The sequence below is a fragment of the Bactrocera neohumeralis genome, unplaced genomic scaffold (genome assembly GCF_024586455.1).
Source record: "Bactrocera neohumeralis isolate Rockhampton unplaced genomic scaffold, APGP_CSIRO_Bneo_wtdbg2-racon-allhic-juicebox.fasta_v2 cluster10, whole genome shotgun sequence".
In the NCBI taxonomy this organism is placed as follows: Eukaryota; Metazoa; Arthropoda; class Insecta; order Diptera; family Tephritidae; genus Bactrocera; species Bactrocera neohumeralis.
In genome coordinates, this window is record NW_026089623.1 from 26,683,391 (window position 1) to 26,827,569 (window position 144,179).

Genomic DNA, 144,179 nt, shown 5'->3' on the forward strand with positions numbered 1-144,179 from the left:
CAAAATTGTTGGCACTACAATCCCGCGAAGCCTGCGAATTCCCTCAACTACCGGGCTGGGCCATCGCGAGCACTGGCATCACCCGGCGGTGATGCCTTTTCTGCGCGAGGCCTGCGAATTCCCCCCTCCTACTGTATAGGGCAGAGTCATCGCGAGCACTGGCATGATGCCTTTTCTGCGCGATGTCTACCCCATACTGTTTACTTCTACTTTTATATACAATGCTACCTATTTCTACTATTGTTACACTTACCCCTGCCTGTTGCTGCCGATGGCGACCGTCCTCGCCGGAGTGCTGGAAGAAAATGATCGCACTGGATGTGAAGTGCTTGCTTATATAGCAGCACAGCGCAGCTTTCGTCAGTGTAGTGGGGTGAGTTGTGTGCGTAGCTTTGGTCAGTGCGGTGAGGTGAAGTTTAGGATAATTCTGGTATTGTGGAAAGCTCTACGTTGAGGTCGGGTGTAGTGGTGTTGACGTAAATTATTGTAAGGTGGTGAAAGCCACGTTACAGTCCCCCCCTCACTTCGGACAACGATACTTCGCTGGTAACAGGTGGAAGGAGTGGTCTCGATCTCCCACGATGGGTTGGCTGGAGGCTGTCTTGCTGTCTTGGTTGGCATGTGCCGTGAACGGGGAGCGGGTGTGGAAACCTTTATTTAATAGTTGTTTCTTAACCTATAGTACAAAGGCGTCTTAGGTCTTATAGCTATGCGTACTTACAACTAGTGACACCCATTTAATGTAATTGTATAAATGCATAAATAACTATTGTAACTGGTAAACAACTAGTTTTAATTTCTGGCCTACGGGTTGGGTTGTACAGATCAATGTAGAGCAAATGCATACTTAAAACTAGTAACTTAATTGTAATGGCTGCTCTGAGGTATTCACTCATATAAATGAAGCACGCATCTTTCTCTGCCGTATCGCACCAGAACCCGGTCGCCTTCTAGCTTCTGTAGGGCTAGACGTCGGCCCCGGAAGAATAGCGTTCGCTTGGAGCGCTTGATAAAGTGCTGTCGTGTCATTACCAGCCTTTCCAGGAACCCTGGAATTTCGGTCACCGGTGTCACTTCTTGGTGCGATGTGTCAGGCGTGACCGGTCGTGCGCTGATCTCGGCAATTGGAGGTCGGGTCGTCGTCGGGGTTGGTGTCGCTTTTGGGTGAGGCGGCGTCGTCTCGACGTTGGTCGTGGCAGTTGCTGGGGCAGACGCCCCATCGTCGTCCGAGCACGCCGGCGTTGTTGTGGCCGGTGCTTTTTGCGCCTTCTCTGCGAGTGTCTTCGCGGTACTGGCTTCCGCCGTGACGGTACTCGTTGCAGTGCCTCGCTGGACGAGTCGGATCGAAGCTGCAGTCGTCAGGTCGCTTCGATTGGCGGAGAGCGTTACCTGGGCCCTTGCTTGGACTACTGGATGCGTCGAGGTTTGGGCGCCGCGCGGCTCTGTCGTAGCACAGGCTTCGCGGTCTGCTTCCCGTGGCGTTGGGGCTCGCCTGGTGGTCGGGAGCTTCCGAGCGTTCGTGCTGAGCGGCGTCTGTCGCGGCAATACTTCTATTTCGGCTGGTTTGGTGCCCGGCCGACTTCGGGTGGTGGCCGAAATGGTTGTGGCTTTTGAGGCTCATCTGGTGGTTGTGGTTGGCGCTTGGTATGGCGGCCCGATGCGTGTGGCATTCCGCTGATTACGTGTTTCATTTCGTTTATCTGGAAAGAGATGAGCAAACGGTCTAGGATCGTGTTTATCTGAGGAAGTGGGTATGCGTCTGGTATGCTTGGTGCGTTAAGTTGCCTCTCGGTTAGCATAGCAAGATGATCGGTGGGTGCCGGTGTGCTTAGGCGTGTAGCGGTTAGAGGTTGGCCATCGATGGTGATAGTCAGGTCTCGCTTCCTTAAGAAATCCATGCCTAAGATGACATGTTCCGAAAGCGTCGGTAGAGCTGATACAAGTAGTCGCGTAGACTTGTTACCCAGCTCTATTGTAACAGGATACATTTTCGTGCTAGGTATATATGTCTGGTTAGCTAGCTGAATGCGACGGGTTTGGCGTCTGGCTTTAATTTGGTGTTTATCTAGATGATGTTGAAGTTCTTTACCGATATATGTGAGTGTGGCTCCGGTGTCCACCAGAGCTTCTATCTGCATGCCTGCGACAGTAATGGGCAAATAATAACGGCCATCTTGTTTCCCTTCTGGGTACGGAATCGTTGCGTTGAGTGCTATTGTACTGGGTTTGGACGGAGTAGCTCGCATCGTCGCATGTGTAGGACAATTGCAGTCTCGAGACATGATTCCGTCGCATCCACAGCGAGAGCAAAATATTCGCTGCTGGTTGCGACATTGGTGCCTTCGGTGTCCCGGCTGCTTACATCGCCAACAAACTTTCTCGCAGCAATACTTAGTACTTACCGCTGTCAAACAGTTATTGGTGTTTCCTGCTTGCCTGGCCTCCTCGCTTCTTAACAATTCGTAGTCTTCCGTTAATTCGAGTTCGTCTACGCTGTTGAAATCGCTCCGACGGACATATAAGCGATATTCCACCCTTAGACCGTCGTATATACGCTCGGTGTGATCTTCATCGCGAAGTTTCGGGTGTTGGCGAATAAGCGTTTGGATAGCCAGCACATAATCCTTTGCCTTCTCTCTGGGAAATTGCTTGCGCTGATGGATGGTTTCTTCGAGATGTGCGAGGTGACGTTTCGGTAAAAATAACCGTCCAGCCTCGTAACGAAAGTCGTCCCACGTGTTGATGGCGTTGCGTTTTACACGAAACCATTGCAGCGCTTTGTCCTGCAAAATTTCCGGCATAGTAGCAAGAAGCTGGTTATTTGCTATAGAGTAGCATTCGGCGAGTTCCTCGCAACGCTATAAAAAGTCGTGTAAATTTTCGCTCAACTACCGGGCAGGGCCATCGCGAGCACTGGCATCACCCGGCGGTGATGCCTTTTCTCTGCGAGGCCTGCGAATTCCCCCCTCCTACTGTATAGGGCAGAGTCATCGCGTGCATTGGCATGATGGCTTTTCTGTGCGATGTCTACCCCATACTGTTTACTTCTACTTTTATATACAATGCTACCTATTTCTACTATTGTTACACTTACCCCTGCCTGTTGCTGCCGATGGCGACCGTCCTCGCCAGAGTGCTGGAAGGAAATGATCGCACTGGAAGTGAAGTGCTTGCTTATATAGCAGCACAGCGCAGCTTTCGTCAGTGTAGTGGGGCGAGTTGTGTGCGTAGCTTTGGTCAGTGCGGTGAGGTGAAGTTTAGGATAATTCTGGTATGGTGGAAAGCTCTACGTTGAGGTCGGGTGTAGTGGTGTTGACGTAAATTATTGTAAGGTGGTGAAAGCCACGTTACAAATATTAGTAAATAGTAAATACAAAATTTATCAATTCTCATCCATAATTTCAACAACTCTTACATCTATCATTATCAGCATTTTCATCATTATTATCAGGATTTTCTTCAAATTCTAAAACTGAAACAATAGGTCTGTGGTAACTAAAGTATGAAATGAACAATTTTGATTTAAATCTATTTATATATCTCGTGAATACTGCATTAATAGTAGTTTTGTATTTTGTTGTGCTAAGATTGCGATCATTGGTAAGTTCTTTGATATTCCACTTTTAACAGCGAAAAATGCGTACAAAACACACCTCTCACACAGAGAACATAAAGACATTTTTTTTTGTGTTCTCTGTCTCACATACCCAAGAAAATGAAGACATAAATATGTATATGTATGCATGCCCATGATGATAATCCCAACCAAGAATGATAGAATACAAGATTACGACGACCGCCATTACGAAACGTCATAGTTCCGTGTTGAGAAGAACAAGAGTGAAAAACTGTCAAATGGCTTGCAAATTGTAAACAGAAAAGTAAACACTTTTGTAAATTCGCAAAATATTATTAATTCTTTCGATTTTAATAAAAAGTTTTAGTGAAGCGATTGAATATTGTTGAGTGTAAAGATTTGAAACATTGCTAAAGAAATTTATCGGCCTATTGATAATAAAATTGTCTATTAAGTTGTGATTCAAATGGAGAAGACGTTTCTTGTGTTGTATATAAATTCAGATGTATGAAATTATGATAAAAAAATTGTGAAATTATTAATTTATTACTAAATATATCATTTCTTTTGCAAAATAGCACCCATTTTTCGGCAACTTTTAAATCGGCCGGAAAACTGAAAAAACTCGTTTTCGATCCTTTAATTGCATAATAATTATTACAACAAGCCACTGCACATTTGATTTTAAAAAATTAATAAATTTATGCTTAGAAATTTAAATAAATACAACAGTACACTTTCACTGGTTTTCTTCATTTGAACAATTCCCACACATGCTACTCTATTTATTGTGGATGTGCCTAAAACTAATTATATACATATTTTCTCGCAACAATATTCTAAATATTCCACTGAAATTTTTCCTGCAAAGACGAATGAATTAATATTATTTTGGGAATTTCAAAAAGTGTTTACTTTTCTGTTTACAATTTGTATGCATTTCTATGCTTGTTCTTCTCAACGCAAAACTGTTACGTCACGAAATTGTTGAACAATGTATTTGTTTTTGTAAGAATTGTCAAGAGCTAAACCGAAAAAAACTAACTGTAAACTAGTGTCGTAATCTTATATTCTATCATTCTTGCTCCCAACCACAGCATTGTGATATTTTCAAGCTTCAATTTTTGCTTTGAACCAGGCAATCGCAATGTATGCAAATATGTATACTTTTGCGTTTGCCGTCGTCATTTCCATATTGGCATGTAAACATATGTAATTATGATATGAGTACAATTTTGTATGAATGCATGAATAGTAATATTTATAGCCAATTTGGACTTGCATATTTAAAAATTTTATTTGATTTTTACATAATATACTATACTAATAAATGTTTTTGTATTATGTTTCTTAGTAATAGAAATTGAATTTATCACAACAATATATGTATAAATATATCGTCTATCATATTAATCTTATTATTTGCTCATATGATTGCACGGATACGCATGTGCGCATTCAAAAATTCAAATCATGATTTTATCACTTATCAATATACTACATGTGCGCGGATTGATTTGCATGTTCATATACATTCATTTATATGTACATATATTTGTATACACTTCCGAACAAATAATGCACAAGCATACAAACATACATATGCGTACACATGTGAATATGTCACCAACAAAAAATTTTAACATTGTTCTACAAAAACAATTGTCTCAAATAACAGAAGTATCACAAGTCAATATGGCAGCCAAATTGGCGAAATGAGAAAAGTGGCAATAACGCAGTTGTCGATTTATAATATTTATCCATTCCAAAATATTTTTCCGTGACTCGCAAAAATTTGCGTCAATATGTATTCACGCTCATACGTATCTTCTTCTTCTTCTTAATTGGCGTAGACACCGCTTACGCGATTATAGCCGAGTTAACAACAGCGCGCCAGTCGTTTCTTCTTTTCGCTGCGTGGCGCCAATTGGATATTCCAAGCGAAGCCAGGTCCTTCTCCACTTGGTCCTTCCAACGGAGTGGAGGTCTTCCTCTTCCTCTGCTTCCCCCGGCGGGTACTGCTTCGAATACTTTCAGAGCTGGAGTGTTTTCATCCATCCGGACAACATGACCTAGCCAGCGTAGCCGCTGTCTTTTAATTCGCTGAACTATGTCAATGTCGTCATATATCTCGTACAGCTCATCGTTCCATCGGATGCGATATTCGCCGTGGCCAATGCGCAAAGGACCATAAATCTTTCGCAGAATTTTTCTCTCGAAAACTCGTAACGTCGACTCATCGGTTGATGTCATCGCCCAAGCCTCTGCACCATATAGCAGGACGGGAATTATGAGCGACTTATAGAGTTTTGCTTTTGTTCGTCGAGAGAGGACTTTACTTTTCAATTGCCTACTTAGTCCGAAGTAGCACCTGTTGGCAAGAGCAATCCTGCGTTGGATTTCCAGGCTGACATTATTAGTGGTGTTGATGCTGGTTCCTAAATAGACGAAATTATCTACAACTTCAAAGTTATGACTGTTAACAGTGACGTGAGAGCCAAGTCGCGAGTGCGACGACTGTTTGTTTGATGACAGGAGATATTTCGTTTTGCCCTCGTTCACTACCAGACCCATTTTCTGTGCTTCCTTGTCCAGCCTAGAGAAAGCAGAACTAACGGCGCGGGTGTTGAGGCCGATGATATCAATATCGTCCGCATACGCCAACAGCTGTACACTCTTATAGAAGATGGTACCTTCTCTGTTTAGTTCTGCAGCTCGAACTATTTTCTCCAGGAGCAGGTTGAAGAAGTCGCACGATAGGGAGTCGCCTTGTCTGAAACCTCGTTTGGTATCGAACGGCTCGGAGAGGTCCTTCCCGATCCTGACGGAGCTTTTCGTGTTGTTCAACGTCAGTTTACACAGCCGTATTAGTTTTGCGGGGATACCAAATTCAGACATCGCGGCATAAAGGCAGCTCCTTTTCGTGCTGTCGAAAGCAGCTTTGAAATCGACGAAGAGGTGGTGTGTGTCGATTCTCCTTTCACGGGTCTTTTCCAAGATTTGGCGCATGGTGAATATCTGGTCGGTTGTTGATTTTCCAGGTCTGAAGCCACACTGATAAGGTCCAATCAGTTTGTTGACGGTGGGCTTTAATCTTTCACACAATACGCTCGATAGAACCTTATATGCGATGTTGAGGAGGCTAATCCCACGGTAGTTGGCGCAGATTGTGGGGTCTCCTTTTTTATGGATTGGGCATAGCACACTTAAATTCCAATCGTTGGGCATGCTCTCGTCCGACCATATTTTACAAAGAAGCTGATGCATGCTCCCTATTAGTTCTTCGCCGCCGTGTTTGAATAGCTCGGCCGATAGTCCGTCGGCCCCTGCCGCTTTGTTGTTCTTGAGGCGGGCAATTGCTATTCGAACTTCTTCATGGTCGGGTAATGGAACGTCTGCTCCATCGTCATCGATTGGGGAATCGGGTTCTCCTTCTCCTGGTGTTGTGCGTTCACTGCCATTCAGCAGGCTGGAGAAGTGTTCCCTCCATAATTTAACTATGCTCTGGGCATCAGTGACTAGATCACCTTTGGGGGTCCTACAAGAGTATGCTCCGGTCTTGAAACCTTCTGTAAGCCGCCGCATTTTTTCGTAGAATTTTCGAGCATTACCCCTGTCGGCCAGCTTATCAAGCTCTTCGTACTCACGCATTTCGGCCTCTTTCTTCTTCTGTCTGCAAATGCGTCTCGCTTCCCTCTTCAACTCTCGGTATCTATCCCATCCCGCACGTGTAGTGGTCGATCGGAACGTTGCGAGGTAGGCAGCCTGTTTTCTCTCCGCTGCGACACGGCACTCTTCGTCGTACCAGCTGTTCTTTTGCTCTTTCCGAAAACCAATGGTTTCGGTTGCAGCTGTACGCAAGGAGTTTGAAATTCCGTCCCACAGTTCTCTTATACCGAGTTGTTGACGAGTGCTCTCAGAGGGCAGGAGGTTTTGCGTTCGGCTGTCCGCTGTGTTTGCAGCTTTTCGACGTCAAACCTTTCTTGTATTTGTTGTCGTGCATTTTAGGCTGTACAGAGGCGGGTGCGAGTATATTTCCAAGTCGTATCCAATTTATTCATGCCCTCAGAAACCGAATAACTTCGATCCCAGTTCTTATAGCGAACTTTTTATAGGTCAATCTGTGAGGTATATTAAAGAAACCCAGTGAGAATCCTCTTTCTGATAATGGTATATAAAAAATTATGATATAGTCGCCAAGTAACAGGGCTCATGCTGGCTGTGCAATTTTAATTAAGTCTTGTATCAAATATGACGCACTTGAACCAATTCAAACGCCATCTATGCAAGCTGCCGGAATAAAAATTAAATCTAACAATAATGATTTACACATTTATGCTTTGTACTCACCACCAAGGCTTAGTATAACAACCACAGAATATCACAGTTTCTTCAGCTCTCTCGGTCAAAGATTTTTTGTAGGAGGTGATTACAACGCTAAGCATCCCTGGTGGGACTCAAGTCCTACAAATCCAAAGGGTAGAGAGCTTTATAAATGTATTATAAAGAATAATTTACGAACTCTGTCAAGCGGTGAGCGTACATACTGGCCGAGTGATCCATTAAAAATTCCTGACCTTCTAGATTTTGCTGTATACAAAGGTATTCCAACTCAACTGTTAGATGCTGTTAGCTTTGATGAACTAAGCTCTGATCACTCGCCTATCATAGTGAGTTACAACACTTCAGTTAATGTTAAGCAAAGAAAATATTTTGCTTTAAGCAATAAAAGTGAAATTGGAGTTTTTCAAGATTGGATATCGCAAAATATAATACCTAACACTTTTATTAAATCTCAAGTTGAATTGAATGATGCAGTTGAAGGTTTTTCAAACCTAATTCACGAAGCAGCTTTTGCTGCCACTCCCCAAAAAACGGAATGAATTTTCCTCTCATAAACTGGTTCATGCATCTGTGGAAATATTACGACACCACATTTAATATTAAAACGATTATTTATTAAAGAGATCTTAAACACTTGTACTCTTGACGGCGTCTGTACAAAAAGTGACGCTTCTTAAAACTGTAAACTAAGAATAGGAATTTAGTTGGAAACTGTAAATTTCCAAGAATATACATAGAAAAATAATAGAATAACTGACAAACAGTGCTGCCAGATATGATGCATCTTGTTAGTGTGCCCACATATCTGCAGAGATTAGATCATTAATTCAAAGTAAAAGACGTTTACGAAAAAGTGGCAAATCAGTAGAAATCCAATTGACAAAACTAATCTAAATAAAGCAACAAAAGAGCTAAAAGAAAAATTAAAAGACTTCAAAAATAAATCGATTTCTGATTATGTTGCGAGCTTAAATTATAGAAATAATGAAGATTATAAGATTTGGAATCCTACAAAATATCTAAAAAGACGTAAAAAAAGAAATGTACCTATCAAAGACGGTAATAACGTTTGGTGTAGATCAGACAAAAGCAAAGCAAATGCGTACAGTAAATACCTTGAAGCTACGTTCACTGCTTTTGGTTGTAGTGGTAGCAACAATGATGCTGCAATATTAGAATTTCTTTATACACCCTGTCAACTATCTCTACCAATGAAACATATTACGCCCGCCGAAATACGTTCTGAAATCGAGAAACTGAACAACAAAAAATCTCCAGGATATGACAAAATTGATGTCAGAGTACCTTAGTGCTTACCTAAAACAGGAATTATGTTTCCTACACTTATCTATAATTCAATATTAAAGGTGGGTTTCCAGCTCTCAAGAAAAGCAAAAACTTCATATAAAAAAACGCTTATGAAATGATCAAGAAGTTTTCTGATGTTAAATTTTCTTGTGGCAACATCCAGATCTCAAGAAATTCAGTAAGTATATTTACTACTCTTATTTTATAAATTGTGGATAGGCAACACTGGTTTTGCGAAGAAACATAACAGTTTCTATATATTTCTGACGCAAATTGAGTGGGTAGAAGAAGTAAGTTGGTGGTTTTATTTGAATTTTGTATGTTATTCCGTTTATTCCTTAGAAATGGATGACTTAACACCTGTTGCAAAGCGGCAAAAGAGGATAAAAAATTTCACAGCGGGTGAAAAACGAGAACTAATTAAAGCAGTGGAAGAATGGCCCCGAATATGGGACATAACAAACGTTATGCATTCAAATAAAAATGCTGTGGAGCAGGCCTGGGTGCACATAAGCAATTCCGTTGGCAAAACTGGTAAGTGTATATAAATTAAATTTTCAATTTATGAATCTCTTAATTTCATTTTATTTGTTATGTTTATATAGTTAATGAGTGCAAAGCTGGATGGATTAGCTTACAGGAGAGCTGTCGCTATCACGCCAAAGTGGCCCGCAAGTATAAAAGTGGTAGCGCAGGTGGAGAAACGCTGGAGGAGCCCTTTTTTTCAGACGCGATTGATTGGGATTTTGCTGAAGAAATGGCATTTTTACCAAATACATCACACAAAAGAACGTAAGTCTATTAAATATTATATATATTATTTTAAAATTTCATAAATTTTTGTTGTGCTTTCGCAGACCAACGTTTGAAGATTTTGATTCAGCTTCCCCGATAAATAGAGCGAATGAGGAGGTGTTAAGTGTTCCGCAATATGATTATGTATATAATGTGCATTAGGGTGATTCATTCATAAAAATTTTTTTTCGTTGAGTTATAAAATTCATAAGAAATAAAAAATTTTTCCAAAAATAGTCAAATTTCAACCGTTAATATCTTTTAAACGGTTGGGTTTACGAAAAAATCATAAGAGACCATATTTTAGAGCATTCAATTTCCTACAAAACCTAATTAACAAAATATTTTTTCAAGTAGTTGGAAGCGAGATATAAATTTTTCTATCTGATAATAAGAAAAAATAGAAAACCGTTAGGCGGAGGACCTTCCCGTTACAATTAAAAACTCATATTTGGAGAGGCTTTCTTAGAGGTGTCTAGGAACCTATTTTTGCGAGTACCAATTGAAAAAAAAAAAAAAAAAAATTTTTGAATCACCCTAATGTGAATGTAAATGGATGTATATAATGTGCATGTTTTAATTTTTGTTTGTGTATTTTGCAGAATCCAACACCCACCACAAGTAGTCGTACGTTTCGCGGAAGCCAAAATGACGAGGCATGGAATCGGTTCAACAACATTTTAAAGAAGCAAGAAGATTTGGTAGCAGCAAAGAACAACTCATCATATGCACAAGTTCTTGCTAGTTTTGAGTGGTTGTTGAATAAACTTCCACGGTCAGTTGGTGATGATATGTGTATGGAATTTTACAGTATGCTGTTACAGAATGTTAATGAACTTAAATCAAAAAATTAAAATAAATATCTTTTTATACTCTCGCAACAATGTTGCTAACGAGAGTATTATAGTTTTGTTCACATAACGGTTGTTTGTAAGTCCTAAAACTAAAAGAGTCAGATATAGGGTTATATATACCAAAGTGATCAGGGCGACGAGTAGAGTCGAAATCCGGATGTCTGTCTGTCCGTCCGTCTGTCCGTCCGTCCGTGCACGCTGTAACTTGAGTAAAAATTGAGATATCATGATGAAACTTGGTACACGTATTTCTTGGCTCCATAAGAAGGTTAAGTTCGAAGATGGGCCAAATCGACCCACTGCCACGCCCACAAAATGGCGGAAACCGAAAACCTATAAAGTGTCATAACTAAGCCATAAATAAAGATATTAAAGTGAAATTTGGCACAAAGGATCGCATTAGGGAGGGGCATATTTGGACCCAATTGTTTTGGAAAAGTGGGCGTGGCCCCGCCCCCTACTAAGTTTTTTGTACATATCTCGGAAACTATTATAGCTATGTCAACCAAACTCTACAGAGCCGTTTTTTAAGGCATTTCCATATACAGTTCAAAAATGGAAGAAATCGGATAATAACCACGCCCACCTCCCATACAAAGGTTATGTTGAAAATCACTAAAAGTGCGTTAACCGACTCATAAAAAACGTCAGAAACACTAAATTTTACGGAAGAAGTGGCAGAAGGAAGCTGCATCCAGGCTTTTTTTAAAAATTGAAAATGGGCGTGGCGCCGCCCACTTATGGACCAAGAACCATATCTCAGGAACTACTCAACCGATTTCAATGAAACCATTGGTTTTCGGAAAGCGCTCATACGTATACTTACATATATATTTAGGCACGTTTGTTGCCAAAGCTGTTACAGCGGCAAGGGAAGCGTTGACAATCGGCGGCCATTCGTTTGTTTTGACAGTCTGAGCGCGACAGACTGCAAACGACATCTGTCAAATATTGGAATACACAAGTTCTTAGGGACACAGTTATTGAGGCAGCTGCACAACTACATAACTGTGTCCCTAAGAACGTGTGTATTTTATTATTTGACAGATGTCGCTTGCAGTCTGTCGTGCTCAAAGTGTTCAGCACTTGACTCTTTGACAAAACGCCAGTTTCGGCCATTGGTTGACCGAAAACGGAGATCCGAATTTTTCGTGCGATACTTTTTATTGTGAATGTATGTATGTACATATGTATGTGGCTCGCGTTTGCTTTCGTAAACGTACGGACAAATGTGCCAAAGAAATACATAATATATGTACATGGCCAAATGAGCTTCAACGTACTACACCCGCATACAACCCTACATAGAGCCGCAACATCGACACCCCGCATTCATCATTTCACCACACAAATTCCACAACATTTCCACACATAACATCCACAATGTCACCGCTACAGCAGATCTAGCAGCTGACCGGCACCCACGCCAAAAAGCTGAAAAAGGAATAACGGGCGGCGAGCCGGCCCCTTTTTTCAACGTCACGCTCAAGCAAGTAACAACGCGCGCTCGACCTCATTTGTTTCTTCGCTCAACCTCATTTTTTTCATCGTTCGACCGCAGTTTTTTCATCGCTCGACCTCATTGGTTTCATCGCTCGACCTCAGTTTGTTTCATAAAGAAATCGTATCAAAATTGTATTTATCATAAAAAACCAAAAGCCTTGAATTGAAGTTGTGATTTCTGATTTTTCTCAATAAATACTCCCGGTTTATTCCTTCGTTGGAAAACAAGAAAAAAAGGTAGTTTTACGGTTTAAGGTATTGAGCTAGTATGTGACGTGACTAGTACATATTTATATGCCATAGAAATTCTATTGGTGCAAATATGGAAATGATAACGAAATAATGCGAATATGCGTATTTCATGAAGGTCATCAATTTTCTTTGAAGAAATTATATACATATAAATATAACTTTATTGAAATAATAAAAAAATAAAATTAAATAATTTTTTTCCTAATTTTAAATTAAATTAAAATTTCTATAATTTTTCTGAAAAAAGTGGTTCATATGATACAAGATAAATCACGCATATGTGACTCAGAGAATGCTTCTTTACATTCTCATCAAGCGCTAACGCAAGACGAAGTGCTTTTGATACCCGAGATCTTCTTAAATATTATCTCTTCTTTAATAAATAAGTAAATAATTCAATAAATGTATTATAAAATAAATATGTCGGTTCTACGTAACCTGTATGGATTTGTATTCCTCAAAATTGTTTGCGCTGAAATAACAAAAACAACAACTACAAAATAAATAAATAACTTTGTACTTTTTTATATATTTGAAATGAATGTGCTTTTATTTAAAATGATAAATATTATAATGAAAAATATTTCTACGATTCACCAAAAATTGGTGGAATGTTTGAGAAATTTGGAGTTGTAACTCCGACATTTCCAGGCTATTTAAATTAGCTCCCTCCGCCTGCTTGACAAGGCTTTCAAAAAATAATTGAATTGCGGATCTCTCCGTGTCACCGACCAATATTTCCGCGGCTAGCGACGTCACTCTTTGAAAGTCTCTATTCGAGCTTTCAAGTAATTCCTCAATTTTACGTTTCCGTCCAGTCTGTGTCTGCGTCTGCGGTGATTGAGAAAAGATATTTAAATTGACACTGCTACAGGCGGATTCACCAAAGTCGCTGAGGAAAGAGTCGTCACCTTCTGTCGTTACGGTGCCATAATTGCCTTGTGTGCTGAAAATGCATATATAATAAATAATACAATTATACAAATAAAACAAGATTATACAAAACCTACTTCAAGTTGTCCATTTCAACGTCCTTTAAAAACTTTAGGCTCTCCATCCACTTCCACTTTTTGTCTGGCGAATACACGCCGCTTCCTGATGGTCTCTTTTTTAAGTCTTTGTAAAATTTATCTCGTAGGGTCCTCCAACGGGCCTTTAGCTTCTCATCTAAAAACATTCAAAACATGAATAAATATAAATTTTCTGTTAGGTTATAAAATTAAAGATTTACCTGGAATATGCAATTTCTCCGATAGCTCCTGAAATTTGGCGTCCCTCAGGTAGCTATTTTCATAATTCCTATGACTTTTGTCATATAGAAACCGGTTTTCGCTAACAAATTCAATCAATTTTTCTTCCATTTTTTTATATCTTTTGTTTATTTTCACTGAACAGCTGAGCGCAATTTAAAATGTTGCCGGACTATGCTCAAAAATTAATTATTTGAATGTTGTCAGCACTGCCTCTGCGCAGAGAAATTCAAATTGCACATGCCGTGCAGATCTGCATTGAGGTGCAGAATTTGAACTGTCAAATCAGTACAAATTTTTTTTCTGCACGCAGAATTCTGCACATGTAATTCCGGCATTTGCGTGACTTTGTATATTTTTCTTCAAAGCATTTCTCTTTATTCATTCTCGCATAAATTCAGTGGTTTTACATATATTTCTGCCAGAGAACGTGCTCATTTCTGCTAAATTCACAATAGCCATGCACTATAGCCGTTCATATGTCACTAGATTCTGCAATGGGTGCTCTCGTGCCTTGAATATTTCGGTATAGGAATCTGCAATCTTGCAGGAGCAAGAGAATCACCCTTTTGTAACATCGTATTTTGTATAAAGGTCATCTTGTTTTAAATATTTTCTATTTAATGGATATAATGGACGTATTTTTTAATTTGAGAAGTCGATTTCCCGGAGAATTGAGATGCATTGTTTATAATTCATTCTTTTTTGTTTACATATTTCTCTCTTTTTAGTCTCTAATTTTGCTGTGATAATAATGTCAAAACCACAAACATGTAGCTATATATATAAAAATAAAATAAAAAAGATTTTATTCAGTATGGCATTTGTAATTTGCTTGATTTTATGGATGATTCAAAATAAACTTTATTTTTTACAGTGAAAATAATGGGCTAAGAGTATTTGGCAACACTTCCATCCCCACGTGTGTTATTCTGACAGTTCCAACTTGTGTGTTTATTTTCGTCATAGTATGGTACTTCAGATTTAAGACAAATTTTTTTTGAATATGAGTCGAAAATCATATAATTTTCGCCGAGGTGGAGGTAGTGGTAGTAAGAGTCAACGACGTTTTGGTGGTACAGGATCCCTAGGTAACTATAAAAGAAGCGGGAATCGAAATGATGGACATGCAGAAAACCGTAGCTGGGGTGGCGACAATTTTAATCGGTCTTACAATGGCAGTAACAACCACAGCAACAATAATAATAGTTTTGGGTCGATTAGTAATTCAAAACTTAATAATCAAGAAGTTGGCTTTCAAAAGTTTCGTGATCCAAATGCGTTAGAACAACATAATGGTAATTCCAGGTATCACCATAATTCACAAGGTCGTAATGGACGTGGCCGTGGTCAAGATATGCATGGTGGAAAGGCACATTTTGGAAATGAGACTTATAAAAATGAATTAAATTGGTATGAAGATCAGAGAAATGCTCACTTAATACAAGCCGATGAACAAAATCAAAATTATTCATCGTCACCGGCGATGCAAGTATCTTCCACAAGTAGTATGCCTCAAACCATATCATCAGTTACTCCATCTTCCATAACTTTAACAACACCAAAAAACCCTCCTCATGATGAAGAGTGTAATTTGGAAAGTAAGAAGCATATATTAAAAAACATAAAACAAGAAAAAACTGAGGTAGAAGAGGCTAATCGTATTTCAAAACAAACACATAAACCTGCAAGTTCTTCTAGTTCCTCTTCAGAATCTTCTGAAAGTGAAGATGAGGCGCTAACAAGCAAGCAGCCTCAAAATATAGCTAAAAGTAACACCATTAAAGTAAAACAAGAAGCACTGGGTAACCAAATACATAAAATAAGCACAGAACAGTCAACTTCTTCTGATTCTTCCTCTTCGTCCTCTTCTTCGGAGGAAGATAATAAAATAAGTGATAAAGTAAGTACAAAGCCCAATATTATCATGGAAAAAGGATTGAAAATTGCAAAAAAACAATCGAAGAAAAAGCAATCATCCGAAGAGGACTTAATATGTCTTGGCAAATTAGAAAGAAATTTTGTAATTGAAGATGATGTATCAGAGGATACTGAAATATCATCACATAATAAGTCCGGAACGATCAAGAACCAATGTTTGATATGTGATATGCAGGTAAAACATTGTTTTTTAATATTTTGAAAATTTTACTGTATTTTATATTTATTCTTTTTAAACATAATATATTTTCGCCTAGGGTCACACTGCATTCGAATGTCAAATGATTTGCAAAAACTGCTCTGCGCCATATCACAATATGAAAAATTGCCCCAAACCAGCCAACCTCAGCACTATGCTTCAATCTTACATGGAATTCTGCATTGGTCAAATGAGTCAGTTCAATCCCGAAAAAAAATTCATGATGCCCTCCAATATTTGTATTAGTGAAAACTCCTTGACGAAAAGCAATGAACAAAGTACTGTACAAAATAAAAAGGTCAAAAGGCTGCGGACAAAATCGGAGGATTCGCTAAAAAGAATAACAAAACGCAAACACAGATACGCTTCTAAATCTAGTGATGACGAAGAAGATGAAAAGGATGACGCAAAGAATAAAACAAGAACAGAAACATCTGAATCAGAATCAGAAAGTGATTCAAGTGAAGAATTAATATCTACAAAAGTGAAAAAGAGGCGCACAAAGATGTCTAGTCCGATGAAAACCCCTAAATTCCACAATACATTTGTACCACCATTTTCATCGTTTCCCGCTTTTGGTGCAGCTGCTGCTACTTACAATCCACTACTCTTAAGTCAACTTATGAACAGCGGTGGTTTTGGTGCCGCCGACAAACTGATTTTTCAATAAATTATAAATAATTAAGTTCTAACAATATTCTCACTTTGTAATATACATATTTGACGAACAGAATGTGCGGTGAATATTTACTAAACTTTGTAATGTATGTACATACATTTTTTTTAGAGGAATTTTTTAAATGCCAACTTTATATGTTTATGAAGTAAATCCTTCTAAATTTGAGTATAAGAACTTTTCAATATGTAATTTATATTTTGAAATAGGATATTGCACATACAAATGTGAACATAAGTTGTATCCGGCTTGAAAGATCAGAAGTAAAGAGCTACAATTATTATTATTGTGATATACAATAATCCACAAAAATAAAATAATACATTTTCAGTAAGAAAAATGCTTTTTGTTTTCAAATTCAATATCACTAATAATGTAGTTATTAATATTTCATACATCTCAAATGAACTTCAATTAGCACATTTAATCATAGTTTATGTTAAATAAACTTAAAAACTAGTTCTACATTAAAATAGAAGGAGTCTATATAATATTAAAAGTTTTAAAAAATTAAATTAGAACGGTTTCGAACCTTTCCAGAATAATAAAATTATTCTTATTTCATTGAATAATTAACATAGCATTACACTTCTTTGAAATAGGGAATATTAGCCATTGTATTTCTACAATGATATGAGCTCCTGAGAACGCTCAAACAGTAATCGTTTCAAAACCTTTTTCATTCTCCTTGTTCCTTAGAGCCTTATCACACGAGGCAACTTTTGTTGCGGCAACTCTTGGTTTATAGGCGAGGGGGCGACGAGGAGAGGGGAATCGCGCCGAGTTTCCAGTGTTCAGCAACTCGCTTTGTGTTCTTATTCGTAGCAGTTCGCTGCGACGTTTTTCGGCATTCGTGTTCTTTCTTTCGTAGTACATAGTTGCATTTGCGTATATTTTTTTGATATTAATATTTTGAATATATTTAAAAAATTTAATTTCATCTTTTGGTAAGTAATTTGCAAATATGTATACAAATATACATAATATAATATAAATATTTTAGAAAATGGAGTATGACGAAAAAATCTAATTAATTAAAGATATTGTGAAATGTATGGAGGAAGCCATACAAACTGATTTAGACGATAGTAAAAAGGGTGATATATATTTGTTTTAATAAATAAAATGTATTTCTTAATTGACAGAGCTGATTAATATATGTGATACCTATAAGGAAAAAGAAGCGACAATGGGTTAAAGTAAAGAGTAGACAATGGGTTAAAGTAAAGTGAAAGAGAATGAGAAAAAAACTCGAGCAGAGTTGCGCAACACAAGTTGCTCGTGTGAAGGTAATGGGCGACAGTAAAAGAGAATCGCCCGAGAATTAGCAACTAAAGTTGCCCCATGTAATCGCAAACTTACTGGCGCAGGCACTGCAGAGAACGTCTATCATAGAGAAGGTTCACGGCGCGAAGAACGTAAAAACATTTTTCGCTAACTCGGTCGAGATGGAGGTGTTTCACCACAGCCAGCTCTGCAGCAGAAATTTTAACATTTTGCTTGAACAGAGCAGCGCGTGGAATAAAAATTATGCTCAAAACTATATATTGCTCTAACAGACGTACATATGTATGTACATATGTATGTTCGCTCTTTTGCTTATATTTTTATACGTTTATATGCAAACATGTGTATTCGTATGAATTCTTTTTGTGTACATACATATTTATGAATACACTAGCCGACCCCGCAGACGTAGTCCTGCGCGAAATTATTGCCCCAATTGCGGTTTTCAACCCAACTGCATTTCAGTCGAAGTTTAAAAATTCGGTATTGCCAACTTCAACTCAATCCGTCAAAAAAATTGCGGTTGAAGTATGATCTAACTTCAACTTTTTTTGGTATTGCGGTTTTCAACTCTGTACAAGTGGGGTTGACTAGTATATAAACAAACTTCAACTGCTTAATAGCAGTTGAATTTCAACATTCCTGCAGTGAAATACAAAAAAATATTAAAGAAAAATGGAGGACGGGTAAAATAACTATTTTAATTAATGTTAAATTAATTTTAATTAATATTTTTTATAAATTTTTAGAAGAAATAAAGTTGCAACAAAAAACCCATTCGAAAAATTGGTGGAGTTAATGGAGAAGTTTCCAGAAGTAGGAAGAGGAAAGCCACAATTTGGAAACAATAAATTCAAATTGAGGTGCAGCGCCTCAAAATTGGTAAATTAAAATCTTCGCAAAGATTTTATTTTTTTTTGGTTATTTAAGACACAAAGTAATATTTTTTTTAATTTTATTTTATTTTTAATAATTCTGGAATGAAGTGATATTTTATATTTTTGTACCATAGTTTAAGTTTACCCTAAAAAATGAAGTGATATTGTTATTTAATGAATTTATTTAAATAAAATTTAAATATATGCCTGAATAAATAGCACATTAGAAATAATAAATGAATATTTGAATGAATTATTGCGAATTATTCGAGCCGTATCCTCTTCTTCTCTTTCTATGTCCAAAATATCATTGGTCATTGTAGTATGTGAAGTAGATGGTATTTCTTCCGGAGATTCCACTTGAAAGTGTTGGCAAATATTGTGCAATGCGCAACAAGCATTCACAATTTGCGTAGCCTTTTCGGGAGTGTAATGTAAACCTCGTACAGATAAAAGACATCGAAATCTACTCTTGAGTACACCAATTGTCCGCTCTACAATATTCCGGGCCTTTGAGTGTGCTGTATTGTAGCGTGCTTGGCAGGAATAAGGGGATGTTAAACTTATTCCAGTGTGAGAGCGCCTCAAAATAAGCGTTTTTTATTAATTGTAAAACACCCAATTCGCATTTTCCACACCACCTATGAGGTATGCAAAATGGCGCGTTACCGAAGTTATTTTTGGGTGCTCGGTTCCCCAGTAGGCCTATATCACCCATTAAAAATTTATTTACATAAAAAAATGAAAAAAAAAACATAACGATAACAATTCATATACGAGTATAAAAGTATAAAAAAAGTAACAAAAACAATATCACTTGATATCACATAATAATACTATACGAGTATAATACCTAAAACTATAAAAATAAACGTACTATATATACAAATGCCAATATTTAAGCCCCAAATTCTAATTTGTAATTAAAAACTTTCTATTCTTTATCGTTCTAACTTTAGAGGCTCTTAATGCGAATCTGCTTAAAAAGTATTATTTTAGTATAAAATATTTAGCTCATTGCAACCACTAGAAAAGGAAGATAAAAACTACAAATGAGAAACACACAAAATTTTATTCTTAAAATTGGGTAATGATAAATATTTATTTAAAAATCTAATTCTAATAAATAGAGCAATAACTACCTTTGGGTCACAGTCTTCACAACACAAGAAGGGCCTAATATCTTTTAATTTAGTAAAAAGAATTTCTCCTAATCCTATTTTATGACAATTTCTGTCAAATTCCTCAACAAATTTTATTTCTAAATTATTAATAAATGCAACAAATTCTTGAGGCGGCTTCACTAAGTTGCATTTATCAATCTGGTTTTGGTGTATGAAGATGAATTCATCAGAAGGAATTTCATCTCCTAAATAAGGTAATGGCAGGATGCATGTGTGCATTTTAAAAATTTTCAAATAAAGGTAGCCGCAAAAATAGTTAAAAGCATTTTCCTTTAAAAAGTTAATTTCTAAACTACTATCTAAAGTAATGGATCTAACAATGGAGTGTTCGGGCCGTGGTAAACCCTGGAAATCCTGCCAAGAAAGGTCACTTAAAACGGAATCATTGCACACATTAAGAAGAACATTATGGCTATGTTCTGAAATAACTGTGGCTTCGGGTTCTAAAGGCAGCTCACAGTTACCTTTTGTTACGATATTTACGTAACGTAAACCCCACGACTTCCTAAATAAACTAGAGAACATGAAAGGTGTAACTCTAGTACCTCCCCTACTTCTAATCTGACCAAAAAAATGCTCTAAGCTGTCCTGACATAGTCGTCTTGTCTTTAGGTAAGGAAATCCTGAGTGTGACAGCAATCGCCACAATCGTCTTAAACTATTAATATTAATTAACCACCCCTTAATAAAATTGAAATTATTTGTTGTGTTGTTTCCTAACTCATCTACGACCCGAATTGTTTTTAAAACTTTTTCTGCCTCATCTAAAAACTGGTTTTGCTCTGGGGAACTTATAAAAACTTTTTTAGTGGGTACAATGGCCTCAGTGAAACTACTATTAAAGATATCGAATAATTTATTGAAAAAAGAAACGAAATCCGCGGTATTAATAAAGCTCATACTATTTGAGCTTAAGGCTCCCGAGCTGTAAAGAGAAAGCATACCTGAAGCGACCGTATTACTTAACACTTGAGACGCGAATTTAACTTTCATTTTTTGAAAGGTATTGGGGTAAATATGAGCATCGGTTAATTTATGCGCACACCGATAACTCGACTTAGAGTCCTGTTTATAAAAATGGACTATATCTGACCAACATACGCGACTATTTTTAAAATCAACTTTATTTTTCATATTTTGTAAGCAGTTTCGACTACATTTTAATAAATGGGGGCTATCGTAAAAAAAACATATTTCCTTACCATTAACGTTGAAAAAAGGCCGTGACATTGAAACACCTAACAAATTGGCTAAATTTTGAAAATTGGTACCCTGGTCACAAACAAAATGGCAAGGAACTAGCCCTATATTTTGAAGTTGGGTAATGGCTTCAAGAATATATTTCTTGAGGACATCCCCTTTACATGAGCCTCTAATAAAAAAATAAGCTAACGGGTTGGACCAAGGTTCCCCACCTATACCTTGCACCATTATGGTCATTGCAGTTGTGGCTATTCTAGATGTGCGATTTTCATCGCCATAATCTTCAAGACCTATCACCCTATCAAATTTCCTATCATACTGCAAATGACATTTCAGTGACATTTCATCACAAGAAACTGATATGAACTTTTGTTCGAAAGAAAATCCCTTACTCCTAATTTGTAAAGACTTTATGCTGCTTTGGGTGCAACCTGGGAAACGAGGCCAATCTGCGACAAAATTATGTAACGTAATTTCCGAGGGAAAACTAAGTTGGTGCTTTAGGTAGCGGTAAGCGATTGGCGACAAAAAAAATACACCCAAAGCTAAAGTTTTAAGAAAACTATCATATCGCCGACCTTGACTTTGGCGATTACTATTAACAAAACTACTCCTAATACAAGCACCTAACTGAGGAGGAACTTTGCTGCAAACTATCTCAAGAGGATCTGACTTTTCCCTAAATGAACTACTTCTTAACATTTCCCTACATCTTTCTAATTCAGTTGCCATTTGGACCAACTGAGCTTTTAAACTCCTATTCTCCTGTTCTTTTTCATCTAATTTTATTTTTAAAATCCTGTTCTCTTCCCTCAATTTTTTTTTCTATCTGTCCCTGCTGTCAGACCCCTACCTGTTTGCGCGGCTTTTTCATTACTATTTAGTAGTTCCTCCTCAAGAAGTGGCAGAGGCTCTAAAATATTATCGCGGTCTTCCCTTTCTAAAAGCGGAAGCAGCTGCCTCGATGCACCGTTTGCATTTGAGGCAGATCCTTCCATTTGGGGAAAAAAATCTTCAACGCCCATTTCAATAGGGTTTTCAAAAAAAGAATTTGGGGCGTTAAACATTGGCTCAATAATTAAATTTATATCCGGAACGGCTCTCGGACGCAATTTTTTTGCGTTACGCATTTCTTCAGAAAAATGCCGCTCACACGCAAAAATATGTTTAGGTGTTTTTTCATTTTGATCTTCAAAAACACCTAAACGTTTGAGCCAACATTTACGCCTATTAAAAGAAAATACGAAATGTTATATATAATCATAAAATATGTATAATAATAATAATAATAGTGCAAAAAGTGCATATTTAATGAATATTTAAAAGTACGATTTGTTTTTATAAATGTTCTAAATATTCAAAGATAAATCGTTACTTTAAAATAATTTATTTAGTTAATTAACGGCAATGGAAACAAATTGACAATTAAGCTCTTAATACGTAGAGCGCGACAGACTGCAGGCGACATTTGTCAAATATTAAAATACACACGTTCTTAAAGACATAGTTATTGAGGCAGCTGCACGACTACATAACTGTGTCCATAAGAACGTGTGTATTTTAATATTTGACAAATGTCGCTTGCAGTCTGTCGCGATCTACATGTTAAGCATATCACACTTAAAAATACCCGGGATTTCAAATTCATTATCCAATCTATTTTACTTGCACAATTGAAACACTTATTTCATGGAAATCAAAGTCACAAACACTTTTTGCACTATGTAGCGTTTTTTACTCACCGTTCGAGATCCGTTCCACTGTTCGGAAAACTGAATATTCTGCCTCCCTCGCTGCAGCCAGCAACACATTTCTTCCAACTGCTGGTTGTTTTCGGAATTTTGTCTGTAAAATAAAATAAACAAGTATTAAATAAATGCAAATTTATTTAATAAAAATTAAAATGTACTTACAGCTTTCAATCTGCGTGCTTTTTCGCATTCGGTATTCTTCGAAATAATGGCCGTTAGAAATGGAGACAAAAAAATGAAAAATGTCTCCATTCGAATAATAATTTTGCGGGATTTTAATATGGTCGTCCCTCTTTTCCAATTGCTAAACGTCAAAACCTACTGAACTCGATTAGCTGTCAAAGTTCAGTAGGTTTTGACGTTTAGCAATTGCTCTCTCACTTCCAGTGAGAGAGGAGTTAAAGATCTCTTTATCTCTGGTGCTTGGGGTGAAGAAGCGATAGGCGCCATTAAAAATTTGTGCAGAGGATAGCCAGCGTCGCCTAAGAAATTACATTACTCTAATTATTTATCAATAAATACGATAAAGTCTTACCCAAGATCCAAGTGTTATTCTGTATGTTGTTCTGTAAATGCACTTTCAAATCGCTAACATTGAAAACAAAAGAGTCATGCCTAGCATCCACATACCGAATAGACATTTTATAATCACAAAGCTAAAAATTTTAAGAAATTATACCATTTTGTTTCTAATATAATTCAGATTTTATATATACAATCATCACGTTTAAACTGTAGTAGCCCTTTCTGTTATGATAAAGATGTTGCACTTCTTTTCTTAGTGAAATAATGCGAACATGAGTTCCGTCGATGCAACCAACTACTCCCGGAAAGCACTTTTTGAATAAAATGAAACTTTTGAAGCGTTTTGCTCCTCCTCAGTCATTTGAATTTTAATCCATTGGACACAAATACGTTGTTCAATTATATTTAGAACCTCTTTAATTACTAAAGATATCGTAGGTTGCGCCAACCCAATGTTAAAATCATTTCCACTGCATTTTTGATAACCACCGTCAGCAAGGAAACGCAGAGTTGCGCATAATTTTAATATAGAAGGTATGGCCGTTCCTCGCACACGTTTGTGGAAATGTTCCTTCATCTCATTCAGTAAAAAACAAAATGCTTCTTTATTTAATCGAAAATAACTTATGAATCTGCAACAAACATTATTAAAAAGCAATTCAATTGTGAAAAAACTATGGCTTACTTTGCGTTTGGAAGCTCCAATGGATTTGAGTGATCACGTTTGCCCACAAGCGGCTTTTCGCGACGATGGTAAACGCTAAAAATCATAAATTGAACAACTTTCTGATGCTTCTTCACACAAAGAAGTGAGAAAAGCGGCAACATTGCTGTTGTCGATTTATATTTGTCTAAAATATTTTTCCGTGCTCGCAAAAATCTGTGTTGATATGTATGCACGCTCATACATCTTCATACATATTTACGCAACTTCGTGGTCATGCCACATATGTATGTAAATATGTACACTCATGTCTACATACCACATTGCAAACGCATGCTCGGGGAGATGTGAAGGTTGTCGCTTTTATGAATGAAGCGAATTTGCTTGTTGACAGTGCGCTTGCGTTCATGAATGAAATTGTTCTTGCTGTAAGATTTACTACATTTGGCGGCCATATTGACTTGGGACGCCGCTGATGCTATTTCAGACATTTGTTGTTTTTGTAGAACAATATTTGTAATTTTTGCGGATGGCATATCTATGTACATGTGAAAGCATATACATAAGTATGTATGATGAGTTTTCAAACGATTGTTGTTTTTGTAAAGCAATGTTTGTGGTTTTTGGGGGTGACATATTTGCATGTGTACGCATATGTATGCAAGTATGTAGGTTTGTGTATGCTTTATGTGTGTACCAATGTCATACGCACATATTTATGTATATATGTACAGATGAGCAGCGCGCACATGTTATTATTGATAAGTGATAATATGATTTGAATTCGCGAAAGCGAACATTAACACATTTGTACGTATGTATGGTCATGACACATGTGAATATAAGTTTTGAATGATAAAATATATGTACGATTAATGTTTATCACTATTGTAATATATTTCAATTTTTAAATAATATTATGATAATTCGTTATATAAATATGTATGTAAGTATGAATATGTATATCTAAGACAAAAAATAATAAAAAAGGGTTTATTTTTACATTAACTACGAATATTGCTCTGAAAAAGTTATTTAATTTAACCCTCTCATGCCCGACGCTGCCTATAGGCAACATTGTATCGGGTGATTTTTTAAGAGCTTGATAACTTTTTTTAAAAAAAAACGCATAAAATTTGCAAAATCTCATCGGTTCTTTATTTGAAACGTTAGATTGGTTCATGACATTTACTTTTTGAAGATAATTTCATTTAAATGTTGACCGCGGCTGCGTCTTAGGTGGTCCATTCGGAAAGTCCAATTTTGGGCAACTTTTTCGAGCATTTCGGCCGGAATAGCCCGAATTTCTTCGGAAATGTTGTCTTCCAAAGCTGGAATAGTTGTTGGCTTATTTCTGTAGACTTTAGACTTGACGTAGCCCCACAAAAAATAGTCTAAAGGCGTTAAATCGCATGATCTTGGTGGCCAACTTACGGGTCCATTTCTTGAGATGAATTGTTCTCCGAAGTTTTCCCTCAAAATGGCTATAGAATCGCGAGCTGTGTGGCATGTAGCGCCATCTTGTTGAAACCACATGTCAACCAAGTTCAGTTCTTCCATTTTTGGCAACAAAAAGTTTGTTAGCATCGAACGATAGCGATCGCCATTCACCGTAACGTTGCGTCCATCAGCATCTTTGAAAAAATACGGTCCAATGATTCCACCAGCGTACAAACCACACCAAACAGTGCATTTTTCGGGATGCATGGGCAGTTCTTGAACGGCTTCTGGTTGCTCTTCACCCAAAATGCGGCAATTTTGCTTATTTACGTAGCCATTCAACCAGAAATGAGCCTCATCGCTGAACAAAATTTGTCGATAAAAAAGCGGAAAACACATTTCGAACCGAACACTGATTTTGGTAATAAAATTCAATGATTTGCAAGCGTTGCTCGTTAGTAAGTCTATTCATGATGAAATGTCAAAGCATACTGAGCATCTTTCTCTTTGACACCATGTCTGAAATCCCACGTGATCTGTCAAATACTAATGCATGAAAATCCTAACCTCAAAAAAATCACCCGATACTTATGCTCTTATAACTCCCGCTATTCGTAATATTTTTGATAACGGATTTTTTTGTGCAGTAGATTAAGGTTTTGTGCATGCATATACCAAGTATCAACGAAAACATCTTGTTATTGTTCCATTGCGAGCTTATTGTCTCTGTGTCAACACGTGATCACAAATTAAAAAAAAAATTGCCTTTGCAAAATAATAAAATAAAATGTTGAATAAAACAGTTCTTGTGTTATAAGTGATTTTTTTAACTAAATACAGGTAAGAGATTACAATGAAACAAAAATAGGAAACAAATTAATTCAAGTTTGAACTCAGTATTTTGTCAAACACGACATTGCCTATAGGCAACATTGGTCTATTATATGCTAATTCTATGTAAGTGTATTTTCTTTACCAGCAATGACGTATAAAAGTTTGAATGTAAAAGAGATTGAAAAATTTCTCAATTTTGACTGGGATGATTCTGAAATGGACAGCGAAAATGAAGATATCGATGAGGGCGATTTTTTGGAAAATGTAATACAGCAGACACTGCATAAAATGGATGAAAATGACATTGATATTGAGTTGATTGAGAAGGTTGTTGGAGATGGGATAGAAGTAAGTAGCGAAACTATAAACGAAGAAACAGCACAGGTAGTTGAAAAAATTAACTTAGATAGTTTGAGATGGAGAAGTATTGGTATGAATGATTGCGATACTTCTTGGAAAAACGAAGTCATCTGCGGTGAAAGTAAAGATCCACTAGCATATTTTGTCGACTTTTTTGATGATGAAATTATTCAAAAGATCTGTGCTGAGACGAATATCTACGCGATGCAATCAAGTGGACTTGAACTGAAATGTGAACCTTACGAAATAAAGAGATTTATCGGTGTATTACTGTACCTAGGTGCAGTGAAAATACCTCAAATGAGAATGGCATGGGCGAAAAATTTCCGACATACAGCGATAACAGAATCATTTGTAAGAAATCGTTTTGAAAAAATAAAGCAATATTTCCACATCAATGATAATTCTACACAACCTCAAAAAGGAGATAGTAATTACGACAAACTACATAAAGTACGTCCACTATTAGATAAATTCAAAGAAAAGTACAATCAAATACCCCAAGAGGAATATCAAAGTATTGATGAGCAAATTATTGCTTATAAGGGTAATATCAACAGTACATAAATAGATTGTGCATTTTATATTTTATCATTTTTTTTATTATTTGCAAGGTCACAATAGTATGAAGCAGTATTTGCCAAAAAAGCCGCACAAGTGGGGCTTCAAAATGTTTACTCGCGCTGGAGCTTCGGGAATTATGTATGATTTTGCGCTCTATGTTGGCGAGGGAACTTGCCCCTCATATGGATTAGGGATATCCTCGGACATAGTACTTTTTTGTCTTCAAAAATTCCTAATAATGAAAATTTCAAATTGTTTTTCGACAATTGGTTCACCTCGGTTAGTTTGATGATTACTTTGAAAGAGGAATTTTAGCAGTTGGAACATTGAGAGCAAACCGGATAAAAAATTGCGAACTGAAATCCGAAAAAGATTTGAAGAAAAGCGGACGAGGATCAAGTGACTTCAAATTTGAGATTCCTCACAATTTAATTATTTGTCGGTGGTACGATAACAAGATTGTACAACTTCTTTCGAACTACATAGGTGAGAGTCCGATTAGTGAATGTAAACGATGGTGCCGAAAAGAAAAAAAATATGTGACTATCCCTCGTCCAGGTATTGATTGCTATAATAGACATATGGGAGGAGTTGACCTTGCTGACATGTTACTAGAACTATATAAAATCAACCACCGTTCAAAAAAGTGGTATATGCGAATTATCTACTGGTGCATAAACTCTGCGGTAGTCAACAGCTGGCTTTTGTACCGAAGAGACATAGCAAATAATACAGGTGAAAAGAAATTCATGTCACTGCTCGATTTTCAGCTTGATATCGCAAATGAGCTAATGCACACAACAACAAATATAACGTTTATACCACGCAAAAAGGTCGCCCATCGTTACTTTCCTTGAGTTCGCCAGCTCCAACTTCACCAGCTAGATCATCATCAGCTATATCCTCATCTCCATCATCATCAGCTGCCTCTACAAGCTCCGGTAAAAGAGCATATGTTCCAAACCCGGAAAACAGTAAAAAGTATAACCAACCGGACATTGGGTCGAATGGGGTTCAAAAGGACACTGCAGACTATGTCAAACTGGATGTCCTCGATCAAGGTGCAGCAAATGTAAGGTGTATTTATGTTGCAACCCGCAAAAAAATTGTTTTGTATCTTTTCATACCTAAATGTACAAAAATTTTCAAATAAAAACATATATACTATTCAAAATTTATCTGTATTTCAAAATTGTTCACTATTGCTCAATGTTGCCTATAGGCAACATCCTGTAACTCCCAAACCAGGACTCCTAGGACTTTGAAACTTTGGTCAGTTCATATTCAGGTCGCGATTAAAGCATATCTGTACTCAAATATTTTTTAGCCTCGCCAATTTTAATTCGGGCAGGAGAGGGTTAAATGTATTCAATTGTACATGTATTCATAAATATATGTACACAAAAAGTATTCATACGAATACACATGTTTGCATATAAACGTATAAAATATAAGCAAAGGAGCGAACATACATATGTACATACATATGTACGTCTGTTAGAGCAATATATAGTTTTGAGCATAATTTTTATTCCACGCGCTGCTCTGTTCAAGCAAAATGTTAAAATTTCTGCTGCAGAGCTGGCTGCCTCCATCTCGACCGAGTTAGCCAAAAATATTTTTACGTTCTTCGCGCCGTGAACCTTCTCTATGATAAACGTTCTCTGGGCACTGCCTACGCGATAAGAGCAGAGTTAATCAGCAGTCAGGGTTGCCGATTTGGTAAAATTTTACCAAATCTGGTAAATTATTTTCCTCTTGGTAAAATGTGAAATTTTTATTAATTTTGGTAAATTTTCAAAATTTAAGTCCATTTCGATTGAATTGTATTATCTTTAATTTTTTTTTCAAATTGTTTTGTAGAAACATTTTAAAAACGTACTATAAAATTCTTCCCTGGTTAGTAGTCTTATAGCACGTTCACATATGTTTATTTCCGGAGTTTATTTGGATATTCAAATCCCACTTACACCCGCGAAGAAAATTGCAAATGAAAAATACGCGGGTAATTAGTTGTACTATTTACTTTAATTTGTTTTATATTTAAAATAAAATATAACTTAAATATATTTAAATGTTATCGGTTGGGCGAGCTTAATTAATCGCACTGCGAAATTGTTGCTAAGTCGAGTTGATCGCTCACAGGAACCGGGTTGAGACGAAATCTGGCGAAGATTCAATTGTATGGTGCGTTGACGCGGCGCAGTATAGAGCGTACCGTGTTGATGATCGAATTGTGAGTCGGAAGGTGTCGACGCGGCGCAGTGTGTAAACGTACGTGTGTATGCCCATCCTTTTTGTTGAGTGGGTTGGCGTACAGATGTGTTGAGTAGTGCAGTAGTGCCATCAGCTGTGGTGAATTACACTGTAGCATTAGGATGCGCCAGTTTTACCGGGTAGAGGGGATGGATGCTTAACTCATTTAAACAACATATAAGCATATGGTTAACAAAAATTAACCTCGAAGCTAACCTTGTTGCATTCACATATAGCAAAGATAACCTAATTAAATGAGAGAAATTGACAGCTGTATCCATTTGTGTTTTTTTTTGTTTACATATTTTCTTCTTGTTAATAAATGAGTGATGGATTCAAAATTGAAAAAAAGTTTACTTTTGTTTGCTACAAACCAAGAAGAAAGCAATAAATATCTAGCTGCATTAAATTCCTGTAGCTGTGAATATAAAGTTGCTATCTAACAAAGTGAGCAGGAATTACAACAGCCACAGTAAAAACACCAATGTGGTTGCGGTTATTTGGTTATTTTTTTGTTTATGGCAACGCTTCACTGTTCTTCTGCTTTCCACGTGTCAAGTGGTGTTGGATATTGCGCGTTTAAGTTTTTTTTAAATAAACTTAATAAATAGTAACAAATCATGGATAGGTAAGTGAAAATGTGCTCATAGTTGTTTAATTTTGATTCCAATAAGAAAATCATCATATGCTTTATTCATTTAGATTTGTTATACGAAAAAGACCTGCACCTCCAGGAGAGGAGCATGAAACCAGCAGTGACAGTGGCCGCAGGTAAGTTAGTTTGCTAAATATATGACCAAATGTATCATGTCTTTATTATTGTGTGCAGTGAAACACATCCCGTAAAACAAACTTGGAGAAAATTCCGAAATGACTGGCTATCGAGATTTTCTTGGTTGCGGAATAAAGATGGATGTAGCTATTGCATAGCTTGTGATAAGAAGCTGTCAAACCATTTATCATTTATAAAAAAACATAATGTTTTCCCAATCCACAAACAAAACGAACAGAAAAAAAACATCAAATCCAAATGGACAAGTTTTTGGATGAAGAACATCAACAAATGTCTAAGCAAGTACATCATGCGCAGTTATAGCTATTGAGGAGATGTGGTGATCTCTTTGATTGTTGATGAATTTTTGAACTTTGCTAAAATTCGTATGTCCTTCAAGCTCATTTAACGATTGTTAATAACTAAATTTATTTCATTCAAAGAAACAAGAAGTTATTTTATGACCAATATTTTGTCATTAATGTTAAGAGAAACACGAAGTGATATTTGTTATATCTTTTTTTCTATATTAATTTTAAGAGAAACAAGAACTGAAGTTTATTTGAAATGCTTTTAAATTTTTTAATTATTTCTTTTGTAAATAAAAAACGCTTAAAAAAAGAAGTAAATGTATTTCTTTTATTTTTTATAAATAAAATTTGTAAAAAAAAGTTTGGTAATTTCTTTTTTAATTTGGTAAATTTTTTCAAGGGATTTGGTAAAATAAAAATGTGATTCGCGGCAACCCTGTCAGGGGTGTTGCGGAGTCTGATAGTTGTCGGAATCAGAATTGAAACCGATAAAAAAAGCAGTAGGTGTCATGAATTCAGACATTATTGGTTTGATATTCGAAACAAAATTTGTATCGGTTTTGGATGTCACTGAAACCAATTTTATCGGTTTTACTGTCAGAAACAAAGCAAGAAGTTAGTCGCTCACAGATTTGAAATGTAAGTTAAGAAAGCGAAATTTCAAGGGTTTATAGTTATATAACATATTTAAACATCACCCGAAAATTTTTTGGATACGAATTCTTTGATATTGTGCTTTAAAGTGCCCATACACGAGCACAAGAGTGCGTTCGATCGGTATGCGTGCGCTTGCGGTATATCGTGTATGGGCTTGTTCGTGTACCGATCCATGTTCGTGTACCGATCCATGTTCGCGAAAATGTTTGATTTTTTACGATCGGTGCGCGAACATGTGTATCGTGTAAGGCGTTGTCTGCGCACAAAATCTCATTTATCTCGTGTCGCCGAACAGTGAAGATCGCGGACAATGGCAAGTGTTAAGGGGAGAGCCTACTTTCGAGGCTTCAAAAAATCGATTTTTTGAGGATTTTTTTGGAAGGAAAGAAATAATTGATTTAAGCCAAATTTCTAGGTTTTATATTTGAACATCTTTCACAAATTTTTTTTATACGAAATCTTTGATATTCTGCCTTTGGGAAGCAATTGCCCGATGCATCTCGCATGTGCATTTTTCGAACGGCGGGCAGAATGCAATTTCTATTGGAAACAAAAAGTTCAAAGAGATTCATATTTTTAATGAATTTATCTTCTAGTTAAACTAAGAAAATTCCAAAAAAAGTGTAAAATTTTAAAATTAAAAAAAAAAATGAATAAATAGTGGCTTTTGACCAAAAAAATTTTACTTTATGCTGTTTAAAAGTATGTTAAAATTTGACTTTTCTTAATTTTTTTTTAGTTTAAATAGAAGTTAATTTTATGCCAATGATAATAAACTTTGCCCTAATTCCATACGACGTTTAGTTTTTTTTCTATCATGCCCGCCAATTAAGAATAATCGTAAAAATGAAGAACCGAGAAATCACGCTTCAAAGTTTTCGCTTTTTGCCCAAGCGCTCATACATACATACATATATCTGCTAGACGCTCGGTCACTTCCCTTCTAGCTTCGATAATATTTCGAATTCCCATCTATAACTTTGGGACATATTCTAACTTTTAAAAAAATTTAAGGTTTATTTTTTAGTTTAAATAGAAGATAATTTAATGCCAAAGATAATAAACTTTGCCCCATTTCCATACGTTTAGTTTTTTTCAATCCTGCCCGCCAATTAAGAAAAATCGTAAAAATGAAAAACCGAGTCAAAGTTTTCGCTTTCTGCCTAGCTTCGACATATTTCGAATTCCCATCTATAAATGTTGTCTCTTAAAATCTTTCTTTAATTCGGAACTCATTCAGACATCGCGGCATAAAGGCAGCTCCTTCTCGTGCTGTCAAAATCAGCATTGAAATCGACGATGAGGTGGTGAGTATCGATTCTCTTCTTAAGGGTTGTTTCCAAGATTTGGCGTATGGTGAACATTTGGTCGGTTGTTGATCTTCCAGGTCTAAAGCCACACTGATAAGGTACAATCAGTTTGTTGACGGTGGGATTTAATCTTTCACAAAATACGCTCGATAGTTAGGCATGCTTTCGTCAGACCATATTTTACAAAGAAGGTGATGCGTGTTTACATAGTTTGATCGGCAATTCATCGGTCCCCGCCGCTTTGTATTTCTTCAGACAGATAATTGCTATTCGAATTTCTCCATGGTCGGGCAATGGAACGTCTGCTCCATCGTCATCGATTGGGAAATCGGGTTCGCCTTCTCCTGAGGTTATGCTGTCACTGCCATTCAGTGGGCGGGAGAAGTGTTTCATCCACGGATGTTTTCTGGCTACCCAGTGGATACTTGGTCAAAGAACGGAAGTCGTGAGCTGCTTGAGCTATATGTAAAAGAATCGTTTCTGGCCACTCCCAAGTGAATGGTAATCAGTGAACTTTCCTTACCTGCGTGAACTTCTACACATGACGTCATCATCCTCCTCTTTCATTAGCTTTCACAAATCCCTTGAATTAAAAAAATTTCATTTAGTAACCTAACCCATATCGACCTTAAGGCAACTGACTGAGGCATAACATTGTTGATATACCCATATGAATGTCAAATTTCCTCAAACAAATGACGCAATTAAGAGAATTTTACCCACTGGCGAAATGAGTCTCAACTCACCAGAATAGCACACGACATTATTCAGACGCACAGCACTGACACACCGTATTCACCATCCCACAACACACGTTCCACAACACTACATCTCGCATCAACACACACACATACACAATACTATAACATCCACGATGATATCATACCTGGTCAATAACCCACACCAACATTAAAAAGAGGATGGACGGCGAACGGTCCGGCCTCTTTTTCGAAACATTGATCGGAGATAATGTTTTGGAGTTGCGCCCCCTTTTTCTTCGGTTGCCCGCATTTACCTTTTTTATAAGATCTACAAGTATATTTTAGATTTTTTATATTATTATACTCATATTGTGATTCTAAGCAATTATAAGTAATTTAATATATAATTTTAGCGGAAATACAGTGCGTAATTTTTCCTTTTTCCTAACTTTAAGCCCATTGAATTTTTTTAATCTGGTAAAGGAGGTGAGAATAAATCTAAGTTACAACTGTGAACATGGGCTTTAAAGCCTAAAATAAATTCACTATCTTTTTATATAAAAATCACGTGTCACGTTGTTTGTCCGCGATGGACGCCTAAACTACTGAACCGATTTTAAATTTTGATTGCACACCGTATGCAATTTGATCCAACTTGAGAGACAGGATAGCTTACATCTCAATTTATAATCGCAATATTATATTATTGCAAATTATTTGTATATTATTTAACAGTCACAATTATTTGTTAGCCATAGCGCCATCTATTGAACACTTACTCAATCCAGCCAACCGTCATCTGTTCGAATATTTTCGAGCTAACGGATAATTGTGACTGTCAAATAATAGACAAAGAATTTGTAATAAAATAATATTGCGATTATAAATTTAGATGTTAGCATAACCGGCCACGTATTACTGTTCATAAATATATGAACATGAAAGTCTTATTACATTAAGATTGAATTATATGTAGAACATTATATTTTTGACACAAATACATTAATACATAAAAATACACAAGTAAGCAATAAATTAAATAATAAGTATATACATAACACTAATATTACTATACAAAACATACATACTCCAAATATTAATGCACACAAGCAACAGATAAGAAAGTATCAAGCGTATGTACGTATGTGTATAAGTGCGTTAGTTTGCGATTACATGAAGCAACTTTAGTTGCTAATTCTCGGGCGATTCTCTTTTGCTGTCGCCCATTACCTTCCCACGAGCAACTTGTGTTGCGCAACTCTGCTCGAGTTTTTTTCTCATTTTCTTTCACTTTACTTTAACCCATTGTCGTTTCTTTTTCCTTATAGGTATTTGGGCCACTCTATCACATATATTAATCAGCTCTGTCAATTAAGAAATACATTTTATTTATTAAAACAAACATATATCACCCTTTTTACTATCGTCTGAATCAATTTGTATGGCTTCCTCCATACATTTCACAATATCTTTAATTAATTAGATTTTTTCGTCATACTCCATTTACTAAAATATTTATATTATATTATGTATATTTGTATACATATTTGCAAATTACTTACCAAAAGATGAAATTAAATTTTTTTAAATATATTCAAAATATTAATTTCAAAAAAATATACGCAAATGCAACTATGTACTACGAAAGAAAGAACACGAATGCCGAAAAACGTCGCAGCGAACTGTTACGAATAAGAACACAAAGCGAGTTGCTGAACACTGGAAACTCGGCGCGATTCTCCTCTCCTCGTCGCCCCCTCGCCTATAAACTAAGAGTTGCCGCAACAAAAGTTGCCGTGTGTGATAAGGCTCTTAGATGCACTAATCTAAATAGCTGTAAAATATCAAGTGTTGAACACATAGGGCGCGACAGACTGCAGCAGCACGACAGTGAACTGAAAACGTCGTTGTGCATCTTACTACATGTACATTTTGAGAAGCAACAACAACACAATGACCCGTATGTACACAAAACAACGCAGTTGTCCACTTTGTATTTACACAATTTCGTTGTGGCCATACTATTTCCTTTCACTTCAATGAAATTTTAGTATTTTGTTCAAAGTGAAATTTTTATGCAAAAAATAAGTAAATAGGTACATATTTTTGCTTTTAATTATCAATTGTTATTACAAATGATATAATAGAGCTATAATATAGCTATTTTATGCTTTTATTTGTAAAATAACGTCAAGTTTGTTAGAGCTGTAAATAATTTTACATTTTACATATTAGTGGCTTCACCACTCTACCTCCTCTTTCTATCTTCCATTCTACTGTCAACTCTACTGTGGTTGGCAAAAATAGGAGGATATTGAAGTTAGCGAGAACGACAACTGTCGGCCTGCAGTCGTGTAGTCGTGCAGCTGTCAAAAAACCTGTGTCCATAAGAACGTGTGTATTTTTAATATTTGACAGATGTCGTTTGCAGTATGTCGCGTTATATGTGTTCAGCACTTTACTTTCATTCTCCAGCAATCTAACTAAGTTTGTATCTTATTCAATTCTTCTTGCACCAAATTAGTTGCTTCAACAGGAGACTGGCTTGACGACAATAGAGTAGTGTCGTCAGCATATGTAGCAATTAATACATTTTCAGTTTCAGGTATGTCCGAGGTAAAAATGGTGTAAAGTACAGGACCAAGCACACTACCCTGTGGTACTCCAGCGTTTATGAATCTTATGTCAGACGTTTCGTCATTTATTTTAACATAAAATGATCTTCCAGTTAAATAAGACTTAAGAATTAGATATATCTGAGAGGAGAATATGTTTTTTAATTTATATAGTAGACCATGATGCCAAACTTTATCAAATGCTTGCTGAATGTCCAAAAACGCTGCTGAACAGTATTCTTTACGTTCTAAAGGTTGGTACGCAGCTCCCAAGTAATTGCTCAAGAAAAAAAATACATTATTTCTCAAGTAATTTGACAGCTGGTTACGCATTGTGAATGATATACATTAGAAGAGCAAGAGAGAATAAACAAAGAAAACAAACTGTGGCGAATGAAACACCACATTTATATAATTACTGATTATTTATTAAGATAACTCAAAAGACTTCTTCACTTGTTGGCGTCTGTACAAAAAGTGACGCTTCTTAAAAACTAAAAGCTTAGAATTCAGTTGAAACTGTAAATTTCCAAGAAGAATATAAAGAGAATGAAGTAATAGAATAACTGACAAACAGTGCTGCCAGATGTGGTACGACTTGTCTGAGTGCCCACAGTACTCCCCCTCAAATAAAGTCCTGCTGGACTTATTTAAGGTTGAGTTCCTTTACTAGGTCCTAGTCCGGGTGCTTGGTGCAGTTAGGCTGGTTGATGTATGTAGCGAATTCATTTGCTTGGTGAGAGTACGGCTGTGCGGCGTACTATTGTCACTGGCCAATTGGTATGGTTAAGTGGTTGTTGTGCAGTTCTCGGTTAGGGCTATGACGGTTGCATAGGAGCCTACACGTGCGAGACTGGGTTAGGGTCTACGAGCGACCGATTGGATATTTGTGCAGTTCTCGGTTAGGGCTATGACGGTTGCATAGGAACCTAAACGTGCGAGACTGAGTTGAGCGCCTTAACTCCGTAGGTTCCGACTTTGCTACCGTTTGCAGCTTGCAGTCGAAAAGAAGTTACTATTTTTAGTTTACGAGAAAGCGGAGTTGCCGAAATCCGTGCCATTGTCGACGAGGAAATTCGTACTCGATGTGCGGTCGTAAATGAATAGTTGGCGATGGGTTACCATTGTTGGTAGTGCGAAATGTAGGGTGCCGAAGCGTAACGTGGCGGTCAGTTGGCAACCTGGGCGGGGGCTGATTGTGGCGTTGTGCACTTGATAGTGTTGCATGTAGCGTGGAGGCGGCGACTGATGCAAAGTGCGTTGAGCCGGATTCACGTTGACATGTGCTGCAGTGTTTGTAGCGTCATTTTTGGTTGTGCGTGTTGCATGATGACGGCTTGTAGTGCCTGCGACAATTGGTATGTGGTATTGGTTGATGATGAGGTCAGAAGTTGGGTAGTTCGTACATCAGGATATGGAGGAACTGTTGCTAGCAAGATGATGATGATGATTGCTGTTGGTAGATAAGCGGTACTGTACTTATGTGCGCTGCTCCAGCGACAGGTCCTGTTGAAAAGATAGTGATTTAAGTTTAATATAGGTGATGTTGAAATGGCAACTGCAGTTGTAGCGTCCGTTGTTGCTGTTACTGCGCTGTTGCTGTTGCACCTGCGATTGCAGTTGCATTTGTACGTGCTGATTTTGCTGTTGTTGTTGTTGATGGTTGTGGCCATGTTTTTGCGCTGTACCAGCCGAATGCGCCGATATACCGGTGGTGCTGGCAATCAACTTGGGCTGATACAAATTGCTGGCGCTAACGTAGTAGGTTGTGGTACCATCGCCGGCGGCTGGCGCCTGGGTGATGGCAGGCGCTTCGATAATGGCTGGGGAGAGGCCCGTAAGATCGGTGCTGGACGCCCATTGGATATCTTGTCCGCTGCCGAGGCCGTAGGCGTACAGGTGGCGTATTGCGTTGGCCGTTTGCGCCAGTTACAGTTGCGCGGCCTCGTAGGCGCAACTGGGCGGCTAGGTGATGTAGTGTTGTTACACTGTAGTTGTACCAATTATGGTGTGCTGTTCAATTGTAGGGGTCACCAATTATGTGGCGACTTATGCACCACATTTATTATAAAATTACAGATTATTTATTAAGATAACTCAAAAGACTTCTTCACTTGTTGGCGTCTGTACAAAAAGTGACGCTTCTTAAAAACTAAAAGCTTAGAATTCAGTTGAAACTGTAAATTTCCAAGAAGAATATAAAGAGAATGAAATAATAGAATAACTGACAAACAGTGCTGCCAGATGTGGTACGACTTGTCTGAGTGCCCACAAAACTTTGTGCGTAGTATGTATGTGTGTATGTGTATGGTAACATAAATATTTTTATTGAGATTTAAGAAATGTGGTTGATGATTGGTAGGTTTTATACAACATTTCAAAATGGAATATACTTCATAATAATGATTTCAACTAATTTAGGATGAATTTGGCGATTACTTGGAATTTCCTTTAAGAAACAATTGTTGATTTGATGTTTCTTCGCAAAACCAGGTTTGCCATATTCACATTTTGCTGAAAAAAGTATCAAAAATTAGTACTAGATTTCTTGAAAGCTGCGTATTAGCACAAGTAAATTTTTCGCAGGAAAGTTTCTTGACCGTTTCTTAAGCGTTTTTTTATATGAAGTTTTTACGTTTCTTGAGAGCTGCGTACTAAGCTTAAAGTGTCAGTAATGTAGTTAACTACATGGTGACATTGTTCGGGTATACCGTGATAACGGCGAAATCCAAATTGATGTTCAGGTTTTACCTTATTCTCCTTCAGTAGTGGCAATATTCTACGCAAAAATATTTTTTTCAAATATTTTGGAGAATAAAGATAACAAACTGATTGGTCTATATGAAGTGATTTCATTCTCAGCTTTACCAGGTTGAGCACCATCACAATTTCTGCACACTTCCACGGAGTAGGGAATTGGTTCAGCCTTAAGGTTAGGTTCCAGCTCTAAAGTAAATGCTGAAGAAATTATTGATATTATTTCTTTTGTGTGAAATAGTAGTTAGCAAGAAATTTTGACATTTCATATCGCACCGTGAATTTTAAAAAGTAAAAGAAGAAGAGTGTGAAAAGTAATCAAACGTAAAAGATATTTGAGGAAAGCAATTGGTAAGTTTCCTGTTATGTATATTTAATTTATTTAAAAATGTCATGATTAATGATTATTATTTATTTTACAGGTGGTCAAGTGAAAAACTAATCGAACGGAATAGAAATTTGAGCAGGAGTAATTGTGTATGTGTATAAAAAAGCAAAGAGTTATTCAAACGTAAAAGATATTAGAGCAAAGCAATTGGTAAGTTTCCTTTTATGTATATTTAATTTATTTAAAAATATCATGATTAATGATTATTCTTTATTTTACTTTTTTAGTATTCATAATGGAAGACGAGGAGTAGATTTTATATAATATTATACCAAATTATAGTGTCTATACAAATGTATTTCTTATATTTTAGGTTAAATCTTATGATGTTGTTGAACTGTGGCGCATTCATGACCATCATAGAGTCTGGAAAAACCTAATTAAGACGCAGGTGACCCTGTCATTGGGTGAGCCCTTATTTCAAGGCGAGGAATGAGAAGGGGAGGTTTTTCACCGACTTCAAAAACTTACGGAACGATCCAACTCGTTTCATCGAAAATTTTCGTATGCCACAGAGTGTATTTGATGAGCTTTGGGAAATACTGGAACCACATCTGATTCCAAAGCGGAATACTAGACCGAACGATTTCATTCCTACTAAAGCTAAGTTAGCAATTGTACTAGAGTATGTTATAAAAAAAGGTACTATATTAGCACAAATAGGATTTAACCGCTATGATTTTTCTTTTTTTCAGGTACCTGGCTTCTGGAGATATACAACGCCATATTGCCTCCTGCTATCGTATTAGCAAGCAGCACTTTGGTAGAATCGTGTCCGATGTGTGTAAGGGAATATGCAGCGTATTGAAAAATGAAATTCCAGATTGGACAGAACACTCGTTGTTGGAGATATCGAATTGCTTTCGAACACAATGGAATTTTCCGAACTGCGTCGGGACTATCGATGGCAAACACATAGCTATCAAAGCCCCACCAAAATCTGGAAGCATATTTTATAATTACAACGTAAGTGAATACGTACATATACATATATGTAGATTATAATACCCTAATTCACATACGTGGATGTTGGTGCTTACGGAAGCGAAGGAGACTCCAATATTATGAAGAATTCGAGATTTGGTATCAGCATACTTAATGACAGCTGCCAATTTCCGGCCGACGGCTTTATTGATGGCAAAAAAGTACCATACTTCATTGTAGGACGACGCATTTCCACTGCGTAAACGTATTATAAAGCCTTACAACAGCAAAAACCTTTCCAAAGAGGAACAAATTTTCAATTACCGTTTAAGTAGAGCAAGACGGTGTACTGAAAACGCGTTTAGAATTTTGAGTGCAAAATGGCTTTGCCTCAGAAAGGTATTAACTTCCTCATCAATAAATGTGGACAAACTTATAATCCTCCTATCTTCTGTGGATTCGAGGGCATCGATGGATTCTGGGAATCAGGATAATGGGAGACTATACAACAACAAGAAGGCCTTTTAAATGATTTAGGTACCTACCGGGGAAGAGCATCAGATTATGGAAAATATGTACGAAATGTCTTAAAAGATTATGTAAATTCTACATCTGGATCTGTTCCATGGCAAAATAATGCAACATTTCTTTGAATTTTTAAATATTTATGTTTATTTATAAAAACAATAACTGCTATCTATTTTATGTAAACCATGTATATATGTTTTTTATAAAAAGAAGTTTGATATTTCCAAATTTCGTGTTTATTTATTTCATAACTAATCAGAAGATAAGTGAGTATAAAACAAGTAAGGAAGGGCTAAGTTCGGGTGTCACCGAACATTTTATACTCTCGCATGGTAAAGTGATAATCGAGATTTCATTATTCGTCATTTAAATATTTTTCAAATACCGTATTTTTGTAAAGTTTTATTCCGCTATCATCATTGGTTCCTAATGTTTATACTCGTATTATACAGAGAAGGCATCAGATGGAATTCAAAATAGCTTTATATTAGAAGAAGGCGTGGTTGTGAACCGATTTCACCCATATTTCGTACATGTCATCAGGGTGTTAAGAAAACATTATATACCGAATTTCATTGAAATCGGTCTAGTAGTTCCTGAGATATGGTTCTTGGTCCATAAGTGGGCGGCGCCACGCCCATTTTCAATTTAAAAAAAAAGCCTGGATGCAGCTTCCTTCTGCCACTTCTTCCGTAAAATTTAGTGTTTCTGACGTTTTTTATGAGTCGGTTAACGCACTTTTAGTGATTTTCAACATAACCTTTGTATGGGAGGTGGGCGTGGTTATTATCCGATTTCTTCCATTTTTGAACTGTATATGGAAATGCCTTAAAAAAACGGCTCTGTAGAGTTTGGTTGACATAGCTATAGTAGTTTCCGAGATATGTACAAAAAACTTAGTAGGGGGCGGGGCCACGCCCACTTTTCCAAAAAAAGTTCGTCCAAATAAGCCCCTCCCTAATGCGATCCTTTGTGCCAAATTTCACTTTAATATCTTTATTTATGGCTTAGTTATGACACTTTATAGGTTTTCGGTTTCCGCCATTTTGTGGGCGTGGCAGTGGGTCGATTTGGCCCATCTTCGAACTTAACCTTCTTATGGAGCCAAGAAATACGTGTACCAAGTTTCATCATGATATCTCAATTTTTACTCAAGTTACAGCTTGCACGGACGGACGGACGGACAGACGGACGGACAGACAGACAGACATCCGGATTTCGACTCTACTCGTCGCCCTGATCACTTTGGTATATATAACCCTATATCTGACTCTTTTAGTTTTAGGACTTACAAACAACCGTTATGTGAACAAAACTATAATACTCTCGTTAGCAACATTGTTGCGAGAGTATAAAAAGATATTTATTTTAATTTTTTGATTTAAGTTCATTAACATTCTGTAACAGCATACTGTAAAATTCCATACACATATCATCACCAACTGACCGTGGAAGTTTATTCAACAACCACTCAAAACTAGCAAGAACTTGTGCATATGATGAGTTGTTCTTTGCTGCTACCAAATCTTCTTGCTTCTTTAAAATGTTGTTGAACCGATTCCATGCCTCGTCATTTTGGCTTCCGCGAAACGTACGACTACTTGTGGTGGGTGTTGGATTCTGCAAAATACACAAACAAAAATTAAAACATGCACATTATATACATCCATTTACATGCACATTAGGGTGATTCAAAAATTTTTTTTTTTTCAATTGGTACTCGCAAAAATAGGTTCCTAGACACCTCTAAGAAAGCCTCTCCAAATATGAGTTTTTAATTGTAACGGGAAGGTCCTCCGCCTAACGGTTTTCTATTTTTTCTTATTATCAGATAGAAAAATTTATATCTCGCTTCCAACTACTTGAAAAAATATTTTGTTAATTAGGTTTTGTAGGAAATTGAATGCTCTAAAATATGGTCTCTTATGATTTTTTCGTAAACCCAACCGTTTAAAAGATATTAACGGTTGAAATTTGACTATTTTTGGAAAAATTTTTTATTTCTTATGAATTTTATAACTCAATGAAAAAAAATTTTTATGAATGAATCACCCTAATGCACATTATATACATAATCATATTGCGGAACACTTAACACCTCCTCATTCGCTCTATTTATCGGGGAAGCTGAATCAAAATCTTCAAACGTTGGTCTGCGAAAGCACAACAAAAATTTATGAAATTTTAAAATAATATATATAATATTTAATAGACTTACGTTCTTTTGTGTGATGTATTTGGTAAAAATGCCATTTCTTCAGCAAAATCCCAATCAATCGCGTCTGAAAAAAAAGGCTCCTCCAGCGTTTCTCCACCTGCGCTACCACTTTTATACTTGCGGGCCACTTTGGCGTGATAGCGACAGCTCTCCTGTAAGCTAATCCATCCAGCTTTGCACTCATTAACTATATAAACATAACAAATAAAATGAAATTAAGAGATTCATAAATTGAAAATTTAATTTATATACACTTACCAGTTTTGCCAACGGAATTGCTTATGTGCACCCAGGCCTGCTCCACAGCATTTTTATTTGAATGCATAACGTTTGTTATGTCCCATATTCGGGGCCATTCTTCCACTGCTTTAATTAGTTCTCGTTTTTCACCCGCTGTGAAATTTTTTATCCTCTTTTGCCGCTTTGCAACAGGTGTTAAGTCATCCATTTCTAAGGAATAAACGGAATAACATACAAAATTCAAATAAAACCACCAACTTACTTCTTCTACCCACTCAATTTGCGTCAGAAATATATAGAAACTGTTATGTTTCTTCGCAAAACCAGTGTTGCCTATCCACAATTTATAAAATAAGAGTAGTAAATATACTTACTGAATTTCTTGAGATCTGGATGTTGCCACAAGAAAATTTAACATCAGAAAACTTCTTGATCATTTCATAAGCGTTTTTTTATATGAAGTTTTTGCTTTTCTTGAGAGCTGGAAACCCACCTTTAATATTGAATTATAGATAAGTGTAGGAAACATAATTCCTGTTTTAGGTAAGCACTAAGGTACTCTGACATCAATTTTGTCATATCCTGGAGATTTTTTGTTGTTCAGTTTCTCGATTTCAGAACGTATTTCGGCGGGCGTAATATGTTTCATTGGTAGAGATAGTTGACAGGGTGTATAAAGAAATTCTAATATTGCAGCATCATTGTTGCTACCACTACAACCAAAAGCAGTGAACGTAGCTTCAAGGTATTTACTGTACGCATTTGCTTTGCTTTTGTCTGATCTACACCAAACGTTATTACCGTCTTTGATAGGTAAATTTCTTTTTTTACGTCTTTTTAGATATTTTGTAGGATTCCAAATCTTATAATCTTCATTATTTCTATAATTTAAGCTCGCAACATAATCAGAAATCGATTTATTTTTGAAGTCTTTTAATTTTTCTTTTAGCTCTTTTGTTGCTTTATTTAGATTAGTTTTGTCAATTGGATTTCTACTGATTTGCCACTTTTTTCGTAAACGTCTTTTACTTTGAATTAATGATCTAATCTCTGCAGATATGTGGGCACACTAACAAGATGCATCATATCTGGCAGCACTGTTTGTCAGTTATTCTATTATTTTTCTATGTATATTCTTGGAAATTTACAGTTTCCAACTAAATTCCTATTCTTAGTTTACAGTTTTAAGAAGCGTCACTTTTTGTACAGACGCCGTCAAGAGTACAAGTGTTTAAGATCTCTTTAATAAATAATCGTTTTAATATTAAATGTGGTGTCGTAATATTTCCACAGATGCATGAACCAGTTTATGAGAGGAAAATTCATTCCTTTTTTGGGGAGTGGCAGCAAAAGCTGCTTCGTGAATTAGGTTTGAAAAACCTTCAACTGCATCATTCAATTCAACTTGAGATTTAATAAAAGTGTTAGGTATTATATTTTGCGATATCCAATCTTGAAAAACTCCAATTTCACTTTTATTGCTTAAAGCAAAATATTTTCTTTGCTTAACATTAACTGAAGTGTTGTAACTCACTATGATAGGCGAGTGATCAGAGCTTAGTTCATCAAAGCTAACAGCATCTAACAGTTGAGTTGGAATACCTTTGAATACAGCAAAATCTAGAAGGTCAGGAATTTTTAATGGATCACTCGGCCAGTATGTACGCTCACCGCTTGACAGAGTTCGTAAATTATTCTTTATAATACATTTATAAAGCTCTCTACCCTTTGGATTTGTAGGACTTGAGTCCCACCAGGGATGCTTAGCGTTGTAATCACCTCCTACAAAAAATCTTTGACCGAGAGAGCTGAAGAAACTGTGATATTCTGTGGTTGTTATACTAAGCCTTGGTGGTGAGTACAAAGCATAAATGTGTAAATCATTATTGTTAGATTTAATTTTTATTCCGGCAGCTTGCATAGATGGCGTTTGAATTGGTTCAAGTGCGTCATATTTGATACAAGACTTAATTAAAATTGCACAGCCAGCATGAGCCCTGTTACTTGGCGACTATATCATAATTTTTTATATACCATTATCAGAAAGAGGATTCTCACTGGGTTTCTTTAATATACCTCACAGATTGACCTATAAAAAGTTCGCTATAAGAACTGGGATCGAAGTTATTCGGTTTCTGAGGGCATGAATAAATTGGATACGACTTGGAAATATACTCGCACCCGCCTCTGTACAGCCTAAAATGCACGACAACAAATACAAGAAAGGTTTGACGTCGAAAAGCTGCAAACACAGCGGATAGCCGACTCGTCTGAGAACACTCGTCAGCAACTCGGTATAGGGTAACTGTGGAACGGCATTTAAAGCGCAGTGGAGAGAAAACAGTTACAGTCGACCACAACACGTGCGGGATGGGATAGATACCAAGAGTTGAAGAGGAAAGCGAGACGCATTTACAGATAAAAAAAGAAAGAAGCCGAAACGAGCTGGCCGAGAGAGATAATACTCGAAAATTCTACGCAAAGATGCGGCGACTAACAGAACCCCCCGAGGTAATCTAGTGACTGATGCCCTGAGCATACAAAAATTATGGAGAGAACACTTCTCCAGCCTTCTGAATGAAAGTGAATCATAACTGTTGAAATCATAACAGTTTAATTATCTCAATCAAGCGATTAAACGTAGTGAGTAAGAATAAAAAACGTTGCTGGGAATAATATTTTTGTCGCGGGAATTTTTAAAATTAGAGAAGCCAACTTTTTTAATATGTGTTGGTTTTTTATTAAGAAACGAAAATTAATTAATAAAATTTTAGTTTAAACGAAAAAAAACGAAAATTCCCATGTAAAATTAATAGGAAACTAAGAAACAAAGAGACCCCTTAGAGTTAAGCTACAGCGCCGAGCTTGAGGGAGGATTTTTTTGTCAGTCATTAACATTTGAGGGGGTAAGAGTTGAAAAAAAATTAAAATTTTTTTTCAAGCACCCTAATATACATAGACACTTATTGGATCATTCCTTTCATTTATTGCCTTTTGGCTTCTATTTTTACAGGTTTATATGCAATCATATTTATTGATATGAGAATAATTTTGCTAATTTGTATGAATGAATGCAATGTAATATTTATAGCTAATTTATACAAGTCCAAATTGACTATAAATATTACTTTGCATGCATTCATAGAAATCAGCAAAATAATAATTTTGTTTGGTTTTTAAACAAATATTTGGTCCTTCATAAATATTTTTGTATTATATTACTTGCTAATAGAAATTAAATTTATCACAACAATATATGTATATGTACATCAACACACACACCACATCAACTCCACCTCACAACACTCACACGCACCTTCACCACACTCACCATATCACTGCTAACAATCCACACTACTCATGAGAGCACCACACTTCGACACTAACACACAAGTACACCAACCAACCACAATCACACCACCCACATCACGCCATCTGATCCCACATACCAAAGGGAAAAAAGGAACCGACGAGGAGACCCCATCACTTCGCTTGCGACCTCAACAACGATTTGTACACGTGTGCGATAATATCTGCTCTTTTTCGACCTCATTAAGATCGGTGCGCGTTTTCACCCGTTCTATCGCATTTATAATTTAAACTTTTCATAAGCTTTTAATAAAACTCTATTGGGTACATACCGGCTGTGCTATACGCATGTATATATGTACATATACAATCGTTTTTCGTTTATTTCGAAAAATTTGTGGCGGAATAAAAGGTGAGTGCGGAAAATATACATGGTCCTTCGAGCAATAAAGAACGGCACATTGAAGAAAACAAAAAAAAATTGAGCGGAAACAAAAAACCAAAGTTAAGTGCGTGAAAAATACATATTAAGTACATGAAAGAAATAAAGAACAAATATTATAATAATATATAAACAAAAAAGAAATACATGTACATACATATATGCACGTATATAAAAAAATTAAATAAGTGTATGCAAATTGAAAAATAAATTAAAAATAAAAAAAGCTTAAAAGTAAAAGTGAAATAAAGGCATACATACATACTGTGCAGTGAAGTGCATAACAATACAAAACACAAAGACTGTGAAAAATTAACGTCTAAAATAACAAACCTATCGAAATTTCACTACCATAATAAAACGGGCACAAACTCAATAAATATAAATAACTTAAACTAAATACAAAATTAAACAAAAGTAAAAAACCGCAAAAAAGCAACAACACAACAAATTGGAACGCCGGCGTAGGCTTAATTTTAACTCAATACTCATCCTAAAAATCTGTAATTTTGTTTGTTTACATTCTCATCTGTCAAAATGAGGTTTCTCGCTATTGCCAACTACTTTTTTTTGGGTAAAATCATTATTCCTGGTACAAGCTATGATACATAGCTTATGACAAGTCAACATAATTATGTTGGCTAAGTCTTTCATACAAAATAAGCTAATACATAGCTTAATTTGCTGGTCAAATAAAACACGCCTATTATATGTATATATGTACATAAACGTTTTGTACTAACGGTCAATACCATAGAACCAATATAAATTAAGCCCGTTTAGTAAAATCGGTCAGTAAAGGCTAAATTCAAGTCCCGATAGAAACCAATACGGTAAATACTATATGTATATATATATATATATATATATATGTATCCACAGTATACATATATATATCTTCTTCTTCTTAATTGGCGTAGACACCGCTTACGCGATTATAGCCGAGATAACAACAGCGCGCCAGTCGTTTCTCCTTTTCGCTACGTGGCGGAAATTGGATATTCCAAGCGTAGCCAGGTCCTTCTCTACTTGGTCCTTCCAACGGAGAGGAGGTCTTCCTCTTCCTCTGCTTCCCCCGGCGAGTACAGCGTCGAATACTTTCAGAGCTGGAGTGTTTTCGTCCATCCGGACAACATGACCGAGCCAGCGTAGCCTCTGTCTTTTAATTCGCTGAACTATGTCAATGTCATCGTATATCTCGTACAGCTCATCGTTCCATCGAATGCGATATTCGCCGTGGCCAACGCGCAAAGGACCATAAATCTTTCGCAGAACTTTTCTCTCGAAAACTCGCAACGTCGACTCATCAGTTGTTGACATCGTCCAAGCCTCTGCACCATATAGCAGGACAGGAATTATGAGTGACTTATAGAGTTTAGTTTTTGTTCGTCGAGAGAGGACTTTACTTTTCAATTGCCTACTCAGTCCGAAGTAGCACCTGTTGGCAAGAGCAATCCTGCCTTGGATTTCTAGGCTGACATTGTTGGTGGTGTTAATACTGGTTCCAAAATAGACGAAATTATCTACAACTTCAAAGTTATGACTGTCAACAGTGACGTGAGTGCCAAGTCGCGAGTGCGACGACTGTTTGTTTGATGACAGGAGATATTTCGTCTTGCCCTCGTTCACTGCCAGACCCATTTGTTTTGCTTCCTTGTCTAGTCTGCAGAAAGCAGAACTAACAGCGCGGGTGTTAAGGCCGATGATATCAATATCATCAGCATACGCCAGCAGCTGTACACTCTTATAAAAGATGGTACCTTCTCTATTAAGTTCTGCAGCTCGAACTATTTTCTCCAGAAGCAGGTTGAAAAAGTCACACGATAGGGAATCGCCTTGTCTGACACCTCGTTTGGTATCGAACGGCTCGGAGAGGTCCTTCCCGATTCTGACGGAGCTTTTCGTGTTGCTCAGCGTCAGTTTACACAGCCGTATTAGTTTTGCGGGGATACCAAATTCAGACATCGCGGCATAGAGGCAGCTCCTTTTCGTGCTGTCAAAAGCAGCTTTGAAATCGACGAAGAGGTGGTGTGTGCCGATTCTCCTTTCACGGGTCTTTTCCAAGATTTGGCGCATGGTGAATATCTGGTCGGTTGTTGATTTGCCAGGTCTAAAGTCACACTGATAAGGTCCAATCAGTTTGTTGACGGTGGGCTTTAATCTTTCACACAATACGCTCGATAGAACCTTATATGCGATGTTGAGGAGGCTAATCCCACGGTAGTTGGCGCAGATTGTGGGATCTCCTTTTTTATGGATTGGGCATAGCACACTTAAATTCCAATCGTTGGGCATGCTTTCGTCCGACCATATTTTACAAAGAAGCTGATGCATGCTCCTTATCAGTTCTTCGCCGCCGTGTTTGAATAGCTCTGCCGGCACTCCTCGTCGTACCAGCAGTTCTTTTGCACTTTCCGAAAACCAATGGTTTCGGTTGCAGCTATACGTAAGGAGTTTGAAATGCCGTCCCACAGTTCCTTCCCTTATACCGAGTTGTTGACGAGTGCTCTCAGAGAGCAGGAGTGCAAGCCGAGTAGAAAATCGTTCGGCTGTCTGTGTTGATTGCAGCTTCTCGACGTCGAACCTTCCTTGTGTTTGGTGGCGTCCGTTTTTTGCTGCACAGAGGCGGGTGCGAATCTTAGCTGCAACAAGATAGTGATCCGAGTCGATGTTAGGACCTCGGAGCGCACGCACATCTAGAACACTGGAGACGTGTCTTCCGTCCATCACAACATGATCGATCTGGTTGGTAGTTTTTCGATCCGGAGACAGCCAGGTAGCTTGATGAATCTTTTTGTGCTGGAATCTAGTACTACAGACAACCATATTTATATATATATATATAACTAAATAAATTATTATTTCTTGCCTCTTAAGCTTATCTTCGTTTATACAAATACACACAATTCTCAAAGAGGAAAGGCACTTCAAGTATTTATTTTCAAATCATTCTGACAATACCGCTTCAGCTTATTAACTGTGAGAAGGATTACTTGCAAATCCTAGCAATACCGCTTTTGATTATTAAGCTGTGAGAGGGATTACTTCCAAAAAATAAGCAAAAGGCAGAAAGAAGAATAAAACATAAAAGAGAACAAACACAAACGTACACATATATCCGTACATATCCTTAAACAGATTATACATAACTTAATACTATGTTCGGACCGACAACGAAAACATATTTTCGTGGGAAAAACTGGTTTTCGCACGAAAACTTGTGTTTTCGTCCATGTAAAATCTGTCAAACGAAAACACAGTTTTCGCTGAAAACTACTTGAAAACTTACATTCCACTCATTATAATCGGTGCCTGCTCTAGTTTAATCGATGTTTTTGGAAGACATATTTTGCCGGCCCTAAATTGTCATTTGATATTTGTTTACATTCCATATACAAAAACAGCTATCGCTTGATATTCTCATATTAGGGGGATTCTCTTGCTCTTGCAAAACCTTGCACGGTGCAGAAATTGCAGAATTTTCCTCTTGGTGTAACGGCACAACAACAAACACACGCAGAAAATTATTTGCTATGGCTATAAATATGTCAAACTAAAACCCACGTTTATTTTGCGTGCCGTCATATATTACTAGATTCTGCAATGGGTGCTCTCTTGGCCTTGCATATTTCGGTATAGGATTTTGCATTTTATGTCATCGTGCAATCTTGCAAGAGCAAGAAAATGCCGCTTTTGATAGTTGTCGGTGAAAACTCATCGGAAATACACACTGTCGGTCCGAACGACTTAGATTCCACAACATACAAATGTGTTTTCAAAATGTTTTCAATGTCGGTCCGAACATAGTATAAATTGATATATACATATGTATGTACATATATACATTAGCGCTTTAGGATATATTTCTTAACGCGAATATTTGGCAATACTTGTATACCTATAGAAAAAAAACGGTGCGGAAAATCAAACATTGGTTGAACAAATTAAATATTTCACATACTAATTACCTTTGTACATACATACATACATATGTATGTATATAGAAATTCCAATTTGGTGATTTGTAAGCATTGTTCCATATCAAACAAGAACAAGCATACTTGCACATAAAACATCTAACGCACGCTATATGTATATAACGTCCATACGTAAGTATGTACAAAGGATATTGACCTAGTTTCAGTGCGCGCTAATACAAGGGCATACGAACAAAACCGTAAAAAATATTAAAAAAAAAAACAAGTAAATACAAACGCGATCAATAAAAACGATAAGCATGTTCTTGAATTATTTTTCGAAAATAACAACTTTAATTTATTGAAATGAGTTTTCGCTACCACATTTCTCTAGTGTAATGATATATATATATTTTACCAATTTAAATTTTCTGAATGAGCATAGATTCAAAAAAATCTAAAGAAGTATTCTTAAGAATTCCGAAAATGATTACTGACGACAAAATTCCATGTACACCTGCAGAAGCTGCACGCTCAAAGCAAGGTGTTACAAAGCAAAAAAGGGGTAAAGACATTTCGTATAGCAAATTCATTTCTGAGAAAGACAGCTTAATTAGAAACCGGCCCCTATTTGCATCTTTACCGATTCAAGACAACTCTGTCTGGCAATGAGATCAGATAAACTAAAACTTATAAAGTCAATTGTACCTACTACCCACAGTAGAGTAGAGCTGCCACAATTACAAGCCCAAGAGGCAAGTTCAGGCATTCCTCTAAAAGTGCCAGCGTGTGATACGGAAAGGATATACAAAAAAATAGTCAAAACTAAAAATGTTCAAAACGACCTAAATCGAAGCTTCAATAGACCCCAAGCCGGAAGCAACAATCATTTAAACAGAAGTTTTTTCAAAACACAATCATTCACATCTGAAAAAGATAAATACGCGCCAAGCGAACTATGTACAGGAGTGCATAAGTCAAAAACATGCGAGAAGTTTAAAAAATTGAATGTTAATGAAAGAAACAAGTACTACTACCCACAGCAGTCGTCTTCATCGAACATCGAGAAGAACTGTTCAACCTTAGAGCCCTAATAAGGAACACAATGATCATTCATATCGTCTAGGGCATAAAACAGGCTACAGTTGCCAACAAAACTAGACAATTTTGAAATCACGGGAATGCGTGGAAGGGTAGTTCAAAACTCAAATAAAATTTGCCCCATTACCCTCATTTCCCCGCAATTAACAAATATGCTGCCCAGCTATCATATAAATAGCAAGCATTGGCAAAAGGTTTCACACCTAAAGCTGGCAGACCCCCCGTTCAAATATATCTTCTATTAGGCAGCGATCTCATACCATAGATAATACAAAAACACTTCTGGCGTAAAATGCCATTTTCGTATGGGTCCTAAGTGGACTAGTTGCGGAACCAGTCACAATAATGACAACTCAAGTTGAGGAAATCTCAAAGGAGTACCTCAATTCACAACTGAAAAAATTTTGGGAATTAGAAAAACCATATCAGTCACAACCCCTTAAGATCAGTATTGTGAGGACTTTTACAAAGCCACAGCTACTCGATCAGATAAAAAAATAAAACAACAATTTCCACTCGCCTTAGGTCACTCTCGCACCTCTGCAATACAGTAGTTTCTAAGGTGAGCTCAAAATGCATTATGATTGTGTCTTAGAAGAATACCTCCATTTAGATCACATGGAAGAAGGTAGCCCATGCGAAAAACTCATGAAAGGCAAATATTACTCATTCTACTTGCCACATCATGTAGTAAAGCCAGACAAGGAAACAAAAAAAGTGAGAGTTGTCTTCAACGCATCAAGATCCAAAAGCTCGGGGAATTCCCTGAATGGCATTCTATTCACGGGACCCACACTCTAACCAGACTTACTGCTCCTCATATTAAATTGGCGTATATACAAATATGTTTTCAATGGGGATGTCGAAAAGATGTATCGACAAATACTCTAATATTTTCCGAAAATCTCCCAATTGTCCACTACGCGACTTTAAGTGAAACCTTTTCGCTTAGAAAAATAATCCCAGTTCGCTAATAATCTGACCGACATTTCGCAGATACAAATTCCACGGTGGGTAAACTATTCCTCCGAATACAAAGTGGAACTACACGACTTCTGCGAGGCCTCTGAAAAGGCATAGTGTGCCACTATACATATATGTGCACACACAAAGCGATACCGCTACTACAAGCTACCTCCTAGTGGCAAAAGCAAACGTTGCGTCTCCGACGACTTGAACTCTGTGCGCTCTGCTACCAGCAAAACTAGCTTCCATGGTGTATACCCACTTAAACATGGCGAAATACAAATTATATTTATGGTTCGATTCCGAGATAGTTCTAGTCTGGTCGCCTATATGCCCAAGTTCTTAGAGCGGCTGAAACTTAAAGTTAAAAAAGCAACTTACCCCCATTGGGATGCATTGACGCACCAAGTCTTACAAAAGGCAAAGGTCGCACTTATCGCATCCACTCAAACGCGCTACTTCAGCAGCGAAATATCATTACTAAGAGAATCGAAGCCGATTAACAAAAAGAGCTCACTCTTAGTTCTAAACCCATTTCGAGACTCAAAGCCGCTAGACATGCGGCATTTGCTCGCTTCGTCGGACGACGAGGCTTTCCATCAAAAATCATGAGCGATAATGGCAAAACATTTATTGGAGCTCAAAGAGCTACCGAAAGACAGTTTGTGGACTTCATAAAACAAGTCTCACCTGAAATTGTCCAAAAATACGCTCCCTAAGGCATCACTTGGCAGTTTATCCCCCCAAACGCTTCTCATATGGGTGGCTTATAAGAATCAGCTGTAAAAAGCTTCAAATCTCATTTAAAAAAAATAGTTGGCAACCACAAATTTAATTATGAAGAATTCACGACATTGTTAACTAGAATTGAAGCCGTTCTTAACTCACGGCCTCTCGCTGCACCCTCAGACTTTACTGCCCTGACGCCAGGGCATTTTCTTAAAAGAGCGCCCATTCTGGCCCCACCTGAGCCAGGCGTGGAGTCGCTTTACTTATTAAACCGTTGGAAAATAATTATAATTTTCCAACATGATTTCAGTCGCCGATGGAAAGGTGACCCACATGACAACTCACTCGTGCCACTTTACGTGTCACCAACGCCATATGAATATATACATACATATATATATGTGTGACAATTAAAATATTATCTCTTAACAGATCAATACGGATGCCGATTGCAGCGCCGCGAACAACCATAGATCATAATTTGTTCACTTATCAATATGCTACATGCGCGCGATCTATATAGACATACATACATGCATATATGTACATTTGTATACATTGCCGAATAAATAAAGCGCAAGCATACACATGTTAATATGTCACAAACAAAAAATTGAAACATTGTTCTAGAAAAACAAAAATTGTCTCAAATAGCATGAGCATCACAAGTCAATATGGCATCCAAATTGGTGAAGCCCAAATGTAGTAAATCTTACAACCAAACATTTTCATTCATAAACGCAGATGCACATTCAACAAGCGACCTCGCTTCATTCATAAAAACAGACGGCGTAATATCTCCCCGTACATGCCTTTGCCTACAAGCGTCGTTTCGTGACTATGGCAAAAGCTAAAAATCACAAATTGAACAACTTCTTCTGGAAGGGAAAACTGAGAACCCCGCAAACTCGCAAAACAAAGAAAAGAGTGGCAAAATTGGCAACATAGGTCATGGCGAAGTTGTTACAGCGGCAAGGGAAGCGGTGACAATCACTGATCGTTTGTAAGTTTATTTCGGAACAGGTCGGATTTTTTACCAACAACACAAAGCTGTGACGCTTTGTCGTCGCGTCAGTGCTTCGACACAATGACTCTTTGACAAAACGTGAGCTTCGGCCATTGGTTGTCCGTGACAAATGTGATGCGTGCAGCACTTGTCATTCTCTTATGTATGTTTGTACATATGTAAGTATGTAGCTCATATTTGATTTCGTAAACCTACTGACGAATGTGGCAAAGAAAAAATATACTTACATATGTATGTATATAGTCCAGTCATTTAAGCTTAAATTAGGTAAGAATCTCGGAATTCGATATACCCATTTATATGTCTGTAAATACTTGTATATTGTCTGGTAGGTATACCTTACCAGATGTAGGTTTTGAAGTAAATTTTAAAAACTTTATTGAAAATAACATGAATTTGAAGATATATTTATGTATGTATTTTTAAAAAGTTAATTAATTTATTAAATCGATTATTATCGAAACGATTATTAAGCGAAACAAGTCAAAGAAATAGAGATATGCTGACCTCTATACATATGTATCTACACATATTTGTACTTTACATAACTACACAATTCCCTGTTTAAGAAAATATGTTGATTGCACACAGAAAATGCCGACGGCAAACCGTAATTCTATGCCTGTTAGATTCCCTCATGGCGTCATTGCATGAAATACTATATGTGAGGAAATACATACATACATATGTATTTTTCAATTCGTAATTTTTTTAACTCATAATGAAGATAAATTTATAAAAAATAGCAAAAACAAGAAATTAAAAAAAAATATATAAGAAATTCAGAAATCACATGGTATAAATAGAATTCATTCCTCGGTTGGTCTACAATATTCCATGGTTGATAATAAAATTTCCCTTCTGCTAAAATCAAAACAATGTTAACATTTCACGGGGTGAATTCCATGGTTGTGAGGTGAATTCCCCGGTTGAAATTTTACAAACGTTTGATATCGAACATGTACTTTCTTATTTATGTTCCCTGGGTCCTCACCCACCTTGGGAATAGTATGAATCGATAACTGCCATAGAGTTCTCCGTGCTTATAGGTGAACACAATTTCCGATAATATTGTATTTGTTCTTTTAATGTTTACCTATAAATAAAACTACTACACTACACTACACTAATTGTTCCTTTAATAAATTGCTGAAATAATAGAATATAATATCGTTACATATTTTATTTTAAAAGATTTTCTTGTCAACTTCAAAACAACGGCACGATTACGATTCTTTTGGCGCCGCGATTTGAGGGTATAATTTGAAGGAGGATGATCTCTGAATTAAAAAATGTACATATAACCTTTTCAGACTTATAGTTTACGAGATATTTGTATTTAAAGTTCCACAATTTTATATGCATTTCACTCTCATTTAATTTTTATTACATGACATGACAAATACCAGTGTTATTTAAAAAATAAAGATAAAAAAATAACCTTCGTTGGTCCAACACCGGGGTGTTCATAGTTCTATTGTGTAGAACTACTTTCTGCACTGGCGCCCTCCGGCCGCGCTTCAAAAAAATAACCCTGGTCTTTCAAACACCGGGGTATTCATAGTTCTATTGTGTAGAATTACTTTTGGCACTGGCGGCTTTCGTTCGCGCTTCAAAAAAAAATAACCCTGGTCGGTCCAACACCGGGGTGTTCATAGTTCTTTTGTGTCGAACTACTTTCTGCACTGGTGGCCTTCGGCCGCGCTTAAAAAAAAAATAATGCTAAATAAAATTTTAGTTAACGAAAATCGTTAAAATGTTAAATCAATTTTTGATTATTTTTTCAGGACACAAAGTATGGCAACACTGCTATTTGTCATAAATGTAAACATACAAATCTCTTGAAAGTTTGAATGTGCAAAATAGTTTTTAAAGTATATTTATTTTCTTAAAAAATACACAATTAGTGTAAATTTTGGATATATTTGAACGTGTAAAGTGTAATTAAATATATATTAATTGAAAAATTTGTGAAAAGTCGGTTAAACATAGGGAAATAACGAGCATTGTTTTTACAAATTTTTGAACTTTAAATAGAAATATCTCGGAAACTATGAGTCTGAGGAGGATAAATGCGTATATATTTTTTAATCCTGAGGACCTCCTCCATCCATCCTTACCATCAAATCGCGGCGCCAAAAGAATCGTAATATTGCCAAAACAAACTATAAACTATAGGGGTATTCTCTTGCTCTTGCAAGATTGCAGATTGCAAAAATACTATACCGAAATATACAAGAGCACGAGAGCACCCATTGCAGAATCTAGTGATATATGAATGGCTAATTCGGTCAATTTGTTGTGAATGACTATTAAGCATGGCTATTGTGAATTGGCGCACCTTCTGCATACATTTTTAAGAAAAAAACTGTAACAAATCTTTAAAATTTAAATAGAAATAATAAAATCCATTTAAAACTTATCTTCCTCAACAATTTAACGACGTAATATGTCTTTATGTAAAATGGCAACTACAACAGGGTTGCAATTATATTTTTGCGTGACATTGCACGCAAATATACATAGGTTTTGGTCTGACATATTTTACAGCCCTTGCAAATATTTTTCTGCGTGTGTTTGTTGTTGTGCCGTTGTAAATCTGCAATTCTTGCACCGTGCACCGGGTCTTGCAAGAGCAAGAGAATACCCCTTATATATTTTTGTCTTTTATAAGCTAACTGAATTTTCAAATATAATTATTGCAGTATTACCTTAAGCCAAGCGTATTATTGTTGAAATAATAGTGATGTGCTTTGACTTTGAATCAGTTAATAAATAAATTCATGAACCATTGAATAAGGGCTGCGAGTTGCTCGCATTTGGACATTACTTCGTAGTAAATACTATTTTTGGGTATGATTAAAAAATTACATACTGATGACTTTATATGACTTCTGCAACATTAGTTTTAGTCACATACATATGTAAGTTAATTTTTACATACATAAATAGAACTTTGATTTATTATTAATGTAACCCTTTTTATATTATATACATGGGATACTTTATTTAAGTAAAATATGTGGCAACAATGTCATTCAGCGACTGTTAAACCTTCCACACTTTGTGTCAGCTGATTCTTCGCTTGCTGTGCTACTTTATATAAATTTCCCTCTTGTGTCTCTGGATCTTCGTATTGTAGTATGTCCACACAATCATTTAGAATAGCAATAACGTCAAGAAGTTTAAGCTTTAATGCATCCGCTGTTAGGACGCCGCTTATGAAACCACTCTTGGCCAATAATACTAATGGTACATGCAACTCGTATAGCATCATAGCACGTGTTCGACTCAACCCCGGTTCAAAGACATTTAAAACATGTAATACTTGTCGACATAGCTCTTCTTTGTGTTCAAGCATAACATCGGGCAATTCAGATAATTCATATTCTGCAACACGACCATACATTTCGATAAGATTTTGACGCAATCCTATTTGTATGAAGTGTAGAGGGTGTACAACTACACGATATTTTCTCATTAGCTTTTCTGTTTCTTGTAATTTCTGAGGACTGGGATCCATTGCTTGTAATGTGGCAACTTCGGATTGCATTACAGATAGTGCTTTCTGTATAGCATTATTAGATGTTTGAAAGGTGCAAAGCGTGCATTTCCAGTAGCAGGAAGGATCTAAAGTCAAGAAAATATTAAAAATGTTATAAATATACAGAAATCAATATTAAACACACTAACCTATTGGATTAGTTGACAGCAACCACCCTTCTTCGCATTTACTACACTTGAACGTGCTAAAATTTGTACCCAACTCGGTGGGGTCTTTGCAACGTTTGCATTCGCAAGTGAAGAATTTACCATTCTTTAAATGTTCCTGTCGTTGGGAAGTGCCATTCAAAGTGTATGTATAAGAGTGCTGCAACTGTTGGCCCTCGTTTAAATTGCACATGGCCCTTAGGCGGATCCTTTGTATTTTAGTAAGTAAATGTCAATATTTATTTATTTAACTTATATATGTACATATAATATGAACTTTATAATTACTTGAAGCCTTCACTTGGATGTATTGTACGAAATGTATTTGGTACACAATTATGCGCTAATATTCCAGTGATTGGGTATAAACAACGCAGTGCATATCCCAGTGTTGTTCGCGCTTCAAATGCATTAACTTCCAAAATACCCACTGTTTGCATAATAAGATCTTCAGAAAATCGTTCGGCCAAACGGCATGGTCCTCGAAGGTACTGTGCGATATTTACAAAATCTGCATTCCAAACATCAACAATTTTTCGGCGTTCCTCGTTGTGGTACTCCATTGGTGCGATTTCACGCTCCCATCGATCTGGATCAGATTCCTTGACAAGAAGAACCCTATAGAAAATGGTGGGCAAAACATTTAATCTGAAGTCTTTTCAAATGGTTTATGTGTGTCCGATCCACTTTTCAATGCTAATGATCTGAAGAATTAGTGAATGGTAAAGGTAATATCCAGATGTACATATGTATACTATCGAAAAGTTAAGTTAAGGGGGTATTCAAACCTGCAGGCTCAAACTTGCCGTTTATTTGGCCATTAGTATAAAAATAATAATTGATAGTTTTACTATAAACTTTGTTATCAAGTGTTTATTCATGTTTAAAGAGCACAACAAATGAGACTATCTCCCAAATAAAACAAGAAGAAACGTTAACTGCGGTTGCACCGAAGCTATAATCCTCTAACAAATACAAAAGATTCCATACAAAAACGATCGTTCAGTTGGCATGGCAGCTATATGCTATAATGGTCCAATCTAAATAATTTCTTCGGAGATCGCTACAATGCTTCGGATAATAATCTATGCAGATTTCGTGAAGATACATAACCAAATAAAAAAGTTTTCCATACCAGACTCAGGCTGGATCGGTCAGTTCGTATGTCAGCTATATATTATAGTAGTCGGAACTCAAACATTTATTCGGAGCTTATGGCATAGACTTGGCAAAAATCCATGCCAAATTTCGTGAAGAGAGGGTGTACATATTTCCTTTTGGGTTTTACACAATTTGTGGTAAACATAATTTACCCTGCTTGCGATATAAAAACCAAAATTTCGGCTGCACCAACGCCTTAATACCCTCCAATATCCCATGGCAGCTAAATGTAGACCTAAATCTGAACATATAACCGACTAGTGGTTTACATCCAACAAAAAGTACTTGCTACATACATCTTTCTAGTTCTTTTGTGGAGATAACATTATCTTAAATAATAATCCATGCCATATTTCGTGATATAAAAAATAATGCTGAAAGGCAACACTTTACAAATGCAATTGCCCCAAAACCAACCAACCTCAAGCGTTGAAACAATGATTTTCAACCTTACCCAATGTATGACATAATTTATGTCTACAATGCAAAATATAATTCAAGAGATAATCAAATCACAAAAGCAGATGATGCAAACTTGTTTAAGTAAAAAATGAATGTATTGAACATTTGTATATGGAATGCTAACGGTGTTAACCAACATCAGCATTATTTGATTTCTTGATGTAAATAATATAAATGTTATGCTACTGTCATAAACTCCTCTTACGAATAAAAACAATTTATTTATTCCGCGATTTAGACTCTATGTACAAAGAGCGTTCCAAAGTAAACAGGACTTTCTGAACCTACCACTCCTGGTGGCGCCATCTATGTATATGTCTACTGGTGCGTTAGAATCTGCTATCTTTACCGATTGTCCAGTGAGAATCATGACATTTCATAGATTGGAAGTGAAGTTATTGCGTTTTAAGTGTGCGTATGTTTGTGTTATGGATGGAGTCATGTGCAAAAGTTCACGCAAGTGAGAAAAATCCTCTGATCGCCATTCACTTGGGAATGGCCAGAAATGATTCTTTTACATATGGCTCAAGCAGCTCACGACTTCCGGTCTTTGACCAAGTATCCTCTGGGTAGCCTAAAAACATATGTTTGAAAGCGAGCTAAAGTGAGAAGCGAAACATCCCCTACATATTGTTGTGCGCTGGGTTTGGGACCCGCCGTGTAAAAAAACACCCCCAATAAAAATTAACAATCAGTCTCGGATGAGAGACCCCCCTTTTGATGACGACCATGGCAAACGAAATAAGGATTACGAATTGAGGGCATGCACCTTGAATGTCCAGTCCCTTAATTGGGAAGGTGCCCCTGCCCAGCTGGTTGATGTCCTCGTTAGAGTGAAGGCTAACATCACCGCCGTCCAAGAAATGCGATGAACGGGACAAGGACTGAGACGAGTAGATCCTTGTGGCATTTACTACAGTGGCCACATAAAGGAGCGCAAGTTTGGTGTGGGATTTGTGGTGGGAGAGAGACTCCGTCACCGAGTACTATCATTCACTCCAGTGAATGAACGTCTAGCCACAATCCGCATCAAAGCGAGGTTCTTCAACATATCGCTGATTTGGGCCCACACCCCGACGGAAAAGAAGGAAGATGTGACCAAAGCTGCCTTCTATGAGCGCTTGAAGCGCGCCTATGAGAGCGGGGGCAGCTCGATGTCAAAATCGTGCTTGGCGACTTTAACGCCAGGGTGGTCAAACAAGGTATCTTTGGCACTACGGTCTTTAAATTCAGCCTCCACGAGGCAACACCCCCAAATGAGCACATTTGCAGACAGAAAGAGAAAGAGGCCGAAATGCGTGAGTATGTAGAGCTTGATACTCTGGCCGACAAGGGTAATGCTCGAAAATTCTAAGAAAAAATGCGGCGGCTTACAGAAGGTTTCAAGACCGGAGCACACTCTTGTAGAACCCCCCAAAGGTGTACGTACAGCTCTAGGAGAAGGCGAAACCGACTCCCCAATCGATGAGGATGGAGCAGACGTTCATGCGCCAAATCTTGGAAACGACCCATAAGAAGAGAATCGGCACTCTTCGTCGATTTCAATGCTGATTTTGACAGAACGCGAAGGAGCTGCCTTTATGCCGCGATGTCTGAATTTGGTATCCCTGCAAAATTAATACGACTCTAAACTGACGTTGAGCAATACCAAAAGCTCCGTCAGGATCGGGAAGGAGCTTTCCAAGCTTCCAAACGAGGTTTCAGACAAGGCAACTCCCTATCATGCGACTTATTCAATTTGCTATTGGAGAAAATAATTCGAGCTGCAGAACTTTGTCGAGCAAGTACATTACTCGTATAAGAGTGTACAGCTGCTGGCGTATGCCAATGATATTGATATCAAGGCATGGACGATGACAACATCCGATGAGTCGACCTTACGAGTTTTCGAGAGAAAAGTTCTGCGAAAGATTTATGGTTCTTTGCGCATTGGCCACGGAGAATATCGCATTCGATGGAACGACAACATTCATTTAGTTCAGCGAATTAAAAGACAGCGGCTACGCTCTCCAAAGTATTCGACGCAGTACCCGCCGGGGGAAGCAGAGGAAGAGGAAGAGCTTCCCTCCGTTGGAAGGAGCAAGTGGAGAAGGACTTGGCTTCGCTTGGAATATCCAATTGGCGCCACGTAGCGAAAAGAAGAAACGACTGACGCGCTGCTGTTAACTCGGCTATAATCGCGTAAGCGATGTCTACGCCAGTGAACAAGAAGAAGATGTTTGTGTTATCGGTGCGAAAATGTGCTTCGAACAAAGAGCCAATATTAAATTTTGTTTTAAAATTGGTAAGACTTTTACCGAAACGTTTCAATTGATGAAACAAGTTTATGGCAATGATTGCCTATCCCGTAGCACAGTGCACTAGTGGTTTCAACGTTTTCAAAGTAGTCGTGAGGACATAAATGACGATCAACATGTGGGCCAATCAAAATCCGCGATCACCGGAAATTCCATCGAAACTGCGTGAATTCATCAAAAATCAACCGAAATCATCATTGAAATTCATGGAAATGGAATTGAACATCTCCAAATTCCAACGTTCGAAGGACGATTATTTGACCAAAAATCACATTTTAACCATTAACCAATCCCCGTATTTACCTGATATGGCACTGTGCGACTTCTGCATACTTCTACATACCGGCCAACGAGCTAAAACACTCGTTCGACATACTTTTGGACCGTGAAAAAAGCTGTATTGAGCAGAAGGAGACTATTTTGAATAAAATAAATTGATTTTGCCGAAAAAATCATTTGTTCTGTTTTTTTTTAAGTCCTGTTTACTTTAGAACGCTCCTTGTATATTACAAATTACCCAGATGGAAAGGTACACGGTGGAACAGCAGTGTTGGTTAGAAAACGGTTAAATCACCTCGGATTAGATGGCTACAGCGCAGTTACAAGCTACAAAAATATCTATAAACAAGTAAGGAAGGGATAAGTTCGGGTGAAATCGAACATTTTATACTCTTGCAACTTGCAAGAATCAAAGGAAGGCAAATACCAATCATGTAGAGTAAAGTCAGCCGAATATTCGAAAATCCTGCTATTAGTTACATAGGGGCTAGGCCAAGTTTTGGCTCAAATGTATCTATTTTAGGCACAAAGATACACTGTTATGAGTAAAACACGCTAGCTTATTTTCATTAGGATAACTCAAATTTTGACCGATATATGCGGTGCAAAGTCACCCGGAAGTTCGAAAATCATTAAGGGAAGTATTGATGGGATTCAACCCATTTTTGACATACATATATACCGTTATAAGAGAGGGATTCCCTTCTATCCCTTTATTTCAGTTATATATATCGCACATCGTCCGACATTTTCGATCAAAAGTCAACTATAGGTACCAGGGTCTACATATTCAGTTCCTAGGGGCTTGAACACTTTTCATTGGATTACAACAATTGGTGGACACAATTTAATGTCTCTGGCTTATTTAGTTATCGATTTATCGCTCTTTTATTAGTTTTTAACAGTACCGTTATATGGGAAGTGAGCGGGGTTATTTTCTGATTTCATCCATTTTCACACTCACACTTTCGGTAGCAGTTCTCATAAAATTTGCACTCAGCAAGTTTGGTTGTTGTAGCTTAAGAAGCTTAGGAGATATGTGCATTAAACTTGTTAGAAGGCGGTTCCACGCCCACTTTTTAAACAAATTTTTCCGACAGGTGCCCCTTGTTACTGCGATCCTCCGTACCAAATTACAGTTTATTATCTTAATTTAGTGCTTAGTTATGGTACTTTATACGTTTTCGATTAATGGCGATTTGTGGGCGTGGCAGTGTTCCGATTACGCCCATCTACGAACTCGAAATTTTTTTTGTACCAAGGAACCTACGCACCAAGTTTAATCAAGATATCTCACTTTTTACTCAAGTACGGACGGACCGACAGACTATCAACCGGATTTCAACTTGTCTCGCCATCCTGATCATTTATATATATAATATATAACGCTATATCTATCTCGTTTAGTTTTAAGTGATACGTACAACCGTTAGATGAACAAAAACTAGAATACTCTGTAGAAACTGGTTACAAGAGTATACAAATCGCTGCGGGGACTTAAACTTGACGGCTATATACTGCCCACCCCGGTTTAAAATTACAGACATCCAATTTAAAGAGTTTTTTGAACTTTAGGTCATATATTTCTAACAGGGGATACTACAATTCAAAACACATGTATTGGGGCTCACGACTAATTAAGCCGAAAGGATGACAGCTGTATCAAACTGTTATAAATAGGCACAATAACCTTGAAATAATATCTCTTGACAAGCCGACATGTTGGCCTATGGCAGATAAATCGCCCCTTCAACTCAGCTTCAATTGAATAATAATAAATTAAAACAAGTAAGGAAGGGCTAAGTTCGGGTGTCACCGAACATTTTATACTCTCGCATGGTAAAGTGAGAATCGAGATTTCATAATACGTCATTTACATATTTTTCAAATACCGTATTTTTGTAAAGTTTTATTCCGCTATCATCATTGGTTCCTAATGTTTATACTCGTATTATACAGAGAAGACATCAGATGGAATTCAAAATAGCTTTATATTGGAAGAAGGCGTGGTTATGAACCGATTTCACCCATATTTCGTACATGTCATCAGGGTGTTAAGAAAATATTATATACCGAATTTCAATGAAATCGGTCTAGTAGTTACCGAGATATGGTTTTTGGTCCATAAGTGGGCGGCGCCACGCCCATTTTCAATTTTTAAAAAAGGCCTGGGTGCAGCTTCCTTCTGCCATTTCTTCCGTAAAATTTAGTGTTTCTGACGTTTTTGTTAGTCGGTTAACGCACTTTTAGTGATTTTCAACATACCCTTTGTATGGGAGGTGGGCGTGGTTATTATCCGATTTATTCCATTTTTAAACTGTATATAGAAATGCCTGAAGGAAACGACTTTATAGAGTTTGGTTGATATAGCTATAGTAGTCTCTGAGATATGTAAAAAAAAACTTAGTAGGGGGCGGGGCCACGCCCACTTTTCCAAAAAAATTACTTCCAAATACTAATGCGATCCTTTGTGCCAAATTTCACTTTAATATCTTTATTTATGGCTTAGTTATGACACTTTATAGGTTTTCGGTTTCCGCCATTTTGTGGGCGTGGCAGGCTGATTTTAATGCTTAATTCTTGGAGCCAAGGTTGTACCAAGTTTCATCATGATTTTTACTCAAGATAACGGACAGACGGACGGAACTCTACTCGTCGCCCTGATCACTTTGGTATATATAACCCTATATCTGACTCTTTTAGTTTTAGGACTTACAAACAACCGTTATGTGAACAAAACTATAAATCAGCAACAATCAGTATAAAAACCGCTTAAACGTGAGGAAGAATTCAACACTGAAATGTGTATAAAGAAGCTGTGTCGAAATTCTAGCAAGCAAAATTCCCTTTGGGAAGTCGCCTATGAAGCCACCAACTGACTCCAACATGTCTATACGAGACTCTTTAATGCAATTCTTAGTTTCGGATACTAGATAAACCTGGAAAACACTTAACACAGCCATATTCAATCAGCCAATCAGTCTTCTAACCCGTCTTTTCAAAATATTTGAAAAAGAGTTACTAGCTACGTAGCTCAGGATAAGATTAAAAAAATTCTACCTTTAGAATTGTATAAAATATTGGAGTCTTATTTAAATAATAGACAATTTATGGTGAAAGTAAGAGATTTCATATCTGATGAACGACAGATAAGGACTAGTGTTTTAGGCCCAACTCTATGCATCATATATACTGCAGACCTTCCAACAGCTAATAATCTATTGACTTCAACTTCTGCGGATGACACAGCTTTAGTGAGCCGTAACAAATGCCATTTTGTAGGATCAAGAATATTAGCATGTTATATTTTCGCTAAGACCAAAAATATGCCCGGAAGTAAAAATTAACAATATTTTAGTACTCCAAACGAACGAAGTAACTTATCTTGGTATTCACCTAGATAGAAGGCTCAAGTGAAGAAAACATATCTCTAGTAAAATAACTTGCATGAAGATTGAAGCTACTAATTTAAATTGGATTGTAAATAAAAACTCTAAACTTAAAACAATCACATGTTCGTCTTGGTACATGCGTAATGAAAATATCCATAGAGATCTTAGTATTCCTATGGTAAAGACAGAAGTAGAGGACAGCAGAATGAAATATACTTATATCTGAACTCCGAGATCACTTGAGATTGTCTAGTTTTTAAATACACTTAAGATTTTATAACTTATTGTTAGGATTAAAAAAAAATCAGATCCAATAAATAAAAAAGATATAGAAGATACAGAAGATATTTGATCAAATAAAGCAGATACCCAAACAAAAACTTGATTATGATAAGCCAATTTGTATCGCAGTCATATACTATAGTGGTCAAATTTGGCCAAATAAAAAGGTTTTCCATACATTTGGATTTTGATCGATTAATTTATATGGCAGCTACGTACATTCTATGGTGCTCTGATATCAGCAATTTCGACATATAAACTTGAAGCCAAGAAGACGAACAAAATTTTAGATCGATATCTGAAAAATTGAGGGACTAGTTTGCGTACAACTCGACACGCTGGTCATTTACATATATACACTTAATATGACTTATTATGGCTATAAAAACAAAAAATAATAATATATAGCAAAAAAATATAATGTTTAGTTATTTCGAAAATACTTGATACCAATTTTATTCAAGACTTGGTTAAGAAAACGGGAATAACGTAATGCTCACGTAAATATATAGTGTCATAATAAATCAACAGTTAACTCTTCTGCATCGGCGGTGTACATGGCATTTTTGTATAGTAACGCACAGAAGATAATATTATACATACATACATATGTATGTATTCATATACATCAAAGAATTTTCTTTTGCCTCTGTTTTAAAACGTTTGTTCGCACTAGTATTTACATAGCAAGCCTTAAGCATTTACAAAATTTTTGTGAGATTGCCAAAAACCGTTTTACTTATAATTTAGTATATTTATTATTGTTTGTTCAGTTATATATGACGCATATAGTATTAAAAAAGGAAACCATCATTGTCAGTTCATTTATCATTGCATATAGTAAAATAGAGCTCTTTTGATAACATTTACATAAGTTAATCGTCTTTAAGGTAAACGCTTATACATTGGGCTACAAAAGCAGTATGCTATTGAGCATTGCTCTTTCAACCACGGTAAACATGTGTATCGTTGCGATTGTTATTTGATAAAATATGTGATAATTATGAATGTGTACATATCACTCATTTACCAGAAGACCGTCACTATCCAAACAAAATTGTCTTTAAAAAAATATATATTTAAGATTTTTTATAGATTACTACATTTCGACAAAATGACAAAATACTACAATATAAATATGCTTAAGTTAATTGCTTAGATATGTCATACATATGTACATATATATCTTTATATTTATTTCTTTGGCTTCTGGCAAAATATATCTCTATGGGACATTGTTGTTAAAAAGGCTTAATTTGCATTCGTAATCACATTTAACTAAAAAATGCATATTATTTAAAAGATAATAATAATAAGGCAAATTTAATTAAAATGCATTAATATGATGGAAATACAATATTTGACGTAAGGTTAATTGAAAAAAGGTACTTTACAAAGAATCATAAGAATTTTCGAAAAAAGAACCTTGGTGTATAAGATTTTGTTTATATAATCGATCATTTCCAGAGATTTTTTTCCGAATATGCAACTTAATAAAAAGTATAATTTTGGGATTATCGTCGAACTTTAAATCAAGATCATTTCAAACATTTTTAGCAAGCCAATGTCGTTATAAAGTGCTCTTAAGTACCCAAAACAAAAGTCCGATAATTATAATCAAATTGTTTATTTTTAGTTGCCCGACACTGTTATCGGATCCAACTACTACATCGTCTTCTTTAATCCTGTTCAAATCTTCAATACATTAAAACTACAATGATCGTTTTGTCCGATTTTATAACGTGCATAAGAGAGTTAAAACAATTTAGAAATTTGTTTTCATGACAAATTAGTGATCAATGTTGTAATAAGGTAATATTTTCTGGAATTTCTTCAAATTACTACCTTAACACTGTTATACAATCCAATTGTGGACACCCCTTTGCATCGCTTTGCACGGGATAAAATTTCGCTTTTGCCTGAGAAAATACTGAACACTCCCAACCGTAATGGTAAAACGCACCTCTATCAGAGCAATTGGAGCACAACGGCCAACTGCATTTCGAACAATATTGATCCGCTATACAGCCTTCTAAATTCACTGGAGCATAGCACTCCAGACACACTGTCGGTCCATTACATTTTGGGCCATGTACCAAAGGTAACTCTTCCACTAACAATTCATTTGCTTTTGTATCACTTTTCGCTATCAAATAACGTCCATAAATTGAATTGCTCCGCACGACTGTACGATTCAGTAAATTGTGAAGTGCTTTTGACGTCTCCATTTCATTGACTAAAATTCTTTTAGGGTGACTAAAAAAATTTGCCAGCAGTTCCGAGCCGCTTTGAGTAGTGAATTTTGTAGCAATGTAGACGGGTATAATGGAGGGATATGTATCTTCATGTGTACGAGTATATGTATGTTTGGCGTAGAGAATAATTTTAATAGATAGATTTTAAGTTGAAACGCCTAGTACGAGCATTAGTATATATATTTATTTTTACTTGTATCAAAAAATTATACACTTATCCTATGTGTTTAGTATTTTGAGCTATGTACATTAGAGCGGGATGAATTAAAGGGAGCCAAAAAACTGAAAAACCGCGTATGTCGGAAATGCTGTACGGACCATTCTGAATAACTTTGCTTTTTAAGAGACTATGTTGCTTTATAGGAGCAAATGTACAAATTGAACAAAGTTCCCTTAAGACATTTCATCTTACATACTTCCAAAAATTGTTAAAATCGGGCTATAACTTTTCAATGACCTAGACACGAAAGGCAGTATGTGTATTCCAGTGCATATAGCTGACAGAGATAAAGAGATGTCCAACTCATTTCTGATTGGAAGTGAGAGAGCAATTGCTTAACGTCAAAACTTCCTGAACTTTGACCGCTGAAAGTGGTTTAAATAGTTTCTTCATACTATATATTAAACGATCTCTATTTAGTAATTTTTTATCATAATAAATGTTGGCGATTTTTATTTAAATGCTCAAAGCAATTATTTTGTCCGATATAATCATAATGGAAAATGTTAAAAAAACGCTAATTTTGAGGCGCTCTCACACTGGAATAAGTTGGACATCCCTTTAATCCTGTACCTGATTTTTCCCCGAACATTTCGGTCAATCTGTGAGGTCTAGTATTGAAATTTGGGGAAAATATTTTTGTGATGACAGCTTGCCAAGAATGGGTAAAATCGGGTCAAGACTTCTATTATCCTTCATTTAACTAATTTAAATATCTTTGCACTTCCGGTTGATTTCATACCGCATTTATCGGTCAATGTTTAAGAAATCTTAATGAAATGTATGCTCTTGTCTAAAATGGAAAAATCAGGTTAATACCTTCTTTAGTTCCCATTTTCTTAATATATGGATTATCAAACATCCGCTTGATTTTTACATTATATGTTGATCAATCTGAGAGATTTCTTAGTGAAATTCAGATACCCTTTATTTCTTGTAATTCCAAAACTGCTAACATTGGATCAAAGTATACATATTTTAATAAGTAGGAAGTGTTATATCTATTATTTACAGTCACTGCAAAATTAAATAGAGAAAAATGCAAACTTGTGTTTTTTATACGCTTATAATCGATTTTATATAAAATGCATTGTAAATATAATGAGAAACTTAAAAAGATATTGTGTTGGACCAAAAATACAAAATTTCATTTTTTAAATCAATATTATTATGTCTAGCTAAACATTAATAAATATTTTCAACTTTAAAAATTATATTATACATATAATTTAAATATTGTATATTTATTTAGGAACATTTATCCAATATACAAGTACATACATTTTATTTGTTTTTAAACCATGTAATTTGTATCTTGTATTTACACAAATTCTTAATCAGCCTTATCGTACACTTCACTAGAATAAATCATTCCCATGTATTTTTATTTTCACGCGAATAAAGAGGATTAGCTGCATATGCAACTTGAAAATCGTTAGTTACCTTTTTGTACTCTTGCAACCAGTTGCTACAGAGTATTTTAGTTTTTTTTTTACCCAACGATTAGCGAGAAAGATCCTGATCTTTTAGACATATGTAAGTCACATATATAAGTCTAAAAGATCAGGATGACGAGAAAACTTGAAATCCTGTCTGACTATCGGTCCATCCGTCTGTTTGAATAAAAATTGAGATATATTGATGAAACTTGGTAAGTGGGTTCCTTAGTACAAAACAAATACGAGTTCATAGATAGGAGTAATCAGACCACTGCTGCGCTCACAAATCGCCATTAACCGAAAACATACATATAAAGGGCCATAACTAAGCACTAAATTAAGATATAAGGCTGTAATTTTGTACAGAGGATTGCAGGAGCACGGGCATCTGTGAGCAAACATTTTTGCAAAAGTACCGATAGTACGAAAAGGGATGAAATCGGGACCCGACCAACCGATTCCCACAAAATTTAGTACGCGGCATTCCTCTTACATTTTTATATCACGCCTACTTCCCACACTTGATTTGTTCAGTTTCCAGTACACAAATCAAGAAGCTATTAATATAATGTTATAAAACTTTGCAAGAATAATGTTCAACCTATAAACTAGTATCAGGATTTTCGAACATCCGGCAGATTTTGCTTTGGTTTTACACCTTAAAGTATTTCCCTGCCTTTGATTATTGCAAGTTGCAAGAGTATAAAATGTTCGGTTGCACCCGAATTTAGCCCTTCTTTACTTGTTTCATTCTGAAATCGATATTAATGTTGGCGCCTTGCTATTGGAATAATCATCTATATTCATTCAAAACACATGAACTTTCTCGTTGTTTTCTTTTTTAAAACCCTATCCTTTATCCGAATTTTCGACCTTTCTGCTCACCAAATAAGTCAACTGTATTTTGTTAATAATGTTCATACAAGAAGTTTTTAAAATTGAATATATTGTTAATAAAGTACGATAACATTTCATTTTATTTATTGATATTTTTTAAGTAACAATTTTGTGAATAAATTTCATGAATTTTTCAATGAGGAATGGCGTTCGAGCGAAGTTTACGATAAAGCTGAATAACAAATAACCCGAGTGATTTACAGTTTCATAATAAGGATATTTACGTATTAATATATTTTATTTTATTACATTTTTCTCAAAAACTGCTGTCAGAATTATAAAGGAAAGGAATGTTGCACTAAATTAACTCGAAATATTAGTAATAGTATGTAAATATTAACATGGTTAGGATCCAATTTAGAGAATGCCCAATCAATTTGTCTAGCTGCTGGTGTAGTGAAATGTTCCACACCGAGGGAATTTATGTTTTTTCTTAACGAAGATATCTAAATTTGCCTAAAGTCTACAAAGACTTCAATACCCTGTAGACTTAAGACAAATGTTAAAATTATCAACAATTATGATATTTTGATTGCGCAACTCAGTAGTAGGGACTTCGTAAAGTTCTGCAATTAAATGTCTGACAGAAAAAGCTGAATATCTGTATAGCACCAGAACATTATTGTTGAAACATTTAAACAAACATATAAAACTTTGCGGTGTAAATAAATTTTCCTTGCAACCTTCGGTCCAATAGAGCTCCCCTTTTAGAACTGCCCAGTGTCTCAGTGTTTTCTTCTCTTTTATGTTTTCAACTCTTTTATTGGAGGAAATCCTGGTAGGCAGCAGGGTCCACCAAACTAGAAACAGTTATTTGGGGAGAAATACGTGGAGATTAGGGGAAAAACAAGTTGTGGGTTGTTGAAACTACGTAATACGTATTGAGGAAGATTTCAAGGGTGAAAAAATATATAGAGCGAAATTAACGGATGAACCGATAAAGTCAGACTATCAAAATGCTCAACCATATTCCAAATTGTGAGACATTTTATCAACGGAGTTGATGCAAGACCAATCCGCCAGGCACCTCGAAGCGTTCCATTATCAAAATGTGAAGTTGTAAGGCAGATCATACATGAAATTGACGAAAGCGGTCTAATCGAACCATTAGCGAGTCCACAGGGTTCACGAGTAGTACTTTTGAAGAAGAAAGATTGAAACATCAGTTCCAGTGTAGGCTACAGAATGTTCAATAATGTAACAAAGAAATACATGCTGGACTCGTTGTCAGGTACAAAATGGTTCTCAACACTTGATTTGAAAAGTGGGTACTGGCAAGTGGAGGTAAACGAGGAAGACAAAGAAAAGGCGGCTCTCAGCGTTGGAGATGGTCTATGACAATTTACTGTAATGACTTTTGGATTATATAACGCTCCTGCTACCTTTGAGAGACTTATGGCCGAGATATTAAAAGGACTTTTGCACTACAAAACCTGTTGGATATACCTCGACGATATCATCGTTTTAGGTAAAAGCTTCGTAAACCTAGTGCTGGAATAAAGGTCAGCCCGAGTAAGTGTTCCTTTTTAAAAAAGAAGTAAACTACTTGGATACAAAGTGATAATGGAGAGCATTTGCATATCTATTGAAGAGATAGATATAGTAAACGATTGGTCCACTCCTAAAAATTTAGATGAATAGTGAAGTTTGCTTGGACTGTTTATTTGTTATCGATGATTCGTTCTGAATTTTGCCAACCTAGCCAGTAGCCTCCACGAACGCATGAAAAGGAAGAGAGCCTTTGAGTATAACAAAGAAATTATTGTATAACTCGAAAGGATTTACTGTCCAATAAATTTATATTTGGATTTATTTCTGGAAGTGCCAACCCTTAACTCTTTTTCCACAATAGGCAGTTCATTTTGTCTACCTTTTTCTACGTCTGTTTCATTAAAAAAAGTCGAAGTCATTTTCAAGTTCTCTTTGTTTAAATACATCATATTTGCTTTGATTTTCCTCAATTGAAATGATGCAAAGGCAGCTAAACCAAGAGTTTCTAACTAATCGATTTCAGTCGAACCTGAATGAAGATTCTAAAGTTCTGATATATGTATGTAAGTTTTTTTGAGCACGTTCCTCAGATAAAGGTCTAAATATTTCTGCAGTACTTGCTTTCGAAAGATGGAGCCCAATGCCAAATAAATGTGTGACGATATGTTTTGGTATAATTTCCGCCATTTACTCCTAACATAACTTCGTTTAAGAACCTAGAAACTCCTCTGTTATCATTGTTACTAGAATTAACTAACAGATGAACGGCAAGCATATGCATCCAGTAAACATAAAATTTATATCACTATTTGATGTATGGAGTTTTAAAATTAGAGGCTATAAAAGATCTTGTAATTTGAAAAAAAAATTGGGTTTTTGTAAGCTTGTTCTCAGAGCTAACATCTAACTAAGAAGAACCGCATCTGATCAGAACAGAAGGCTTGCAATTTGAATGGTGTCTAGGGTTAGTATTCACCAGATTTTATGAGGTATAAATTAACAGTTTATCTTAGAAAAACACTTATCTGATAATCTAAGTCGTCGAGTCGTCATTTATGATTTGCATTTTCTGGTTCGGAGTCTATTGTTCGAAACTTCTTGCGAAAAAGGGTTTTTTTGTTTTCCATTTGCATCTTTAATAGTTGTTCTTTTGTTGTTGTATTTCGTCTCTTACTTCTTGGAACTGTGATCTTATATTATTCGACTTCCAGATCGATGTTCTACCCGAAAATCGTATTCTTGCAGAAAAAGGATCCATCTCGTCACTCTAGTATTAAAATTCTTTTTCTCAGGCTTTTTCTTTAAAGCGTTATAACCAGTTTTTAATTTCAGTATATATCAGCGCTTCTGTTACAGCTAATATCTCTAATCCGTAAATGGAATATTTACTTTCAGCATCAGAAGTCTTTTTACTCATATAATATATTGGCGGAGGCGTCTGTTTGAACTTCAGTTTCATACTCTGATTGAATATACCTAACACCGGTTTTTCGCTCAGAATTTTCTTGATTAAATTAAATGCTGTTATTTCGTCGTGATTCATTTGGTACTTCTTACGTTGTTTAGTCAGATCAGATAATGGTTTGGAAATTAACGCAAATGATGGTACAAACTGTCAAAATATCCGGCTAAACCCAGAATACTTTGTAATTGGTTTAAATTTTTCGGCAATGGGTACTTAACTAAAGCTTAACAAAAATTCTACTCTCTTTTTTAAAAATAGAAATTTTTTCCAATTAATTACAAGTTCATAGCCTTGACACTTATTCAAAACTTCTTCATAATACTACTTTTGGCACACAAACGAGTATTAGTTATTTCGTTCTTATTTTCAACTTGTAGACATTTTTTTGAAATATGCCCAAATTTTTTACACTTTCTTGTGCCGTTTTATATCACAATTATAACAATTTTAATTTCGAATGGTTACACTTCCTTTTTTTGCTTTTTTCGAATCGATTCATACACTTTTAGTTTTTCTGTAAATTGTTTTAAATCTAATATATTGCAACTGTTTTATTTATGTTCAAATCACTTATACCATCGATTACGTACTGTAGCAATGCATTGTTTTCTACGTTACTACGCGTTGTTAAGTTTTTCATACACAAAAAAAAATTCTTGAACACTTTCCCTGCCAGCCACGGCCAACCACTTTTCTCAAGTATTTCAATACAATTGCACATTTTTTCTCTATGCACTAACACCAACGCACATATTCGGGTTAATTGTCAATTGTGTTAAAATAAAATCCCAAAAAGGGTAATAAAAAAACGATTGAAAGACACGTGCCATTCGCGCTCTTACAACAAGAAGGTAAGTACTATTGTGCCCAAAAAATAAGGTGACATTGTATTTATTTTGAAAATTCTTTATTTATTCTTCCAAATCAATTTCATCCCCTTCAAAGTAATCCCCTCCGGATGCAATGCACTTATGCCAACGGATTTTCCAATCTTCGAAACACTGGTTGTAGTCACTTTCCGGGATGGCCTTCAGTTCCGTCTTTATTTTATGGGATTTTTTTTTAAATAATTTGCAAATAATTACTTCATTTGTTTTTATAGCATTGGAAATCAGGAAAACAGAATTGGAAAAGCAGCAGCAGCAAATAAAAATTGTTAAGTAAGTATGTGAAAATAAGTGTGTGTTGTTTGAAATTGGCCTGCGCAGTCCAACATAATACGCGAAAATAAATACATACATATGTATGTACATTTGTGTTTTATGCGTTTAAGGCGGCCTGCACAATCCAATATATACAAATAATATGTAAAAACAAATGTTTGTTTTATATATTAAATGAACAGATAATATTAATCTTTTATTTCAGATATTATTATCATTTTATATAATTAATTCTTTTTCTTTTAGATATTACGAATTCAATTTAATTATTCTCTTTTTTTTTCAGATGTTAATTATTTTTTTTAAATTAAATATATTTTTATTACACAATGTTAGCTTTAATATATTTAATTATAATAAATTTTATGTAAATATGTATGACAAATAATAAAATTAATAATTTCAAAATTAAAAAGTTTGGTTTGAAATTTTAAAAAATTTTAAAAGTAGGAATCAAAAAATGAAATGTCAGCTGACGATTAGGGTAATTAGTGCAGTTCAGCTATATTTCTACATAAATAATTTATATGATACTGCTGAATGAGCGCAACAGAGATATATGATCACATGTATACGTACGTACAAATATAAATTAAAACAAGTAAGGAAGGGCTAAGTTCGGGTGCCACCGAACATTTTATACTCTCGCATGATAAAGTGATAATAATTTACATATTTTTTTATTTTGCTGTAAAATCAATTAGATTAGATCAATTTGTGTACTTTGAGTATTGAATTGTATTTTAATTTCCTAATGTGTATATTATACAGAGAAGGCATCAGATGGAATTCAAAATAGCGTTATATTAGAAGAAGGCGTGGTTGTGAACCGATTTCACCTACATATATTTCGAACATGTCATCAGGGTGTTAAGAAAACATTATATACCGAATTTCATTGAAATCGGTCTAGTAGTTCCTGAGATATGGTTTTTGGTCCATAAGTGGGCGGCGCCACGCCCATTTTCAATTTTAAAAAAAAGCCTGGGTGCAGCTTCCTTCTGCCATTTCTTCCGTAAAATTTAGTGTTTCTGACGTTTTTTGTTAGTCGGTTAACGCACTTTTAGTGATTTTGAACATAACCTTTGTATGGGAGGTGGGCGTGGTTATTATCCGATTTCTTCCATTTTTGAACTGTATATGGAAATGCCTGAAGAAAACGACTCTATAGAGTTTGGTTGACATAGCTATAGTAGTTTCCGAGATATGTACAAAAAACTTAGTAGGGCGCGGGGCCACGCCCACTTTTCCAAAAAAATTACGTCCAAATCTGCCTCTTCCTAATGCGATCCTTTGTGCCAAATTTCACTTTAATATCTTTATTTATGGCTTAGTTATGACACTTTATAGGTTTTCGGTTTCCGCCACCTTTTTGTGGGCGTGGATTATTAACATTTTTGAACTGTTTGGAAATGCCTGAAGAAAACGACTCTGTAGAGTTTGGTTGACATAGCTATAGTAGTTTCTTATTAGTTACAAAACTTTATAGGTTTGGTTTCCATAGCTATAGTAGTTTCTGCCGTACAAAAAAATTATTTTGTGGGCGTGGCAGTTGGTTTCCGATTTTGCCCATCTTCGAACTTAACCTTCTTATGGAGCCAAGAAATACGTGTACCAAGTTTCATCATGATATCTCAATTTTTACTCAAGTTACAGCTTGCACGAACGGACGGACGGACAGACGGACGGACGGACAGACAGACATCCGGATTTCGACTCTACTCGTCACCCTGATCACTTTGGTATATATAACCCTATATCTGACTCTTTTAGTTTTAGGACTTACAAACCACCGTTATGTGAACAAAACTATAATACTCTCCTTAGCAACATTGTTGCGAGAGTATAAAAACGAGACATTTGTAGCACTCCAGAAAACGTTGTTGCAGTTGTCTCCCCTCTTCTGCACATTGTAGGTTTATCGTCGTTTCTGTCCGTCATATTTCTTGCAACACGTTCGCTTTCAGCATATCTCCTTTGTTCTCGCTGTTGTTGACATTCAAATGTGATGCTACTTGCGCCAGCGTCGTCAACTGCGCATAACGAAGCACATCGACAGTAAAAAATTTATTATAAGTATATCATACAAATTAGTATGCCATATATTGAAAGCAATGAACTGTCACTTCTGAACGCATATACCGACGGTAGTTTCATTTCGGTAATATAAAACATAGTAGAGCGAGTACTAAAAGGGGTTGTGTTAAATAATAAAAATAAATTACCTTCTTAAAATTACTTAATACATTGTTCCAAAAAATTTATATTTAGTTTAATATTGTTAATTTGCCGGTTGAGCGAAGTCTTAAATTACTTATAATAAAACTTATACTTAAAACTAATATTAAATTTATTAGTTTAATTGGAATATAAAATTTATACTACAATTATTATAGTCCAAAAATATGAAATTATTTTTTCAAGAAATACATTTGTAGAAAAAGGTATATTTCTCCTTTTTTATAAATAACATACATTTTTTTCATCCATATAAAAATAATAGAGTTCAAGACCTCAAAATATGCGCTACATCAGCTCGAACCTACCTACCCGACGCCTTTTGATTACGTTATGATAACAAATGCCCACATACAGATTTAGCAACGGCAATGGCAATAGATTTGACAGTTAGTATGCCATAAACTTTAGCCTGTCGAGATGCCCCGTAGCATCACCATCATTTTCGTTATCATTGTCTTCGGCATCTTCGTCGTCACATTCGACATCGTCGTTCTCTGCTGCTGCGCATAGCAACGTAGCGCTTTCCTAATTTCGTATTATGTGCAGTTTCAAATTACTTTCACTACATGTCAAACTTTATACGTTACAGATTGACAACAAATCGGCACCTCTCAAACTGTTTTGTATGTAGATCAATTTCTGAACATAGCGCTCGTCGTATCCAGTAAGTTCCCGTAAGCATTTTCTGTTCAGTCTATCTCCTTCTGTTTTGAAAATGAATCTGTGTAGAGCCGTTATGCATTCTTTTCGGCTTGTTCTCAGCTTCTGACGAACAAATTCGAATTTCTGCACACTCGCCATGGTGTACAATTTTATTGCGTCACATTATTTGTTTTAAACTTTGAGTTTTATGCTTCATTTCTTTTTAACACTATTCACTTCGCAATTATGAAAAATTTACCCTATTTTCTTTGGTTGACCCCCCAAAACATGTGGGGTTTGTAGCCACACGCTTGTATGTGTACTAACTTCTTTTATCAAATTGAATATCCTGTGGTTTAATATTATTTTCCAACAGTTTAAAACATACAAACTTTTATTAGTTAATGAAAATAGTTTTTTATAAAAGTAAAAAGATTAAATAATTAAATTAACAGTTTATTTTGGAAAAAAACTTCGCTGATAATCTAAGTCATCACATGCGTACGGCTACGCGTTCTCTCGTCAAGCCGTTATCTATCATTGGAATTTTCTGGTTTGTAGTCTATTGTTCGAAACTTCTTGTCAAAAAGGGTTTTCGTGTTGCTCAAACCCCACATATAGTATATGTACATTAGGGCGGGTCGATTTAAAAATCGCCTATTGCTCTATGAAAATCATATTCTAGGGATCAAAATAAGAAACTTTGCCGAAGGAACCATACCTCTAAAGCGAATTTTGATGTCCCCCAATTTGGGTTGAACTTTTGGGTAGGGGCAAATTTTGAAAAATCCCACTTTGACCCATTTAGAGTGCTCCAATCGAGTCCAAATGTATGACCGACCCCCACTAACTTTGGACGGCCGATCCACCCATACCAGTGGCACACCCCCTGGAATTACCCTGGGGGCTTACCCATACAATCATTTCAAAAAATCACCATTTTTGGCCTTTACATGAAAAAATCAGCTAATTGGCTATGTTTTTTCTTTATTTTTATTTATTTATTTATAATAATATCTATTTTTTCTCTTAAGAAATTTATTTAGTCAGAACATACGTAAATGAAAAAATTAATTTAAGTGAGTTATAGAAAAGAAACTAAAAACAATTATTGTTTGAAGTCTTTTTTACTTTCAAGTCTGGGCAATTTTGCACGGCTCTGTAATGTCGTCGCCATAACAGCCTCTACATTTTCCGGTATAACCCGTTTGGAAACGCTAGCTAGCAATTGAACATGTCGTTCCGTTCCTTGTGTGTGTGATGGAATTTTTGGATCATTAAACGGTGCATCATCTTGATTTAAATATTCTTTCAATGTATCGTACGGAATGCTTCGCGTGAATGGTGGTTCAAATACGATATTTATATCATTCAAATTGATCATTTCCGTATAACTTGTGCAATTAAAGTTTATATCTGGTTTTTTATAAACTCTAAGTTCCATTGGCTCGTCAACATCGGTTCGATAGCGTAAAATTTTCTTGATGGCACAGTCTCGCTTTTCTTTCCTATCATCAAACAACATTGATAACAAGATATTTTCCGAATGCGCATAATATGAATTATCTTTAATTACTTGATTGACAATTTTGCGTAAACGAGGTTCTAGAAATCGTGACCAACCAATGAACTTGAAAAATAATGCACTGCCGTACACGACAGAGCTGTAATACTTGATATTGAAGTAAATTGGCACATAACATTTAATTATAAATTCAACCAGAATTCTTAAATTTGCATCTGGATTTTCCGTTGTCACATATAATCGCAATAATCTAGCGGCCTTGGTGAGCCACCGAGAATGTACAATTTTCCCTGGTTTGATGTTAGCCAGATCCACCGGAACCACGCCGCTAGAAATTTTATGGGCCATGTCGTATAAGTACTTCGAATCGGTGGAAAATTCTTTTTTTTCTGGAGCAGGGGGCATATTTTGCAATTCAATTTTCTGGAAGCCGTCCACCACCTAAAAATATAATAATAAAATAATTAAAAATGGTTGACAATTATAATAAATGAGTGATAGCAATAACTTACCGGAAGAGTTTCACAAGTTTCGATTTGACGGCTCAGTTTTCCGGCTGCCGATCTTGGTCCAGTGCTGGTTGATTTATCCAAAGCTTCAAACAAATGCCGAAACGGAAGTTCGTTGAAGTGTAGAAGGCAAACAAACCAATGCAATGGTCTTTTTAACAGCAATTCGAATCGTCGTATAATTCCACCGTGTGGGCCAGTGTTTGTTGGCTCACCGTCAGTGCATATTCCAATTAATGTATCCAGTGATATATTTTTATCGTTGAAAAAACCATTTAATTTGGTTGTTTTGTGTTCAGCGGTTTCATGTTCCAGTCTTACGTAACCAATCAATTCAGAATTGGGTTCTCTCAAAATAACAAGATGAGGTTCTTTTACCATCCTAGTATGATACTTCTCATCAATTTTATCTTTCGTTAAAGTATCATCTTTTCTGCCATCGAATGAAAACGCTAACAAATTGGTATCATCTAACCATTTGAGAAGCACTTCTTGTCTGCATTTCTCTTTTTCTCTGCGAACTTTCGATTTATCCATGATGAGAGGTTTCCCATGCTTATCTTTAATTTTAAAATCTTGCAAAAGAGCGGTTCCCAATGCTCACGCTACTCTGTCAGGCACACCAAATCTGTCACATACCAAGGCAAAGTTAAAACAATCGTATCTCTCAAGCAATTTATTCAATTTATTACATACACTTTTTTTCAGCATTATTTCCATACCAAGTTTTTCCCAAGTTCCAATCAACTTATCTTGTACTTGAATAGTGAATGATTTATGGGAAAACTTTTTTGTTCTGTTTTAGCACGTTCGCTTAAGTAAAAATAATATCTCAAGATATCCAGATGGGTTGGTAAATTAAGATCAGTTAAATCAGTAGACACACCAAAAACAGTAACATCATGCTTGGGTATATGACTCATTGGGTTTTCGATAGTTGTTGATGTAGTTGCTTCATCTTGCGGTGTAGAGGATGGTGGATTCATTGTAAACTTTTTGATTTGGAATGGTCACTTCACTTATTATTTTTTTTAAATACCATAGTGGTTATTGCTTTAGTTCTCCTAACTTTCAGAGGTAATAAGAATGAAATGGTAATTTCAATTCTATTTCGAAATTTGCCCCTACCCAAAAGTTCGACCCAAATTGGGGGACATCAGAATTCGTTTCAGAGGTATGGTTCTTTCGGCAAAGTTTCTTATTTTGATCCCTAGAATATGATTTTCATAGAGCAATGGGCGATTTTTTTGCCTCCCCGCAAATCGACCCGGCCTAATGTACATATATTAAACTTATTAGAGGGCGAGGCCACGTCCACTCCTTAAAAAGGATTCATTGTGCCAAAATAAGAGTTTTATATCTTAATTTAGCGCTTAGTTATGGTACTTTATACGATTACGCCCATCTACGGACTCGTCCTTACTTAGTTAATAAGTAAAACACTATTTAAACAGCAACTTATTTATTACTTTATTCACTTACAAGTAAATCCGACTTCAAATATATTATGAATATGAATATAAATGTGCGACAGAACACGTGTGGTCTTGTACGATGATCAAAAGGAATAGGAAGAATTAGAGAAGCTAATGTGAGGTGATTAATATTGTAACGGGATTAAATGTTTTAGTTTGCTGAATACAGTGTTAACAGATGCAAGTTTTTAATTACAATGTTAGGAATAGTTAATAAGTAGATATATTACAATTTGGGGAGATGCTAATCGCTACATAGACGTAACGCTGTATCTATTTCGATTATTTTGGGTGAACAAAACTATTATACTCTGTCCTGGTAGCCCAAGCGCATGAAGCAACATATGCGAGAACATATAGAGAGTAAAATAATTTGCATGAAGTTAAGTGCAGCAAATTTAAATTGGCTTTGAAACAAAAATTCTAAACTTAGCCTATACAACAAAGTCCTGTTTATAATGCAATCATAAAACAGATTTGGATGTATGGCATTCAACTGTGGGGTACGACCTGTGCAGCCAACATTGATATATATACAAAGGATTTAATCTAAAATGCTTAGAACAATCACGGGTTTATCAGGTACATGCGTAATGAAAACCTTCATAAAGATCTTGATATTCCTATGGTAAAGAAGGAGATAGAGGACAGCAGAATGAGACATATTTCTAAACTTCGCGAACATCCAAACCCATTAGCCAATGCCTTGGTAAATTCCTTCAATCAAACACGTTTAAAAAGAAGTAATCTACAGGGTTTGTCCGGAAAGTAATTTGGACTGAGTCGATTTAAAACAAATTTATTGAACCAATCGTTACAATTATTTAAAAATTTTCAAAATAGGATCCTTTTGCGACGATGCAGCGCTGCCAGCGCGAGCTCCAAGTATTGAAGGCGTCACGAAAGGCATTCACCAGAATAGCCTTGAGAGCTAAGGTGCATGCTGCTTGGATCCCCCCTCATCGGCCTTTGTTAGGTAGCTGTTCACAAGCCCCGGTGTGAGCCGTGGCGTTCTCGTGGTGCAACTTCCAATCGGCTGCGATGTCTTGTCGGACCCGTTTGACTCTTCGCTTGAGTCTCTTGAGGACTTCCTAGTCAAACTTGGCGTTTACGGTTTGTTCAGGAGGAAGAAATTCATGGTGGAAGATGCCTTTGATGTCAAAAAAGACAATGAGTATCGATTTCATCATGTCAAACGTCTCTGTCGCAGATTTACCGAGTTTTACACAGAATTTAATCGCGTACCTCTGCTCTAACGAACGCTGCATTTTCGGCTTGCACCATTCATAGAAACTCGTCGCGCGAAAATGTTTGTCCTGACTTTCCAGGTGCTCGGAGACAACTGACCAACCGCTCGTTCGTTAGCTAGGAACGCCATCTATTGTATCCAGTCGGTGCGCGAGTTAATTTTTACATTAAGTAAAAATGAGTCAAAAGAATATATTTTGAGCTACACCGAAATGTGTACTCTTTATTTATACTCTTAAGACTAACTTATTACATGGTTCTTACTTCGATTTATACTAACTAGTATGTTTACTTATTATTAGTTGATAGTTTGTTAAGGTACAGATTATATTATTTGTTTAGGTTTGTTTACATACATATATATTGTTTGCTTAGATACATTTGGTTTGTTTTAAGATAAGGTTGTTGTGGTATTCAAACTCAATGTTGTTTTGATACTTGTTTGTTTAGGATTTTTTGTTGTAGTGATAGTGCATTTCAATTGTTCCAACTCAAAGTTGTTTCTGCATTCTGTTTACTGAAACAAAAGGTTGTTTTGATGTTTGTTACTATTATAAGGAATACATTCCTTAACTCGCGCAAGTTACGTCGACGTCGATGCCAACCACTATCGGCATGACCGACATGAATGCAACTGCAATTCATAAGAACTGCAACAAAGAAATAATGCCGACGTCAACGTTAACAACCTACCCCAAAACACTTAGAATTAACTGGTCTACTTAAATATTTTCCCTTTTTTGTTACCGCAACAATATTGCGACCACACGAAATATGCATATCATATTTCGAAACAAACCAGGGCACTTACATTGGATCACATTGCATTTCCGCTGCACATTTAATATGTTCAAACGAATATTGCGATAGCAATTAACGTCACAATAAATAGTGCAACATAAATATTTGAGGGAATGCAATTGATGTAATGTGAGAAGTAGGCCACTTGACAAATATTGTCGCAACTACAAGTGGTTGCGCCAAAATAATAATAAGAAAAGAAATAATGTATTTTGTATCAGAAAATAGAACTTAGCTTAAGAAAATATTGGAAATAAATGAACAGAAGAATTCTGACGGTTAATCCGACAAGTCGTGTTTTTCTCTTCGCGATTCGCTAAACCGAAGTTTAGTATTAATAAGAAAAATTGAACTAAAGTTCAATATTTACCGGTCAACGATTTAAACTTAAGTTTAACAAGAATTTAAAAATTTAGTATTGAATTCGGGTTCAATAACTACAACTGGCGCAGTCGACGGAACTTTGTCCTTAGACAAAGAAAAAGAGCCTGACACAACATGTAAACCGCTTAAACGTACTTATTAAAGTGAAAAGTAAAAACGTCAAATGATTTAAAGGCCACTGAAAAGACAAGACTTAATATAAATATAATTTTACAATTGAAATTCTTATAATAAAAGTTACATAAAGAAATATTTTAGAGTGAACTTCTGACATATTACGAAATCTAACTGCCAAAAGTCATAGAATCATTTATAAGAAACTTACTATTGCTTGCGGGTTCAAACAGTGTTACATCATTTTATAAATATAAAAGAACTAACTTCTCGAAAAAAAAAAAAAAAAAAAAAAAAAATTATACACATTTAACTATCACAATGGCAATCACCAACAACGATCTAAACCGGATATCAGCGTCGGACCTCCTTAAGGAAGCTGCGAAAATCAAAGAGTTCAGAGGCGACGGGAGCTACGACATATCTTCATTCATTGGAGAGGTGGAACTGATCCTGCCCTTGTTCAACGAGAACCAAGCGGTCAAAAATTATGTGTGGGAGAGACACATAAAGACCAAGATCCAAGGAGAGGCGCTCCAGATAATACGGACACTAAACAGAGACTCATCGTGGGACGAAGTGAAGACAGAACTGATAAGGAACTTCGGAATAAGGGAAAGCTACCACCAACTCTTCCACCAGGCCATCACAACCAGGCAGTATAATGTAAGTCATTATTATTACAACTTAAAAAACATATTAGATAAGCTTAACTCAAAATATAATTTAGACGAAAATAAGCCGACAGAATTTTCTCCTAAGACTAATGAGTCATTAATATTAAAAACATTTTTAAATAATATTCCGCCTCATTTATCGGCAATAATTTACGGTAGGAACATTAACTCATTAAGGGAAGCATTTTACGTATTAGAAGAAACAGGACTTACTAATAGAAGCTATTATGGTCAAGTAGGAAATAAAATAAACAATCAAAGACCTGGGGATCATAACCAAACAAATAATAGGTTTTATAATTTTAACAATTCTAATAATAAATTCAACAACGAAAGAACAAGGACGAATCCTAGACAAGGAAATACAGAACAAACACGATTAAACAGTAATCGTTTCAATAATCAAAACCAAAGTAATAACACAGCAAGCTCATTCAGACGGACTTACCAAAACCATAACAATTATAACGGTGAAAGAAGTACCAACTATAGGAATGAAATTCCAATGGAAGTAGACCATATAAACCAAGAAGTAAATTTTCCCTTGGACCACACCAAAACTACCTTCCGTTAGTAGAATTAACAATAAAAAATGAAAAGATTACATGCCTAATCGACTCAGGCTCTACTACGTCCCTTATCGACAATAGAAAATTAATCAAGTATAACAGAATACTATTAAATAACTCAATAAAAATCCGGTCATTTAATAGTGAAGCACTAATCAAATGGGAAATAATAACAAGTTTACCCCTCGAATTTAATTTTGACGCAAATATGTCATGGAAATTAACTGATTTACATAATAAAGGATTCGATGCAATCCTTGGGCAAAACATACTAAAACCATTACAAGCAGTTATTGATATGAGAAACGATACCTTAACAATTAATAACGAAGTGATAAAATTTATGAATTCTTGCCCATATAATTTTAATGAAATTTATCAATTAGAAAGTACGGAAAATATGGACTTACAAATTGAGCAATTTACAACAAATCTAAACAAAGAAGAGAAATTTTTAGTTAGCAAGTTAATAAAAAATTACAAGAACCTATTTTATAAAGAAGGAGATGACCTTACTAGTACATCAGCTATTGAACACGAGATAGTGACCACGATAGACACTCCAGTATATTCGAAAATTTACAGATACCCACAGATACACGAAGAAGAGATAACTAAACAAATTAAAGAAATGTTAAAACAAGGAATCATAAGAAATAGTAATTCCCCTTACAATAGTCCTTTATGGATAGTACCAAAAAAATCAGATAACTCCCAAACAAAGAAATGGCGGATCGTGATAGACTACAGAAAACTAAATGATATCACAATCGATGACAAATTCCCAATCCCAAACATTGATAATATATTAGATAAATTAGGAAGAGCTGTATACTTTACGACACTCGATCTCGCAAAAGGATTCCACCAAATCTTAGTAAAAGAGGAAGATAGAAAGAAAACCGCGTTTTCCACCCCTTTTGGTCATTACGAATACGTTAGAATGCCATTCGGTCTCAAAAACGCCCCATCAACCTTCCAAAGGCTGATGAATTGTGTTCTTAGAGAATACATAAATAAAATATGCGTAGTATACATGGATGACATTCTCGTTTTCAGTACAACATTAGAAGAGCATATACAAAGCCTAACAAAAATTTTCAATGCACTAAAGAAGCATAACCTTAAGGTACAATTTGACAAGTGCAATTTTTGTGCCAAAGAAACACAATTTCTAGGCCACGTTTTAACACCTGAAGGAGTTAAACCGAATTTTGAGAAAATAAATAAAATACAAGATCTAAAATTACCAAAAACAACAAAACAAATAAAGTCTTTTCTAGGAGCTACGGGATACTATCGGAAATTTATAAAAGACTACGCGAAAATAGCACAACCTATGACACATTTTCTAAAGAAAAATGTTAAAATTAATATTAACGACTCTACATATATAAACTCATTTCAAAAATTAAAACAAATAATGACAGAAGCTCCAGTACTAAGTTATCCAGATTTCAAAAAGAAATTTATATTAACTACTGATGCAAGCAATTTCGCAATCGGTGCCGTATTACAACAAAATGGACATCCTGTATGTTATGCGAGTAGAACACTCAACGACCACGAACGTAGATATTCTACAACAGAAAAGGAGTTGTTAGCAATCGTTTGGGCCACAAACTACTTCCGGCCTTACTTATATGGCGTCCAATTTGATTTATTAACGGATCATCAACCATTAAAATGGCTATACACGAAGGCTCATTGTAAAGATATAAATCCTAGACTACAAAGATGGATAATAAAATTAGGAGAATACAACATGAACGTAAATTATATAAAAGGAAAGGAAAACAAAGTAGCAGATTTCCTTAGCAGAATCAATAATAACACCAATTTAATAAATTTTATGGAAACAGGTAGCAATCTATCTTTAGAAAATAATTTAGACGAAAACGATGCAAATACAATACACTCTCAGGAGGAGCAATTGAACAACCATATACCCATTTTGGACACCATAGTCAATCGGTTTAAAATTCAGATAATTTTAACAGATAACAAACAATTGGAGTTCGAAATAAAACACAACAATAAAAAAATATACGTAACACCAGTAGATCTCGACAACAATATTTCTGATATCCTCAGAAGACATATCACTTCAGGCAAAATTGGCATATACAGCGAGGTTAACGACCATGAATATAATAAATTACAACAAAAAATCATCGAGTTATTTGATGGATTCGACAACATTAAATTTGTTAAATGTTCATATCACGCTAAAGATATAAATAGCGAAGAAGAGGCCTACAGACATATCCAAAATTATCACAAGTTTGAAACAGGACACACAGGAATATCAGAGAACTACGAAGGAGTTAAAAGACATATCTACTTCCCAAATTTGAAAAAACTGGTACACAAATTCGTAAACAACTGCGATACATGCAACAGAGTCAAATATGATAGGCGACCTATAAGAGCAAAATTTAATTTAACGGAAACACCGAAAGATTGCAAAGAAATAATTCACATGGATTGCTACACTAATTCAAAAGCGAATTTTATAACTTTTATAGACAGGTTTTCTAAATTCGCCACAGCATTTTTTCTTGAAGATAGGACCAGCCAAACTATAATCGAAAAAATAAACCAATATAAGTCGCAAAGAGGACATTTTAAAAAAATTATTGCTGATAACGAATTTAAAAGCATTAATGTTAAAGATTTCCTCAGAAACGAAAATATTGAACTACATCTCGTTAAACCAAATAACCACACCGGCAATTCTGATGTAGAACGCCTACACAATACACTAGGAGAAAAAATTAGAGTATTAGGTATAGAAAATAAAAACTCTAGTATAACAAATAAAATGAGCAAAGCTATAGAATGGTATAATAACAGCTACCACTCAGTTACAAAAGAAAAACCCATAAATATTGAGGAAGGTAAGTGTAACAAGAGCACAATTTATGACAGAATATTCAAAGAAAAATCTAAGCGAATAAATAAGAGTAACGAAAACAGAGAACACTATGTAGAAGAAAGAAATATAGGTTACGTAAAGAATTACAAAAGCGTTAGGCATAAGGAACAACAACAACAAATCTAAACGATATACATTTAAACAACGTTAAACGGAAATACAAATTTGCAGGGGCAATGGATCCTGAAACTTTTGATCCTGACAGCAATTTGGACCCTGGGGCTGGGACAAGTAACAATAGATAAAATAGAAAGCAACAAAGGATATATAGAAATACAAACAGGCGATGCAGATATAGTTAAGTCATATGTAACAATACTACACGTTATAAATCCACTAGAAATATCAAATTTACTTAATGAAATAGAATCTAATATAAGATCGGCAAATCTGCAAGTAGGACAAGCAACACTAAACATGCAAATTAAATTTATTAGAAGCAAGATAAATACTATCACACCCCACAGACAAAAAAGAGGCCTGCTAAATGCTGTAGGAACTGTACAAAAATGGCTTTACGGTACCATGGACGACAATGATAGACAAGACCTTGAACAACACCTCAACATCATCGACACAAACAACCACAAGGCTATCGAAACAATAAACAAACAAATAGATATTAATACTAATTTCAATAAAACGTTTCTTGAATTAAAAAGACTTATGCATAACGATAGGGATATGATATCTGCAAAACTAAACTCCATAGGGAACATAAGTAAAAGGACACAAGACGAAATTTTATACCTTGACTTTTCTCTAAAACTGAAAATATTACAGGACAATGTAGAACACATACAAGACAATATAGCAGCAAGTGGTTTAGGAATTTTACATAGCAACATGATAACCGATCAAGAAATAACAAAATACAACTTAGACTCACAAAAATTGAAAAAAATAAAATTAGGATCCCTTACAGACAAAAACCATAATATTATTTTCGCTATCAAAATTCCAACAGAATTAATAACACTACACACATCTATAATATTGCCGTTAGGAGATATAAGCAACTTTGAGTTAATGTTTCAACAAGTATATGCACTAAGATATAACAATGAATTGTACGAATTTAATGATAATATAGATTTACAACGTCTTAAGCCAATTAATAATTGTTTGATAAAAAGAAACTGTATGAAAATTTTTAATAACGCCTCCGAAATTATAAACATTAACGAAGGAATTATATTTGTAAAAAATACTAAAAATACTAGTGTAGAAAGTGACTGCATTATAAACAACAGCTCTCCCTTAAGCGGAAACTATTTAATACATTTTTACAATTGTAGCATAACAATTAATAATAAAACATTTTCAACAAAAAGTAAAATAATTAAAAGTAGCATTGTATTAGCAAGCGATATAGACAACATTAAAGATATAAATAAGAAACTTATATTTGATGATATTATATTACAACAAATAGAAAATATAAACTTTATAGATGAAGTTAAATACCAAAAACGACAACAATACATACATATAAGCATATATACAATATCAATTGTAATTATAGTCAGTCTTTCGATAATCATTTATTGTAAAAACAAAAGAAAGAATTTCAAAATTACTAATGTGATCTCCCAGGAGAGAGCTCAATCAAGGGGGGGAGGAGTTACGTCGACGTCGATGCCAACCACTATCGGCATGACCGATATGAATGCAACTGCAATTCATAAGAACTGCAACAAAGAAATAATGCCGACGTCAACGTTAACAACCTACCCCAAAACACTTAGAATTAACTGGTCTACTTAAATATTTTCCCTTTTTTGTTACCGCAACAATATTGCGACCACACGAAATATGCATATCATATTTCGAAACAAACCAGGGCACTTACATTGGATCACATTGCATTTCCGCTGCACATTTAATATGTTCAAACGAATATTGCGATAGCAATTAACGTCACAATAAATAGTGCAACATAAATATTTGAGGGAATGCAATTGATGTAATGTGAGAAGTAGGCCACTTGACAAATATTGTCGCAACTACAAGTGGTTGCGCCAAAATAATAATAAGAAAAGAAATAATGTATTTTGTATCAGAAAATAGAACTTAGCTTAAGAAAATATTGGAAATAAATGAACAGAAGAATTCTGACGGTTAATCCGACAAGTCGTGTTTTTCTCTTCGCGATTCGCTAAACCGAAGTTTAGTATTAATAAGAAAAATTGAACTAAAGTTCAATATTTACCGGTCAACGATTTAAACTTAAGTTTAACAAGAATTTAAAAATTTAGTATTGAATTCGGGTTCAATAACTACAACTCGCACGCTCCGAACTACAGTCGCGGTGGTGGAAAATCAGTCACTTCTGATTGCATTGATAGTTCACAAAATATCACAGTTCAAATTTGCTTGTATGCATAAAAAAGGAATTCCCCTAAATTTGTGCTATTTACAATTGCGCCGACCAGTAAACTTACTTGTATCTACAAAAAGGGAATTCGTCTAAATTTGTGAAAAGAACATATTTCGCACAAACTCAATAAAATTTAAACTCAAAAAATTTAGAATCGTGCTAAATGGAATGAAATCGTGTAACAAAAACAAAATTAGGCATACTTATATATACCACAATATCCTTTTCGAATTAATTTTATGTGCAACAAGCTACCATTAGGTGAACCGGTATCGCCGGTATATATGTTGCACTTGCGGTCAAATTAATGATTGATACAAATTCTTAGAGATGATATTAAGTACCAATCATCATATTAGTCGTACGTTCAAGTTTGTAACAAATGAGGTAGATAGGGTATAGCATTAACTACTTTTATAATAACATATCATATAGTTTTGAAGAAGGCTGTGCGCCAAGAAATTAGAATTGTGACAGATAAAAATAAAATTTTGGCATTTTTCGTGGTGAATCCGAATGTCAGAATTTCACCCAGCTAGATACAATTTGGACAACTTGTAAATATGATATGTATTCAGGAATAAACGAATTTAAAATAACCGCTAAATATATAATAATTATGTTATAAAATATGTTATTAATACGTAATTATTCATTTGTTTATTTAATTATTTATTCCATTCAAAACAAAAATGATACTCTAAATAAGGAAAATTCAAGATCCGTTTGAATTTTTGCTGTTTGTCCAAAATATTGTAAACAAAATAAGATGAAAGAACTAAGTAAAAAAATTATTTGAAATAATATTTTTGTAGTTGATTAAAAGATCTTAATGTAAATGTATTTATTTGTATATAATTATATAATTATGTGTGTACATAAGTAAGTGCACCGAATGCATGTAGTTTGTAGCAGCTTCGCACGGCGGCTAAAACTCTCCATTAGTAAAAAACCTTCAAATTAGTGAATTTTTTTAATTTAATTCATATTACGAATATATTTGATATAATTAAGAAAGCAAACATTCAAACGACGCAATTAGGTTTCTTTTGAACTCGAACTGACATTTTAAATATAAAACTTGTTTACGTCATAGGGAAATTTTTCACCACAACTCAGCATAGATAAAAATATTACCATTTCGCACGTAGCCTTATAAAAATTTAAATTTTAGTTTAATATTTTTAGTTTAATATTTTTAGTTTTTCGGTGAATAAAGTTCTTGTTTAATATGTATGTTCCTAGCTGGCACAATTAGCCGCCGAACAAAAGTTGTTGTAAAAAGTAAGCCTTGAAACTTATTTAAAGACACGGGAAAGCTAAAAGAATTGGAAGCTAAAGCCTTCTTAATAGAATTATATATTCTGATGACATCATTGACATATGTGGCAACAAAGGAAACATGTCCTTTGAAATTTCTGTCAAATGGTTGCTCCAAGAATATATTAGATGATCTTTTTTTTATAATGAAATTACTTCCATTGCATTATCTAGGTGGTTTCAAATTACGCAGAAGGTAGAAGATGAACCAATGTTCCACCAACGAGCGGTATTCCGAGTATATTTGTAAGTAAAAAAGTCAGAAATCATTTGGAAAATTTACACTTTTCATTCATAACCGTTTCGATTGATTTAAAAGTTATCAGATCACCAGGCAAGAACTCGGAAAGTTAATTCCTCATGTACATTTTTGGCTGCCAATATAGCTCAATTACTGAACCAGTTAGGATCAAAGTAATTATTTTTCTTTTGTCCTGTAAATACTCTCAATTGATGAATTTTTTTGTGGGAACAACAATGTAGATTTTCTGGCAGAAAGAATCAATTATCAATCGATGTGTCATAAAAATTCGTCATAAAAATAATTGCATTAAATATTCTATCGGAAATCACAACAAATTAGTAACATAGCACCACCTTGTAACTATCGATGATGAGCATGAGTCGATTTAGACATGACCGTTTAACAAGGTATCTTCACGAAATTTGGCACGAATTATTTTCAAAAGCAACGTTATAACCGTACAACTCGAGTTTATAGCTGCCATACAAACTGGACGATCGAAATAAAGTATGTACTTGTATTGAAAAAAGAAAGCTTCACAAAATTAGGCATGGATTACTGTGTAAAGCTACAATCTCCGAAAACGTTTTTGAACTATAGCATATAGCGGACATACAAACTGAACGATCAAGTTCAAGTTGTTATATAGAAAATTTTTTGGCGAAATTTTGGGTGATATTTGACCTTGATCATAGTCGGTATGATGTACTATGTACGTAGTAAATTTGAGTGCAAAACTTGAACGTTTTAAGTTTTCTTGTGTGCGTCCTAATAAATTGCCCAGGGGATAGTTTAATTGTTTTAATTTTTTGTCAAATATAAATCAGAAGCAATTAAATAAACTCTTCCACTAACCTCAAAGGTGTTATGCAATCAAGTTGTGTACAAACTCCATCCTCGCTTACATTTCCCGCAAAGTGAACTTTAGCTTTGGTAAATATCTCACACTCACCCAGATGATCGGGTATATCACAGCAGGCACTACACAGTGGCCAATCACACCTTTCACAACGATCCAACGAATCACCATCTTCACCGAAAAATAAATCACGATAACAACCCAGACAAACAATACCGCTGTTCTGTTTGGGGCCAATCGCGAATGGAGACTCCTCTACCACCATTTCACCCTTCTTTACAATTTCTGTAGTCACTAATGAACGACCCATTAGTGGATCCACTACGATACGCCATTTAAGCATAATTTCGGCTGCTCCGCTTTGGGCAGTATATATTGAAGATAATTCGTATAACTCAATTATTATTGAATTTTTCAATCGGAATATTAATATCTATGTAATAGAAAATTTGAAAGTTGTAATCAAAAATAATAATTATATTCGGTTTTGGTTTATTGAACCAATTTGTTAACATTCAAAAAACCTCTCAATGAAAATATTAATAAAGTGTAATTGCTTGTATTAACTGATAGATGTGTTTCCTTGATTAAATACACTTTTCGATTAATACTTTTCGCAGGGAAAATACTCAGTGATGGGTTTTATATGTCAATAGTATTGCAACGACATCATGTAACTATGTATGTTTCTACAGAATTTTATTTTTAGTTTTGGTGTTTTGTGCTCACATGAACTGTAGCCTAAAGGGAGCTCCGTTCTCTCTGCAACTAAATTTTTCAAAAAAAGATGTTCATTCATTTATTTTTAAGTTTTACATCTACTATATATAATGTTCTGCAAGAAATTTGTTACTTTTTTGTTGACTTCGAACAAAATTATTTGTTCACAATTTAGGAACTTATACATACATACCTGCAATGTAGTTATTAGCGAATTATAGTGGTGGCCGGTAAGAACATTTGTGTAAGTTTAATTTAAGTTAGTTTTCATGTTATTTTCTATATTTAAATATCACTAGAAATCTCTAGCATATTTTCCGAAAAAAAGTAAGTGAAAGTAAACACAACAAAGAAGAGAAGCGGAATTCACAAATATACATATTCTTCTCATACATACATATGTATGTATGTATGTATCACCACCCCAAAATTGAAAGGGTAAAGTCGGTCAAGCACCTAGTAAAGGTGTGTACGACAAATGTAAACATATATTTGTATGTACATATTTGCATTAAATTTTGCATTTAGAAAAAGCATAAATCATGATAGCTTTACGTTGCAAATTTAACTTGAAATATTTAATAATGTGCATGTACTCTTCAACAAAAATTATAATATTATTTGTTAAAAGAAATTTTCGTTATTGTTATATTACTATGACCACTTATTCTAGAAAATAGATGTTTAGTTGCTTTGCAAATAATAACCGACCGACATATTAAGCATAAAACTTGTTAGAAAAACGAAAATCATTATTAGCAGTATTGCCTAGATTTTATCTATGTTTGCCAGTACTACAATCTACTCATTCAAAGTCAACATAGATACTGGGGTCCACATATTTGATACCTAGTTTTAATTCGACTTGGACAATTTTTGACCTTAAGGTGGCATGGTTCAAAAAATTATTATTAATTGCTTCTTGATTTGTATACTGGAAAATAAAGGTATCAAATAGAACTTAAGATTGTTTATATGAGAAGTAGCCGTTTTTGGTAGTTTTTAACAGTACCTTTATATGGGAATGAGCGGGACTATAATCCGATTTCGTCACTCACTGTCGGTGGTGATTTCTTAAGAGTTACCTTGAGCGATTTTTCTTGTTGTAACTTAAATGGTTTGGGAGATATGTACATTAAACCTATTAGGGGACGGCGTCAAGTAGACTTTTTCAAAACTTTTAACCAACAAGTACCACTTGCCATTGCGATCCCCTATGCCAAATGTATATGTGACCTGGTCTACGAAAAGGGAGCTAACGTGCAAAAACTAGTTTTCTGGGAAAAGCTGTTAAAAATAATCGTCAGTTTCTCGTTATCTCATTAATTGTTCTCCTTTTTTTTGACACCTAAGCCCACTTTCCGTAGACCAGGTCACATATTAGAGGTGTCAAACTATCGATGGGACTATTGATAGTATCGATAGTTTTTTTTTTTTTTTGACTATCAATGAGTATTGATCGTTTTTTTTAACTAACTATCGATAGTTTGACATCTCGCCCATCACTACTCTGCATTGTGAAATAACGACATCGAGTCAGTTTGCTATTTTTCGTGTTTATTATATATAAAAATATATTTGAATACAATATTAGTATTAGTTGCAATAAAATACTAAGCTGTAGATTTAGGTGACGGTTCCTTCCAAAATGGAAATCGGGGACAGCAATTCATAAGGTGGGTACATTTCTTAAAAATAATTTCTCATACTAAGCGCCTTTTCGTACGCAGATGCGCCGGCGAACAAAAAACAAAAAATTTCGGATGTTTGGAAGCATTTCCAACTAAATGCTGACAAAAAATATGCAAAATGCATTAAGTGCCAAAAATTATATAAAACTAGTGGAAATACTTCCAACTTAATGGACCACCTTAAGCGTGCTCATCCTCTGCACGCCGAGCAGGCGAAGCCCGGCAGCACATTGACAAATTTTTTTAAAAAAGATGACATCTACGGCAAACTATTTCCACGCGGAAAGCAGACATTGATTTGGCGTTGGCAAGAATGGTTGCTATAGATGTACAACCATTTCGCACTGTCGAAGATCAAGGATTTAGAGAGCTCGTTCGGTGTCTTGATTCTCGATATGAACTACCATCTCGAAATACCATTCTGAATGTTCATATACAAAAGCTTTATGAAAATGGTAAAACTAAATTACAGGCCATTCTTAATGAAATTGAAAGCTGTGCTATAACCACTGATTGTTGGTCGTCGAAGGCAAATGAAAGCTATTTGACCGTTACGTGTCATTTCATTGATGGCGATTTCAAAATACGATCGGCAGTTTTAACGACATCAAAGCTCGCTAATGAACTCAACCATTCAGCTGCAAACATTTCAGTATCGTTGCGTGAGTGCCTGCAAAAATGGAATATATTCCAAAAAGTCAACTGCGAGGTTACAGACAACGCTGCATCAATGAGTAAAGCCTGTGAGCTGCTTCAGAACAGGCATCTGCCGTGCTTTGCTCATTCCATCAATCTTGTAGTACAAGACCTTTTGTGTACTGAAAAAGTAAAAGCATTATTGTCGAATTGCAAACACATTGTAGCATATTTCAAAAGCAGCACTATTGCATATGCAAAATTAAAGAAAGAACAGGGTAGTGAAAAACAGTATAGCCTGATTCAAGAAGTTTCAACAAGATGGAATAGCGCGTTTGCTATGGTTCAGCGAATTTTACTTATTAAGGATGCCATCTTTGCAGTGCTTTTAAGAACACCAAAAGCGCCACCAGTTCTAACAGCAGAGGAAATAGAGCAACTTCAAGACGTATGTTTATTGTTGGAACCATTCAACACATATATAAGCATTTTATCGGGTAATAAATATGTGACGATTTCGCATGTAATTCCCATTGCATGGGGATTGCACTCAACGTTAATGAAGCTTCAATCAAAATTGAAAACTTTCGTTGGATCGGAAGCACAGTTATACTTATGCGACAAAATTAAACAGAGGCTGTTTCCATATGAATCCAGAAGTGCTACTAGATTAGCCACCTTGCTAGATCCGAGATTTAAAAAAGAAGGGTTTCAGTCAGGTCAAAATGCGGCCCAAGCGTCTATGTTGCTGGAAAACGAATTGGTTGAAATCGACAGAATTGCAGCATCGTCATTGAATGACAACAGAGAGGGACCGTCGACATCAAAAAGCGTTAAAATTCCACAGATTTATGAATTTTTGAAAGAGAAGCTATCCAGCAAAGTCAAATCCAACAGAGCGGATGCTATCATCACACTACGCGAATACACTGAAAAACCCAATGAGCCGCTAGATGTAGACCCATTGGAATACTGGAAGGTAGCAATGGCATTTTGTGTAACGCTTATATAAACAAACATTTATCTCAATTTCTGACTAGATCGACTGAAATGAAGTCAATGCCAATCATGGCATGCAAATATTTGTGCATTCCGGCAACTTTAACGGAGTCTGAGCGTATGTTCAGCAAAGCTGGAGAATAAGTCTCAGACAGACGAACAGGACTGAAGGAAAAAAATGTCGATATGTTGTTATTTATCAACAAAAACCACGAAATGTGCTAATATTGATCTCTTTAAAACCACTGAGTGGCTCTTTGATCTCCGTTTTAAGCTTTCAACTTATGTTGTAAATAAATTTATTAATGTTTTTTTTTTAATATGAAAATAAATATGAGTTATTTTGTTCTTGGAAAGACAGGTTTTTTGTAATGCAATTGATTTTTTTTCAAGATATTTTTTATGAACCTTTGAAGTACGATAGTACTATCGATAGTTTTTTTTTTGACTATCGATGAGTATTGATAGTTTTTTTTAACTTTTGAAACTATCGATGGTGCGACTATCGATAGTTTGACACCTCTATCACATATAGTACTTTATACGTCTTCGCTTAATAGCGTTTTGTGTGCGAGGAGGTCCGATTAAGCCCATCTACGAATTCGTTCTCCGTTTTTTGCCAAGTAATACGTGTCATTACGATATCTCAATTTTTACTAAAGTTACACAGTCAAACGCACGGACAGGCAGACATCCTGATCATTTATATATATGGTATATAACTTTATAGCATACTCTGTAGAAAGCGTCAAAGAGAGGCAAGCTGTTGCATGGATTTTTGAGATGAAGAGTTCCCATATTGCGAAAGGTGTGGTTGACATATCTGGGAACATATCCAATTAATGAGCCAAGAAATGTAAACAGTGAATTTAGCATCTTCTCTTTAGAATTGCGCCAATATCCAGACAAATTGTATGACCACAAGCAGGGCCGGATTTAAATTTTTGCCCTTGGGCACTGGAAAAAATGCCACCCCGTCACTGAAATTTCACTCAAAATTATTTAGATTTGATAATGGTCGTTTGCACGCAAAGGTTTCAGAATATCGGAAGGTGAGTTTTGTTCCATCTTTTTTTCAGTGCAAAAAGCATGGAAGTTCACAAATTCGTCCTCCAATGAGGACTCAAGATCTGAAGAATAAACATTTTGTAAACGTTTAGCTCGGTTTTTCGCAATTCAGAATCTAGATTGTCAAGAATGACATTAAAAGTGTTGACTCTAAAGTGGTCTCGACCTGACAGTTGTACATCTCCATCCCGTGATTCATCAGCATGTAATTTTCTCTTTCTTTTTCTAGAAACTGTCGTTTTATATTCTTTTATCTCTGAATTATTTAAAGCAGTTTTTTCATAGATTTTGAATTCATTTCTCGTATCAGCAACAACTTTGATCACACCACGATAATCGTCGATCACGTCAGCAATGCTACAATCAACTTTCTGCAATCTTTGACTAACAGCATTGATTCGTGAGAGTAAAAACTGCCAAAGTATCTGCATAAATGCTGTTTCAAGTCACTCCAATTGAATTCGTAAACCTTTAGCTTCTTGTCTTGTAATTGCATTTTCTTCCATATTTTCTTCAATAATAATCAAAGTCTCGATTATTTCGTCGAAATGTTGATTAGGAACATGAACAGCTTCATAACGAGCTGACCATCTGGTTGCAGATCAAGATTGTAACGCAATTCTTTTTCCAGTATGAAATTGTAAAACTTCCCAGCGGCGCGTCGATGCAGTAAAGAAGTTATATAAAGTTTGTACAGTATTAAAGAAAGAAGCAGCTTCTGGCGCGCATTCTACTGCGTGAACTCCAACTAAATTCATAGAATGAGCAGGACAAGGAGCATGTTCTGCAAGATCATTAATTTCATGAATTCTTGCCTGTAAACCTGAATAAATTCCTGATACATTGTTAGCGTTATCATATGACTCACTTCGACAGTCGGTAAGATCAAGATCAAAAAACTTGAGAATCGGTAATACAGCAACTAGCAAATCTTCAGCTTTATGTCCAGAATTTTCAATGAACATCAGAAAACGTTCAACAGGCGTTCCATCTTTTTGCACGTATCTGATAACAAACGAAAGTTGGTCGACATGAGATATATCAGGTGTGGAATCTACAATAATCGCATAATATTTCGCTGATTTAATTTCCTGAACTATGATAGAAGAGACTTTTTCTGATAAAGGCTGTATAAATTCTTCGTAGATAGTTTTTGATAAGTACCTCGTACTGCCAGATCCTTTATTGCCAAATTTTCGAATATGCTCTTCTAGGAATGGGTCAAAAGAAGCAAAAAATTCAATCAGCATTAAAAAATTTCCATTATTTGATGACCCAAACTTTTCATCACTTCCTCGGAATGGAAATCCTCGAGAAGCTAAGGCTTTAGTAGCAGCGACTACTCTTCTTAAAACATTTCTCTAAGAGGATATTTCTGTCTCTTTTTGAATGACTAAGTCATGGTCTATTCTATTCTTAGTATCCGATATTTGCTTAAGGGCTAACATACATTTTTTATGATGTTTGGAGCTCTCATACTCACTAACACGAACGCCTGCATGCTTCCAGTCATTAAATCCGTTTTTGCCATTAAATGAACAGTCTCCATCAAAAACAAGACAAGCTGCACAGAACACAGACCCATTTTTAACAGAGTAAATGACCCATGGGCGTGGAACTTTCTCACCGTTGATAAGTTTTCTTACAAATAGTGACTTTGACAGCCACCGTGAAGTTCCATCACTGTAATCACGTTTTGTACTGGAGAAATTCAAATTTTCATATTCTTTACACCCATGGGTAGCTACATAATCTCTTGTGGAATCGTTTATAACCCATTCTCCTGGATCATCACTTATCATAATGTTTCCATGCTCATTATCTTCTATATTTATCGCTGTATCTTGAAGTTCGCTTCCATGACGGATATTCTGTGGCAACGAAGAAGTCGTGGTTCTATCAGCATTATGACTCGTAGACGGAGTTTGTTCTGAAGTTAAAGTAGAACATGCATCATCACCTGTCAAAATTTACTATTATTCTATTAACCTAATAATACCAGTAAATAAAAAAGAGTGAGCTGTCAGTTGACAGCTGGCAGATGTTAAACATCGAAATTATTTTATACAAGTAATAGGTTAAAAAGCACAGATTATGACAGAAAATGATGACAGACAGTTTATTCAAAAACATTTATTTTCTTTATATACAAAATTTTATTCAAATATTTGTTTAAAATCACGTCAACTCAATTATTTTCATCAGTGACTTCCGTAAAAGTTACATTCGAAGTTGCCTCTGACGGTATTACTGTGACAATTGGTCGATGATATCTGAAGTATGTTACAAAAGTATTAGACATCACATTATCAAGATATCTAATAAATACAGCATCTATTGTTGTTCCATATCTTGTAGCACATTCTCTTGGATTGATGTTTGTTTCCAACTAAAATTCTTCTTGGAGGAACGATACTAATGGCATTGATTCATTTTTTGCAAAATTAACATTGAAATCCCCAGCCAAAATTAATGGTAGCTTATCTTTATCTGTTTTAAAAATAATTGAAATTATGTTATTGAAATGCGATGTACGGAAATAACCGCTCATGTAAAAATTAAATAATATCATTTATTTTTTTATTAGGTGAAATGTACACAACAATCATAATTATTTCACATCCATCTTCTAATTTAACATGTGAAGCACACATATCGCCAATGGGTGTTTGAGAGACTTGAATTTCTGTAGCATTTTGGACTGATAAATCCAGGTTAAATGTAGTAGTATGTGAAGTATTGTTGTTTTTATAAATAGCAACTCCAGCTTCTCTAACACACATAGAGCGCGACAGACTGCAAACGACATCTGTCAAACATTAAAATACACAAGTTCTTAGGGACACAGTTATTGAGGCAGCTGCACAACTACATAACTGTGTCCATAAGAACGTGTGTATTTTAATATTTGACAGATGTCGCTTGCAGTCTGTCGCGCTCTATGTGCTCAGCACTTCAAGCATTGAGTGTACATATTTACATGCATACATATGTTGCATGTTGACAAATTTACAAACATTATGCGTATGGTCTGTCATATATTTGTTTACATGCATACATAATTATATATGAGCACATGTGCGACCACTAGATCTTTTAAGATGATATCAAAACTTTTAATGTAAATGTATGAATTTAAAACTAATTACCTTAAACTTACTTATATTAATTACTAGCTGACCCCGCAGTCGTTGTCCTGCGTGAAATTATGTGTTTAGAAATGAAAAAGTTGAATTTATCATTTCACTTTTTTTCAATGTATCGCAGCTTGATAAACAAAATTTTTGGTTTCTGTTCCGGTGTATAGAAAAGATGGTTTTCCAACTCGTGAGCAGGCCACGTATATCTGGCCGAGTGAAAAACATACCATTTCCAAATGTATACCATACACTATGCGACTATCCTTGTGTCTCAAATGCAATTTTCACTGGAAACTGAATACGTTTGAACTGAAATGGCAAATCGTTAGAACTCAGAGGAATTCGTAGAATCAAGCATTCTGCCCCTTTGTATTCGATAGCTGCGTCACAATCAGTCAGGTTCCATTACTCAGTTTCGGCGCCTGAAGATTGTGGAACATAATAACGACAGATCCAACTTTGAGACGCAAATGATGCGGTGGCATACGAAGCCTATTCAAAGAATTTAGAAATTCCAGGATCGATCAATTTGTATGAGCGCAAGTCTCCCCGAATTTGACTTTGAATCTTCCAGTTTAAGTCAACAACATCGGTATTTTTGGCAGCTAACATTGCGCGCGCACTTAAGGAATTGTAGTTACGATAATTTGTCCAATGACCGAATATTCGTGATGAGTTCATCTTTGGTGAATTGGTAAAGGGAAGATGGAATTGATATCAAACCACCGGAAGTATCAACCGGAATTTACCCATTTCCAATTCTTAGCGTATACGATGTAAAATGTCTTAGGCAATGTCATTTTTGTTCGTATTCCATAATTGACGCTAATTTGATGGCTGAACATCGCGAAAAGTGTGCGAACTTCATTCCAGTGATTATCATGTTCCAGCAATTGTAATTGTAATTGTATGTATAATATCAAGATATTTCCGAATAGAGCAAGTTCTCGCAAACTGTTCACTGACGAAAGTTGAGAAAAAACTCGTAAATGTTAATTTTGTTGCGGGGGGTGTTTTCTATGGCTGTACTGTATTCTCTGTGTTGAAATAGACAATATGGTCATTCTCCAAATTAACTGCGAGACGCACAACAGTCGGAAAACGTTAATGAATCGCAAACGTAAATATCATACAATGCGCTTTATTGCAGTTCACGTATCGACCGTATCGTTCAAGATCAGTAACCGCCATGTTGCTTCCTTTGGTGACGTATTTACACACGTATTTTATCGATTACACCGAACTGCAATACGCAACATTGACATGACTTTTGAATGTGAATTAGACAACAGTGGCGAATATGGTACTATAGAGCAAGTTCTCGCAAACTGTTCACTGACGAAAGTTGAGAAAAAACTCGTAAATGTTAATTTTGTTGCGGGGGGTGTTTTCTATGGCTGTACTGTATCCATATGTTGTCGACTTCGATGTGTTGTTAACTTCGATATCCACGCCTCTAAATTGAATGCTAAATGTTCTGCCATTGTCATCTGATGAGTGACGCTGATACATTGGATATCCATCATTTCTAGTTTGTGTTTCCGAAAGAAAAGCACCTGGATAGTGTTTCGTACATTTATTGTCAGACATACAAACCGAAGTGGTATTGTGATGTCCGTAAGGTACATGAACCATATTGGTTTCATATAACTCTGCTTCTATCTCTGGATCAGGAATTTCCGCAGAAATGATTTCATCAATTTGATTTGGTGTAACCACCATCCAAAGAAGAATATGTGCGTGCGGCAAACCTCTCTTTTGCCACTCAACAGAGTACATCCAGCATCTAACAGTACCACATATACGTTGCTTTAAGATAAAGTTTACAAAACATCGCAACTGTTGTTTGAAAAGTTGTCCTCTGACATCGTGACGATCGCTTGCAGATTGCCCGCGATCCATAATTTCATTCGTATGCCATCGCATCCTGGGAATACTCGGTCATGTGCCATGGGCTGTCAATATACATACTTATGTTGATGCCAAAACGAACGCGACCTCTTCGTGGCATCGTAACAAATTTCAATCTGTAATTGAGCACTTTGTGTGAAACACACATAACGTTTTCACGGAATAAATTTCAATAATTTTTTTTTTGAATAACCGGAATAAAGAAAGCAAACGACAAATTTGACAATTGAAAAACAAAAGGAAAAAAGTTGAAAAAAAAATTTTTGTTCGCTGCACTTAGTTTCTATGTAGTTTGCGGGGTATACTTACTTTGCCTTTAGTTAAATATCTCTTTGCGTATTAATTGAAATAAAAGATTTCCGAATTTTAGTGGGGAAAAAGGTAACAATTTGTAAATAGGTGTTTATTTCCCTTTGCGGGCGAAACTTCAATATTTGTACAATACAAATTCCAAGATTTTCCAGATATGTACAATTCTTTAGGGTTTTTTTTTATTACACTGTTCACTATTCACTATTGATGCTCCTGATGCTCCTGCGTCCTGCACTCACACACGCGACCGGATTGGGAATCCAAATTTGGACCAGAACTTTGAAACGCTTGTAAGTTGGCGGATCAACGGGAACGAGTTGGCGATCAAAAAAGAAGGGCGAAGTGCTTAGATTACCGGCGTAAAACGAATTGTGGGCACCCCGATCTAACCCATCCTTTTTGATCGGTTAGGTGGTGAAAACGATGTATGTTGTGGTATGGTAGTGTTTGGTGCGTGGGGTTGCGTGGTGTGATGCTGTATGTTGTGTTAGATGAATGTTGTGTTGTATGATGAATGTTGTGTTGTGGGATGAATGTTGTGTTGTGGGGCGAGATACCATGAAGTCGCATGAACATCCCGGCCTCCCTAGGCGAATTAATTGCCTAGAAGCCTCTGTAGTTTTTGAAGAGTACTCACTACAGCACTGGATCCCGTCGCTTTTCGCTGGTTGCGATGACTATGTTGTGGTGGTGTATGCAAACGTGCACCTCGAGACTGCTTAGCACGATGGGCTCTTCGGCGTTGCACTTGATTCCCACGTTGACTGTGCCGCTGTTGATTATGCCGGTGACTGGTGTGCGCTGACTGATCAGCGCGTCGAGGGAAGCGGTGAAATAATGTGTGATGCGGTCGGTGGCAGTACTGACACGACCCGTCTGACATGCACTCCATCGTAGCGTGCGTGTCTGCCAAGCATGTCATGCAGTGGCCGTGGGCTCTAGCGATCTGTTGGCGCTGAGCGGGCGTCATCGTTTTGAAGATCGTACACTTCTTTAAGAAATGGGGTCGACGGCATAGGCTACATCGTGGCGGTACGTATTCCTCGAAGTGCTCCTCGCCTGCTTCCCTGACTGGTGGAACGGAGGATTGTTGCCTCCTTGGTGCGGCGATGGGGGTAGCGGATGCTGCATTTGCGGTGATTACGGACCTCACCGACTGGGGATTATTGCGTATTTCTTCTACGTCCATTTCTAGTGGAATAGGAATATGTAAGTAGAAAAATAAACACACGTGATTTAGGTTTAACTCAAATTATATGACCTTAAATTCACTTCAAGTGCTTAAACAATAATGATTTCCTAATCATAAGCTTACTTACTCGCCACCCACACTACGAGCTCCTATCTCTGAGTATACGAGGCGTAGTGTGAGAGAGGCGTTTAGGAGTTGAGTTACACACGTACATATGTAGTCGACATATATACGTATATATGTCACTCCTCCCAACTTTAAAAGTGGACATATTTCTTAATTAAAGTACTTACGTTTAGATTTAATACATATTTGTTCTAAATCAATTTTGTTATTTAGTTTTAAATATAATCGTATTTTAGAAAACTGCCTACCATAATTTTTAGTATACTATTTTTTGTAGATAACTAAGATAAGATGATTTACTAATATTGCTTAAGTGATTTAGATAATACATAATAATACAACAAAAACTAAAATTAATAAACAAATTTAATTTCTTCAATATTTTTTCTTTTTCCTTTTAAACTGGTTTTTATATGACTTTTTGGTTTTTAAACTTTATAATATGATGCTCCCCACTTTTTGGTTAAATTTAATATCTTATTTAATAATATGATAGTATCAATATCTTTTTCCCTGTATTTATTAATATTTTCAATTCTCTTTTCTTTGACTTTTTGCGGGTCATTTTTTGGCGGCTCTTTATTAAAAAATATCTTATATGGAATTTCGTTAGTTGTCGAATGAATAATTGTGTGATTATAGGTAAAAATTACTTGTTCTATTTCTAAATATTTCAATTCTTTGTCTTCCGACGTATTTATTATTCTCAATTTCTCATTGAGGGTTTTATGCAAACGCTCGATATCGCCTATGCCTGTTTTGCCTGTTGTTACTTCAACTTTTATGTTTAATTGATCACACCACTGTTTGATGTTCATATTATTTAGGCCTTGGTCTTGGTCAACTTTCATAATCTTAGGGGGTCCCATAGTATTAAATACTTTCAGTAGCGCTCTTTTACTTTCAAGCCAATTTAATGATTTTACGTTCTCTACCATGGCAAACTTCGAAAATAAATCAATACACGTCAAATAAAATTCATTGTTCCACTTCCAAAAGTCTATAACATATTTTTCTCTGATTTCGTATATCGGAGGCGTAACTTTGAATGGTAGTTTGTTAGCAATGTGGTCACTTTTACAGTGATTACAAAGCTAGCAACTATTGATAATATTTGAAATTTCTTTGAGGTAGTTTGGGTAATAATACTTTTCTTTAAAACATTTTGCTACTTTTTCTATCCCCTGGTGTAGTCCATTTAAATGGATTTCTGTAACAATGGATTTGAAATCAGAAAATTCTAAAATATTTTTTAATTCTTTATTTGTCCTATAAGTTCTATTTCTGCTACTAGTTATCAAGCTTTTATAAATATCTTGGAACTGTAGAAAGTCGATATCATTTGGCATGTATATAACGGTTTTTTTCTGTAAGAGATAGGTTTTAATGATTTCTTTTATGTATTCTGGCGTTAATTCTTTGTAAGTTATCAAAACAAGATTGTTACTAAATATTTTTAGCGTTTCACAGCTACTTTCATTTCCCTTTATAAGCTTTACTTGATTTTTAAATAAATTTAACGGCCTTTCTGTTATCTGGATATAACTTTCGTTATCTTCCTGAGCCGAATGAGTGGTTGCACAATTTGAGGCGATTTCATCTTCCTCAGCATTGCATTCCTCTATTTTTATGCGTGATAACGCATCCGCAACGTGATTTTCCCTGCCCGGGATGTATTTCACGTCGAAATCGTACTCATTGAGGCGTATCTTCCATCTTTGCAGTTTTGCACTTGGCTCCTTTAAGTTATGCAACCATTGAAGTGGTCTATGATCGCTGTTGATAGTAAACTTCCTACCAAACAAATATGGTCTAAAATATTTAGTGGCCCAAACCATTGCTAACAGCTCTTTTTCTGTAGTAGAGTAGTGAAGCTCATGCTCATTCAGAGTGCGACTCGCAAAGCAAATTGGGTGACTTTGTTGGCTTAACACTGCACCCAAGGCCACGTTAGAAGCGTCTGTAGTTAGCGTAAATGGTTTTTCATAATTTGGGTACACTAATATAGGATCTTCAGTTATTAAAATTTTAATGGTGTCAACGGCATTTAAATACTCTTTATCTTGAGCATTTATCCTGTTGCCTTTTTTCAAACAGTTCGTTAGCGGTTTGGTAATTTTAGCAAAGTTTTTAATGAATTTGCGATAAAAACCCGCCAAACCCAAAAATTGTTTGATCTCTTTTTCCGTTTGGGGTACAGGATAATCTAGAATCGCCTTAATTTTATTCGGGTTTGGCTTTATGCCTGATGGAGTTACTACGTGCCCCAAAAACTCTGTTTCGTGTTTTAAAAATTCACACTTGGCAAGCTATACTTTAAGATTAGCATCAGACAGTCTTTGGAAAACTTTATCGAGCGATTCGATATGCTCCTGAAGTGACGTGCTAAACACCACAATATCGTCTAGGTACACCATGCAGTTTTTACCAATTAACCCTTCCAATACTGTGTTCATCAGCCTTTGGAATGTAGCTGGGGCATTTTTCAGCCCAAATGGCATACGCAAGAACTCGTAATGCCCTCCTTGCGTAGAAAACGCTGTTTTCTTTCTGTCATCAGGGTCCATCTCGATTTGGTGGAAACCCTGAGCCAAATCCAAGGTAGAGAAGTACATACATTTACCTAACTTGTCTAAGATTTCATCCATGTTCGGGATCGGATACCTATCGTCTATCGTTATTGTATTTAACTTACGAAAGTCGAAAACTATTCTCCATTTCTCCTTCCCTGATTGATCCGGTTTCTTAGGTACAACCCACAGCGGTGCAGAGTACGGGGAATCGCTATGGCAAATAATCTTTTGCTCCAGCATTTCCGCTATTTGCCTGTCTACTTCCGCCTTGTGCACTTCCGGATATCGGTAAGACTTTACGTAGATAGGATCTTCGTGCATGGTTTTGACTTTATGTTTTATTTTGTGGGTGAAAGTTAATTGATTTCCTTCCTTATAAAAAATGTGGCTAAATTTTGTCAATAGGCCTTTGATTTCTTTATATTCCTCGATATTTAAGTGGCTTAGTCTAAAATTAGTTTCATCGTTGTCATCATTCATAACATTTAAATTACTGCTAAAGTGATGTACCGAATCATTTTTATTACAAAATGAATAAAGCTTTCCACTTAAATTAATAGTCATATTTTGAAAATTAATTTTCGAATTCAGTTTCTTAAGTATATCAAAACCTAAAAGTCCATCGTAATTTTCAGAAAATGTATACACGTAGAATTTTAAATTATGTTTAGAAAAAACAGCTATTTCCTGCACTTTGTCTAGAACAACTTTACCTGTTGCCGTTTTTAAAATAATCGGTTTTACTCCTGTAGTTTCATTACTTAATATATATGGTTTAATTAAGCTTACCGATGAACCCGTATCTATTAGAAATTTGATTTCTTTGTTATTTAGTGTCAGTTTAATCGATGGCAGTCCTCCGAGGCTTCTAATTGAAAATTTGACATATCCTGATCCATTGGCTCAGGTTGACCATATCTTCGTATTCTTGATTGATTTGACCCAACGGGATGAGATACTCGTGTTTGTAATGAACTTGTTTGCAGGGCATTGCCTGGGGTATGTGTAATCGGACTATTTAATGAGTGGGTACAATGATTTTGTTGACTGGGTTGGCCAACATTTACCTGTCTGGATTGATTTTGACCTAAAATAGTATTACTGGATGGGACTCCCTGTGTATGAAAGTTGTTGTTATTAACAGGTAGACAAAAATGATTTCTATCGGGTAAAGTGTATTTATGAAGTTTGTTATTATTAGGGTAATGGGGAGCGCGTAAGTTAGTTTTTACAACATAGTCATAGGCATTATTTTCTTTTAAAATTTTAACTGCAGACTTTACGTTAGTGGCCAGGTTTGCATTTATCAACGCAGTTAAATGGTTTGGCAATTCTGTTTTAAGAGTTTTGATACTTAGTTGTTCTAATTCATTTGTCAAAAATGTTTTAGTTGCACTACTTTCATTTTTTAATTTAATACAATCTTTAATTCTACAAATTGCGTTATTTATTTCCTCACAAAGAATGCGTACACTACCTTTAAATTTTATGTTACTAATTTGTAAAATAAGAGTCGAAATTGGAGTGTGTTCTCCAAACTCATCAATTAAAAGTTCCCTTAACGTGGACCAATCTGACGGCTGCTCCCTTCTTATGATGTCCAAAGCTGCCCCTCGTAGAGTTCTTAAGATGCAGTTAAAATAAAAGGCTCGCTCAGCCCGCTGCGTTGGTGCAACCACAGGCATTATGGAATCAATGCTATCGACATACAGTGCTAAGTAATTAGCATCACCATCAAAAGGCTGAATTAGTTTAATATTTTGCATCACCAGCTCTCTTACTTGTTGTGCTTCAGCCATGTTTATTTTGTTTGTTTCAGCGCTAATATCTAAGGTTCTTAAGTACTCATTTAAATTTTCTAACTCTTTACTTAAGTCCATCTATTACTCTTTTTTTATTGGAAAGTGCGGAGTATTTAAATCTCTCATCGCAGCGAATATATGTTTGTTATAACAACACAATGCAAAAATTGAATAGTCTTTGTAAGTTACAACACAAACAACAATGCAGGTATGCCGACTGCTTAGTGTTCAAAAGTATAGCGCACAATTATGTTGTTGTTGTTTATGCACTCACTTGTTGCTATTATTTAGTTTTTAGTTTTTGCTTGCACTATTTTTATTTGTTTCACTAAGTGCTATTTCTAAGTTCCACTTCCATTTGTGGTTTGAGATCAAAGTCAATTGAAAGTCGACCGAAATCAATTAAAGACAACCAGAGGTCATTCAAGTATAATAATACCAACAAAAAGGTAAACGAAAATTAAGAATCTGTCTTTTTGTTTTGTACTAATATATATTCAAAGTACATTTTTTCTTATTTTATTTTAACTTTGTTTAACAGCTAAGGTTAGAAAACACTTTTATTTATTATTATAATTGTTTCATATCTTTATTGAATCATTCACATAATATTTTTTAAGTTCACGTAAGAAATTAATTTTTGTTTGTTTTAATATTTAACTTTTGCGATTAGAACATAGAATGAATATAGGTTCGTTTTAAAAGGATCTTTTTCACAGATCCTACCGACTGCGCCAGTAGAAAAATAAACACACGTGATTTAGGTTTAACTCAAATTATATGACCTTAAATTCACTTCAAGTGCTTAAACAATAATGATTTCCTAATCATAAGCTTACTTACTCGCCACCCACACTACGAGCTCCTATCTCTGAGTATACGAGGCGTAGTGTGAGAGAGGCGTTTAGGAGTTGAGTTACACACGTACATATGTAGTCGACATATATACGTATATATGTCACTTGTATATTAAATATGGTTTTGCTAGTAGTATGAAGTATGCTACTCATTATATATATGTGTATATATAGATATATGTATTTTTGTCTTTGTATGATACTTTTATTTATATGTATTACATATTATTTATATATAGATTTTATTGTTTATTATTAATCGCGTTCATTATGGTTTTGGTTTGTACGTACGGATTGTAAAACGGTGTATTTTTAATTAATTAGTGTTTGATTTTATGTATGCGTTTGCGTTCGCTTGTTTTCGGTGATCGGTTCTTCGGTATTTGGAAGAAAACACAATTTCACTAGTGGTCAAGTTAGTAGGCCAGTTTGTGGAGTACATCTACTACTCTTATATGACCATCTCGTCCTCGATGTACCTTTTCAATGCGACCTAGTCGCCATTCGGTTGGGGGAAGGCATTCGTCCTGTATGATGACGCATTCGCCTGTACTGCGTTCCTTCTGGATCGTTTTCCATCGATATCTCTTATGGAGATCTTTAAGATAGTCCTCCTTCCATCTGTGGCTGAATTCATGATGGAGAATCTTTCCCATCGATTTATTAAACTGAGTGAGTCTCCTTCTGTCTCAGGTATGGCGAGAAGAGGAGCTCCTCTGAGGAAATGTCCAGGTGTAAGAGCTGTGAAATCGGAGGGATCTTGCGAGAGTGGTGATATAGGTCTTGAATTTAATACGGCTTCGATACGAGTGAGTAGTGTAGTAAACTCCTCATAATTGAATTTATGATTACCAGCCGTTTTCTTTAAATGGGACTTAAAGCTTTTCACGTCTGATTCCCAAAGTCCACCCATGTGTGGAGAACATGGAGGTATAAACTGCCAATCGATCCCTTGGGGTGCATATTTTGTAACTATTTCAGGGGATACTTCTTTCATAAAGTTAATGAACTCTTTCTCGGTGGCTCTTTGAGCTCCGATAAAGTTTTTCCCATTGTCGCTCATAATCTATGAGGGAAATCCGCGTCGTCCGACAAAGCGTGCAAATGCTGCGAGGAAAGCCGCAGTTGTCATATCTGAACAAAGCTCGAGGTGTACTGCCTTTGTCGTAAAACATACAAAAACAGCCACATACCCTTTTCTAAAGGAAGAAGATCTTAACATCGAGGCCTTTATCTAGAAAGGTCCAGCAAAATCAACCCCGGTAATAGTAACAGGTAGAGCATAATTGCAGCGTTCAGGTGGTAAAGCTGCCATGATCTGCGTACGCATTTTATGTTTGTACAAGGTACATTGTTTACACATAAAAATCGTCTTTTTAAGTTGTGGCTTTAGTCGCGATATATAAAATTCTTGTCGGACCATTTGCTGCATCAAGCGATGCTCACCATGTAGTGTAAGCTGGTGAAGGTATATTAAGAATAAATGAGTAAAACGGGATTTCTCAGGTATAATAATGGGATGCCGTTCGTTGTAACTGAGGCTGGAATTCGCTAATCTTCCATTTGCCCTTAGTAATCCCTTAGCGTCCAAGAATGGATTTAAGACGAGAAGAGAGCTTCCCGTTTTAAGAGTGGTCGTCTTTCGACCAACTTTGCTTTCTCTCGGCTGAAATAGCGAGTTTGGGTGTAGGTTATGAGACTAACTTTGGCATGTTGCAAATCGGTATGCGTTAGTTGTACGCAAGGATCTTTTGGTATCCCTTTCATTTTTTGTTTCAGTCTTTCGGTGAATTTGTGCATGTAAGCGACTACTCTTAGTGCTCTAGGAAATGAAGAAAATCGTATCATACTCTTCTGGAGTGATATGAAAATTTGAAATTCTCCGACTTTCCGGCGGTATTATATTACGAGCGGGAGACTTTGGCCAGAATTCATGTGATTCTCTTAGCCATGTTGGACCATTCCACCAGAGTGTAGTGCTTTTGAGGTGCAGTGGCTTGCAACTTCTTGTCCCAGGATCGGCTGGGTTATCCGCTCTTGCAACATGTTGCCATTTTGCTGGGCCAACTAAGTCTAAAATTTGGGATATTCGGTTGAATACATAGGTCTTCCAGCAATAGGGTGGTTTTTCTAACCACGCTAAAACTATCTCTGAGTCTGACCAAAGATACGTTTTGTGATCGGTTAATTTCAGATGGGCTTGAACTATTGAAATCAATTATGCTAACAGAAGAGCACCATTCAGTTCAAGCCGTGGCAGACTGAGTGTCTTCAAAGGTGCAACTTTGGCTTTGGCTACCAAGAGGTGTGCAGATATTTTGTTATCGTACTGTGTGCGTACGTAAACTGTTGCGCAATAAGCCTTTTCAGAGGCATCACAGAAACCGTGTGATTCTGTGTTAATGTTAGGGGTGAAATTTACCCATCGAGGGATTCGAATTTCTGAAATAGTATGCAAAATGTTAGCAAATTGTACCCATTTTGTTAAACGTACAGGTTTTACCTGTTCATCCCATTCAGTGCCATCTTGCCACAATTCTTGAATGAGGATTTTTGCTTGAATTATTATTGGCGAAAGCCATCCTGTGGCGTCGAAAAGTTTTGTCACCGAGGAAAGTATTTGGCGTTTTGTACTGACGGACATTGCAGATATTGACTCAATTGTATATGAGAAGTGATCTGTTATCGCATTCCATTGAATCCCTAGGCTTTTTGTTGTACTGGCCGTTTCAAATTTAAGGAAATTTGTATCTAATAAGTCTTCCTTTTTTATGTCTTTTATTATTTCGGGATGATTTGATGTAATTTTCCTTAAGGGGAATCCCGTGTATCTTTGGAGATAAGAACGTAAAGAGCAGGAAAATAGCAATAACGCAAAGTATATGTATGCATGTATATATTTATATGCATATAGTGATGCTTAATGTTTGTGTGGTCTTTCGTTTCCCTTATGGGTTCGCACAATTGTCACATATGTACATATGTATGTAATACGTATGCATATGCAATATAACGAAATGCGCGGAAAATAAGTAAACAATTTTTTATATATTCGTAAATATGTCAATATTAAATATGTGATGTTTAATTTGAATTTTTCAATGTTTCAATGTTGATATGGATATCCTCCATGTACTTGTATTTCGATTCCGTTTTGTTCCGTTTTTTTTTTTTGTGTTTAAAGTTCGCTGACCGGAGTAATAAATATATTTTATATATTATTACGTGTATGTAGGTATGTATATATTTGTACCCTTTTTATTGGTACGTTATATTAAGACAAAGAGAAAACGTAAGAGAGATAAACGAGAAATAATTGGATCGCGATATACATATGTACATATGTATATGTACAAATGCAACTTAGTCAAGCCGCCTGATGATTTTATTGCACTTGTAAACATTTTGGAAACAAGATTTTTAGAAGAATTCGACAGTAATTGTCATAAAATAGGATTAGGAGACATTCTTTTTAATAAAATGAAAGATGGAGGATGGAGTCATGTGTAGAAGTTCACGCAAGTGAAGAAAGTTCTCTGATCGCCATTCACTTGGGAGTGGCCAGAAACGATTATTTTACACATGGCTCAAGCAGCTCACTACTTCCGGTCTTTGACCAAGTATCCTCTGGGTAGCCTAAGAACATCCGTTCGAAGGTGAGCTAATGTGAGAAGGCGAAACATTCCCTACATAGGGTTGTGCGCTGGGCTTGGGACCCGCCACGTAAAAAACAATACCAATGAAAACGAAAACACAGCCTCGGATGAGAGACCCCCCTTTTGATGACAACCATGGCAAACGGAATAAGGACTACGATTTGAGGGCATGCACCTGGAATGTCCGGACCCTTAATTGGGAAGGTGCCGCTGCCCAGCTGGTTGATGTCCTCGCAAAACTAAAGGCTGACATCACCGCCGTCCAAGAAATGCGATGGACGGGACAAGGACAGAGACGAGTAGGTCCTTGTGACATTTACTACAGTGGCCATATAAAGGAGCGCAAGTTTGGTGTTGGATTCGTGGTGATAGAGAGACTCCGTCGCCGAGAACTATCAGTCACTCCGTTGAATGAACGTCTAGCCACAATCCGCATCAAAGCGAGGTTCTTCAACATATCGCTGATTTGCGCCCACGCCCCGATGTCAAAATCGTGCTTGGCGACTTTAACGCCAGGGTGGGCAAAGAAGGTATATTTGGCACTACGGTCGGTAAATTCAGCCTCCACGACGGAACATCCCCAAATGGGTTGAGGCTGATTGACTTCGCCGGGGCCCGAAATATGGTTATCTGTAGTACTAGATTCCAGCATAAAAAGATACATCAAGCTACCTGGCTGTCTCCGGATCGAAAAACTACCAACCAGATCGATCATGTCGTGATAGACGGAAGACACGTCTCCAGTGTTCTAGATGTGCGTGCGCTCCGAGGTCCTAACATCGACTCGGATCACTATCTTGTTGCAGCTAAGATTCGCACCCGCCTCTGTGCAGCAAAAAACGGACGCCACCAAACACAAGGAAGGTTCGACGTCGAGAAGCTGCAATCAACACAGACAGCCGAACGATTTTCTACTCGGCTTGCACTCCTGCTCTCTGAGAGCACTCGTCAACAACTCGGTATAAGGGAAGGAACTGTGGGACGGCATTTCAAACTCCTTACGTATAGCTGCAACCGAAACCATTGGTTTTCGGAAAGTGCAAAAGAACTGCTGGTACGACGAGGAGTGCCGGCAGAGCTATTCAAACACGGCGGCAAAGAACTGATAAGGAGCATGCATCAGCTTCTTTGCAAAATATGGTCGGACGAAAGCATGCCCAACTATTGAAATTTAAGTGTGCTATGCCCAATCCATAAAAAAGGAGACCCTACAATCTGCGCCAACTACCGTGGGATTAGCCTCCTCAACATCGCATATAAGGTTCTATCGAGCATATTGTGTGAAAGATTAAAGCCTACCGTCAACAAACTGATTGGACCTTATCAGTGTGGCTTTTGACCTGGCAAATCAACAACCGACCAGCTATTCACCATGCGCCAAATCTTTGGAAAAGACCCGTGAAAGGAGAATCGGCACACACCACCTCTTCGTCGATTTCAAAGCTGCTTTCGACAGCACGAAAAGGAGCTGCCTTTATGCCGCGATGTCTGATTTTGGTATCCCCGCAAAACTAATACGGCTGTGTAACACGAAAAGCTCCGTCAGGATCGGGAAGGACCTCTCCGAGCCGTTCGATACCAAACCAGGTTTCAGCCAAGGCGATTCCCTATCGTGCGACTTTTTCAACCTGCTTCTGGAGAAAATAGTTCGAGCCGCAGAACTAAGTAGAGAAGGTACCATCTTCTATAAGAGTGTACAGCTGCTGGCGTATGCCGATGATATTGATATCATTGGCCTCAACACCCGCGCCGTTAGTTCTGCTTTCTCCAGGCTGGACAAGAAAGCAAAAGAAATGGGTCTGGCAGTGAACGAGGGCAAGACGAAATATCTCCTGTCATCAAACAAACAGTCGTCGCACTCGCGACTTGGCACTCACGTCACTGTTGACAGTCTTTGAAGTTGTAGATAATTTCGTCTATCTTGGAACCAGCGTTAACACCACCAACAATGTCAGCCTAGAAATCTAACGCAGAATAACTCTTGCCAACAGGTGTTACTTCGAACTGAGTAGGCAATTGAGAAGCAACGTCCTCTCTCGACAAACAAAAACCAAACTCTATAAGTCACTCATAATTCCCGTCCTGCTATATGGTGCAGAGTCTTGGACGATGTCAACAACGGATGAGTCGACGTTACGAGTTTTCGAGAGAAAAGTTCTGCGAAAGATTTATGGTCCTTTGCGCGTTAGCCACGGCGAATACCGCATTCGATGGAACGATGAGCTGTACGAGATATACGACGACATCGACATAGTTCAGCGAATTAAAAGACAGTGGCTACACTGGCTAAGTCATGTTGTCCGGATGGACGAAAACACTCCAGCTCTGAAAGTATTCGACGCAGTACCCGCCGGGGGAGGCAGAGGAAGAGGAAGACCTCCACTCCGTTGGAAGGACCAAGTGGAGAAGGACCTGGCTTCGCTTGGAATATCCAATTGGCGCTACGTAGCGAAAAGAAGAAACGACTGGCGCGCTGTTGTTAACTCGGCTATAATCGCGTAAGCGGTGTCTACGCCAATTAAGAAGTAGAAGAAGAAGAGAGCTCGTTTTAGATATCACTGCACTTTCTACATATAGTATGTACATACATATGTATTACGCTTTGATATGTTTTACACAATCCTGCTTGTTTTTGTTGATCAAAAAACAATGGGTATTGCGGATGCCAATGTGGACTTTGAAGCAATGTGTGTATCTACATAGTATGTCTCCGTCCGGAATTTTTTTTTGTTTCACTACTCCATTGTGACTCCCACTCTGGCTCGAAGGACCAATGTTTGCTTCCTTCCTCTTTGTCCTCACTTACCTCGGCACTTAAAACTTCACACTTCAAAAATTAAAGAAAATACACAGTTTTTTTGTTTTATTTAAAATTACGGCATATCACATATGAATACATTGAAAATTGATCACATTATAATTAAATTATGTTATTTTCAAAGTAATATTTTTAGTTAATGTACACATAAGAGTTACTTTTTAAATATTTCATATGTTTGATAATATATTATAAATTCACAAATATGTAAGTATGTAGATATGCTATACATGTATTATGTCATATACATACATCATAATATCCTAAAAAACTTAATATATTACGATAATATTATATGTGTTGCGTCAAGCGACTTTATCCGTCTAAAAATAATGGTTTAATAAGAAATTTGTAAAATTAATTAAAGAATCTATGAATATTATTAAATGTTGTTTTTTATATCATGTAAATACTTACCATTTTTATATTAACAAAAAAGAAAACATCTATTACAAATCTATTAGAAGGCTCTATTACCGTGTATTATAAGATTGCTGAATTATATCTACCCATACTTACCCCTCTCTTATATGTATATACTTACCACTAGATTATGCCGTTAGGCTAATTTTTAAGCTAAGCCATGAAATCTGTTTAATAAAGAATTCACTTGTATAATAACCAGAAACGGTTGGAGGTGATGTGAATAAATGAATAAGAAATCTAAAAACAAGAGGAACAGAATACGTGTTAATAAATGAAAATAAATTCGGGGTATACATACATACATACGTTCAGTTACCGAAGATTCAAAAACAAAAAAAACGGAAAGTAACACATACCAAACATACTTACCCATCAGTCGAAAGAGAAAAGTGCGTGAGCAACGACAGTATTCGACAATTTGATTAAACGGATAACTACAGTGGAGTGCGCAAATAAAGTCAGGCTTAAAAAATACATTTATTTTGCTAGAAAGTGCAGTTAACAACCAATAAAACCGCTAAATTGCTGTTCGGTGTAATTGTAATTTCTGTAAAAAAAAAATATATATCTATACCGCTAAGTGCTGCTGTGCTGTTATACAAAAACCAAAAAAAAAAAAAGTGCCGCTAGTGCCGTTGACTCAAAGTACTAAAAAAAAAAAAATTTGAAGTCCAACACCGGTAAAAAAAACCGAAATTGCCGTTGGGTACAACAAATTAAAAAAAAAAAAAAAAAACAGTATACTAATTACGCAAGGGTCTGTGCGTCAACATCGTCATCATCGCTGCTGCTGCGTCAACGCTAACCTTCGCTTCACTGCTACGTCAACTCGACGATATCGACGGTACATCCACTGCTGCTGACACTTCGTGGGAATGAGCTGCAATTGCATAGTTTGCAAAAGGGAAGTGAACGCAGACAAACCGCCGACGCATTCACAAGAGGTAACGAGTGCGAATCACTGAAAGTAGTGCGAATCAAAGAAAAAGACAAGTACGAAAATTAAAAACAAAACAAAGAGCAAGTGCACACTTTCAGTTTTTGGCTCTCCCTCTTTTCATTTTCACATACGTATATATTTATATTATCGAATACATTTATCATATCATAATATTCAAACACGTATATATACATACATATGCATTTGTGCATCTATGCATCTGAGTGAAAGGGGGATTGTGGGATTTGCGGTAGCAATTTTAATTGAACATTAAGGTGCGACACTTTTATATATTGCAGACAAAGATTTTTAAACGAAATAAAGTTTTACAATCCGGTTCTTTGGAAAAATTTCTCGTTAAAAAAAAACATTTTCAAGAACGTTCAACTGTGCTATTGCTCATTTTTGCATACCTCCTCGGTTTGGCTTTCGTATACCTTAACAGCTTGCCCCACTTTTAAAACTCTCTCTGTTCAACAGAGATTTGAGTTTGTTAAATCGGTGCCCTTAGGCATAAATTGTTTGCGTAAGGGACATACGGTATCCAAATGCAGAGCGGATCGATGTCGCGCGTTTAATCGGTCCCACCACACATTACTGCACCAGTATCCTGTATCCTTCGCTGCTGAACCTCATCCGCAACCAACAACAACTACACACGCAATGCATACAATAAGTGTGCCTGATCGGGCAATGTTGGCAACAGCAGTTATTCTGGTGAGATCAAGCTGTGGAGAGTACCTGCCCGCAAGAGCCTTGCTAGACTCAGGAAGTCAAGTCAACTTCATGACGGAAGATTTGGCCCAAAAACTGCGGATTCGACGCCAAAACAGGACATTAAATATTATAGGGATTGGAAATTCAAGTACAAAAGTCGGGGCCAAATTAAGCGCATTCGTTAAGTCGCGCGTAAACAATTATGAATTTTCGGCGGAATTCTGGATTATGCGATGTATTTCGGCTAATCATCCAGACCATACCATTAATATTAATGGTTGGAAAATTCCGCACAATATTAAATTGGCGGATCCAGAGTTCCAAAAATCTCAAAAGATCGATATGTTATTAGGAGCAGAAACCTTTTTCTATTTGTTAGCGGTTGGTCAAATTAAAAGTGGCCCTAATCAACCAACGCTACAGAAAACTCTTTTGGGATGGATTGTTTCTGGCAAATATGTCTGCAGTCTTAGTCCTCCTCCCGAAGTAAATAGCACATTATGCCAAACTAAAGAAGACTTAACGTCAATAGATTCAGTAGTCCAAAAATTCTGGGCTCTGGAGGAACTTCCTTCAGAAACAAGTGGCAACAAACTCACACCTGAGCAAAATGAGTGTGAACAATTTTTCGTCAATACAACTGAAGTATGTAATTTAGGGTATTGTGATATGGGTTGGTAAAGTGATATACCAGCGTATTTTCTAAACTATGCACGTCTGCACAAGAATATTTTCATGAGTCATATGGCAACGGGAAAAAAGTGTTACTGCAAAGCAGCGGATGACACACAGCGCTTAGATTACCATCAGTGTGCAAAAACATTTTCAGCTTCACAGTCATCAATAATTTAGCGTGCTCTTCAAAAGAAGACAATTCCAAAATTTGTGTAGATTTTTAACTTCTTATATTTTAATTTGGTTACTGGTAAATATATTTAACAACTTTTCAAGTAATTATATATTTTTATGAAATTAATTACTATGAAAAAATTTTTAATTCATAAAAGCTCTAGTTTGGGTAATGTGATATGGTAATAGTTGTTCAATGTGATATAGTATATCACATTAAAAACACATTATATTATATTAAACAAATAACGTATTTAATAAAAACAATGCAGTAATAACATAAATTAAAACCATAGGTCATGCCGAAAAAGGGGGAAATTCGTAAGTGGAATGCAGAAAACATGAAAAAAGCAATCCAAGCTGTTAGAGGTGAAAAAATGGGAATATTGTTGGCATCGAAAACGTACGGTGTTCCATTTGCAATTTTGCAAAGAGCTGCTCGTAGTGATAAAAAAGTCGATGATGTTTTAGCTACGCCATTAGGCCGGAGATCGGTCTTTAGCAGAGACGTCGAATTGGAGCTGGTAAGATATTTAAAAGATATGGAGGCAAAATTTTGGGGGGGGGGCTTACTTGTAGCGATGTCCGCTCGCTTGCTTTTCAAATAGCGAAGCGCAACAATATTGTGAATCCCTTTTCTATAACGAAGGAATGTGCTGGAAGAGATTGGTTGCGCGCATTTCTTAAAAGACATAAGACTGAAATAAACATACGCAGTGCTACTGGAACTTCATTAGACAGAATAAAAGGCTTCAATGAGGAGAACGTAAACAAGGTGCTGCCTTTGTTCCCCCGTACTTCATTTTTCCAAGAAAAAAACCTTCTCTGCATTTAATGAAACATGCTCCACCTGGCTCCGATTCTGCCTGTCACATATCCGGATGGATACAAATTCCAATATTTACAATGTGGTTTGACCATTTTATGCGGTTTACACATCCTTCTAAGGAGAACCCAGTCCTTTTGATCTTAGATGGTCACTATAGCCATACAAGAAATATTGAGGTTCTTGATAAAGCTCGTGAAAATGGCGTTATAATTTTATCCTTGCCACCCCATTGTACGCATAAAATGCAACCTTTGGACAAATCCTTTATGGGACCTCTTAAAACATACTATAATGAGGAAATAAGACGATTTATGCGTGAAGAAGGCCGAAAGGTGCCACAATTTGATGTTGTAGAACTCTTTGCAAAAGTATGGGGATTTTTCCATTTGATAAGAACAAGTTTCAGGAAAGCGATTTTATTCATGAAAAACATCGAGCGAAAGACGCACAAATCAGAGATGAAAGCGATTTAGAAGAACCGATCGCTAGCACAAGTAAAGCAGCCATGCAGCACTTAATCACGCCATGGGAGATCTCACCTCCACCTAAGCTGATACAGAAAACTATCTCGAGAGATAAGCGTTCAGAAGCGACAATACTTACAACATCACCATATAAGGCATATAAGGCAGCGTAAGTAAGCATCAAAAATACTGAAAACCGCAAAACGAAGAAAAGCGTGAAGCGGGCATTAATGCCGGGTAAAGTAGCTGGGAAAATACAACGGTTAAAGCAGACTAGGAAAAGTGCATCAAGCGAGTCGGATAAAAGTTTGATATTACCCAGTTCAGACGAGGAATGTTGGGCAGAAATTCCTCCTACTAAGGATACCGTCTGCGCTTTTTGCAGTAAAACCTTTGGGGCAGATGGGGAAGTCATGACTTGGACTCCATGCTTGCAATGCGACTTAGTTTGGGCACATAGCAAATGCCTCCCTAAACGTCAGGCAATATTCGTTTGCGAGTCTTGTGAATGACTTTTCAAATATTTTGCTATGTATACCATCTATTACAAATGCTTACATACTTTATTGAATTTTTATTTGTTTCTTTTATAATATCATTTTGTTTTGTTTATTTTTTGTATAAAATATAATATATGAATTTTTGCTTTAAATAAATGAATTAATTTTATTAAATAAAAACCATAATTTTGGTTTGGGTAATTTGGTATGGTATATCATATTAGCCGATGGGGTATATCACATTACCACCCCATTTTTACAAACCGACGTTTTCGACTTTTTATAGTTTGAAACAAATATCTTCCTCAATCCTCGAAATATGTTGGGAAATGCCTGAACCTATCGCATTAATAGAAATTATACTAGTTTCCTCTTCAAAATGTTGATTAGTCATCGAAAAAGTATGCCTATATCACAATACCCTAAATTACTCTACCTTCAGGAAGGCTTCAAGTCAGAATGCCCTTTAAGGCTGACCGTAAGTTACTCGGTCGTCGAGTCGTACTTCTTCTCAAATTTCATTAAATGAACTTTTGATGGTAGGCCCAACCATCCAAGAAGAGTTGTACTCAACTCTTCTTCGTTTTCGTTTACATAAATACGCTTTAACGGCAGACATTACTAAAATGTACCGCCAAATAATCACACATGAAGAAGACAGAAACTGTCAGCTCATTGTGTGGAGAGAGCATCCTTCAGAGCAAATTCAAATTTTTCGTCTTAACACCGTAACATACGGCACTGCGCCTGCACCATTTCTCGCAACACGGTGTTTACAAATGCTCAGCGATGCTAATACAACTAAATACCCACTCGGTTCATTGGCCATTAAAAGAGACTTTTATGTCGATGACTTATTGACAGGGTCTGAAAATTTTGAGTCTCTAGATCTTATAAGAAGTGAAGTAATTAAAATACTAAACTCGGCCGGATTCACCTTAACGAAGTGGTTTTCGAACCACCCTAAATTTTTCGACATTAATTGTACTGAAAAATCATTAAGCTTCAATAACAAAAACTCAACTAAAACACTAGGAATCCATTGGTTGCCGAAAGAGGATTTGTTTCGATTTGTTTTGGATGCCAATTTTCATGATCTGCGAGCTACTAAACGAAACATACTATCAGTCTCTGCTCGCCTTTTCGATCCTCTTGGATTATTAGCCCCACTAGTTACCAAAGCAAAAATCTTATTGCAAGAGCTTTGGATCCAAAAACTAGATTGGGATAAGTCGATTCCATTGCGCCTTAATACTAGCTGGCAGAATTTCAAAGCCAACCTACTGCAGCTGTCATCAATTAGCATTCCTCGATACGTAAATCTAGAGTCGAATGCTATCTGCCAAATACATGGTTTCTCCGACGCTTCAAAAAGAGCGTACGGATGCTTCATATACATACGAAGCCAATCTGCTAGTGGTGTCAAATGTACGCTGCTTACTGCAAAGTTTAGAGTGGCTCCGCTGAAGACCAATTCTCTTCCGCGTCTCGAGCTCTCGGCAGCACATCCTCTTGCCAAATTGTGGTCACGAATTGCGCCAATGTTGAATCGACAATTTGAAAAAATTATATTTTGGACAGACTCGGAAATCGTATTGCATTGGGTAAAGACGCATCCATCTTCATTACAAACCTTTGTTGCAAATAGAGTGTCTGAAATCCAAGAATTGACTGACAATATGAATTGGCGACATGTGCCAACAAAACAAAATCCTGCGGATCAAGTGTCTCGGGGTTGCAACGTGGATGAATTGAACAATTCAATATGGTTTGGCGGTCCACAGTTCCTCCTAGAAGACCCCACTTTATGGCCAATTAACACTCACTTCCAGCTCTCTTCAGACGATGAAGCATTAGAGAAGAAGAAAAATACTTTCACACTAGCCATAAATGTGAAAGAGAACTCAATAGGGGAGACCGGGGTACCTGCGGCACTTTTTTTTTGAACCAGGATATCTCAGAAAATATCCAACGAATCGAAACTTATATAATCTTTAACGAGTCTCACATTATTTAAAAAGATGTTGGTGAAACTTTTCTTGAAATTGGAGCGGAGACAAATTTATTGAAGGTTAATTGAAAAGAGTCAAATCTGCTGAATGTACCCCGGGGCGGGGTAGCTCCGGCAATTGCTGGGGAACCTTCGTCGTTCATGTGGTGAGATTTAGTTATTAAATAAAAATCCCTTTTTTATATTTTTGGTACTTTAGTTGCCTTCTTGGCTTTAAAAAATATAAAGTTATTTGATGTTGAAGCCACTTAGATCGATTTCGAATATATATTTAGTGCGACTACGTGATGTTGAAGCAGGATTCACCGGGTTAGGAAGTTTAAATATAATTTCGCTTTTCAAAACCAATGATATATCCTTGTTCTCGGGCTTGACAAATATAGGCTGCAGAACATCAAGTTTCCTAAGAAAGCTAACTGTGAATGTACATTCACTAAGGCTCTAAATGATTTCAGCAACATAATAAACTTTTGTTTACAGGTTTGAGGAGGTGCGGCAAGAACATAATCTCCCACATTCAGTTCAAAGTTATCAGTCAATTCATTATTTGAAAAATTCTCCATCTCCGGCGTTTCTTTGCCACCAACGAAAGATCCAACTGATTGGTCAGTGTCTGCGTATTCAACACTTATGTTACTTTCGTCAGAAGAATCAATATCATTTCTAACGGAACCTTTAGGCTTTTTAGTCTTCAGCTGGATTTTTATACTCTCGCAACAATGTTGCTAACGAGAGTATTATAGTTTTGTTCACATAACGGTTGTTTGTAAGTCCTAAAACTAAAAGAGTCAGATATAGGGTTATACATACCAAAGTGATCAGGGCGACGAGTAGAGTCGAAATCCGGATGATGTCTGTCTGTCCGTCCGTCCGTCTGTTCGTCCGTCTGTCCGTCCGTCCGTGCAAGCTGTAACTTGAGTAAAAATTGAGATATCATGATGAAACTTGATACACGTATTTCCCATAAGAAGGTTAAGTTCGAAATTGGGCAAAATCGGCTCACTGCCAGGCCCACAAAATGGCGAAAACCGAAAACTTATAAAGTGTCATAACTAAGCCATAAATAAAGATATTAAAGTGAAATTTGGCACAAAGGATCGCATTAGGGAGGGACATATTTGGACGCAATTGTTTTGGAAAAGTGGGCGTGGCCCCGCCCCCTACTAAGTTTTTTGTACATATCTCGGAAACTACTATAGCTATGTCAACCAAACTCCATAGAGTCGTTTTCTTCAGGCATTTCCATATACAGTTCAAAAATGGAAGAAATCGGATAATAACCACGCCCACCTCCCATACAAAGGTTATGTTCAAAATCACTAAAAGTGCGTTAACCGACTAACAAAAAACGTCAGAAACACTAAATTTTACGGAAGAAGTGGCAGAAGGAAGCTGCACCCAGGCTTTTTTTAAAAATTGAAAATGGGCGTGGCGCCGCCCACTTATGGACCAAGAACCATATCTCAGGAGCTACTAGACCGATTTCAATGAAATTCGGTATATAATGTTTTCTTAACACCCTGATGACATGTACGAAATATGGCTGAAATCGGTTCACAACCACGCCTTCTTCCAATATAAAGCTATTTTGAATTCCATCTGATGCCTTCTCTGTATAATACGAGTATAAACATTAGGAACCAATGATTATAGCGGAATAAAACTTTACAAAAATACGGTATTTGAAAAATATGTAAATGACGTATTATGAAATCTCGATTATCACTTTACCATGCGAGAGTATAAAATGTTCGGTGACACCCGAACTTAGCCCTTCCTTACTTGTTTTTTAATATTTTTTGTATTTTTGTTCTTACGAGCATTTTTTTTACCTAGAAACTGAATGTTTCTTTTTGCTGTTTGAGAGTTTATTGTAGACGCTTTTTATTCCATCCGTTTTTTCTCACACGAACTAGTCCAAATTCGGGAGCAGCCAGATCGTGCAGTGGTTGTAGAAGCGTTTAAACGGGAAATGGGACGAATTTGTTCTGGTGTTCGGGAAACAGGTGCACTAACACTTTGATCTAGCTGAAGTGGGTATGTAATATTAACAATATTATCAGGCTGAAGCGGAAGAGGTTCAGTCAAACTATCCTCATCCGTATGATCTGCCGGAGCGAACTCATATTCGCTAAAATTTTGGGAGTTGAAAGGATATATTCCTGTTGACTGGAAACCACTGATTATATTTTCAGGGGGCAAGTGCGCAAGTGAAAAAGTTCGTAAATGACAAAAAGCAACTCTGTAAGGCGACAAGCACATTGGAAATTGCGTTTTGCGCATTTATTTTTACCCCTTCGCAATGGCAGCACTCTGTATTGCGTAAACGACTGTCAAATCTGTGCGTTTAACGTATTTTTGATTCGATATCAAACTGGCAAGCGCAACGGACAAAAAATGTAAGTTTATAAGACATATTTGTAGTTTTAATTAAAAAAAAAGATTTATTTAACAGGGAACATTTTAAAAATAAACAAACAAACCCAACACAGTTCGAAATTTTAATCAATTACATGAAAACACATTCGGAACTTTCCAAAGGACAACTGAAAACTGTGGACGCGAAAAATGCTGCAAATAATTTATGGAAAGAGTTGGTATGTGACCTTAATGCTGCGGGGCCACCATCGCGCGATGTTTTAAAATGGAAAAAGGTAAAAAAAATTAATTATAAATGATTTTTGAAGCACATATTACTTAATTATTTAAAGGTTTGGTCGGATTATAAAACTCAGTTGAAAGCAAAAATGCGTCGGAATAAAATCAGTATTTCTGGAACTGGTGGTGGTCCTCCAAGTCATTGCTCCTTAACACCGTTGGAGGAGCAGGTTAGTGAGCTTCTGGCAATCGAAATATCCGTCAGTGGAATAAGCGGCACCTCACCAAGTGGGTCAGACATTACAACCGACGAATTCCGACAGAATGAACCAACGCCAGTGGATGAAATGCCACATTGTTCACGTCAGAGAGTCGCTCCGCAAAAGAAAGATAGCCTTTTAAATAAGCAGGTGGATAACCAAATCGCTTATCACAAAGGTTCATTAAAAGTGTTGTCTGAAATTAATGTAAACCTAAAAGTGATTTCAAAATGCATGAAAAAAAAACATAAAATGAGTAAAAAAAATATAAATTGGCTGTTGAAAAATTCGAACACAAAAAAAGGATTGATTTGGACAAAACAAAACTAAAATTTGCAACATTAGAACTAAAAAAGCAAATGCTAGAAATTGAACGGCCCGCCGAATAAAAATATTGTGTTTTAGTTATTGACATTGAAGTCTGTTACTTATTTTTTTAATACTTACTGATAATTATTTATTGAATTAAAAATGTATTTTTTGTTTATGTGATAGTTTTTTCTTTTCATTACATATATAATACTGACATATATAGATATAGTATGTATACACATGTGCAAGAGACTAAAGCTTTATATCATTAATGTGAATTTTAATCAAATAAATGTGAAAATATGAAAAATTAAAAAGTTTACTTTATTGAATAGTGTTATATGTTTATAAACTAATCATACTGTTTTTTATTTGATCTCTTAAACGTTAAGCAATATTGGTTTCATTCGCATTTCCTATGGTTTCAGTATAACTAGTATCGACTTCTTCAACTTCTACTGGTATATTTACAGGTGATTCCACATTAAAAAGAGTGCAAATATTATGAAGTGCACAACATACGTTTAAAATTTGCACCACTTTTTCTGGGGCATAATGCAGTTCTCTAGCAGCTAAAAGGCATCGGAACCGCGCTTTTAATACTCCAAATACTCGTTCGATAAGGGATCTGGCTTTTGAAAATTTGTAGTTGTAGTAACTTTCAGCAGAGTTTTCAGCAGCATTTCTATATGGAGTTAAAAGCCATTGCTCAAGCGGATAACCAGAATCGCCTATGAGAAAATAATTAAGTTAGCAAAATAATTGATGCATATAATAGCTAACAAGTAAAATTAACGAATGTGTATATGCTCACCCAGAATGCGAATTCCTATTTCTCCATTCACATAGTTGGTTTGTAAATATTGGCGCTCGCTTGACAAATTCCACACATGTGAATCATGACACGCCCCAGCAAATCGACCGTTAATGGCTTTGATCATCATCTTATGATCACATATCTAGGTTTTGGAAACAATATTTACAAAAAAAAAACAAAGATAAATTAAAAAAAAAATTGCCTTACCACCATAGCGTTTATACTATGTTTTAATTTCCTATTAAAATATAAATGTTCATTTACTGCCGGTCGTATCATTTGGATGTGAGTACCATCCACCACTCCAATTACTCCTGGAATTCCAGACACTGAGTAAAAGGCTCGTTTCGCTTCATTTTTCTCCTCTGAAGTCATTGCAAAAGTTATGTGTTTTGGACACAGCACTTTCTCAATCGCTTTGCAAACTTCAAACACACAACGGGAAACAGTTTTTTGAGCTAGTCCTGTGTGGTGATCTTGTCCAATTTGCTGTTGATACCCTCCCTGCGCCAAAAATTTTAAAGTGGCCGCTAATTTCACAATTTCGGGTATTCCTGTCAACCTGCGTGGAGTTTTTAGCTCACTACTTATGCTGTCCAACACATATTTGAATGATTCCTTACTTAGGCGAAAGTTTTGCACGAAATTATTTACGAGTAAAAGCACAAACAAGTTTAAAGAATTGCATTACACTTTATCATTCAAACTTGCCTTTTTTCACTAAGACTCATCACATTGGACTTGTCTCTAATCATTTTCCGCTCCACTCGTTCATTTCGTTCGTTCGTTTCCTCCCACAACACAACGCAATCCATATTCACACTTTTTTTATTTATTTAAAATTACTTTCATATATTTATAAAACTCTTCAAATTTAATTTTATGTTTATCTGTCAATTTTCTACACTTCTTCACCTTTCTGTTATTGATTTTGTTTTCATTCTCCTTCGTTTCGGTCAGTAATAAAAGAATTGACTGGAAATTTGTCAACGTGAAAACAGTGCAACACTGTTTACAATGCGAAAGTGTTACAGAGTACCGATTTCCCTTCGCAACGCAATTCACTTTCGCAACGCATTGCTATTCGTAACGCCTTACAGAGTAACCACCCTGATCTGAATGCTCTTTGGAATGGTAAGTTAGACAGGTGGGCAACTTCGTATATCGTTATTCTCTTTCCTGGATTGTTTGTCATAAAATCAGTAAAATATGTTTGAAGAAATTTTTTAAATGGTCCGTTAAGTAAGAATCGGTCTCTCTTTAGAACATTTTGTGTTATTTTGAATGTGTTTAAGGACGTCTATAAACAATTCCGACATCATCCAACCACTTTTACTGACTAACCCCATAGACCCCGAAACACATCCATTTAAAAATTGGGAACTATGTCGTACGCATGGAAAAACGTAAGCTGGGGGAAGCCGATTTCCACTGGCGTTGATTATTGCTACAAGGGTGACCAAACTGCCTCTCTCAGCTGAAACAGCTTGCCCAACTTGTCGTTGACCCTTCGTTGCAATTATCTGAAAAGCACCTCGAATTTGTTAAACATTATAACCAAAATCGTTAATTAATTCACAAACCTTTGGCGAATCAACGACGGTCGTAATACCAGTTTCATCCAAATTGTATATATCATTTGGTTGAAATGAATACGCCTCATAAAGTTTTTTTAAGTTTAAATAAAATTCGTCGACAGCTTTTTTTGAGAAACCTTTTAGTCTTGCTAAACTAGTTTGCTCTGGCTTACGAAGAGTTAGGCTCGAATTCCGTTTCATAAAACCATATAGCCAATCCTCCCCAGTTTCTTTCTAAACATTCCATTTTTCAGGAAACTCTTTGCCGTTAGCGACAGCGTATTGGTATGCTAACTTCTGAAAACTTTTATATGATAACCCATATTGATAATAACAACACTGTTTAATGTAGTCCACTAGTTCGATTTCTTTCTTCATCGTAAAAACTTGTCTCCAGGTAAATTTTGACTGGTAAATAGCATCTCCAGCCGTGTGACCGGCTAAAGGATCTTGTTTCTTTACTCGGGGTTCGATGGTCTGCAGACGTTGGCGTTTCTACACCGTTTAAAACATCTGCAACTGCCTTTCTCATCTTGCTTTCGTCAATATTCGATTGTGCTTTACGCTTATAATTTCGAACCATTTTTCACTATCTATATAAATCTATAAAAAAAGAAATTATACGGGGCACCTTCGGCGAACTTGTATTTCTGCCCGGGGCACATTCGGCAAAAATATAGGTTCGCTGAATGTGCCCCAACACAAAACGCTGTATCTACCCCGAACATTCCCATTTTCGTTTTCTCTATTTTATTTTAAGTAATTCACTCTTTTTATCCCTTAATCACACTTTTTCGCAGAGTTAACATTCTCACCTTTTAGTTTTGATCAAAGTTTAAAAAAAAAGTGAAACACAAAAAGTTTAATACACTTTTATTTTAGAGTCGAAAACACAAAAGCACATGTAAATTTGTCGAATGCATAGAGAGAGATGTGAGACTACAAATCGATATTTTTTATGAGTGGTGGGTAAGTGTTCGATACTTTATGGTCAATGCAGATTGTTCCTTCATATCGAAAACGCGATTGCCGAATGTACCCCAAAGCCGAAGCTACCCCGGTCTCCCTTATTGGGCCTTATCGAAAAATTCTCTTCTCATCAAAAATTGCTTCGTGTGGTTGCCTATCTATTACGGTGGATTAGACGACCAAAAATGCCTACGGAGGGAAGGGACCTAACATCTGACGAATTACACTTGAGTTGTTTTAAAATTGTTCAAGTGATTCAACATTCGGAATTTGCGAATGAAATCCAAAAACTGACGAAAGGCACCACGCTACCCGCAAACTTGCAAAAACTCAATCCGTTTTTGCATGAGTACTCGGAAATGTCGCTTTCATTCAAATTAATCCGAGTAGGAGGTCGCCTTTTAAATGTACCTCTTCCATACGATGCCAAATTCCCATTATTACTAAATAAGAATTCGCACTTCGTTATCAGTTATTTACGGTTCCTGCACTTTCGAAATCACCACGCAGGGGCAAAAGCGTTGGTTGCGCTTCTTCGAGAACGCATATGGGTGATTAATGCAAGAGAGGCATGCAGTAGAACCGTAAGGAACTGTACACACTGCTTTCATTATAAGCCGAAGTTGCAAACCCAAATAATGGGAAACTTGCCAGTTGAAAGACTTCGAGCGCTACGACCCTTTCTTATATGTGGCGTAGATTTTTGTGGTCCAATTTATACTATATTGAAAATACGCGGTCGACCACCCGTAAAAACCTATATCGCTGTTTTCGTTTGTTTCACGTCTAAAGCAGTACACTTAGAATTAGTTTCTGACTTATCAACTAATTCCTTTATTCTCGCCCTAAAAAGGTTCATTGGTCGCCGAGGGATGCCACAGACGATACACAGCGACAACGCAACCAACTTCGTCGGCGTCGATCGCAAGTTGCGCGAACTCAAAGAGGCGTTTCTGTCCCAGTCTCCGGAAGTAATGGAATTCGCCGCCGAAGAAGGGTTCAAATTCGCCTTTATACCACCGAGGGCGCCGCACTTCGGCGGGTTATGGGAGGCGGCAGTGAAGTCCGCCAAACACCTCGCCGTACGCGCAATGGGCAACGTGCTGCTCACCGCCGAAGAGCTAGCAACACTGCTGGCCGAAGTGGAGGCCATCCTCAACTCGCGGCCCCTCGCACCGTTGAGCCAGGATCCCAACGACGGCGAAGCATTGACTCCAGCACACCTACTAATAGGGTGCTCCCGAGCCTTACCACCGGCACAAGTGTCAACGGACCCAATTCGCTATTGCGAGAGATGGCAACTTGTTTGCTGTCTCAAGCAACAGTTTTGGCGACAGTGGTCCAAAACGTACATTACCAGTCTTCAGGAACGCAACAAATGGCTGCACCCGAAACGCAACCTGCAGCCCGGCGATCTCGTCCTCATCCACGAAGACAACACGCCACCGCAGCAGTGGGCACTAGGACGAATCGCCGCAACCGTAGAAGGACGAGACGGAAAGGTGCGAGTGGCAGACGTGGCAATCAAGGCAGGCACCATTAAGCGCCCTATTCACAAGCTAGCCCTGCTGCCTATCGAAGTTGAAGGATCATAATCCTGTCAAGGTGGCCGGTGTTGCGTCAAGCGACTTTATCCGTCTAAAAATAATGGTTTAAAAAGAAATTTGTAAAATTAATTAAAGAATCTATGAATATTATTAAATGTGGCTTTTTATTACATGTAAATACTTACCATTTTTATATTAACAAAAAAGAAAACATCTATTACAAATCTATTAGAAGGCTCTATTACCGTGTATTATAAGATTGCTGAATTATATCTACCCATACTTACCCCTCTCTTATATGTATATACTTACCACTAGATTATGCCGTTAGGCTAATTTTTAAGCTAAGCCATGAAATCTGTTTAATAAAGAATTCACTTGTATAATAACCAGAATCGAGAACGGTCGTCTTTTTTTTATCGGCATTTTTTAAAAATCGCAAAGGCACAGGCAATTTCGCACGTTCATAACGAATCGCGCATCCCAATTAATTTATTATATTCTCAAAAAAGCTTGAGAAATTTTCAATATGTAAATTACATTTAATTTAAATTTTCATACGCGTCTACATATCAGCACATAATAACATACATATAAATGTGCATATGTAAGTACAATTCAAATCAAGATATTATGTTTATCAGGAATATAATATGCGCGAGTTAACAAACTGTTGTTTGTCGCGATTAAAAGAAATTATATTTATTTTGGCAGTACACTTATTTTCGTGTTGCCTTTTTTATACTCTCGCAGCAAAGTTGCTAAGGAGAGTATTATAGTTTTGTTCACATAACGGTTGTTTGTAAGTCCTAAAACTAAAAGAGCCAGATATAGGGTTATATATACCAAAGTGATCAGGATGACGAGTAGAGTTGAGATCCGTGCAAGCTGTAACTTGAGTAAAAATTGAGATATCATGATGAAACTTGGTACACGTATTTCTTGGCTCCATAAGAAGGTTAAGTTAAGGCTAACTGCCTCGCCCACAAAATGGCGAAAACCCAGAACCTATAAAGTGTCATAACTAAGCCATAAATTAAGATATTAAAGTGAAATTTGGCACAAAGGATCGCATTAGGGAGGGACATATTTGGACGTAATTTTTTTGAAAAAGTGGGTGTGGCCCCGCCCCCTACTAAGTTTTTTGTACATATCTCGGAAACTGCTACAGCTATGTCAACCAAACTCTATAGAGTCGTTTCCTTCAGGCATTTCCATATACATTTCAAAAATGGAAGAAATCGAATAATAACCACGCCCACCTCCCGTACAAAGGTTATGTTGAAAATCACTAAAAGTGCGTTAATCGACTAACAAAAAAAAGTCAGAAGCACTAAATTTTACGGAAGAAATCGCAGAAGGTAGCTGCACCCAGGCTTTTTTTAAAAATTTAAAATGGTCTGGCGTCGCCCACTTATGGACCAAAAACCATATCTCAGGAAGTACTGCACCGAGTTCAATGAAATTCGGTATATAATATTTTCTTAACACCCTATTGACTTGTGCGAAATATGGGTGAAATCGGTTCACAACCACGCCTTCTTCCAATATAACGCTATTTTGAATTCCATCTGATGCCTTCTGTGTATAATATATACATTAGGAACCAATGATGATAGCGGAATAAAACTTTACACAAATACGGTATTTGAAAAATATGTAAATGACGGATAATGAAATATCGATTATCATTTTATCATGCGAGAGTATAAAATGTTCGGTGACACCCGAACTTAGCCCTTCCTTACTTGTTCGTTATGGAATTCTGTCTGTTGTGTTTATAATGCGGGAATTTTATTAGGGCAATTCAGAATCTTGTGCATCTGAGCTTACAAAATTATGCATTTGCTAATATTTACCATCAACAGTGAACGTCTTTTTTGTGATTTCTGTGCAGCCCTTCCAAATACCATTAATTCACAGCTGATCGGTGAAGAAAAACATTGTTTGTAAATAAAATTTTCGGAAAATATGATGAAAAAAAGTTTTGAAAAATATGCCGAAAAAAAAGTTTTGGAAAGAGGAAAGATCGAACTTTTTAATAAACCCCCCCTCGACCCCCTAGAGGCCCTATAGACCTGAAGGGAGCCTTTTGAAAATGACCCAAAATCAGTGTTTTTGCTCATTTTTCCATACAAACTGAAACCAATGCAACCCAGCCAACATTTTTGTAAGTACTTTTAATATTCGTTGTAAATAAAGCTTTATTCAAATTCTTTTATTTTAGTTACAATTCTCTGCATTTGCACAATAAGAAAAGGGTTGCCATGGTTATTCTTTTTCGCGCCGCGCTTCAAAAAAAAAAACCATGGCAACCCTTTTCTTATTGTGCAAATGCAGAGAATTGTAACTAAAATAAAATAATTAAAATAAAGCTTTATTTACAACAAATATTTAAAAAATTAATTGTTAGTAAGTGAAAGGTGCATAATATAAGTGAAAAAGTTATTCACAATATAAAAATTATCAATGTAAAAGTTGTAAATTTTTCAACTTTAAATGCAAATATCTTTAAAACTGTAAGTCAGTATTTTAGCTTTTCATTCCTTTCTGCATTGGCGGTCTTCGGCCGCGCTTTAAAAAATAACTCTGGCCGGTCCAACACCGGCTACGCCATCCACAGTATTTTAGCATTGAACACCTTTTCGCGTTCACTTCATACATTTATTGCTAAGTGGGTTTAATTTATTCCCTTTTGTTCGTGCTTTCTCGGTAATTTGACAGTTCAAATTAGGCAGTCATTTTGGTTTTTCGCATTATTGAACTCAATGCACAAAAAAGTTTATTTTATTTAAAGATTTACAAAGAAATTAACCATCAAAAGTAATTAACAACATTACTAGTGGATTTTATAATTCATAAGTAATATATGTGCGTGAAAATGTATCCATAATTGGTTTGGTACAATGCACAACAGATGAAAATACACTAGCATATATTTAGAAATTTGCAAAAAATAGCATTTTTTAAAGAGAATTTGTGGAAAAATTTGTGAACCGATTTTTAAATATATATTATATATATATAAATATTTAAAATATATTTTAAAATAAAGTTCGATAATTTAAGCATACATGCGGGTTTAAAATTTTCAATTTGGTTCTATCGTTTAGGTACAGTGAACCAAAATTAACCGGCGCGATACTAAACTCGACCCGAAAAATTAACTGACGCTTTAATTGATGAAGCTGCTGAAGAAATTGTGGACATTGAAGGTAAGAAATACTTTTATGCTGAGTTTCACTTAAAAATAAATTTCTTCTAGAAATCGAAAGTGATGATGACGCAGTGGATGCAGTGTTAGATGAATTGGGTGACAATATATCTGTTGTTATGGAATGTCGGCGAGGAGTTTATAGCACAATACGTAAGTCAGACATTTGGCGCAATAATATTTTGACAACACTGGACGAAGACCGATTCCGCCAAATGTTAAGAGTAGATAGAGACCAATATAATATGCTGGTTGATTTAATAAAAAACGATGATGCCCGAATATATCGAAATAGCTCACTCTTTCAACAAAATGAGCAGCATTTTTCTTCACAGCAATGGATTGCTGGGGACTCGGCATACCCTTTATCTGGAATGTTAATAACCCCTTACAGAAGCAACGCAAGACATTTGGATAAAAATGCCCGAATTGCATTTAATTTACGGCACAGTAAATACAGGGTTGGAGTAGAGCATTGTTCTGGGGTTTTAAAAGAAAGATTTGGAAGCCTTAAGCAGCTAAGGATGCGTCTGTCTAACAAAAAAACCATAAATTATGCTGCCATGGTTTCTTGTCTGCTGTATTCCCCACAACATATTAATTAATAATGGTTCCACTTCGTTCGACGATGGTTCAGATCCATCAACTACTACGGAAGATTCTATTGAGCCTGATGAGCATATACCCAACAATGTTGGAGAAACTACATAAAAGACAAGCCATATACGCATAAATGTTTTCTTAAATGTATTTTAATTCATTTGTCAGTTTTTAATTACATATATATTAATAATAATTACATATATCTATACATTTAGTACAAGACAAACATGAAAAAGGTAACCCTTTGAAATTAATCACTTAAATCACTTACTTCTACTTCTGGAGCTTCCTGCAAGAAATCCGGTATACTCTGGATTTCTTTTTCGCTCCACTATTTGTTTGGCTTTTTCACGTTTAATTCTTTTTCTGTTTAAACCTGTTTGCTCCATTTCTTTTCATTGTTTGCTTTCATTTTTGACAACAGCTGATAATTTGCAATTATCAGAGGATTCTGATTTACAAATAAAATTGCTGAAAAAGTTCTTGCATTTTGAAACTTTTTGATAATTATTACTCTTTAAATGAGTTAAGCATCCACCTCCTCTACTCGATAAAACTGGCGCATCCTAATGGAACAGCTCAACTCACCACGTCCGATGACACCATACTCACTTACCACACTTCTACATCATTCAACCCACTCAACAAAGAGGATGGAAAAAAGGATAGCAAACATTATTTTTTTCGTTTACACCAGTCGTACCAAGCAATTCGTCGACAAAACATTCACTTGTGCACTGCGCCGCGTTAGAATAGTTATACCTTTTTGATACCAATCCCGCGCGTTGCACTAATTTGAAGAACCGAAGGAGAATCGGACAAATCGTTTCGTTACCCTCGAACCCGCTGATTTTTAAATAATAATTTCAATTGTAACTTTACTCACTTTTTATAAAAAGAAATTAAACTTTAATAAATCGAATTTTTACTTAATCTGAGTGTAAGTGATTTATTAACTATCTAATTGGTGGTGGGTGTTCCCACTAATTGGGCACCCAATTAAATATGGTCCTTCGAGCCTTACCGACAGCCACCTCGGATAATTAATAAAAAAAATAAAATTAAGAAAAAATATAAAAAAAAATTAAATAACATATATGTACATATGTATAAACAGTGCTAAAGTGCATAAATGTGTATACACAAATTGTGGCGACAAAACTTAAAAAAAGTGCAGTAAAACAGTACGGTGAACAAACCAAGCAAATGCTAAATAACATAATAAATACACACATAAGACAAAAGAAAAAATTCCGGCAACGAAAAATCTGCAGTTTATTGCCGAAATACATATACATAGATAAATACATACAATACAAAACTAAACAAAAACAAAGTGCAGTGGAACAAAAAACAAAAAAAAACAAAAACTGCGACATAAAACATAAATTTACAAAAACCAAATCTACAAAAGTTAACAACACAAAAACAATAAAACAAACATAAAATCAAGCGGGCGCGAAATCAAACAATAAACTAAAACACAACTAAGGCGCAAAATTCTAAAGCACCTTAAAACTAAACAAGAACAAATATTCGGGCGCGGAAAATCTACAACAACATTAAATATAAAACTACAAGCCAGCTCGTAGCCAGCTCGTAGCCAGCTAACAAATTCAGGAGTGGAGAAAGGCAGACCTGTAAAAACTACATACTTACAGCACATAAAACGCCCGTTTAGGAAAAACAAAGTGAGCGTATTTATTTCTTTTAAATCTATTTAATGCACATATGTATGTATGGATGCAAAACATATGCGAATATAAAATCCGTATTTAGAAATCCGTTTTAACAGCAAAAAAACGGTTGCCAAACTGTCCCAGTTTCGAGTTTATTTTGCGGGAAAACCCGAAAACAGTTTGGTATAACGTATATATGTATGCATGTACATATATCACTACTAGCTTACCTTCGTGTATTCAAACACTTACTTATTAACAAACAAAAAACATTCAAGTATCATCTTGCAATTTTTCCGGCATACCTCTTATGTTTACCAAAACATTAGGCAGGATTGCATAAATGAAGTAAGCGAAGGCACAAACATAAATAAAAATTGTAACATAAAAAACAAAGCAAGAATTGCAAAAAGACATACTTACATACATACATATTCGTATGTATACCTAGTGGAAACATATTTATCCTCATATATTCTTAATATATATACAGTCACCAAATAAAGTCTACATACCCCCCCGAAAAGATCAGTTCTGTGTCACCTATGCACAATGGAAACACAAAATGCATATCAAAAGAACTCTTATTTGTACATACCACAAAAACATATTCACAGAAACATTAACATACAAATTACGTACTTATAAAAAAAATATTAGAACATATGATTAATTACATGCGTACACATATATAATAGTGCTTACGGAAAACATTTTACCGAACCCGTTTTCGCATATTACTAAACGAAAACAAGCAAAATTAACACATAATCATTAGTACACACAAATATTCAAAGTCCACATTTGCAATTATCCAACAATACCTCTTGTTCTTTGCAAACAAAAACAAACAGGATTGTGCACAAAAAGCGAATTGATCTCTCTAACGAGCTCTCAATTGCTTACGAACAAGCATAATCATTAGCACAAACAATTCGTGTATACTCATGTACAAACCATATTGATCTCTTCGACGAGCTCTCAATTGCACAAAAACAAGTACATACAAGCCAAGTATTAGGGTGTACCTATACCAACATAAGGACCTAACAAGTATACATAAAGAAAAAGTGCGTATTTAATAATTAACAAAACTAAAGGTCTAGCAGGCCTAATAATAAAACAATTCGCTCTTAATGACGATAATTTCAATATGGCTTGGGAAGCTCTAAAACAGTGGTCGGCATGAGAGGATCTGTCACTGTGTTGGTGAGCACGAAAAAAAAGTAGCCCAGTGAGAAATTGGAATGAAAATTAAGCATCTAATCTAAATAATTAATAGTATAATGAAAATTAACAAAATGTCTTTTAAGGATATATTCCCTATTATCTTTAAAAGACTTGGAACATAAAAGCCATTGAATGGCACCAAAGGCATTTAGAATCATAAAATATTTCTTGCAGGGCATATTTGGTTTTGCGCTATAGTCTTGCGTGATGTTAATTCGTTGCTGGCTCGACAACGACTGAACGTACATGTGTAGTTAGTTTGCACAATTGTGCTAAGAAATGCCGACCACTGGTATATGTTGATCCTTTTTATGTGAAGTGGTGTGGTGTGTGTTTGCGTGTGTGGATCCTGGGCTCTCGCCCAGGTGATGCGGATTGTGGTGATGTCGAGGTGAGTGTGGTGAGTGAGGCGTGTTAGTGATGGTAAGGTGTATGGGACCACTGCTCTAAAAGCTAGAGTTCGCATTAAAACGATAAAGAATACTGGTTGTCAAGATACGAGTAACGAAAGAGTACTAGTCGATACACTAATAAACTTGCCAAAAATTAAAATAGAAATAAGTGTAGAATTCATCAAACTAGAATCCACTGTTTCCAATTGTTTGTCGATTCTGTCAGCACACCATATTTAATCAGTCAGCAGGGACCCAATTCTGGTAAACATTTGCACCGCCGCATTACCAGAAAAGTCGTTACTTCTATGGGAGCAATCGCTCTCATCACGAAAAAAGTGCCCAACGTGGCAACAAATGAAAAATTTTCTCACCACCCAATATGAACTTGCGGAAAGGTTAGAAGAAAAAGTAATAAAAACTAAGACCATTAGACACGACCAAAATGGAAGCTTAAATAGACCTCAAGCTAGAAGCAAAAACAATCTAAACAAACGCTTTCACATAATGCAATCGTTCATATCCGAACAGAGAAAACGTGCGTCATGCGAACTATGCACAAGAGGGCATAAGCTTAAAACTTGCAAAAAGTTTTCAGATCAAAAGACTCTGCACAAAGTGCTTGTCCCACTCACACAATCGTAATAATTGCAAAAGCAAGTTTAACTGCTTATGTATATTGTCACAAAAGACACAATTCAATGTTTCGTTACAGCAGATATCCTAACTTACCCCAAAGAGGCGCTTATACACAAAGAACCACGGGTTTAATTGAAAAAGCAAACCCCGAAACCCAAAAATTTAAAAAATTGCCAAGAGACACCATGTTGCTCAGAGGCACAAAAAGCTCAAACGCTGCACAGCCAAACACAAAGTGGACTAGTTACAGAACTAGTTACCACCACACCAACTGAAGTTGAGAAAAATCAAATCAACGCCTTAATTCACAATTAAGGAAATTTCAGGAATTAGAAAGAATTAAAGGAGATCAGTATTGTGAGGACTTTTCTAAAGCCAAAACTACTCCATCAAATAATGGCCGGTACGTCGTACGACCAGAGAATGTAAAGTATAGAGAAGGTGCAGTTTCGATGTCGAACATTTGCTATATTCAAAGTAAGGAATTCGTCGCATTTGTTAACATTGTAGGTCGGAATTCGCCTAACAATTTTAACATTTTTTACAATTCTCTCACATATTCTAATCGAGAATATGAAGAGAAATAAATATATGTATGTATTAATGCATGCTCCTTATGATACTCCCAACAACAGCATTGTGATATTTTCATGCTTCAATTTTTGCTTTCGCAATGTATGCAAATAAGTATGCTTTTGCGTTTTGCCGTCGGCATTTCCATATTGGCATGTAATTTTGTATGAATGCATGCATAGTACTATTTACAGTCAATTTGGACTTGAATATTTAATAATTTTATTTGATTTTTACATAATATACTATACTAATAGTAGTAATAGAAATTGAATTTATCACAACAATAATAAATACATACATACATATATCGGCTATCATATTAATGTTATTATTTGCTCATATGCGCGAGTTAAGGAACGTATTCCTTATAATAGTAACAAACATTAAAAAACCTTTTGTTCCAGTAAATAGAATGCATCAAAACAACCTTGAGTTGGAACAATTGAAATACATTATCACTACAACAAATAATCCTAAACAAACAAGTATCAAAACAACATTGAGTTGGAATACCACAACATCCTTATCTTAAAACAAAGCAAATGTATCTAAGCAAACAAATATGTATATGTAAACAAACCTAAACAAATAATAAGTAAACATACTAGCAGCAAAATTTCTAAAATTATTGCTATGCTATCGCTACCGCTCTCACTTTGTCGGGAGCCACAGCGTAGCCTTAGTACAGTGGTCGGCATGAGAGGATCTGTCACTGTGTTGGTGAGCACGAAAAAAAAGTAGCCCAGTGAGAAATTGGAATTAAATTTAAGCAAATTTTATAAATAATTATTAGTATAATGAAAATTAACAAAATGTCTTTTAAGGATATTATTCCCTATTATCTTTAAAAGACTTAGAACATAAAAGGCATTGCATGGCACCAAAGGCATTTAGAATCATAAAATATTTCTCGCAGGGCATATTTGGTTTTGCGCTATAGTCTTGCGTGATGTTAATTCGTTGCTGGCTCGACAACGACTGAACGACAGAGCGTAAGCGTACGTGTGAAGTTAGTTTGCACAATTGTGCTAAGAAATGCCGACCACTGCTTTAGTACAGTGGTCGGCATGAGAGGATCCTTCACTGTATTGGTGAGCACGAAAAAAAAGTAGCCCAGTGAGAAATTGGAATTAAATTTAAGCAAATTTTATAAATAATTATTAGTAAAATGAAAATTAGCAAAATGTCTTTTAAGGATATATTCCCTATTATCTTTAAAAGACTTGGAACATAAAAGGCATTGCAGGCACCAAAGGCATTTAGAATCATAAAATATTTCTCGCATGGCATATTTGGTTTTGTGCTATAGTCTTGCATGATGTTAGGTAAAAAACTATAGCTGGAGCGGGAGCAAAAAATTAAATTCTGCGCTATGCTCTGGCGTAGCGGTAGCAAAAAATTGGGAGCGGTAGCACAGCGAATGTGTTTGTTGTTTTTTTTTCTTTTTTGCTATTTTCTGGCATAATATTTGAATTAATTGAATAATTCAAACAAAACAATGTTATGCAAATGATTTTGGCACTTGTTGCGTCAAGTGCCCTTATAAATCTAAAATCAAATATTTTAAGAAATATATTAATAAAGTGAATTATATAATAATTGAATAAATTATAAATTTTTTTTATTATGTAAAATATTTACCAATTTTATATTACCAAAAACATGATCTATTCCAAATGTATTACAATACTCAATTACTATGAATTTTCGAAATTAATTTTAACTATGTACATATACTTTCCCCCTTTTTATATACATTAGGGTGTTCTTTTTGAACTATTAATTTTTTTCAGTCCCGTCACGAAATTTCCTTGGAAATACCCCAAAAAAAAATTCCCTGAAAATTTTAGCCCTAAATATTAACATTAAGAACTGGACCGAGGCATGTAAAATTTTTCCATAGAAAATACACTACAATCCTGATTTTTTATCTTTAAATTCCTACAGATCAGAGGTATTTTATGGCATCGCTTTGACTTTAGACGCATGTTTCTCAGAATTGTTCACTCTACAAAAGTGCCCAGTACAACAAAGTCGAAACTCACACCGGCGAGGTATCTGATTTTTCCGCGAAATTAGCATTTTTTTGTATAACTGACAAGAGCTATAGCATTTAAAGTCGCGATGCCATAAAATTCCCGCATTTAATTTTTCAAGAGCATTTTTATATGTGCGGAAGAAATTGCGGGAATATAGCGCGGGAATTCTCGCAATTGTTTTATTGAAGAAAACATGAATGACGGGAAATCCCGCAATTTACGCGAATGTGTTAATCCATTGCACTGTGTATTTGCAGTTCTATTCTACCATTCCCAATATTAAGTAATTTTATAATTTTTTAGGAAGAATCAGTTTGAAATTGTACGCATATACATACTTCAATGTATATTGCAAAGAATCGAAAAGATTTCTGTATATCTAAAATTATAATAAACCTTTTTATCAACACTCCAATTATTCCGCTTTATCTTTATGTTAGATATCGCGTTTGGTTTGTTATGAATGCATTTGCGTCCTTGACCAATAATCTAGCAAAGTATCCGCAGTGCCTTGACGATGAAAATTCCAATGCCATTTTTTGTTGTGATATTAAATATATCGGAAGGGCTCGTCTTAAAAAAAAAACTACCTGCTAAGAAGCAAAATCAGTATAACCCATATACTAAGCATGTTTGGAAATGAAAATTTTTACTTATTTCTTTCTATTTTTGAATTACTAAAATTTTCAAATGATTCTTACATAAATTTTGAACAAATGCTTATGATTTGAAATATAATTTTTGTATTTATGAGCTGTATTGAATTTTAGCATAAAGAGATAAAATGTATCCTATGTCCTTACCCTGCTTATAAACTACCTCCCCACCAATTTTAAGCCAAATCGGTTCAGCCGTTCTTGAGTTATAAACGACTTTCTTTTTTATACCAACTTGTACCATACTTGTAAATGCCAGAAAATAGCAAAAAAGAAAAAAAAAACAACAAACACATTCGGGAGCTGTAGCACATGAAATTTTTCATTTGCTCTGCTGTGCTACCGCTCCCAATTTTTTGCTACCGCTACGCCAGAGCATAGCGCAGAATTTAATTTTTGCTCCCGCTCCAGCTATAGTTTTTTACCTAACAAAACTCGGAGCAGAGTAGAGCACATACTTTACATTGTTATGCTAAGGCTATGCTGCGGCTTAGTTAGTCTTAAGAGTATAAATAAAGAGTACACAATTCGGTGCAGCTCAAAATATATTCTTTTGACTCATTTTTACTTTATGTAAAAATTAACTCGCGCATTAATCTGCTTGTTCATACATTCATATATACTTATATGTACATACATATATTTGTATACACTTCCGAACAAATAATGCACAAGCATGCATACATACATATGCGTACACATGTGAATATGTCACCAACAAAAAATTGAAGCATTGTTCTACAAAAACAACGATTGCTCAAATAGCAGAAGCATCAAAAGTCAATTTGGCAGCCGAATTGGCGAAGCCCAAATGTAGAAAATTTTTCCACAAAAACGATTTTATTCATAAACGCAGGCGCAAATTCTAGCGACCTCTCTTCATTCATAAAAACAGACGCCGTAACATCTCCCCGAGCATGCCTTTGCCTACAAGCGTCTTTTCGCGACGATGGCAAAAGCTAAAAATCATAAATTGAACGGAGTTGTCGATTTATAATATTTGTCCATTCTAAAATATTTTTCCGTGACTAGGGAAATAAAGGATCAATAATAGACCTAATGTTTGCTAACGACGCGCTTAGCAGACATACTAAGTGGAAGGTGTCAGACATGTTTACAAATAGCGACCATATGGCTATAATTGCCGAAGTTTCGTTCTCCCAGGAAACGGAACTCTGTCGGAGAAATACCTGTCGAAAACGAAGCTGGCGGCAAAACGAATTTGATACTGACGTTTTTGAGAACGTCTGGAGTGCGGCTAAGGCATCAGGCGAAGATGCCGCCCACTTAGTATCCGCTGTGCGGAAGGAACTAGTTGCAGCATGCGACGCAACTATGCGCAGGACGAGATACAATATAAATCGAAAACCGGTATACTGGTGGAACGATGAAATTGCCAAGCTGAGTAAGCTCTGTCACTCAGCTAGACGCCGCCTACAGCGTAACCAGGGAGGTGATAACGAAATCAGCCTCAGAGAATCATTTAAATGTCAAAAAAAGCTCCTGAAGTCAGCCATTATCCGTAGTAAGAGATCCTGTTTCGAAAAGTTCTGTGAAGAAGCGAACATAGACCCCTGAGGAACGGCACACAAAATTTGTATATCGAAATTTAAAAATAAGTCGCAGCAACCTAAGAACGCATCCTTTATGGAAAATGTTGTCAAAGCGTTATTCCCGACACATGCGTCCATTTCCTATATTAAACGAAACGAAGCTACGGAGCCACCCTTATTAGTCACAGAAGACGAACTATTGGCTGTTGCGAAAAAAATCAAAAACTCTAAAGCGCCCGGAATAGATGGTATACCAAATAGAGCCCTTAAAGAAGCCATAACTC

General features: G+C 36.0%; 11 protein-coding genes, 1 long non-coding RNA gene and 1 pseudogene across 16 annotated transcripts; 8 read left to right on the forward strand and 5 right to left on the reverse strand.

The window, feature by feature from the left end:
• Positions 1–8,960: 8,960 nt before the first annotated feature.
• On the forward strand, positions 8,961–10,945 carry LOC126765333 (uncharacterized). 2 transcript variants are annotated; one of them, XM_050483057.1, is made up of 5 exons: positions 8,961–9,519; positions 9,572–9,763; positions 9,835–10,021; positions 10,087–10,141; positions 10,627–10,945. In XM_050483057.1, exons 2-5 carry the CDS (start codon positions 9,574–9,576, stop codon positions 10,876–10,878), a joined length of 684 nt encoding a protein of 227 aa, XP_050339014.1. In that variant the 5' UTR covers positions 8,961–9,519; positions 9,572–9,573; the 3' UTR covers positions 10,879–10,945. The 2 variants fall into 2 exon arrangements, with proteins under 2 accessions (XP_050339014.1, XP_050339013.1); XM_050483056.1 differs by having other exon boundaries at positions 8,966–9,519; positions 10,087–10,168.
• Positions 10,946–13,162: 2,217 nt separating this feature from the next.
• On the reverse strand, positions 13,163–14,045 carry LOC126765341 (uncharacterized). Its single transcript, XM_050483067.1, has 3 exons — positions 13,865–14,045; positions 13,644–13,800; positions 13,163–13,579 (listed from the first exon to the last, which is right to left on the reverse strand). Exons 1-3 carry the CDS (start codon positions 13,992–13,994, stop codon positions 13,183–13,185), a joined length of 684 nt encoding a protein of 227 aa, XP_050339024.1. The 5' UTR covers positions 13,995–14,045; the 3' UTR covers positions 13,163–13,182.
• Positions 14,046–14,805: 760 nt separating this feature from the next.
• Positions 14,806–17,039, forward strand: LOC126765228 (protein mushroom body miniature). The gene is made up of 2 exons (XM_050482895.1): positions 14,806–15,999; positions 16,082–17,039. Exons 1-2 carry the CDS (start codon positions 14,890–14,892, stop codon positions 16,691–16,693), a joined length of 1,722 nt encoding a protein of 573 aa, XP_050338852.1. The 5' UTR covers positions 14,806–14,889; the 3' UTR covers positions 16,694–17,039.
• A 9,568-nt stretch (positions 17,040–26,607) lies between these two features.
• On the forward strand, positions 26,608–28,573 carry LOC126765283 (piggyBac transposable element-derived protein 3-like). Its single transcript, XM_050482999.1, has 2 exons — positions 26,608–27,372; positions 27,440–28,573. The coding sequence occupies exons 1-2, from the start codon at positions 26,613–26,615 to the stop codon at positions 27,676–27,678; spliced, it is 999 nt and encodes a 332-aa protein (XP_050338956.1). The 5' UTR covers positions 26,608–26,612; the 3' UTR covers positions 27,679–28,573.
• Positions 28,574–30,200: 1,627 nt separating this feature from the next.
• Positions 30,201–30,906, forward strand: LOC126765385 (uncharacterized). Its single transcript, XM_050483116.1, has 3 exons — positions 30,201–30,273; positions 30,348–30,416; positions 30,475–30,906. Exons 1-3 carry the CDS (start codon positions 30,266–30,268, stop codon positions 30,746–30,748), a joined length of 351 nt encoding a protein of 116 aa, XP_050339073.1. The 5' UTR covers positions 30,201–30,265; the 3' UTR covers positions 30,749–30,906.
• Positions 30,907–39,554: 8,648 nt separating this feature from the next.
• LOC126765590 (uncharacterized) lies at positions 39,555–40,767 on the forward strand (annotated as a pseudogene).
• A 1,142-nt stretch (positions 40,768–41,909) lies between these two features.
• Positions 41,910–43,836, reverse strand: LOC126765332 (uncharacterized). 2 transcript variants are annotated; one of them, XM_050483055.1, is made up of 5 exons: positions 43,329–43,836; positions 43,085–43,276; positions 42,827–43,013; positions 42,707–42,761; positions 41,910–42,228 (listed from the first exon to the last, which is right to left on the reverse strand). In XM_050483055.1, exons 2-5 carry the CDS (start codon positions 43,272–43,274, stop codon positions 41,977–41,979), a joined length of 684 nt encoding a protein of 227 aa, XP_050339012.1. In that variant the 5' UTR covers positions 43,275–43,276; positions 43,329–43,836; the 3' UTR covers positions 41,910–41,976. The 2 variants fall into 2 exon arrangements, with proteins under 2 accessions (XP_050339012.1, XP_050339011.1); XM_050483054.1 differs by having other exon boundaries at positions 42,680–42,761; positions 43,329–43,832.
• A 13,650-nt stretch (positions 43,837–57,486) lies between these two features.
• LOC126765237 (SET domain-containing protein SmydA-8) lies at positions 57,487–93,569 on the reverse strand. 2 transcript variants are annotated; one of them, XM_050482912.1, is made up of 4 exons: positions 92,994–93,569; positions 58,557–58,886; positions 58,251–58,477; positions 57,487–58,187 (listed from the first exon to the last, which is right to left on the reverse strand). In XM_050482912.1, the coding sequence occupies exons 1-4, from the start codon at positions 93,338–93,340 to the stop codon at positions 57,592–57,594; spliced, it is 1,500 nt and encodes a 499-aa protein (XP_050338869.1). In that variant the 5' UTR covers positions 93,341–93,569; the 3' UTR covers positions 57,487–57,591. The 2 variants fall into 2 exon arrangements, with proteins under 2 accessions (XP_050338869.1, XP_050338868.1); XM_050482911.1 differs by lacking the exon at positions 92,994–93,569 and adding an exon at positions 67,987–69,637.
• Positions 74,634–75,444, forward strand: LOC126765455 (uncharacterized). Its single transcript, XR_007668417.1, has 3 exons — positions 74,634–74,759; positions 74,854–75,068; positions 75,358–75,444. It is a non-coding gene; the product is annotated as an uncharacterized LOC126765455 (long non-coding RNA).
• Positions 93,570–94,333: 764 nt separating the features above from the next.
• LOC126765245 (E3 SUMO-protein ligase ZBED1-like) lies at positions 94,334–97,393 on the forward strand. Of its 2 annotated transcripts, XM_050482933.1 has the most exons (3): positions 94,334–95,393; positions 95,448–97,023; positions 97,085–97,393. In XM_050482933.1, exons 2-3 carry the CDS (start codon positions 95,722–95,724, stop codon positions 97,091–97,093), a joined length of 1,311 nt encoding a protein of 436 aa, XP_050338890.1. In that variant the 5' UTR covers positions 94,334–95,393; positions 95,448–95,721; the 3' UTR covers positions 97,094–97,393. The 2 variants fall into 2 exon arrangements, with proteins under 2 accessions (XP_050338890.1, XP_050338889.1); XM_050482932.1 differs by having other exon boundaries at positions 95,448–97,393.
• A 6,133-nt stretch (positions 97,394–103,526) lies between these two features.
• On the reverse strand, positions 103,527–110,121 carry LOC126765284 (uncharacterized). The gene is made up of 2 exons (XM_050483000.1): positions 108,843–110,121; positions 103,527–104,665 (listed from the first exon to the last, which is right to left on the reverse strand). Exons 1-2 carry the CDS (start codon positions 109,243–109,245, stop codon positions 104,070–104,072), a joined length of 999 nt encoding a protein of 332 aa, XP_050338957.1. The 5' UTR covers positions 109,246–110,121; the 3' UTR covers positions 103,527–104,069.
• A 14,803-nt stretch (positions 110,122–124,924) lies between these two features.
• LOC126765309 (uncharacterized) lies at positions 124,925–126,422 on the forward strand. Its single transcript, XM_050483030.1, has 4 exons — positions 124,925–125,271; positions 125,430–125,633; positions 125,690–125,888; positions 125,946–126,422. Exons 2-4 carry the CDS (start codon positions 125,461–125,463, stop codon positions 126,420–126,422), a joined length of 849 nt encoding a protein of 282 aa, XP_050338987.1. The 5' UTR covers positions 124,925–125,271; positions 125,430–125,460.
• Positions 126,423–126,767: 345 nt separating this feature from the next.
• Positions 126,768–129,272, reverse strand: LOC126765346 (putative nuclease HARBI1). The gene is made up of 4 exons (XM_050483071.1): positions 128,805–129,272; positions 127,429–128,744; positions 127,219–127,363; positions 126,768–127,135 (listed from the first exon to the last, which is right to left on the reverse strand). Exons 2-4 carry the CDS (start codon positions 127,594–127,596, stop codon positions 126,792–126,794), a joined length of 657 nt encoding a protein of 218 aa, XP_050339028.1. The 5' UTR covers positions 127,597–128,744; positions 128,805–129,272; the 3' UTR covers positions 126,768–126,791.
• Positions 129,273–144,179: the final 14,907 nt, after the last annotated feature.

Coding starts and splice junctions, on each gene's coding strand:
- LOC126765237 (XM_050482911.1), bottom strand. CDS start 68,369: ATGGAGACGTCAAAAGCACTTCACAATTTACTGAATCGTACAGTCGTG. Junction 58,887..67,986: donor GATTGTATAACAGTGTTAAG/GTAGTAATTTGA, acceptor CATTTTCTATAG/GGTTCTTCTTGTCAAGGAAT. Junction 58,478..58,556: donor CATCCAAGTGAAGGCTTCAA/GTAATTATAAAG, acceptor TAAAATACAAAG/GATCCGCCTAAGGGCCATGT.
- LOC126765346 (XM_050483071.1), bottom strand. CDS start 127,596: ATGACTTCAGAGGAGAAAAATGAAGCGAAACGAGCCTTTTACTCAGTG. Junction 127,364..127,428: donor ATAGTATAAACGCTATGGTG/GTAAGGCAATTT, acceptor TCCAAAACCTAG/ATATGTGATCATAAGATGAT. Junction 127,136..127,218: donor AATAGGAATTCGCATTCTGG/GTGAGCATATAC, acceptor ATTTTCTCATAG/GCGATTCTGGTTATCCGCTT.
- LOC126765245 (XM_050482932.1), top strand. CDS start 95,722: ATGGTTGCTATAGATGTACAACCATTTCGCACTGTCGAAGATCAAGGA.
- LOC126765283 (XM_050482999.1), top strand. CDS start 26,613: ATGACGTATAAAAGTTTGAATGTAAAAGAGATTGAAAAATTTCTCAAT. Junction 27,373..27,439: donor GCAAATTATTGCTTATAAGG/GTAATATCAACA, acceptor ATTATTTGCAAG/GTCACAATAGTATGAAGCAG.
- LOC126765332 (XM_050483054.1), bottom strand. CDS start 43,274: ATGGATGACTTAACACCTGTTGCAAAGCGGCAAAAGAGGATAAAAAAT. Junction 42,762..42,826: donor AATACATCACACAAAAGAAC/GTAAGTCTATTA, acceptor GTGCTTTCGCAG/ACCAACGTTTGAAGATTTTG. Junction 42,229..42,679: donor GTGTTCCGCAATATGATTAT/GTATATAATGTG, acceptor TGTATTTTGCAG/AATCCAACACCCACCACAAG.
- LOC126765228 (XM_050482895.1), top strand. CDS start 14,890: ATGAGTCGAAAATCATATAATTTTCGCCGAGGTGGAGGTAGTGGTAGT. Junction 16,000..16,081: donor GTTTGATATGTGATATGCAG/GTAAAACATTGT, acceptor ATTTTCGCCTAG/GGTCACACTGCATTCGAATG.
- LOC126765333 (XM_050483056.1), top strand. CDS start 9,574: ATGGATGACTTAACACCTGTTGCAAAGCGGCAAAAGAGGATAAAAAAT. Junction 9,764..9,834: donor CAATTCCGTTGGCAAAACTG/GTAAGTGTATAT, acceptor ATGTTTATATAG/TTAATGAGTGCAAAGCTGGA. Junction 10,169..10,626: donor GTGTTCCGCAATATGATTAT/GTATATAATGTG, acceptor TGTATTTTGCAG/AATCCAACACCCACCACAAG.
- LOC126765284 (XM_050483000.1), bottom strand. CDS start 109,245: ATGGACTTAAGTAAAGAGTTAGAAAATTTAAATGAGTACTTAAGAACC. Junction 104,666..108,842: donor TAGTAACATAAAATTTAAAG/GTAGTGTACGCA, acceptor CTATTCCACTAG/AAATGGACGTAGAAGAAATA.
- LOC126765385 (XM_050483116.1), top strand. Junction 30,417..30,474: donor AGCAGTGACAGTGGCCGCAG/GTAAGTTAGTTT, acceptor TATTGTGTGCAG/TGAAACACATCCCGTAAAAC.
- LOC126765341 (XM_050483067.1), bottom strand. CDS start 13,994: ATGGAAGAAAAATTGATTGAATTTGTTAGCGAAAACCGGTTTCTATAT. Junction 13,801..13,864: donor GGAGAAATTGCATATTCCAG/GTAAATCTTTAA, acceptor GAATGTTTTTAG/ATGAGAAGCTAAAGGCCCGT. Junction 13,580..13,643: donor GTTGAAATGGACAACTTGAA/GTAGGTTTTGTA, acceptor ATGCATTTTCAG/CACACAAGGCAATTATGGCA.
- LOC126765309 (XM_050483030.1), top strand. CDS start 125,461: ATGACAAAAAGCAACTCTGTAAGGCGACAAGCACATTGGAAATTGCGT. Junction 125,634..125,689: donor AAGCGCAACGGACAAAAAAT/GTAAGTTTATAA, acceptor TTTATTTAACAG/GGAACATTTTAAAAATAAAC. Junction 125,889..125,945: donor ATGTTTTAAAATGGAAAAAG/GTAAAAAAAATT, acceptor AATTATTTAAAG/GTTTGGTCGGATTATAAAAC.